Source organism: Rhinoraja longicauda, chromosome 2 (genome assembly GCF_053455715.1).
Source record: "Rhinoraja longicauda isolate Sanriku21f chromosome 2, sRhiLon1.1, whole genome shotgun sequence".
Taxonomy (NCBI): Eukaryota; Metazoa; Chordata; class Chondrichthyes; order Rajiformes; family Arhynchobatidae; genus Rhinoraja; species Rhinoraja longicauda.
Genome location: NC_135954.1, coordinates 25,979,243 through 26,123,421, shown reverse-complemented (window position 1 = coordinate 26,123,421; position 144,179 = coordinate 25,979,243). Strand labels below are relative to the sequence as shown.

The 144,179-nt window shown below is 41.6% G+C and overlaps 4 protein-coding genes across 4 annotated transcripts; all 4 read left to right on the top strand.

The window, feature by feature from the left end:
- Positions 1 to 5,943: 5,943 nt before the first annotated feature.
- Positions 5,944 to 16,139, top strand: LOC144609144 (patched domain-containing protein 3-like). Its single transcript, XM_078427564.1, has 4 exons — positions 5,944 to 6,678; positions 8,634 to 8,755; positions 8,857 to 9,002; positions 14,476 to 16,139. Exons 1-4 carry the CDS (start codon positions 5,950 to 5,952, stop codon positions 16,137 to 16,139), a joined length of 2,661 nt encoding a protein of 886 aa, XP_078283690.1. The 5' UTR covers positions 5,944 to 5,949.
- Positions 16,140 to 55,287: 39,148 nt separating this feature from the next.
- Positions 55,288 to 79,743, top strand: LOC144609139 (phthioceranic/hydroxyphthioceranic acid synthase-like). Its single transcript, XM_078427550.1, has 6 exons — positions 55,288 to 55,345; positions 60,419 to 60,572; positions 61,181 to 61,341; positions 66,545 to 66,748; positions 73,870 to 74,051; positions 74,164 to 79,743. The coding sequence occupies exons 1-6, from the start codon at positions 55,288 to 55,290 to the stop codon at positions 79,741 to 79,743; spliced, it is 6,339 nt and encodes a 2,112-aa protein (XP_078283676.1).
- An 8,964-nt stretch (positions 79,744 to 88,707) lies between these two features.
- LOC144601475 (patched domain-containing protein 3-like) lies at positions 88,708 to 98,586 on the top strand. The gene is made up of 5 exons (XM_078413631.1): positions 88,708 to 89,492; positions 91,288 to 91,296; positions 95,355 to 95,476; positions 95,578 to 95,723; positions 96,854 to 98,586. Exons 1-5 carry the CDS (start codon positions 88,767 to 88,769, stop codon positions 98,584 to 98,586), a joined length of 2,736 nt encoding a protein of 911 aa, XP_078269757.1. The 5' UTR covers positions 88,708 to 88,766.
- A 10,581-nt stretch (positions 98,587 to 109,167) lies between these two features.
- LOC144602809 (patched domain-containing protein 3-like) lies at positions 109,168 to 133,383 on the top strand. Its single transcript, XM_078415935.1, has 4 exons — positions 109,168 to 109,908; positions 120,318 to 120,439; positions 121,807 to 121,952; positions 131,705 to 133,383. Exons 1-4 carry the CDS (start codon positions 109,177 to 109,179, stop codon positions 133,372 to 133,374), a joined length of 2,670 nt encoding a protein of 889 aa, XP_078272061.1. The 5' UTR covers positions 109,168 to 109,176; the 3' UTR covers positions 133,375 to 133,383.
- Positions 133,384 to 144,179: the final 10,796 nt, after the last annotated feature.

Below are 144,179 nucleotides of genomic sequence, written 5' to 3'. Positions count from 1 at the left end.
CTTCAGTCACTGTAATATTGAGACCATACCGGTAATCTGCACACACTTATAAGATGGTTGAACAGCTCTTTTAAATTGTAGCTATGTCAATTAAACATTTTGTCCATTAAGTTTGTGATCACCCTTGGTATTTTGGTCATTATGTTTCAAATATTATTAGCTTTTAAAAGTGTGAATGATCTGCAAATTAGTTTGCAACTGTTCTGCTTTTTCTCTCATCTGTTGCGGTGTTATTTTTGAGATGACAAGCACTAAGTGTGCTAAACCACAGCCAAGTAAGATATCACGAGGAAGTCAGTCAAACTATCAAAATTAAGTTACTGGCAGCATGTTACTGGAGGAAAGGTATCACGTTTTCCCTGCTGGGAAGGATATAGTATATTTTACAAACCTACTGACTCCCATACCTATTTTGACTACACTTCTTCCCACCCTGTTTCCTGTAAAAACTCTATCCCCTACTCCCAATTCCTCTGTCTACGCCGCATCTGCGCCCAGGATGAGGTGTTTCACACTAGGGAATCAGAGATGTCCTCATTCTTTAGGAAACGGGGCTTCCCCTCTTCCATTGTAGATGAGGCTCTCACTAGGGCCTCCTCTATAACCCACAGTTCCGCTCTTACTCCCCCTCCCCCATTCGTAACAAGGACAGAATTCCCCCTTGTCCGCACCTTCCACCCCTTCAGCCAGCATATCCAAACAAATTATCCTCCAACATTTCCGTCACCTCCAACGGGATCCCACTACTGGCCACATCTTCCCATCTCCTCCCCTTTCTGCTTTCCGCAGAGACCGTTCCCTCCGTAACTTCCTGGTCCACTCGTCCCTTCCTACCTAAACCACCCCCTCCCCAGGCAGAAGATGCAACACCTGTCCCTTTACCCCCCTCAACTCCATCCAAGGACCCAAACAGTCTTTCCAGGTGAGACAGAGGTCACCTGCAGCTCCTCTAACCTCATCTATTGTATCCGCTGTTCCAGATGTCAACTTCTCTACATCGGCGAGACCAAACGTAGGCTCGGCGATCGTTTTGCTCAACACCTTCGCTCAGTCTGCTTTAACTAACCTGATCTCCCGGTGGCTGAGCACTTCAACTCCCCCTCCCACTCCCAGTCTGACCTTTCTGTCATGGGCCTCCTTCAGTCATAGTGAGGCCCACCGCAAATTGGAGGAACAGCACCTCGTATTTTGCTTGGGCAGCTTACAGCTCAGCGGTATGAACATTGACTTCTCTAACTTTAGATAGTTCCTCTGTCTCTCTCTTCCCCTTCCCAGTTCTCCCACTGTCTTCCTGTCTCCACCTATATCCTTTCTTTGTCCCGTCTCCCCTGACATCAGTCTGAAGAAGGGTCTCCACCCGAAACGTCACCCATTCCTTCTCTCCAGAGATACTGCCTGACCTGCTGAGTTATTCCAGCATTTTGTGATACGTCATATTTCGCTTGGGCTGTTTACACCTCAGGATTATGAACATTGACCCCTCTAACTTCAGATAGTTCCTCCTCCCTCTCTATCCCCTCCCCTTCCCAGTTATCCCACTAGTCTTCCTGTCTCTGACTACATCCTATCTTTGCCCCGCCCTCTCCCCTGACATCAGTCTGAAGAACCCAATCCTTCTCCTCAGAGATGCTGCCTGACCTGCTGAGTTACTCCAGCATTTTGTACCTACCTTCGATTTAAATCAGCATCTGCAGTATTTCTTCCTACTATATTTACATATTTTGTAGAGACATTGAGAAGCAGGCACTTCGGCCCAACCTATCCCTGCCGACTATTGCGCCTTCCTGAAGTAGTCTCAATTGGCCATTTCACTTTAAACATTTTTAATCCATGTACCTGTCTAAATGTTTTATGACGTTGTAACATATCCCTGCGGCACATCAGTGGTCACAGCTTTTCAATCAGAAAGACAACCCTCCCCAACTACCCTTTGACGCTTTACACCAAGCCAATTTTGAATTCACCCTGGATCCCATATGATCTAACATTCTGGATGAGCCCACCGTGTGGGACCCTGTCAAAAGCCTTGTTAATATCCATATAAATAATGTCTATTGCCCCGGCCTCGTTAATCATTTTGGTGACATCTTCGAAAAACGATGAAATCGGTGAGACATGATATCTTACACAGAAAGCTGTGCTGACTTTTCCTAAGCAGCCCTTATCTCTCCAGATATTGGTAGATTCTGTCCCTCAGAATGCCCTCCAGTAACTCATCCACCATGATATCAAGCTCACTGGCCTGTAGTTCCCTGGCTTGGCCTTGCAGCCCTTAAATAAAAGTAGTTTGCCTCTGCAATTACATCCTTCCTATAGTTTGACAAAGAGAGCTTCACGCTGCTTGGGACCCTGATGGAACAGGTTGGATAAAAAGAGGTATAGGGAACTAAAGAAAAGTGAGGTCCATCAGAACACAAAAAGTGTAAGGAGGTGCTAAGAAAGGAAATTAGGAAGGCTAATGTTATGAAATGTCGCTGGCAGACGGAATTAAGGGTAAAATGAGGTGTTCTATAACTATATTAACAACAAAAGTATAAGTTTGGAAAGTGTAGGGCTCATTAGGGACAACAGAGGTAATCTGTGTATGGTGCCAGAAGGTATACTTGTCTTAAATGAATATCTTTCATTGGTATTTGCAAGAGAAACAGATTTTGTAGTTGGAAAATTTAGTGAAGGGGAAGGTGAAATTCTAGAGCAGGTCTCTACAAATAAAGTGGAAGCACTCAATATCTTAGCAGACTTAAACAGAAAAAGCCAGATGGGATCTATCCCAGGATGTTGTGGGAGACAAGGATTATTGGGACTTTTTTTTAAACCGAGATTTTTAAATCCTTGCTGATTGCAAGTGAGGTTCCTATTAACTGGAGGATAGCAAAATTCTTCCCCCTTTTCAAGAAGGCAGCATGGAAAGGCTTGGTAATTATATATCTTTGAGCCTAATATCATTAGTAGGGAGGTTACTGGAGAAAATACTGAATAATAGGATTAATAATCACTTGGAACTGCAAGGTCTGATCATTGACACACAGCGTGACATTGGACAGACCAAAATTGCCCTTGCCAATCTTATTGAATTTTTGAAGTGTGAACCAAGTATATTCATGAGGTCAGAGCAGTAGATGTTGTTTACGGGAACTTAAATAAGGCCTTTAAGAAGGATGCACATGCGAGACAGTTTCAAGTTTCTAACCCCATGTTTAGAGTCCATGGGATCCAGGGCAATCCAAATGTGGCTCAGCAATAGGAAAAAGAGGGCAATGGTTGAGGTTTGTTTTAGTTTTTGCCTGTTACTACTGATGTTCCTTGGGGATCAGCGCTGAGACTTTTGTTGTAATACATCTGAATGATTTGGATGTGAATGTGGGAGGCATGATCAGTATGTTTACAGACGGCTCAAGAATAGGTAGTGTAGGAAAATAACTGCAGATGCTGGTACAAATCGAAGGTATCACAAAATGCTGGAGTAACTCAGCGGGTCAGGCAGGTTCTCTGGAGAGAAGGAATGGGTGACATTTCGGGTCGAGACCCTTCTTCAGACTGATGTCGGGGGCGGGACAAAGAAAGGATATAGGTGGAGATTGCTGGGCCACATTTGGATGACAGTGGGAGAAATGGGAGGGGGGAGGGGAAGAGAGGGACAAAGGAGCTATCCAAAGTTAGAGAAGTCAATGTTCATACCGCTGGGCTGCAAGCTGCCCAAGCGAAATATGAGGTGCTGTTCTTCCAATTTGCGGTGGGCCTCACTATGACACTATGGAAGAGGCCCATAACAGAAAGGTCAGACTGGGAATGGGAGGGGGAGTTGAGGTGCTCAGCCACCGGGAGATCAGGTTGGTTAAGATAGACTGAGCGAAGGTGTTGAGCAAAACAATCGCCGATCCTGCATTTGGTCTCGCCGATGTAGAGAAGTTGACATCTGGAACAGTGGATATAATAGATGAGGTGGAAGGAGGTGCAGGTGAACCTCTGCCTCACCTGGAAAGACTATTTGGGTTCTTGGATGGAGTTGAGAGGGGAGGTAAAGGGACAGGTGTTGCATCTCCTGCGGTTGCAGGGGAAAGTGCCTGGGAAGGGGTGGTTTGGGTAGGAAGGGACGAGTAGACCAGGGAGTTACAGAGGGAACGGTCTATGCGGAAAGCAGAAAGGGGAGGAGATGGGCCAGTAGTGGGATCTCGTTGGAGGTGACGGAAATGTTGGACGATAATTTGTTGTATACGCTGGCTGAAGGGGTGGAAGGTGAGGACAAGGGGACTCTATCCTTGTTACGAATGGGGGGAGCAAGAGCGGAGCTGCAGGATATAGAAGAGGCCCTAGTGAGAGCCTCATCTATAATGGAAGAGGGGAAGCCCCGCTTCCTAAAGAATGAGGACATCTCTGATGTCCTAGTGTGAAACACCTCATCCTGGGTGCAGATTCGGTGTAGACGGAGGAATTGGGAGTAGGGGATAGACTTTTTGCATAGGTATATGAAATGAGTTGCAAGAGGAGGTAGTTGAGGCAGGTACTATCACAACGTTTAAAAAACATTTGAACAGGTACATGGATAGGATAGGCTCAGAAAGATATGGGCCAGGCAGGTGGGAGTAGTGTAGATAGGACACGTGTGTCATCGTGGGCAAGTTGACCAAAGGACTTGTTTCCACACTGTATGACTCTTTTGCAGAGATATTGTCTTTACTCCACCCATCCATCCCCCCACCTTCTCAGCTTGTGAACATTAACATGTTTTCCCTTTATTCCAGTTTTGATGAAGGGTGCCCAGCTTGAAATGTTAACTGTTTCTCTTTCCAAGGATGCCAGACCTGTTTCCAGCATTTTCTGTTTTCATGTTCAAAATTACATTTCCTTTTCCTTCTTCGACAGTACTAGAATCTGCATTGAAATCAATGTGATTCAAATTTTGGTTAATTCATGAGTACTACCAAGTCTGCATTACCAACATTCACAAATTTTGGAATGACCAAGTTATTATCTCTGGTCCAAGTCCTAGAAGGTTAATATTTAGCACAACAAACGATTAGAAAAGAATTAAAGAGCAAAGTGGTATTAGATTTGTTTATTGTCACATGTATCGAGGTAGTGATATTTTTTTAACATGCTAACAAGTAATTACTGCAATTACGCAGGACTGGGGGGTGGGGAGAGGGAATCACATTTTGGAGAAAATCTTTGACCTAAAATATTAAATCTGTCTTTTTTCTATAGATGCTGTCTGACTTGCTGTTTGTTTCCGACATTTTGTGTTAGCACGGGTCACAAGATTGATTTCTGGTAAGTGGATTTCTGGTAAGCTGACAAATTGTGGCTGGAAGTGTCTGGAACTGACAGCCATAATGCCGGGCTTCAATATTTGGCTATAGAGGACCGAGGTGAGAAATTTATTGAAATGGAGAGTTGTACATTTTTAGAGATCTTAATTTAAATTTTGTTCATTTGGATATATTCAGAACTGAGGCTTAGATTCTCAACAATAAAGGAAATGAGGATGCATTAGGAAAGTGAAACTAATGTAGACATTAATTTCAAGAGGTTTTATTCTTATATCAGAATGGTGTGGTCTCTTTTAACATGCCTATAATCTGTTTTTTGACATGCTTTGCCCTCTTGACCTAATATCATCTTATGTGACTTGGTGTCAAATGTGGTTATATCCTATCAATTGCCTGGGATATTTTATTAAAGATACTGCAAAAATGCACGCTGTTGTTTTGCGGTTGATGTACAGGAGACAACATTTTTACAAATTCTTGAGTTGTGTTATGAGCATAAATGAAAATGGCAAGTATTAAGCTCAACTCGGTCATTCTAATTTAGAATTAATTAGTTTATACATTTTATGCTTCATGGTATCTACCCCAAATTTAAAGAGTAATATATATTTTTATTACAGAAAATTGAGTATGGCAATCTGAAAGACTTTGGATCAAAGCTTCAATTCTGGCTTTTGTGATGGCTCAATGTCGAACGGACTGCATTGAGAAACCTCTTTGTACAGCATATAGGAAACTAGGATCTTGTGTTGGTCAAAACCCCTGGTGGTTCTTGCTTGTTCCTTTGTTTGTTTCTGGGGGAATAGGAGCAGGATTTTGTTTCTTCTTTCAAAATGAAAGCAATAACATAGAGGATCAGTTTACTCCTATTAAAGGACCAGCAAAATCTGAGAGAGAATTCATTAAAGAACATTTTCCAACCAATGATTCTCAATCCTATTCTAGACAAAGACTTTACACAGAAGGGACATTTGCATCATTTATTGCAATTTCTAAAGATGGTAACATCCTTACAAAAGCAGCATTTGAAGAGATTTTAGCACTTGACAGAAAAGTCAAAGATTTTCAATTTTGTGAGAATGACACAACCTACAATTATTCTAATCTTTGCGCAAAAGTAGGAGAAACTTGTGTCTCAAATGCACTCTTAGATTTGCTGAATTATGACCCTGATCTGATTGAGAAGGAAAAGATCTACTACCCAAAAACAAATCATACTTTTATTGGCATTGAACTGGGTGGGATTGAGTTGGATGATATTGGAGCTTTTCTTAAAAAGGCCAAAGCTATTCGGCTGCGTTATCCCTTAAGAGAAGACGATGAAAAAGACAAGATACTGAGTTTACTTTGGATCCAGAAGTTTCTTCATGAATTCCCAATGGTGCATACACATTTAACACATATTCAGGTAAGAATTTTAAATGTGCATTAAACCATTTCAGAAAACTATGTGTCCACCATCAGTAGATTTTTGACTTTTTACTAAAATTGGGATTATTTTGTTTGTCACCTTTTAAATTCACTGTCCATCATTGTAATGAATAACTTGGAATATTAGAAAAATACCAATCTGCCTTTGACAACCCTAAAAATGTCACAAACCTTTCTTGAAAGTAGTAACTACAAAATTATCTCAAATGTTATTGAAAAGGTGAACAATTTGCGTGAAGATAATAAACCAGATTGTAACAATTTAACTGGATTTTAACAAGATAACTGGGTTTTAACTGCATCTCTGACCAGAAATTGGATTTCATTAAGTGATGTTAATATTTTTTTGAAATTGGATGGCCTTTGTCCAATTGCATCCAACTTTGGTTTCACTTCTCCCAAAGCAATTTTATTGACTTTATTGTTAATTCCCAAAAGTGAATCTGAGAAATTGCATAATAGAGTGGATTTTCCTTTCAATGCTATGATTCTGAAATTCGTTGGAATTTCAACTGTGCACTGCATTTGTTACATCATTAGGCTCCTCATATTCATTGACAAATTAAATTACCCTATGATAGAAATATGCAGAATTGAAACTGGTAACATCAATCCTTGATACAAAACCAAGCTACAGATATGCATCTAATGTACCAGGGAAACCATGAACAGGATATCAGGTCTACATACCAGGATAAAACCCCCTATCTCTTTTTAAATGGAACCTCGCCCATTTGCAGGTTTATATAAATAGTGTTGGAAGAAATGTCTTTGTACTTAAAGGGGCTGAAAAATTCTAATGCAAGCATTGCTGATATTTTATGTCAAGTCTGAGGAACAGATACCCCTTGCCTCCAAAAATGTGAATGCTTTAGTTGCGGTCCTACTGTATCCTTACCACGAATGGAAAGAAGATAAGGTGTCCAGAGACAAAATCTCCTTGCAATAGAAGCTAAAATAACAAGAATAAGAACGTGGAGACACCTGAGACTGCAGAACCTGGAATCTTCAGTAAAATAGAACATGCTGGAGGAACTCAGCACGTCAGGCAGCATCTGTGGAGGAAAGTGAACAGACAATATATTGGATCAGAACCCTTCAATCAGAAGAAGGTTCTCAATCTAAAAGATTGGTTATCCATTTCCTTCCACAGATGTTGCCTGACCCATTAAATTGCTGCAATTAAAATTTGTATTTTACTAAAGAAAAAGTGTCTAGTCAGGAAAGTTCCTCTTGCCTCCCCTTCTTCCTACTCTTTCTCCTCCTCTGTTCCCACTCACTGTTTCCTCCCAATCTCCCTACCCTGCCCTTCTCCAACTCTCCCCCCCCCCACCTCTTCTCTTCTGCTGCCACTATTCCTTTGGTTTTCCTGTCTAACCTCAAACCTAACTATATCCTTAACTGTTGTCTCCTCCTGACCTCTGTGTCCTCATTTTCCTCTCTACCCTTCTCCTTCCCCTCCACTATTTCCCCTTATTTCCGTAAAGCCAGTTCTCTCTCACATGCACTCCAACTCTATACCAACCAGCACTAGGGTTAAGCTGCAGTAAATTAATCTACAAACCAGCACCTCTTTGGGATGTGAATGGAAAATGGAACAACAGTGGGAAGCCCACATAGTCTCAGGAGGAACATGGATACTCCACATGGACAGTGCTGGAGATCAAATTTGAACCTTGGCCACTGGTGTTGTAATTACATTGCTCTATGGAAATCCAGACAGTCACAGGGACAAGGTGTAAACTTCACACAAGAATGAACCTGGATCGCTGGAGTTGAGGCAACAGCACCATTGCTGACCCATAGCACCAGCTGAACCTGTAAAATGTCTTATTTGGTGCTGTGATATGAAGTGAATGGGGCAAGTTTATCCAGAAGCTATGGTGTTTTTGGTGATGGTATATCACTGACACTCATTTTCATGAATTGCAGGTTGCCTATTTTACCTCGGTCTCGAGGCAAGAAGAATTTGAGCAAAATTCCAAAAGAATTATTCCTCTGTTTTCCATCACGTATTTACTTTCAATATCCTTTTCCATCTTGTCTTGTATGAGGTAACGTCAATTTTTATGAAATACATATTTTAATTTCATAAATAGTTCGCATGAATTATAAAGGCCTTCTATTTTACATGATAAATGTTATTTATTTTCAGGCTTGACAGCGTGAGGAGTAAATTCTGGGTTGCTGTTCTGGGAGTCATATCAGCTGGACTAGCTGTATTAACTGCCTTTGGATTGCTGCTTTATTGTGGAACAACATTTGCTATCAATACTGCCAGTGCACCCTTTTTGATTCTAGGTCAGTGTCCTTCAACAATTTCTCTCTGACAGGACTATAATTTGGCCTGGTTCTGATAAATTTTGTGGTATAATTGGAATTGATAGCTCTTAACACTGCATATGTCAACAGAAAATTGTTGGACAAAAACTTAGCAGCCTTAAGTTTGGACATAAACAACTCAAATAATGTTTGATCACCATCATGGGTTAAGCACTACATTGTGTTTGTGTTCATATTTTTTCATGTAACATAAAGCCTAGACTGACAGTTGCTAATCCTTTGGCCTTAACTTTGACCATCATTACAATATTTAAAAAATAGGAGTGTTTAGTATGATTTTTTTTAATGCAGCAAATTATTGGGACGGTGAAAGCAGAATGTGTTCAAGCTTTTATGCAATATTTGGTAAATATATATTAAAAAATTAGTATGAGGAAAGTTGATCCTTGAAAGAAAAATAATATATCCATATCGTTGCTATGGATATAACAGGCTGAATGACCATAGAACTTTGAATATAGGTCATGTGTGCAGGTGCTGGTTTACACCAAAGATAGACACAATGCTGGAGAAACTCAGCGGGTCAGGCAGCATCTCTGGAGAAAAGGAATAGATTACATTTTGGGTTGAGACCCTTCTTCAGACAATGCAGTATAGGAAGAGGCTCTGTGACCCACAATATCTTGTGCTGAACATGATGCTTATGTAAAACTCTCCCTTCTCCCTGTACATGAATCCACATTTCTCCATTCCTTGCTTATTCATATACTTATCTAAAAGCCTCTTAAATGCTGCTATTGTATCTGCTTTGATCATTTTTGACAACTATCTTCACTACCTACAATATGACAGCTCTGCCATCATCAACCTTTTTGATCTCATCTTCAAAAAACTCAATCAGATTCATGAAACACGATCTCGTGTGCAAAACCGTGCTGACTATCCCTAATCAGCCCTTGCCCATCTAGTTGTATGCATATTTAATCCCTCAGCATACTCTCGAGTAACTTTCCAACCACAGATGTTAGGCACACTGGCCTGCAGTTCCCAAGCTATTCCCTGCGGCCCTTCTTGAATAGAGGCACAACATTTGTCACCCTCCAGTCTTCCGGCACTTCACCTGTATTTAAGGATGACTCATAGATCTCAGCCAGGGCACCTGCAATTTCCTCTCTAGATTCCCCAGGGTGCTCCCACATTTCCATTTAGCAAAGGAGCAGCATTGGCCACTCTTCAGTAATTCAGGACCTCATCTGCGGCTAGGGAGGATGCAAAGATCTTCATCAAGCAATCACTCCAGCAATCTCTTGATAGTCTCCTCATGACCAAACTGTATGCTGTTAATTGTCTGTGAGTCTTGGTAGCAATAATTTTCATTAAAGAGACAATTATTTGAGAAATAATTTGAATTCATGCTTGTGCTTTGCATCCATTTGGCATAACTTTCGAAAACACTTTGCAAATATATTCAAGAAAGAAATCAATAGATTTTTGTATCTTTATGGAATAAGAGATATGGGGTTAGTGCAGGAAATAAATAATGGTATAACGTTAGCCATGATTTATCAAATCAATGAGTATGTACGAGGAGCCGAGTTGCTCATCCCTAGTTCTATTCCATGTATTCTTACATTTTTCCAGAGTTCTGAAATAGCTAATTAATCACATCAAGGATTTTTTTAAATCACATCTCTGAACCTCAAGGGATCTTTCATATGGTGACCAGAACTGTACCTAAATTTAAAATATTTTGCATGTCTACAACGGCTTTTTATGAATTGCACTGTAGCATCTATCATTTGAAATATCAATTGTCCTTTCTCCTGTAAAACAACCACTGACTTGAAGACCTCCTCCGGCAACTTGGCCCATATACCTACCACCCTTTGGTTAAAAGGATTGCCCTTTCATAATCATAATCATACTTTATTAGCCAAGTATGTTTTGCAACATATGATGAATTTATTTTGCCATACAGTCAATAGACAATAGACAATAGGTGCAGGAGGAGGCCATTCAGCCCTTCGAGCCAGCACCACCATTCAATGTGATCATGGCTGATCATTCTCAATCAGTACCCCGTTCCTGCCTTCTCCCCATACCCCCTGACTCCGCTATCCTTAAGAGCTCTATCCAGCTCTCTCTTGAATGCATTCAGAGAATTAGCCTCCACTGCCTTCTGAGGCAGAGAATTCCACAGATTCACAACTCTGACTGAAAAAGTTTTTCCTCATCTCAGTTCTAAATGGCCTACCCCTTATTCTTAAACTGTGGCCCCTTGTTCTGGACTCCCCCAACATTGGGAACATGTTTCCTGCCTCTAACGTGTCCAACCCCTTAATAATCTTATATGTTTCGATAAGATCTCCTCTCATCCTTCTAAATTCCAGTGTATACAAGCCTAGTCGCTCCAGTCTTTCAACATATGAAAGTCCCGCCATTCCGGGAATTAACCTAGTAAACCTACGCTGCACGCTCCCAATAGCAAGAATATCCTTTCTCAAATTTGGAGACCAAAACTGCACACAGTATTCCAGTCATACCAATTAAAAGCAACAGAACACACAAAATACATTTTAACATAAACATCCACCACAGTGACTCCTCCACATTCCTCACTGTGATGGAACGCAAAAAATTTCAATCTCTTCCCTTCTTTGGTCGGGGGCCTCAAGCCTTCCGTTGATGAGACGATCTTGACTCTCGTAGCCGGCGGTGTTTGGGCCCTCCGCATCGGGGCGAATCTCAGCTCCCTCATGCCAGGCAATCTACTCCGGGTCAGGGCTGGTCAAACCTTCTGCACTTTGGAGCTCCCGACATCGGTCTCTACCCGAGACTGTGAGCTCCTTGATGTTGAAGTCCGCAGGCAAGGAATCGGCTCCAATGGTAAGTCCACGGCCCCACGGTCGGGCTCATAGTCAGTCCCGAGCAAGGCCGCCAGCTCCATGATGTTAGGCCGCAGAGCGACCGGAGATACGATGCGGAAAGCAATCGCATCTCCGGCAAGGTAAGAGATTTTAAAAAAGTTGCCCCCGCCCACCCCCCCACATAAAACAAACCAGAGAACATTAACACAAACTTTAAAAACACACTAAAAGTAACAAAAAAGATGAAACAGACAGACTGTGGGCAAGGCTGCCATCACTGACAGCGCCAGCCGGTGGTTGAGGTTCCTATTAAATCTTTCCCCTCTAATCTTAAAGTTATGTCCTCTGGTTCTTGATTCCTTTAGTCTTGCAGCTGCCTGCAATCTCCCGAAAGAAATAATAGTTACCTTCCCCAACTGGCATCTGGAGACATTGGCTTCAATTCCCTTGCAGCAACCGAAGAGATTTCTCTTCAATTAATTAAATGGAGCTGAAATAAGAAATCCTGGAGTTATTTGTGTGGTTTGGGTCTCCTTGTTTAACGAAGGACAAACTTGCCGTGGAAGTCATCAGGAGAAGGCCCATTAGATTGAATCCTGAAATGATGGGGGATGTTTGAGTAGATTGCTCCCTCAAATCTTCCTAACCATCCTTAAATGGTCTAAAAATTAATTCAATTCAGGGGTGACTGAGTTATGCCCACATTCCATGTGTTCGATACACTAAAACTCGGGGGCACAAATTAAAAATTGGACAAGTCAACATGTCGGAAAACAGCTCTTGTCAACCTGTTCTCATTGGAATCAATTATCACATAACAAGCAACATCTCAGAACAGGCTTACCCTTGGCTGCTGGCTCTGTGGTCCGCACCTCAGCATGTCTCACACATCTACAACTATCAGTCTAATGGGTTGAGCTGGATAAAGGGGCTGGAACCATTTCATTGGGGCTGACTGGTATAACATCATTGACCCTTTGAGAAACTACAAGTTAAAGGAAGTGATTTACCTTTCTGATGTTTTTAATTATTTCTTGGTATTTCAAAGATTACAGATTTTTAAAATATGAATTATTTGAATATAGTTAAATACTTTTCAAACATCTTTTATCATAAAAAATAATTGGTTTATTGTCAGGTGTTTTGTGCTTTAGCCAGGCAAATCACACCATATACGAGTCTATCATGTAGGCCAGAAAAGGCAGAAATAATTAACTAATATTTGTTGAACACTTGCTAAAAGATGGATTATCCTTCTGGACTGTTTGAATAAATACACAAAAAATTGCAGGATTTTGAAACAATTTGAAAATTACTATATTGCCACCTAGTGTGAGCTGATGTCTATTTCTAAACATGGGCACCATGACTCAGGGACTGTTTTCCATTATGGTGGAAAAATATATTGAGGAATAAACGGGTTAGAGTGGATCAAAAGAAATTCTTTATTGCTAAAGGGAATGAGAAAAATCTGGAATGTAATGCTCGCGAATGTTCACGGTAGGTACTGTCACAACACTTTTTGTATACGTTGGGTATGCAAGCAACGAATTTCACTGTGCCTAGTGCACTAGAATTTAGAATGATGAGAGGGGATCTTATCGAAACGTATAAGATTATTAAAGGGTTGGACACGTTAGGGGCAGGAAACATGTTCCCAATGTTGGGGGAGTCCAGAACAAGGGGCCACAGTTTAAGAATAAGGGGTAGGCCATTTAGAACGGAGATGAGGAAAAACCTTTTCAGTCAGAGTTGTGAATCTGTGGAATCTCTGCCTCAGAAGGCAGTGGAGGCCAATTCTCTGAATGCATTCAAGAGAGAGCTAGATAGAGCTCTTAAGGATAGCGGAGTCAGGGGGTATGGGGAGAAGGCAGGAACGGGGTACTGATTGAGAATGATTAGCCATGATCACATTGAATGGCGGTGCTGGCTCGAAGGGCCGAATGGCCTACTATTGTCTATTGTCTATAGTCACATGTGACAAAGTATTCCAACACTTAAAATTGAGCACTTAAATTGTTGTGGCATTGAAGGCTACGAACCAGATACTGGTTAATGGCATTAGTTTAGAAGGGTACTTGATGATTGGCATGGAGATGTTGGTCAAGGGGCTTGATTCTGTACCATATGACTGACTCATTTTAAGCTAATGATAGAATTGTTTCACCCCAGGTATCAGCAGAAATGTCATTCTCTATTTATACCTTAGGAAGGCAGCAGCAAATGTTATGAAGACATTGGCCTCTCTGTCTTGCATTTCATGCGGCATTATTCCTGAAATATTCACATTTCTCTCCCACACAAGGTTGTTGAATATGGATTAATTTAAAGTGATTAAGTCTGCTCCACGTTTTAGTGGCCAAAAGTAATTTTGTTCAATCAATATTAATCTTAATATTTCATTCTTATTATAATTCAGAAAGTATGAGGAAGTAAAGAAATCGACGCAATGATTGGTGCATAGAAATAGATTCTATCCTCAGTTGTAAAACGGATTTGTTTAACACTCTAATACCGCCTCTGAATCAGACTATTTAACTAAATTAGGTAAAAAACTGAACTGTAAATACCAAATATTTAACAATGCACTGACTTACCACATATTGCACCTCTCTTATCCCCAGGTATCGGTGTGGACGATATGTTCATTATGCTTTCTAGTTGGCAAAAGACAAAGGTTCATGCTAAAGTTGAAGATCGCTTGGCAGAGACGTACGCGGAAGCAGCTGTTTCCATCACAATCACCACTCTGACTGATGTTTTGGCCTTTTATATTGGCATTGCAACGCCTTTTCGATCTGTGCAATCATTTTGTATTTACACTGGTACAGCTGTTCTGTTCTGCTTCATTTACAACATTACATTTTTTGGAGCTGTTCTTGCCCTAAATGGGCGAAGAGAAGCCAGTAATAGGCATTGGCTGACATTCAGAAAGGTTGAAATGGTTACTAAACAAGGAGAATCTACATTCAGTGCTATGTGTTGTGTAGGTGGTGCTTATGATCAGGAATCAGGTACAGAATCGGAACATCCAGTCTACTTCTTCTTTAAGGAATATTATGGTCCATTCCTTACAAATGGATGGACCAAGGCAGCTGTGATTCTTCTGTATTTAGCATACTTATCTGGCAGTATTTATGGCTGTTTGCAGATCAAAGAAGGAATAGATCTCAGAAATCTGGCCTTTGATGATTCGTATGTGATTCCATTCTATGATGCCGAACGTGATTTTTTCTCGGAGTATGGACCACGAGTTATGGTGACTGTGACTGAATCTGTAGATTATTGGAATTCCACCATTCTGGATGAAATAGAAACCTGTATGGGCAAGCTAGAAAACAACTTGTACGTAGATCAGGAATTGTCAGAGTCCTGGCTTCGTGCATATATTGACCTATCTAAAAAAATGTACATAGATATAAAAGAGAAAAATGCATTCACTGGAAATTTAACCAAATTATTTAAGTTTGTTCCTGCTTTTCAACGAGATGTTGAGTTCTCACAAGATAATATGAACATTAGAGCTTCAAGGTTTTTCATTCAAATTGTAAATGCCAGTGATTCGCTAGATCAGAAAAACATGCTGATTGAATTAAGAAATTTGGCACAGGAATGTGGAATCTCTTTACTTGTATATCATTCTGCTTTCATTTACTTTGATCAATTTCTTGTGATCGTGGCTAACACAATTCAGAACATAATCATGGCAACAGTTGCTATGTTGATTATTTCTTTACTATTAATACCGAATCCAGTTTGCTCATTATGGGTGACATTTGCGATTGTATCAGTTTTAGTGGGTGTGGCTGGTTTTATGGCTTTCTGGGGTGTCAATTTAGATTCTATATCTATGATTGACCTGGTCATTTGCATTGGTTTTTCTGTGGACTTTACAGCTCATATTTCATATGCTTTTGTTTCAAGTGATAAAACAAATGCCAATGAACGAGCTATTGATGTCCTATACAGGCTTGGCTATCCTGTAATCCAGGGGGCTTTCTCAACAATATTAGGTGTTGCTGTATTGTCTGTTGCAGAAAGTTACATATTTAGAACATTTTTTAAGATCATGTTTCTTGTAATATTTTTTGGTGCAGTTCATGGCATTGTATTTATGCCAGTGTTTCTGACTTTTTATCAAATTTGTTGCAACCAGAATAATGATACGTCAAGTGATGTTAAAGAGTGTGAAAAGAGAAGCCGGAGCAAATATCCCCACACCTATCAGTATGTTCATCGTGGTAAAGTAAATGTAGAAACGTTGAGTGAATTAACACAGATATCGTGACAGGAGCCTGTTCAGTAACATTTACATCGGTCTTAAAGATAGAAAGAACTTAATTGAGATTTTTTTTTCACAAACTTGTGTATTATCACATATATAATTTGAGATACTGGAAAAGAAAATCAAGCCTTTGAATACACATGAATGTCAAGATTTAGCTATTGTAAAGATAATTGTTTTCATGTTGCAAATATGTCATTCTGCATAGCTCTGCAAGTTGTCATTGGCTTCAAATTTTAACTGTTTTTCTCTCCACCGACGATGCCCAACCTTCTGTGTATTTCTAGTACATTCTGTTTAATATTGATAGCATTTCCAATTTTGGGGGGATTTTCACTGCATCATTTGTCTTGCATTGTTAGTTTGTTGGAATCAAAATTTACCTTATTTATTTACAGCATTACCTTTTTATTTATATTTTGCCAGTATTTCAAAACATTAGAATTCCTACTGAATAATTGAAGATTGGCAATTATTAACTAAAACACAAATTTATCTTTTCCCCCCAATTTTCTAAGTCAGCATGCTAAGAAGCACAAAGCACACTTTGTTATTCCCAATCAAATGTTTTCTAACCTAGCAATTTCTCATATCAAATGTAAACATCCTGATTACTACATCCTTCAGCTAATGAACCAGTATTCCTTCGTGTTGGAGGAGCAAAAAGAAACTGTTAATCTGCTAAATGACAAAAACAGCATGCAATAGACAAAGCTCATTGGTTTTATTACCAATGGATAAGATGGAAACACAATAGTCCTACCACCTTAGTCATGAATGTTGTTTGAAATTAAGCAGCTAATAGGAACATCCCAATCTTCAATCCTCGTTTTCACTTTGCTGCCCAGTTTTACAAGAATTCCTTGATGCCACACTCAATCAAATTACCCTTGTTGTCAAGGGTAATCAAGAATTTATTCTTATTCATCATTAAAGTGATAGAAACTGTCTAAGTGATTACCCTTGACAATAAGGGTAATTTGATTGAGTGTGGCATCAAGGAATTCTTGTAAAAATGGGCAGCAAAGTGAAAATGCCCAGTATTTGAGTGCCAGGGAGAAGAGTTCTGCCCAAGACTATGAAAAATTGCAGAGTTGTGAATGCAGCCCAGTCCTCCACAATACTCCTTCCTCACCTCCCCACCCTCAACAACTTTGCTTAATTTATACTTCCCTATGCCTTAAGAAAGCAGCCAATGTACTTAAGGGCCACTCATACCCCATTATTCTCCTCCCTAATCCATTCAGGCAGAAGAATGATGAGAGCCCATGGTATCAAAGGGCAGATACTAGCATGGATAGCAGGTTGGCTGGATGGCCGAAGGCAAAGAGTGGCAATAAAGGGGGCTTTTTCTGGGTGGCTGCCAGTGACTAGTGGCTCTGCAGGGATCGGTGCTGAGGCTACTCCTCTTCATGTTGTATATTAATGATTTGGATGAGGGGGTTGAAGGCTTTGTGGCCAAGTTTGCGGATGATACGAAAATAGATGGAAGGGCAGGTAGTGCAGAGAAAGCAGGGACTCAGTAGAAGGACTTGGACAGGTTGGGAGAATGGACAAAGAAATGGCAGATGGAATGTAGTGTAGAGTCATGGGTTTTGGTGGTAGGAATAAAGGCGTAGACTATTTTCTAAATGGGGAGATAATCCAGAAATCGGAAGTGCAAAGGGACATGGGAGTGCTGGTGCAGGATTCCCAAAAAGTTAATCTGCGTTGAATCGGAAGTAAAGAAGGCAAACGCTATGCTAGCATTTATTTCAAGAGGGCTTGGATACAAAAAAGGGATGTAGTGCTGAGGCTCTATTAGATGCTGGTCAAGCTGCATTTGGAGTATTGAGAGCAATTTTGGGCACCATATCTGAAGAAGGATGTGTTGGCCCTGGAGAGGGTCCAGGGGAGGTTTACAAGAATGATCCCAGGGATGAGTGGATTAATTTATGAGCACCTGACAGTACGGGTGTCAGTGGTTATGGAGAGAAGGCAGGAGCATGGGGTGAAGAGGGAGAGATAGATCAGCCATGATTGAATGGTGGAGTGGACTTGATGGGCCGAATTACCTAATTCTGCTCCTATAACTTATGATCTTATGAAAATGCAAAAGCTTGAAAGCAAATATCACCAGATTCAAGAATGGTTTCTTCTCCATTCTTATCAGACTCTTGAATCAACCTCTCATATGCTAGGGCTAATCTTCCAATATTTCCCAATCTTTATCTTGTTCAGAAGAAACATGACAAATCTAACCCAGCAAATAACTGTCCCTACAATTTATTCTTATTCATCATTAAAGTGATAGAAACTGTCATTGACAGTGCCATCAAGCACTGGACCAAACATGGGCCAAATAGCTGAATTCCAGCGGTGAGATAGACCTCCTCCCTGCACCTATTGTCTATTGTCTAAGTGATTACCCTTGACAACAAGGGTAATTTGATTGAGTGTGGCATCAAGGAATTCTTGTAAAACTGGGCAGCAAAGTGAAAATACTCCAGTAACGAGGATCGTGGTTTTGATTGTTGCTGATCAATCATCGCAATCCCAGTGCACGTGTGGACTGAAATTATTTGTAGACATGATTTGCACAACAATGTAGGTGACTGATTAGTAAATTTGAAGATGACACAGAATCAAGGTGAAGTGATGCACTCTGGGAGGTCAAAGGCAAGAAAAAAAGTATAGAGAAAATGGCAGGACCCTTGGGAACATTGACATAGAGAGGAATCATGAGATACAAGTCCATAGCTCCCTGAAATATGGTGATTGTAATGGCAGTTTCTATACCTTCTCAAAGTCCAACTTTGATAGCCATTATTGCTCGGGAATGTGGTGGAGATATAGTTTACGTACACCGCACTCTAAGAGCAAAAAACGAATCTTCCAAATGCTGTTTCTTGATTAATTGGTCTTTATTAAAGTAGCACAAATCAAAAGAATAATTCATAGCTTATCGTTCTTACCAACTGTTTCCTCTTCAAACAACACAGTCATTACCATGTGGTCATTACCGTGTGGTAAAAAACTTATGTTTATGCCCCTATTTGTGATGACGCTGCATTCTTCACTAATTTCTTCTCCCGATTATCTGATTTAAATGAACATCATTTGATAATAGGTGGAGAATGAACCGTGTGTTGACCCCTAGCCTAGACTGTAGCTCTGTTAAAACTATGCCAACCTCTAAGGCTGTCCTTTCAATTCAGTTGTTTCTTGATACCTATGGTATTGCTGATGTTTGGTGTACTCTTAATCCCACTGCGCGCAAGTATTCCTTTTTTTCAGCCGTTCACAAAACATTCTCACGCATAAATTATATTTTAATGGATAAGTGTCTTATTCCTTCGGTTCAGGAATGTGACTATCATGCGATTGCAATTTCTGATCATGCTCCCCATAAACTGAAGCTTAACCTACCAGCCACAAAACCTGTTTACAGGCCTTGGCGTTTCAACGCACTTTTACTTTCAGATAAAACATTTTCAGATTTTATCTCATCACAGATTGATCTCTTTTTAGAAATTAATCAAACACCAAATATGTCATCATCAACAGTATGGGAGGCACTTAAAGCATACTTAAGATTATTTCTTACAACGCATAGTTACAAAAAAACAGGAATGCCCGTCCAAATGAATTGATGAATAAGATTAGAAACTGTGATTCACGATTAGCAATATCCCCATCAGCTGATGACATTTAAAGCACGCCTACTCCCCCAAAAAGAATTTAACTTACTAATCACACTAAAAGTGGAGAAACTCTTGGTTAGGTCCCGCCATACTTACTGTGAGCATGGCGATAAAACAGGGAGGATCCTTGCACACCAACTTTGCCAAAAAGCAGCAAGTCAGGCAATCCCTGAGATCCAGGATGAATTTGGTATGATCTGTATGGATCATTCTGTCATCAACTCACGTTTTATGAGGATATTGAGCGATGGGATCTGTTACTTCTATCTCTGGGAGGTAGGATTAACACTATAAAAAATGAACATATTGCCCAAGCTTCTCTATATGTTTCAGTGTATACCAGTTTTCTTAACTAAAACGTTCTTCATTTCCCTGGATAGAAAGCTTTCTTCCTTCATTTGGAATAAAAAGAATCCACGTATACACAAAGCTGTACTACAGAGACCTCATCAGCAGGGAGGGCTTGGACTGCCAAACTTTCAGTTTTACTATTGGGCGGCAAATACAAAAAGTATTTCTTATTGGATGGAAAGAAATGTGTTAACCACTGTACCTGACTGGCTAATTCTAGCAAGAGACTCTTGTAAGAACACCTCATTATAGACAATAGACAATAGGTGCAGGAGTAGGCCCTTCGGCCCTTCGAGCCCGCACCGCCATTCAATGTGATCATGGCTAATCATTCTCAATCAGTACCTCGTTCCTGCCTTCTCCCCATACCCACTGACTCCACTATCCTTAAGAGCTCTATCCAACTCTCTCTTGAATGCATTCAGAGAATTGGCCTCCACTGCCTTCTGAGGCAGAGAATTCCACAGATTCACAACTCTCTGACTGAAAAGGTTTTTCCTCATCTCCATTCTAAATAGCCTACCCCTTATTCTTAAACTGTAGCCCCTTGTTCTGGACTCCCCCAACATTGGGAACATGTTTCCTGCCTCTAACGTGTTCAACCCCTTAATAATCTTATACGTTTCGATAAGATCCCCTCTCATCCTTCTAAATTCCAGTGTATACAAGCCTAGTTGCTAAAGTCTTTCAACATATGGTAGTCCCGCCATTCTGGGAATTAACCTTGTAAACCTACGCTGCATGTCCTCAATAACAAGAATATCTTTCCTCAAATTTGGAGACCAAAACTGCACAGTACTCCAGGTGCGGTCTCACTAAGGCCCTGTAAAACGGCGGAAGGATCTCTTTGCTCCTATACTCAACTCCTCTACTGATGCACTAGGACACCCAGATCTCGTTGTACGTCCCCTTTTCCTAACTTGACACCATTCAGATAATACTCTGCCTTCCTATTCTTACCACCAAAGTGGATAACCTCACACTTATCCACATTAAACTGCATCTGCCATGCATCCGCCCACTCACACAACCTGTCCCAGTCACCCTGCAACCTCATAGCATCTTCCTCACAGTTCACACTGTCACCTAGCTTTGTATCATCTGCAAATTTGCTAATGGTACTTTTAATCCCTTCATCCAAGTCATTGGTGTATATTGTAAATAGCTGCGGTCCCAGCACCGAGCCTTGCGGTACCACACTAGTCACTGCCTGCCATTCTGAAAGGGACCCATTTATCCCCACTCTTTGCTTTCTTTTTTGATAAATATTTTTATTAAACATAAGTACATATTAATAAACTATACTTATCACATACATTCGTAATATTATTAATATTAACAATTATGTCTTACATATTTCTATACTTTTTTTCTTTTTTTCCAGAGAGGGAAAGATAGAGAAAAATAAAATAAAAATAAGAAATCCAAATTGGAGAAATGAATGGAGTATTAAAAAAGTTATCTATCATTGGAGATATATCCATGATTTATTATACATAATTCTTCCTCCATTCCATTATTCAGGCCACGGTCAGGTCCTCGCACCAAGCCATTTTGACCCTTTAAATATGCAATAAATGGAGACCATATTCCTCTGAAAAGATTCAACCTACCCTGTAGGGTACTGACATGGATAGAAAATTGGTTGACAGACAGAAAGCAAAGAGTGGGGATAAATGGGTCCCTTTCGGAATGGCAGGCAGTGACCAGTGGGGTACCGCAAGGTTCGGTGCTGGGACCCCAGCTATTCACGATATACATTAATGACTTAGACGAAGGGATTAAAAGTACCATTAGCAAATTTGCAGATGATACTAAGTTGGGGGGTAGTGTGAATTGTGAGGAAGATGCAATAAGGCTGCAGGGTGACTTGGACAGGTTGTGTGAGTGGGCGGATACATGGCAGATGCAGTTTAATGTAGATAAGTGTGAGATTATTCACTTTGGAAGTAAGAATAGAAAGGCAGATTATTATCTGAATGGTGTCAAGTTAGGAGGAGGGGGAGTTCAACGAGATCTGGGTGTCCTAGTGCATCAGTCAATGAAAGGAAGCATGCAGGTTCAGCAGGCAGTGAAGAAAGCCAATGGAATGTTGGCCTTCGTAACAAGAGGAGTTGAGTATAGGAGCAAAGAGGTCCTTCTACAGTTGTACCGGGCCCTGGTGAGACCGCACCTGGAGTACTGTGTGCAGTTTTGGTCTCCAAATTTGAGGAAGGATATTCTTGCTATGGAGGGCGTGCAGCGTAGGTTCACTAGGTTAATTCCCGGAATGGCGGGACTGTCGTATGTTGAAAGGCTGGAGCGATTGGGCTTGTATACACTGGAATTTAGAAGGATGAGGGGGGATCTTATTGAAACATATAAGATAATTAGGGGATTGGACACATTAGAGGCAGATAACATGTTCCCAATGTTGGGGGAGTCCAGAACAAGGGGCCACAGTTTGAGAATAAGGGGTAGGCCATTTAGAACGGAGATGAGGAAGAACTTTTTCAGTCAGAGGGTGGTGAAGGTGTGGAATTCTCTGCCTCAGAAGGCAGTGGAGGCCAGTTCGTTGGATGCTTTCAAGAGAGAGCTGGATAGAGCTCTTAAGGATAGCGGAGTGAGGGGGTATGGGGAGAAGGCAGGAACGGGGTACTGATTGAGAGTGATCAGCCATGATCGCATTGAATGGCGGTGCTGGCTCGAAGGGCTGAATGGCCTACTCCTGCACCTATTGTCTATTGTCTATTGTCTATTGTCTATTAGTACAAGTCTCAATCTTTCCAGATGAAGTGTCTCCGACATTCCTGTAATCCACATTTTAATTGTGGGGGATGTAGGACCTTTCCAGAATTTCAATATTAATTTTTTCCCAATTATTAAACTATAATCAATAAAAATTCTTTGATTCATTGTTATTAATTGATCTGTTTCTAATATTCCCAGTATTATTAAGTTTGAGTCAGGGATCAGCTTCATATTAACAACATTCGAAATTATTTTAAATATTTCTGTCCAGAATTTAGTGATTTTTTCACAGTTTGTGAATATGTGCGTTAAGTTAGCTTCCAATTGCTGACATTTGTCACAAATGGCAGATATATTTGGAAAAATACTATGTAATTTAGCTTTTGAATAATGTAGTCTATGTAATATTTTAAATTGTATAAGAGAGTGTCTAGCATTTAGCGAACAGTGATGTATGTGTTGTAAACTTTCATCCCATATATCAGGTCTAATAATTTGACCTAATTCATTTTCCCATGATTGTCTATATATTTCTGTCCTTGGAGCGTCGTTTTCCAGTAAAATATTATAAATATATGATATCAATTTTTCTGTATTTGGGTGTTTATTCAGACATTCATCTAAAATCTCTGTCTTTCTATTTCTAATTTCATGTGTATTTGCTTTTACATAATCTCTAATTTGTAAATATCTAAAGTAATCTTTTGAATGTAATCCATAAATTTGTTGTAATTCTTGAAATGAAAGGAAAAAAATTTCCCTATAGAGATCTCCCATCTTATTAATTCCACAGTTTTTCCATTGTAAAAAACCTTTATCTATCATTGAAGGTTTAAATGTGATGTTATTTACAATAGTAAGAGCTAGTGGTATACATTCCAATTTTAATGTTTTCTTTATTTGTTTCCAAATACGTATTCCACTATCTATTATAAGGTTTTCACTATAGGTTTTCTTACTTATTTTATTATTGGCGAATAAAATCGAACTAATTTCAAAGGGCAAACAATCTTCTTTTTCCATTTTTAACCAGGTTGGTTGTTTATCTGTCTCTACTAACCAAAAGTTAATATTTTTAATATTGACTGCCCAATAATAAAACGTAAAGTTTGGTAGAGCTAGACCTCCATTTATTTTTGGTTTACATAAGTGTTCTTTTTTTATTCTATGGCTCTTATAATCCCAGATAAAGTTAGTGACTATGGAATCAATCTTTTTAAAAAAAAATTTAGGAAGATATATCGGAATCATTTGGAAAAGATATAATAATTGTGGAAGAAAAATCATTTTTATTGCATTAATTCTACCTATCATTGAGATTGGTAATGTTTTCCAATATAAAATATTTTTATTTAATTTATTCAATAAGAGCGGAAAATTAGATTTAAATAAAGAATCAAATCTTTTTGTTACATAAATTCCAAGATATTTTATTTTTTCGTTTGCTATCTTAAAAGGAAATTGTTGTAATATATGTAGATTATTTACCCTTATCGGCATAAGTTCACTTTTATTCCAATTAATACTATATCCTGAATATGATCCAAATTCAGTTATTAATTTTAGTAAATTTGGAATACTAATTTCCGGGTTTGTGATATAAAGTAATACATCATCCGCATATAAAGAAATTTTATTTTCAGTATTCGTTGTGTCATATCCATATATTTCAGGATGTATTCTCACCCGTTGAGCTAAAGGTTCTAATGCAAGTGCAAACAATAGTGGGGATAAAGGACAACCCTGTCTGCAGCCTCGAAATAGATTAAATTTATTTGATAGTATTTGATTTGTTATTATTCTAGCTGTTGGATTGGTATATAATAATTTAACCCAAGTGATAAACTTCTCTCCCAAATTAAAAAATTCCATAACCGAAAACAAATAAGACCATTCCACTTGGTCAAAGGCTTTCTCCGCATCTAACGAAATAATTACTAAGTCTTTATTAATACCTCTTTTCGAATATATAATATTATATAATCGTCTGAGGTTATATGAGGAATATCGTTTTGGTATAAATCCTGTTTGATCGGGGTGAATTAGTTTATTAATAACTGTGCTTAATCTTTGTGCTAATATTTTCGTTAGTATCTTTTGATCAGTATTTAAAAGAGCTATAGCTCTATATGATCCTGGGTCCTCCAGATCTTTGTCTATTTTAGGTATAAGTGTTATAATAGATTCATTTAACGTTTCTGGTAGTTTCTGATAAATATAGATATTTTCATAAAGTATCTTCAGACGTGGTGTGATCAGATCATAAAATGTTTTATAAAATTCTGAACCGATACCATCTGGTCCCGGTGTTTTACCATTTTTTAATGATCTGATAGATTCTTCAACTTCTTTTACTGAAATTTCCGCATTTAGTGATTCTCTATTTTGTAAATCCAACCCCTTCAGATTACATTTTTTTTTAAATGCTTCTATTCCTATCCTATTTTCTGTCGTTTTAGCTGAATATAGATTTTTATAATATTGCAGAAATCTCTCATTAATATCTTTAGGTTGTACTAAAGGTTCGCCAGTATGTGATTTAATCCTATGGATTATTTTTTCTCCTTCCATCTTTCTAAGTTGACGAGCCAATAATTTATGAGGTTTATCTCTAAATTCAAATTGTGATTGTTTGGTGTATTGGTAGTGTTTTACGACTTGATCTGAGTATATTTTATTTAATTTATATTTCAGTGCAGCGATTTTATTATGTATTATTATAGATGGATTAGCAGCGTTCTCTGTATCTAATTGTTTAATCTCCTTTTCTAATTCCTGTTGTTCCCTCCGATTCTTTTTATTATAGAATGCTTGAGAAGATATCATAATTCCACGGACATATGCTTTAAAAGTTTCCCATAGTAGGGCAGAAGATATTTCCGGTTTATCATTTATTTCGAAAAAAATCTTAATCTGTTCTATAATATATTCCTGAGTTGTTTTATTTTTTAATATTTGTGGGTTAAATCTCCATTGTCCCCGTTTTTCCATTTTACCATTTATTTTAATCATAAATGTTAAAGGTGTATGATCTGAGATTGTAATATTATGGTATTTTGAATTATAAGTGAGTGAGATAAATTTAGCGTCGACCAAAAAATAATCTATTCTTGAATAGGTTTTATGTACAGGTGAATAAAATGAGTATTCTCGTCCAGTTGGGTTTTCCACTCTCCAAACATCTTTAATATTACTAGTATCCATATATGCATTTAATAAGTCACTGGAATGTGATTTGGTTTTCCTTTGTCTTGTTGATCTGTCTAAATAGGAATCTAAAGTACAATTTAAATCTCCTCCAATTACTAAGTTATGTTGTGCTATTTCCGGAATGCAGTTAAATATTTTCTTAAAGAACAGTGGACTATCAAAGTTTGGTCCATATACATTGACAAAAATCATTCTTTGTGCATTTAATTCTCCTATTACAATAATGTATCTGCCATCCTTATCGGTTATAGTTGATGTATGTTTGAATAAAGTACCTTTCCGAAATAATATTGCTACACCTCTTGATTTATGTGTAAAAGAAGAATGATATGTTTTATCTATCCATTTAGCTTTCAGCCTATGCTCGGCATCTTTTTTTAAATGTGTTTCTTGGATGAAAATCACGTCAGCTTTAATTGCTTTTAAATGTGCTAATACTTTACCTCTCTTAATTGGTTCATTAATACCTTTAACGTTCCAACTGCAAAACGTTATTCCTTCATTCCCCGTATTCATTTTTAAATCTTGCATTTTTTTGTCTATGGGGGTCTATAATAGAGCCAATGGTTCAGTTCGACAGACCCGACCCCGCACCCGAACTCTGAATAGATGAGTTTTAAGACTCTTAAATGCCTCTCACCTATATATCTCCTTTGCTCCAATTTGTAACTCCGTTCAAACTGAAAATAATACCCTTTGCTTTCTGTCCGTCAACCAATTTTCTATCCATGTCAGTACCCTACCTCCAATACCATGTGCTCTAATTTTCCCCACCAATCTCCTATGTGGGACCTTGCCGAAGGCTTTCTGAAAGTCGAGATACACCATATCCACCGGCTCTCCCCTGTCAATTTTCCTAGTTACATCCTCAAAACATTCCAGTAGAATTGTCAAGCATGATTTCCCCTTCGTAAATCCATGCTGACTCGGAACGATCCTGTTACTGCTATCCAAATGCTCCACAATTTTGTCTTTTAAAATTAACTCCAGCATCTTCCCCACCACTGATGTCAGACTAACTGGTCTATAATTTCCCCTTTTCTCTCTCCCTCCTTTCTTAAAAAGTGGTATAACATTAGCTACCCTCCAATCCACAGGAACTGACCCTGAATCTATAGAACATTGGAAAATGATCACCAATGCGCCCCCAATTATTTGCCTTATTATACTCTGGTCTGTCATATTCAGAGCCTATTACCAAATATATGTCTAACCCAGTTGTTATTAATTCTTTAAAAATATGGAAGCAATTCAGACAATCCTTTGATATCTGTAAATTCTCAATACTCGCTCCCATTGTAAAGAACCATGCATTCCTGCCACCTTCGACAGATGCTTCATTCAGTGCTTGGCTCAATCATGGGGTCTGTTCATTTAAAGACATGTTTATAAATGGTTTGTTTGCATCTTTTGCGCAGATTGTTCATAAATTCAATATCTCTACATCACAATTCTTTAGGTATATGCAGCTTCATATCTTCTAATATCACTCAATTCCCTTCACAGCCCTCAGACACACTCCTAGACTCAATTAATGACCACATCATCCAGAAAGGGAAAGATAGGTGACATATATTCTTTATTAACGAGAGAAACATGACAAGTCTTAACTCCCTAAAAGAGCAGTGGGAAGGGGATCTAGGATGAAAATTTCAGACTCTATCTGGTCAAAGATGATTGGGGGTATATACACATCTTCAATATGCATGAAACATACTGTTATGCAGTTTACGATTTTCCACCGACTGCAGTGGACCAAAGCTAAACTAGCCCAATTCACACCGTTGCAGGCAGAACCAAGCCACTTTAATTCATATGTTTTGGGATTGTCCTAAGTTATCTAATTTTTGGCAATTAATATTCGATATGCTTTTCCAAACTACTGATGAATCCTTAGAACCATCAGCTCCCCTTACTTTATTTGGTGTGGTAATACAAAATCTTGCATTAAATAATAATAAACTAAATCTTCTGTCTTTTGCCACGCTGGTGGCCAGATGATAAATCTTGATCAGATGGAAAGATTGTAACCCTCCAACACTTGCACAGTGGATTAGGGATATGTTGTATTTTATTAAATTGGAGAAGATTAGGTACACTGTTAGGGAGTCAGCTGACAAGTTTACATTGATATGGCAACCTTTTCTTAGTTATATTGATGCTTTTGGCTCTTATAATTTTATGGTTGAGTAGAGTCTTTGATATGTGTGTATGTAATTAAGAGTGGTATTGGAATGGTCCCTGATATATCTTAACATTCCGATTTTTCTGCTTCCCTCTTCTCTGTTTTTATGCATGTTAGTGCCCTAGATAATATGGTGTACTGCTTTAAACCTCTAACAATTTATCTTTTTTTGTATGTTTATGTTTATTTATTTACTTATTTTCCTTGCATAAATTAAGTTGTATACCCTCTGAATGGTATTGTGGATGGGGGTGGTGGATGGGGGGATATCTATCAGTACTAATGTGTTCGTGCATTGAATTGTCAAAGCAAATAAAAATTCAGAAATAAACTTTGTTAAAAAACTGTTTTCTCTCCATCCTCCAAGACTAAACTGACCTCTGATCTCTGTGGCTACGCTAGCCTCCACAGATGTAGACACACCCCTCTACACATCAAATCCCACCTTCCAAATTACAGACAGATAGAAACTAGAAATATTAAACATGGCCATAATATAATAACTAACTAATTTAAGCATAAATGGCTCCTACATACTGGCCGCTAAATCAACCACTAAAACAATAAAATTTCTTCTTACTCTCAACCAGCGTTGACGTTCTTGGATTAGGGGCAAATATTCTTGTGTCCACCGTTTCCAAAAAAGGTCTGCCATATATTGTACCTGTCTCCATCTGCGTCTAATATGAGAAAATCTTCCTTCGCAAAGAGCCCAGGTGCTAGCGTTGGCTTGGTTTTCAACAGAAGAATATGATTTGGTGCAAGTGCTTCCAGGTCACTCGGATCATCAGAACTCTTGGTAATGGGTTGATCATTCAAAATTGTTTCAATTTCACAAAATAAAGTTCGCAATCCTTCATCGTTCAGAACTTGTTGTTTAATCAGTTGAGCTTATAGGGCTTGATATTACCATCCCTACTCTAATTGGCACCTTCTTAATATCTTGAGTGGGGGTAGGGGTAAAGACTTCATTGGGGAAGGTGGGAACCCTCCTTCCTTGGTGTTTCATTGATAGCCCCACGACACCTCCAGAGGGCTCAACAGCGACACCTGGCGTCCAAGTGCGCTCCCCTCCGTTTTTACCCCTCTTGCTGGTCATTTTGCAGCCCAGTTGGAGTCCTTCCTCTTCAGCCACAGCCAGTTGCTGCTTCACTCGGCAGCCTCTGACAGCGACCTGACGGCTTGCCGGAAGGCCTGTCCTTGAACTCCCATTCCCTTCAGGAATCTGGTTGTTGACATGGCTACAAACCCTCTACAACCAACCTCTACAGGGAGCCAACCGCGTTGTTCTGCCTTGACTGCTAAGTCTGAATACTTCAGACATTTGCGTTTATACGCTTCACCAACTGCAGCCTCCCAAGGCAAGAACAGAGCACAACACATTTCAAACCATGCGGATAAATCATTCCCAAACACCGCCGTGATGGGATCCCGCTGGGGGATTAAAATTCCATTGTATCCTTTGCTGAAGCATATCATTCTGGATTTTGTTCTGGTTCAACCCTTTAAGCGCAATTCTCTTTCCGCTCCAACAAAATGTGTACCATTATCTGATCTTAATGATTAAACTTGACCTCGTTGACAGATAAATCTTCATAATGCATGAATGCAGGAGTCTGTGTCAAGTGTCGATGCAACTTCAAGATGTACCGCTCTGCTTGCCATGCAAGTGAAGATTACATCATACCTTTTTACCAGACTTTGTCCTTTCTTGACCTCTATAGGACCGAAATAATCAACTCCTACATTTTTAAATGGAGGATTATCAGGTTGAATCATCTCCAGAGGCAAGTCTGCCATTTTCTGTTCTCCAACTTTTCCACGCTGTCGTCTGCACACAACACAATTCCTTATGACCTCTCTTTAGGAATTTAGAAGGATGAGAGGAGATCTTATCGAAACGTATAAGATTATTAAGGGGTTGGACACGTTAGAGGCAGAAAAGATGTTCCCAATGTTGGGGGAGTCCAGAACCAGGGGCCACAGTTTAAGAATAAGGGGTAGGCCATTTAGAACTGAGATGAGGAAAAACTTTTTCAGTCAGAGAGTTGTGAATCTGTGGAATTCTCTGCCTCAGAGGGCAGTGGAGTCCAATTCTCTGAATGCATTCAAGAGCTAGATAGAGCTCTTAAGGATAGCGGAGTCAGGGGGTATGGGGAGAAGGCAGGAACAGGGTACTGATTGAGAATGATCAGCCATGATCACATTGAATGGTGGTGCTGGCTCGAAGGGCCGAATGGCCTCCTCCTGCACCTATTGTCTATTGTCTATTGTCTACTGCAGCAGAGATAGCTTTGATAGTCCAGTATTTTGTACGGTTTCGACAGCGTATAATTTCTTCCACCATGTTCAATCCGTTCATGAATATGTCGTAACAGCAATGTTGAAATATGAAAGTCTTTCGAGAGAATAATAGGATGCTTAGCTTCTTCAGGCATCGCTAGTTTATTTAGGCGACCATCTACTCTCAGAAGTCCTTTATCCAGTATCAGATCAAGTCTGTATAAATGATTTATTCACAAAATGCTGGAGTAACTCAGCAGGTCAGGCAGCATCTCAGGAGAGAAGGAATAAATGATTGCTTCTTTTCACACCATGCACACCAGCTTCTAAGGTTGATAGCTCTTCCTTGTATCCTTGTCTTTGACAGAAAGACATAACTGCATTTTCTGCCTTAAAAGGATCATTAGGACATAAACACTGTCCTCGGTATGATACTTTAAAGACTTGCATCTCTTTGTCAACCTTTTCCTTTAGTTTGCCAGGATCTTTTTCAAAGATACCTTTAGCAATCTCCTTTCTTTTTTTGAGCCAACAGCAAGAACATTGTCCTTATTTTAAGAAATCAAACTACCACTGTCTTCAACTTATTCCATGTTGAAAAATGGGTAATTAAATAGTTTGTTAAATCCAATGGATCCTTGATAATGGCGTTCACTGAGATGTCTTGCTTGATCTCCGGATCATCAGCAGAGATTTCAGATTCCAGGTGAAGCTTTGGCCATTCTCTGTCTGGCTTACAGAGAAACTCTGGCCCATTGATCCATCTCTTACTGCTTAAGAAGCGATCTGCTGTTAATCCTCTAGAGGCTTCATCCGCAGGATTTTCCTTGGTATTAACATATTTGCACTGTAATACATTAGTAGCATCTATATACTAAAGCTCTCGTTTGTTTGTTTGTTCCTACAGTCAAAACGGTACACGATAGCGCAACAATTTTAGGCCCACCTTACTCACCGTCATCCCTTTGGTGCTAATGGAAGAAGTTTCATTGAAATTGGTGTTATATCTTTAAAGTTATCCACATTTTAAAGTTTAAATCTATCTCCGAGGGAGGGAGGGGGAGTGGAGGGAGGGGGAGGGAGGGGGTGGACAGAGGGGGAGAGGGGGAGAGGGGGAGGGAGGAAGGGAGGGGAGTGGAGGGGGGGAGAGGAGACGGAGGGGAGGGTGCTGCACCAATGCAGGAGAGGTTTGGGCCCAACGGGTCCACTTGGTCCAGTTCCTTACAAGAGAAATCCTGTTGCTACAAATATTTGAAAGCGTTTGTTTTCATTGTTGATGTCGTCGTCGTGGTTATCCCTCGAGGTCGACGTTTTGTTGTAGCGATTGAATCAAGTATTCACCGCTTCAATGCCGGTTCTTGATGAGGAGCTTCCAGACAATAGACAATAGGTGCAGGAGTAGGCCATTCGGCCCTTCGAGCCAGCACCACCATTCAATGTGATCATGGCTGATCATTCTCAATGAGTACCCCGTTCCTGCCTTCTCCCCGTACCCCCTGACTCCTCTATCCTTAAGAGCTCTATCTAGTTCTCTCTTGAATGCATTCAGAGACTTGGCCTCCACTGCCTTCTGAGGCAGTGAATTCCACAGATTTACAACTCTCTGACTGAAAAAGTTTTTCCTCATCTCCGTTCTAAATGGCCTACCCCTTATTGTTAAACTGTGGCCCCTGGTTCTGGACTCCCCCAACATTAGGAACATGTTTCCTGCCTCTAACGTGTCCAACCCCTTAATAATCTTATATGTTTCGATAAGATCCCCTCTCATCCTTCTAAATTCCAGTGTATACAAGCCTAGCCAGTCCAGTCTTTCAACATACGACAGTCCAGCCATTCCGGGAATTAACCTAGTAAACCTATGCTGCACGCCCTCAATAGCAAGAATATCCTTCCTCAAATTTGGAGACCAAAACTGCACACAGTACTCTCGGTGCAGTCTCACTAGGGCCCTATACAACTGCAGAAGGACCTCTTTGCTCCTATACTCAACTCCTCTTGTTATTAAGGCCAACATTCCATTGGCTTTCTTCACTGCCTGCTGTACCTGCATGCTTCCTTTCAGTGACTGATGCACTAGGACACCAAGATCTCGTTGTACGTCCCCTTTTCCTAACTTGACACCATTCAGATAATAATCTGCCTTCTTATTCTTACCACCAAAGTGGATAACCTCACACTTATCCACATTAAATCCATGTGATCACATCACATTAAATCCAGCCATCACATAGCCTGTTCCCGTTGCCCTTCTCTGATCACCGACAGTCTTAATTCAAGTCTTGTGCTGCTCACAGAATGAAGACGCTTGTGCATGTGTTTGTTTAACGTGTAGTTGATGCTGCACTCCAAGAAGCATACGGTCCTTCACAAATCAATCAACTAATTCCAATCGCAAGGAAACCAAGACGATTGGAGCTGATAGATCTGTTGCAGCCTTCATCCGCCTTCACAGCCGTTGAGTTCAAGATAACTTAGTCCGCCTGGTCCGCCTTAGAGATCTTGTAGGTTGGATGTACTTAAGCACTGTCATGCTCTCAGTCCAGAAGGTGGATTCCTCCAGCTCAAGCTGCAGTTCTTTTTGCAGCATTATGTCAATTCTAACAGGGAAGACTGCAGCTGTAAGCTCCATTCTGGGATCGTCATTTGCTTCAATGGTGCCACTCTGGCCTTTCCCATTAAGATTGCAACATGTACTTCATTGTTATCAATTTCCAGTCTTAGATATGAAACAGTACCATAACCACTTTCACTTGCATCAGAAAAGTGATGCAGCTGTGCATATTTTATTTGACCATAATTTGTAGGCTTCATGCACTCTGAACTCCGAGATCTTGTTGAGATCTGCTAACCACTCTGTCCATTGCTGAGAGAAGATTTGCGTTATACTCTCATCCCATCCAGGTTTCTTCTTACAGAGATCCTGGAAAATTAACTAGGCTGGTAGTGTAAATGGTGCAAGAAATCCCAAAGGGTCATAAACAGAACCAATCACAGATAGGATGCCCCATCATGTACATGATCGCTCCTGAATCGACTCTGAACTTGAACACATCTATTTCAATACAATCCCAATGCTCTCTCCATAGGCAGATTGTCTTTGTCCAAATCCAACTCCCAGGTCTCTTTGGCTCTGTTATCGTGGAATGGTTTCCAATACAGCACGGCTGTTGCTGATCCATTTCGATAGCATGAATCCTCCCTTAGTGCAGAGGGAAGTCAAATGTTTTACCATCTGGATTGGTTCCTGTTCCATTGACATAGATTTTAAACAATCATCCACATAGAAATTGTTTTTTACTGTGTTTGTCACTTCTTCTGGAAAGTGAGATCTATTGTCCTCGGCGGTCTTCCTCGATGTGAAGTTTGCACAACTCGGTGATGACGCTGCACTAAAGAGATGTACCTTCATCCAGTATTCAACGAGATCTTGTTGTGCGTCACCATCTGGCCACCACAGAAATCGCAGATAGTCGACATGCTTTTCCGATACCTTGACCTGATGAAACATTGCCTTGATATCCGCCATCAAGGCCACCGGCTCGTGTCTGAATCTGATGAGAACGATGAGTGAGTTTGTTAGGTCTGGACCCTGCAGCAGTTGACAGTTAAGTGATTTACCCTTGAAAACCACAGCACAGTCGAAGATCACATTTAATGTTCCTTTCTTCGAGTGATACACCCCGTGATGAGGAATGTACCAAAGTTCTCCATCAATTCGATTCAGCTGGTCCTCTGGTACCCTTTCAGCGTAACCATTATCAATCATCTCTGTGAGGAAAGATGTATATTCATCATGAAATTTTGTTTTCTTGCCAAACTTGCGTTTCAGATTCTGAATGCGTTGCTCAGCAATGCAACAGTTATTCGGCAGACTAATACCTCCTTGTTTGAAAGGTAAGTCTAGACAATAGTGTCCTTCTATCATTTTTACTGAGCGATTCATAATACTCAAGAACTTTACCTCTTCTCTGAACATTTCTTCTGATTCCTTGCTGGTTCTTTCATTGAAGTCGTGATTGTATTGTTTAATCAACAATTCCTCTAGATTTACAGTAGATATTCGATTGACAGCAGCAGCAAGGTAGTTATTCCTTTTCCTGCCTTTTTTGCTCCGCCTCAAGGAGCCATAGATAACCCATCCGAATAGGGTCCTCATAGCAAATGGTCCATCCCCTTGACTGCTGACAGACTCCTTAGGTTCCAATGGCTTCAAAGCATTCGTTCTGATAAGTAGGTCGATACCAGAATTTATTTTAGGTATCTTGACATCCTTCAAGTAAGGCCATTGTTTCAAGTCTTCTTGCTTAGATATATTTGGATTAGAAACGGGCATAATCTCATGTGTAAACACATCAGATATCTATATACTATAACTCTCGTTTGTTTGTTTGTTTGTCCCTGAACTACAGCCAAAACGGTACATGATAATGCAACAATTTTAGGCCCACCTTACTCACCGTTGTCCTTTTGGTGCTAATGGAAAAAGTTTCATTGAAATTGGTGTTATATTTTTTAAGTTATCCACATTTTAAAGTTTAAATCTATCTCATAGGGAGGGAGATAGGAGGGAGGGAGGGGGTGGAGGGACGGAGTGGGGTGGATGGTGGATAAGGGGGGTTGAAGGTGATGGAGTGTGGGGAAGGGGGAGGGGGGAAGAGAAGAGGGGAGAGAGGGGGGAGGGGGGAGGAGGGGGTGCTGCATCAATGCAGGAGAGGTTTGGGCTCAACGGGTCCACTTGGTCTAGTAATTATTAAAAATTGTCTTCCTCCAGACTAGATATTTCCATACTTGTGATATGAGTATCGCAGTATTTCTCATCATTCATGGTTTTCAGGAGAATCTTAATCTTTTCTCCTGTAATGTCCAGCCTTCTCCTCAAGCTATCCGTGCAAAAGGTAGCCGAACTTCCATGATCCAAAAATGCGTATGTTTGCCATACTGTACTCCCCTTGCTGCTCCTTACCTGTACAGGTAAGATGGAGAAAATACAGGTTTCTACCCTGGCCCCAATATGCATATTTATCTGAGATGAGGTAACAACATCACTCGTAGCTGGCTTCTCCTTTTGTTCTATTTGCTCCAGTTTCTCTTCTGTATTCTTCTGTTCAGGATGAGCGTGTTCGCACATATTACAAGCTATCTGACTCCTGCAGTCTTTAACCATGTGTCCTTTCTTCAAACATCCATAACAGATTTCCTTCTCCTTCATGAAGTTCATTTTTCATTATATTCCTTCTTCTTGAATTTTCGACACCACCTTATGGTGTGACCAACTTCATTACATGACAAACAAAACCCTTGTGGCCTAATGGTAGATGCATCTCTTTTCATTCCACCTTTCGTTTCTACTGGTATTACGGCGGCAGCAAAACAGCTCTCCTTAGGTCCTGATCTTCCCTTTGCTTTAGTAAAAGTAGAACCTTTTACAGTTACTGGTTTAGGATGTTGAACATTGCCATGGCGTAGATTTGACATTAACTGCACTTCCCTTTCCATGAAATTCACCTGGTCAGGAAGCATGGCCTCTCTGTCTTCAACTTCCTGTATCAAACCTGCTTTATCTCCACTTTTCTCTAAGCCTATAGGGCAGTTTCAGAATGATAGCCCTCATATTACTAACGACATTCATTTCTTCCATATGGTTCATGTTTCTCATCGAGTTACAACAACCCCTAAGAAATATCGCAAGCTCATGCAACGCCTTCGCATCTTCTGCCTTGATAACTGACCAAGCAAAGACCTTCTTCATGTATGCATTAGCAATCTTCTGTTCATTACCAAAATGCTCTTTAAGCAGCTCTCTTGCCGTTCGATAGCCGTCAACCGTGGGCAAATGCCGACAGCTTTTAACAAGCTGCTTCGAATATCCGTTTGTGTATTGTGTATTGCTCCAGAAATCGTAAGCGATCACTGTCACTGGTAGTTTTCATTTCCACTCCTCCTTCAAACGCTATTATGAAAGTTTCATATTGCAAAGGATCACCGTCATACTTAGGAATTTCCATTGGGGATAAGGTGGAAGAGAGATTTTGTTGAGCTAGGAGCTTGCTGATTTTCATTTGATTCCTCACCAATTCATAGAATTCATTTTGAGATCCATGACTGGCCGCAGATGAATGTTGACCACGCCTCTGAAAAGAGTGCTGAGTCATTGGCTTATTACGAGCCTCAACAGACAGCCTAAAGGTTGTTTGCTTTGGCCTCGCATCCGGTTGCTTTGGTGAAGTTTTATCGCCCATCCACTTACTCAGTGCCAGTTCTGCGACACGAGACCAGACTGGCTCTGGTTGTGGGTTGACTTTGGCTGCTGTTTCCAGCTTCAGCTGTTCTTCTTGTTTCTCAATCTTATATTTTTTCTCCAAGGTGGCAGCTTCTAGCGAGACAGCAGCCATCTCAGCTCCGGCTTCCATTTGTGCAGAGACCCTTGTAATTGAACTGGCTACAGAACAGATTTATGTCTTGATCTTCGTGTTGAAACATTCGAGACCCTATCGTGAGGTGTAATTTCTTCTCCCACTTCAACACCTTGTTGCATAGCTTCTCCCACTTCAGAGCGCAATGTTCGGGCTACGATTTCAGACAACCACTTCGCCGCGTCTGCTATGAAACCATCGACAAATTCCACCCTTCGAACCACTTGATGTGCCTTTCACATTGCTCCTCTGGTAGTTGTAAACTCAGTATTGAGTGTTGTTTTTCTCCAAGCTCATAGCAAAGGTCGAGTAATTGATCCAGATTAGATTGTACTTTCCTCGCATTCTCATCTGATTGCATTATTTCCTTCTGGCATTCAATTGATTTGATGACCTGCTTCCACAACTTGTCTCTATCCTTCTGACATCTTTCCAGGTAGGCTGCCTTTCCCTTCTCAGTGAGTTTGACGTTTCTCTTCTCGTATCTTCTTGATTCTGGCTCCGCATCGCCCTCCTGTGGAGGTTCGTCTTCATAGTTACCTGCTGAAAGATCCATGATGAATTGGTGCTTATCGCTATGTTCTATAAACACCAGAAGAATTCAAAACAGAATGGGTATTTCTTCAAAACACATCATTACCTTCAAGGTTATGAAGGTCTTCTTGCCTGCATCTATGGTAAACAATCACTAGCTGAGTACACATTATCTTGTAGAAGTTCGCAACATCGTTATTATCAAGGTCATATACCCAGTGCATGTTGCTTATCTTCAAGTAGCATAATCAAGCTTCTTACTGTTTTCAGTACTTCTGCAGAATATTCCCACAGGCTTTTAAGCTTGAACTTCTTACAACAAATACGACTAAACAGTCGATCTACTCATGGTACCTGTTCAATGAAGTCTTCAATCTTCCAATGATCCAGGTGTAGACTGTGTAAATTTGTCTGCGACCGGCAGATTCTTTGTTCCAGGATTTAAGCTCTATTCTTTGGCAGAGATCCAGCTTCTTCTCCAGTTCCACTGTTGAATCGGATTTTACTGATCCACTCGTAGATCAGCTTTTTACTTAAATATAATGGCAGTTTCTATACCTTCTCATAGTCCAACTTCGATAGCCATTATTGCTCGGGGATGTGGTGGAGATATAGCTTATGCATACACCACACTCTAAGATAGCCAAACCGAATCTTCCAAAAGCTGTTTCTTGATTAATTGGTCTTCATATTAAAGTAGCACAAATCAAAAGAATAATTCACAGCTTATCGTTCTTATCAGCTGTTTCCTCTTCAAACAACACAGTCGTTACCGTGTGGTCGTAAACCGTGTGGTTGTTACTGTGTGTTCATTATCGTGTGGTCATTACCGTGTGGTAAAAAACTGCTTTGTCTCCATCCTCCGAGACTAAACTGATCCCCAATCTCTGTGGCTACGCTAGCCTCCTCAGATGTAGACACACCCCACTACGTATCAAATCCCACCTTCCAAATTACTCACAGATAGAAACTAGAAATATTAAACATGGCCATAATATAATAACAGTAACTAATTTAAGCGTAAATGGCTCCTACAGTGATAAAGAATGCGATAGTAAATCTGCATTTGTAGCATTATATGCAGTTCTATAAGAAGTATGTGGAGACTTTGGAGAGGGCACAGAAGAGGTTCACCAGGATGTCGCTTGCATTGCAGTATATTAGGAGAGGTTGAACTAACTAGGATTGTTTTCTCTGGAGTGTAAGAGAATGAAGGGCAATCTGACAGAAGTATGTCAAATTAAGCAAATGCATACATAGGGATTGTCTTTTTCCTAGAGTGGAAATGCCAAATATTCGAGGGCATAGGTTTAAGGTGAGAGGGAGTAAGTTTAAAGGAGATTTGTGAAGAAAGTTTTTTTTCACAAAGAGCCTGTGCCTGGAACACACTGCTAGGGAAGGTGGTAGAAGCAGACGCAATAGCAACATTAAAGAGACCTCTAGACATTGTTGGCCACAGGGCCTGTTTCTGTGCTGTACTATTCCAAATTCTGTTCTTTGCAGCAGTTCCTCAAGGTGGAGCAGTGGTGTAGTAATTGGTGCTCGTGTCTCACAGCTCTGGCAACCTGAATTTAATCCTGACCTTGCTTGCTTGCTGTGTGCAGTTTGTGTATTCCTTCCATCTTCAAGGCTCAATCCAGAGTGTAATGGAACAAACTCCACTGATATGGATGAGTGCATCTCCAGCAACACTCAGGAAGTCATGCATCATAACTAAATAGTCCCTTGACCTGTACCATATCCATTGTCCTAAATATTCATTCCCTGAGTTACTGGTACAGAAAATGAATAAATAATTTATTGTAACACATATTCCACACATATTCCATATCACACATATTCCATTTCCATTTATTTATTTAATTCTTGTTGTTTGAAGATTGCTCAATATCAGTGCTGCCAGTACATGATCATGAGTTAGCTGCTCTTCAGCAGTACACCCGTTTTGAAGAGAAGGCAGAATTGGCAGCGCGAGATGGGACATTGGGTTTGATTGATAATAGTTAAAGACAAAAATGCTTCGGCTTGGAGAAAGGAGGTACCTACTCACTGCAGATGATAAGGAATGCTACTGAAGAAAGAAATTAAGAGGTACTGACAACAGGATACACAATGTCTGTAAGCTCTGGAACAGTAGGTGATAACAAGGTAGGAAGTCCTACAGACATTGCTCTAGGTGGTAGTCAAAAACATCACAGAGTATAGCTTAATACCAAGAGCATTTCTCTGAGCCATATCTATTGTGTGTCCACTTAATTGCTACATTTAATGCATTGCAATTCACTATCCTTCTGATTCAAATTCACCATGATTCTGCCTCTTGTAATGCCAAACAATGCATCTGAGGTATCCTAATGTAATGTACCATTTTTCTACACAGGGCCAAGTGATTGTGCATGTGTATCTTTTGGCCATTCAAGCATTGTTCTTTGTAATGTCATGTTCACTAAATCCTGCACCTGTTGGTAGAAGATTCAAGGGATATTATTTTAAGAGCGGGGACACTATGATTTTCTAAGCTTGGTATCTTGTTAAAAAAATCTTGGCATCAGCCTGTTTTCTTTTTTTCTGGAACTTTGCTGTGTATAGATGTTTTCTATGTTTTCCTACCTGATGTCAATTGCACTTCAAAAGTAATTCATTATAAGTGTAAAATATGCTGAGGTTGTGATTTGGACGATGCTCTTCTTTGTTCTTCATTTATTTGTTTGCTCAATCACATACATTGGAAATTGTGGAAAAATACTTAATTGACTTTTTGTTGATTAGAGATGATGTAAATCTGAAATAAAAACAGTAAGTGCTAGAAATTATCAGGCAGCTCCAGAGGAGAGAGAAATTAGTTAATGTTTTAGATTAATGACATAACCAGAACTGAGAATATTTAGAAATGCTTTTCTTGTCTAATTTTGAAATATCTTGTTTTCATTTAACTGCATCCAGAAATTAGGCTAATATATGAATCATTTTACAGTTATATATGATAATCCAGCTCTTTGAAGGTGCTCTACTATCAGATTTTTTGACCAGTTGGATGTTCCTCGCATTGATACCTTAATATATGTTTATTTCATTCTTTTGACATGTAGTTTAATCGATTATCCAGTAGATCTGGTTCAGTGAAGGGAGCAAGGGGAACAAAGCCTAGTGAAGATGGAACAGAGCCCAGTGAGCTACAGGTAGCTAAGAGAACTTAAAGGGAGTGAGGAAGCAGAACCTGGAAAAATGTAAAGTACAAGAAACAGATCTTGATGACTTTAAAGGAAACGTGGGAAACAAATCCAATGAATTTAAAGGGAGCATGTGAAATACGTGAACCCATCAAGTTTAAAAGAAGTGTAGGGATCAGATCCTGGTGAGTTTGAAGTGAGTGGATGAAACGGTGCCCATTAAGTTTAACGGGTAAACAGCCCAGTGAGTTTAAAGGGAGCACAGGAAATGGAACAGGTGAGTTTAAAGGGCAACTAGTTTTCAGAACAATTGGATACAGATTTATTGGGATTTTACTGTAATTGTCACTAGAAAAAGTTTCAATGTGATGCTATTTTCATGGCCAAATAGCTAGAAATGTCATGTTCAAATCGAATCATAATTGCAATGATCCAAAAATCATTTCTTGCTTATTCTCACCACCAGGCTGTTTGTATCCATTTTATAATATGAAGATGACCAGAACAGTTCACAATATTGTGTCCTCAAACCAACATTTTGACATAACATCTGTTATTAAACGTTATATTTCTGATTAATGAACTTTAGATTCTCTACAATGACCAGTGTGACTACTTCTAGCGATCTGTGTTCCTCTACCCATCATCTCTTAGTCTCTGTGGATTGGTACATCATGGGCATTGTTTGAGTTTGAGATAAAGGGCAAAATGCTGCCATTCATAAGTTAACGGAGGCAATAATCATGATGTTGGTAGCACAGTGGTACAACTAGTGGAATGGTACAAATAGGTTTTGAGGAATTGGATCAATGATGCAGAAAAAACACTTGAAAAAGATAAAGTTTAAAGCAAAACATGTATGAATACAACAATAAAACATCTGGAAACAATCTAATTCCCCTCTGTATGTTGGGTTTTCTATTGCGATGGCTTTGACTGGAGAACTTGTGGGTCCTGGTTGAGAAATCCAGTGAACTTTCATAGGAGTTCTAAAGTGTCACTGCTTGCACTTATATAATACATTGTAAAATAAGTGTGATACAAAGAAGTCAACAATCTCATGTGCTATGATACAAACCCATAGGTGAATTTCAATAGTCATTCCCCCGTACCAGATTTAATCCCACAGAATTGGGTTATGTTATTCCTCCAGCATATTGTCAATGTGAAATATAACCTCCATTTTATTATCACCTCACTGGTGGGCAATTTGGACTCTTGGATGGACTGGCAAAGTCTATCTTCCTGCTCCTCAACCTACCATTAAGATAGGTGAAGGGGCAGGGACAATTGGCTTTGCCTAATTTAGAGCTTCTACTCCAGTTTATCACTGGCATAACCTTAACTATGCTAAATGTTACTGAATTATGATTATTCCCCCTCAGTATACTCTCTCAATGTCACCTTTTCCACTTTCCCAGGGTCTTTCCTAGAAGAGTAAGTCAAGATAATCATCTTCCTGCATGACACACATGTTGTTGGGGATATAAGAAAAGGCATTACTCTTGGCAGATTCTGTCCATATGGTATTGAGCACATACCTAGAGAGGTTTCAAAATACCATCAACCAAGATCTAATTTCTTGGTGTCAATGCTTCAGCCAAGATCTTTGTTGAAGTCCTCATAATGTTCAGAACAGGCTCTCCTGTTTTGCCACTTGAATATCCCACCCCACTCCTCTGAACTATCTGCCTGTGGCCTGCTGCACTGTAATGAGGTCCGAGAGAAGCTCGAAGGATAGCACTTCTTCTGGCTGGGCACATTGCAGCCTTCCTGCTTCAATGTTAAATTCTCCAACTTTAGGTAACACTTCTGTTTGTATCGGAAATGACCATTTCTGCCTGCCATCATTTTGGCTGTTTTTCTTGTTGTATTATTATTATTGTCTAGGTGCTAGGCAAGTACCATATCCTTACTGGTAGCCGCACATAAGACAGACAAAGCAGCGTAATTTTTACTAACTGCCACATTAAGTCAATAAGTCATCAGAGATATTTCCCATTTATTTTCCACCAGGGTAGAGCAAGAGGCTGAGGAGTCAGGTGGGGAAGCATTTTGGGACCAGCGGCCGTAGTTCTATCAGTTCTGGCAGATTCTCCAGTGTTATCACTCCTATTAATATCACAACACATGCTTAGTTTGTTTTTATATGCTGATCACTATAAAAAATTATAAATATTATACAGTGGTATGGTGAAGTTTCCAGTCAACCAGTGAATTTACTGGAGAAACAGGCACTGTTTGTTGTGTTTAATGGAAATGAGCGAAATGGGGTGCCAGTGAGTTTAAAGCACGCATGGGAAACAGAGTCCAGGAAGGTGTAAAATGAATGTGGGGATTCATTTTGTGGCATTGAATGAGCCACATGGAAATAGGAGCTGCAAATAAAGGTCTTTATTCAACACAAGCAGACACACAGAGGAGACATCGCGGAAGAATCTCTTGATAGAATCTCCCTGTACCTTGAGTACCTTGAGCTTTGATACACTTTAAAAAAAAGTACCTTGAGCTTTGATACACTTTAAAAAAGATAAGAACAGGTGATTAAGTATAATTTACAATTACAAAGCTTACTTCAAGTTTTTGGGCGTAGAGAACTGGTTGCACGGAATCCCATATTTCCAATGGGGGCCCACACTCCCAGGTTGTACCGTGGCGCCAAACAAGATTGGACCTGGCATGCCAAAATATGAAGGCCAGTGCAAAAATGTCACTGTGCAGTGCGTATGTGACTATAAAGTACAATTGAACCCTCTACTGACAAAAGCAACTGAGGCTTTAAGGTGAGAGAGGCAAAGGTTAAAGGAGATGTGTGGGGCAAGTGTTTTACACAGAGGTGATAGATGCTTGGAAATGTACTGGGTGGTGATTGAGGTAGATATTCTAGTGCCATTTAAGAGACTTTTAAATTGGCGCATGGATATGTAGGAATGGAGGGATATGGATCATGTACAGACAGAGATTAGTTTAACTTGGTATCATATTTGGCATGGACACGGGGCTGATGGGCCAGTTCTTGTGCTGTACTGTTATGTTTTCTGCATGTTTGCTGACAAGGTTGGGATTGGTGCGGATTGTGTGTTCAGAGGAGATCAGGTTGGAATGGGTGAAAGGAACATATCATATCATATCATATACATACAGCCGGAAACAGGCCTTTTCGGCCCTCCAAGTCCGTGCCGCCCAGTGATCCCCGTACATTAACACTATCCTACACCCACTAGGGACAATTTTTACATTTACCCAGCCAATTAACCTACATACCTGTACGTCTTTGGAGTGTGGGAGGAAACCGAAGATCTCGGAGTAAACCCACGCAGGTCACGGGGAGAACGTACAAACTCCTTACAGTGCAGCACCCGTAGTCAGGATCGAACCTGAGTCTGGGGGGTAAGGACTCCTTACTAAAGAAATGGACTTTAGCAATGCCTTTGACAAGGTCCCGCATGATATAGATGGTTACATCACATATTATCCAAAATGAGCTAGCCAACTGGATTGAAAGTTAGAATTTAGGAAGCAGTCACAGGTGGTTGTGGATGGTTGTTTATCTGATTGAAGGCCTAGGACTGTAGTGTGCTGCAGGGGTGTATGCTGGATCCGCAGTTGTTTGTTATCTACTTTGACATTTGGATGACAATATAGTTAAAATTGTTAATCCATTTACAGATTACCAAAATTGCTGAGGTAGTGGACTATGGAAGGATATACAAGTTTACATCAAGATTTAGATTAGTTGGGAAGGTGGCTAAGGAACTAAGGAATGGCAAATAGAATTTAATTGAGAAGTAGGAAGTGTTGCATTTTGGTATGTCAAACAAGGACATGACTTACACGTAAGTGATAGACTGCTGGAGAGGGTTGCAGAATAGAGAGATCTGAGAGTACAGGCGCATAGTTTTCTAAAATGCTGAGTCAGGTGAACCGTGGTGATGATGATGACTTTTGGCACACTTGCCTCCATTGGGAATGGTATTGAGCACAAAAGTTTGCTCAAAAAGGCAGCCAGCATCATCAAGGACTTACACCATGATGGCCACGCTCTCATTTCATTTCTGCTATTGGGAAGGAGAAAAAGTCTGAAAACCATGATGTCCATGTTCAGGAACAGCTTCTTCCCAACAACCATTAGGCTATTGAACACGACAGACACCACGACACTTCAAACTCCGAACTGTCTTGGTTGCTCCAGAGACTTTGGGCTTTTGTTTTGTTTTGTACAATATTTGATTTTTTTTTAATGTATTGAACTTTTTGTTTGTTTGTTTATTTGGTTATTATGTTAATTATTGAGCACTTTGTTTACAAGCCTCCTGTGCTCCTACAAGTAAGAATTTCAGTGTTCCATTTTGCTGCATATGACAATTAAACACTCTTGACTCTCTTGACTATTGAAATGTTGGGACATCATGGTGCAACTGCACAAGTCATGTGCAGTTCTGGTCACTCAGCTGCAGAACGGATCTCATTAAGTTGGAAAGGGAACAGAAGAAATTCTCCAGTATGTTACCTGGGCTAGTAGGGTTGAGTTATAGGGAGAGGTTGTGCAGGCCGGGGCTTTCTTTTGGAGCATAGGAGACTGAGGAGGTAAACTTATTGAGATGTACAAGATCATGAGGGGTATTTTTTTAAATGAATGCTCCCTGTCTTTCCCAGTGTTGGATTCAAAAGATAGAGTTTAGTTTGGTTTAGAGATACAATGCCCAAACAGGCCCTTTGGCATACCGAGTCCGTGTCGACCAGCGATCCCCGTACACTAGCAATATCCTACACACTAGGGAGAATTTACATTTTTATTAACAAAAGCCAGTTAACCTACAAACCTGGATGGTTTTTGAGTGTGGGAGGAAACCGGAACACCTGGAGAAAACCCACGTAGTCACATGGAGAATGTTCAACCGCCGTACAGACAGCACCTGCAGTAAGGATTAAACCCGGGTCTCTGGCTCGGTAAGGCAGCAATTCTACCACTGCGCCACCATGCCGTCTCTTCTAACCTCACCTACTGCATGTGGTGCCTCCTTTACATCGGCAAGACCAAGAGTAGACTTGGCAACCCTTTCGCTGAACACTTACACTCAGTCTGCTTAGGCCTGCTGGATTTCCCAGATGCTAACCATTTTTACTCCTCTTTCCATTCCTATTCTATGACCTTTCTGTCCTGGGCTTCCTCCATTGCCAGAGAGGGGCCACATGCAAACTGGAGGAACAACACCACATATTCCACTTGAGTAACTTGAACGTGAAGATTATGGAAAGGCAACGGTATGAACATTGAATTCTCCAATTCTAGGTAACCATTCTTCGACCATAGATCCCTCCCCCCTTTTCTCCCCCTCTCTTCCCTCTGACCCACCTGGATGCACAACCATTTCTCCCTTTCCCCTGATTCCCCCCCCCCCCCCCCCCCCCCGGGCCCCTTCCACCTCTATTCTTTCCTCTCATTTCATATTTCATGCCTCTTGTATTTTATCTCTGTATCTCACACATTTTGTCTTTTCAACTCTGGCCTTTGTCCATCTGCCAATCAACCCCTCCCCCCTTCACCCTCACCTATATCTTGCCAGACTGTGTCCCAGCTTTCTCCCTCATACTAAAATCTCAATGAAGAAAGGTCTGTACCCAAAACATCAACTATCCATGTTCTCCTGAGATTCTGCTTGAACCGCTGAGCTACTCCAGCACATTGTGTCTCCTACTGCTATTGACTACTAAGCCCTGAATCCATTGTGTGCATTGAATGCAGCATTTTTTCCATCCACTTTAGCAGTGTGGGATGCAATTTACTATTGTATGGCCACTGTCAATAAAGATGTCATAATTTTGTAACCTTTGACTTTCATCTGAAAATCATATTTTTGGGGTTCTGTTGAAGGGACTTCAAATAAAAAGGTTAACTCTGTTTGTCATTCCATAGATGCTACTCTGTGTTTTGGAAATTTTCTGCTGCTTTTATTTTGCAGTGATTTTTGAGTTTCAGTTCATTTTTAGATTTTACTTACGACAGTTTTCTTTTACTTAGGAATTAAGGCGTAGACTATTTTCTAAATGGGATGAGAATCCAGAAATCGGAGGTGCAAAGGGACTTGGGAGTGCTGGTGCAGGATTCCCAAAAAGTTAATCTGCAAGTCAAATCGGAAGCAAACTCAATCTTAGCATTTATTTCAAGAGGGCTTGTATACAAAAACAGGAATGTAATGCTGAGGCTCTATAAGGCGCTGGAAAGGCTGCATTAGAAATATTGTGAGCTGTTTTGGGCACCACATATGAGGAAGGATGTGCTGGCTCTGGAGAGGGTCTAGAGGAAGTTTGCAAGAATGATCCCAGGAATGAGCAGGTTAACCTGTGATGACCATTTGTCAGCACTGGGCCTGTACTCACTGGAGTTTCGAAGAATGAGGGGGGACCTCATTGAAACATACAGAATAGTGAAAGGCTTGGATAGAGTGGATGTGGAGAGAATGTTCCACTAGTGGGAGAGTCTAGGACGAGGTCAGAGCCTCAGAATTAAAGGACGTTCTTTTTGGAAGGAGGTGAGAAATTTCTTTTGTCAGAGAGTGATGAATCTGGAATTCTTTGCCACAGAAAGCTGCAGAGGCCAAGTCAGTGGATATTTTTAAGGCATAGATAGATTCTTGATTAGTACAGGTGTCAGAGGTTTTGGGGAAAAGGCTGGAGAATGGGGTTAGGAGGGAGTGATAGATCAGCCATGATTGAATGACAGAGTAGACGATGGGCCAAATGGCCTAATTCTACTCCTATCCCTTATGACCTATGACAGCATAAATTGCACGGATTAAACTCAGTGGCATTTAATTATTAAACTAAAGTGATGTTCAGTGTAACCACTTGGAACTTCCCTATCTGATTGCAGTATAAAACTAATTACTTCCTCTTTTCAAACAATATATATATATATGGTGCTCTGAAATAAGTCATTACAAGGTTTTCAAAATGAACCAGAGAAAGCAGAGATGGAATAGAGCATGAGGTAAAGAACATATTTTCTGATGCAATTCTCTGTAAACACAGTTCTTATTTGATATTTGAAGATTCTCTACTAATTTCCATAAACTAATTTTCATGCCAGTTTCTTGAATAGACAAGTTTTCTGAATTAAGTAGATTATTAAGGATCTAGAAATGTTATAAAGCTTAGGATGATTCAAAGTATAGTTTAATTTTCATCACTTGTTTTCTAATCTACAAATCTACTAATCCGAAATCTTTCTGTTATTTACTCTATGAAGGGGTGGCACAATGGTATAGCGGTAGAGCTGCTTCCTCACAGTGCAGTCTGTACCTTTGGTACGGTACGGAGTTTGTACCGTCTCCCTGTGACCGCGTGGGTTTTCTCCAGGTGCTCGTGTTTCTTCCCATACTCCAAAAATGTACAGGTTTGTAGGTTAACAGGAGTTAACAGTCACCTATTCCCTTTTCTCCAGAGATGGTGTCTTACCTGTTGAGTTACTCCAAGCTTTTGTGTCCATCTTCAACTGAAACCAGCATCTGCAGTTCCTTCCTACACAGGTTCCTTCCTTCCTAGGTTAATTGGTTTCATGTGTAGGGACCCCCCCCCCCCCCCCCCGCAGATTCTGGTTTAAATCGAAGGTAGACACAAAATGCTGGAGTAACTCAGCGGGTCAGGCGGCATCTCTGGAGAGAAGGAATGGGTGACGTTTCGGGTCGAGACCCTTCTTCAGACTGGCTTAATTGGCTTCAGTAAAATTGTAAATGATCCCTTGTCGGCGCGATCGCTGGTCGGCGCATTCATAGGATCGCTGGTCGGCGCGATCGCTGGTCGGCGCATTCATTCACGAAAGGGCCTGTTTCTGCGCTGTGTCTCTAACGTCTAAAGATCAGCACCGTTTTACACTGGCCAATGCTTTTGCTTCATTACTGTCCATGTACGCAATATATATGTATAAAAATATGATACTGGAGAGATTTTTTAATGTTATTTTCATTTGTATGCAAAAGTGTATTCTGTTTACTTGATGGGAAAGTTTTGCTTGTGTGTGGTACTTCATATAGCCATGTAATACATAATATAAACTTATGGTTCCAGACTTTCTTCAACTGTTGTAAAATTAAAATTTGTTTTTGATTTTTACCCGTAATTGGACACGAAAATGTGACATTTTTTACACATCATAACATGTGAAAATATATACGTATCGTAATAGCCTACATTTGTCTAGACAATTTTTTTTTAGGACCTTTGATATGCCTTTCCAAACCCACTTTGCTTGGAGAAATTAGTTGCACATATTCATTTGGTCAAAAATATCATGCTCATGTACGTAACTCACCGTGTCCTGAGAGTTACGTACGTAAGATGCCGTTGGAAATCATGAAAAATGAATATTTTCTGGATCGATATTCATTTGTTTCTATGATGCTCAAGCCAAGTAAAAAAAAATGTCCAAAAATTCTTAACTCAACATACTTTAAAGCAAACGAGACATACTGTGCTTACTTTGTTTTCCGTGTCCAAATCGTTACGTATATAAGCAGGCATCATTAACCCGCTGTTTTCATGTCTGGTGGATTTGTCAACTTATAAAAACATTTTATTTATAAAACATTACTTATAAAACATTTTATAAGTAAGTGTAAGTGTAGTTTGTCAGTTTTCTGCTGACGGTGCTGCAGCCTGATGACCCTTCGTGTCTTCGGAATGTCTGCATATAGGAGACGTTCAATTATCCAGCGCTAACTTCCTAATGAAAGCATTTACGCAGCCCACCGGATACCATCTTGTCTGCATTTTGAAAGGTAAGATTTCGTTTGTATTTTAAATGTATTTTGGGGGAAATACTAGCCAAGTCAGGTAGAGATTACCGCGTCTTCTGAAACATCGCGAAAATTCCCACGCTATCAATGCTTCTCCGGCCTCCTGGTTTTCGCTGAAATCACTGACAAGTCGGTAAGTACTTAGAGAGTTTTGAAATATAACATCTTGCCCGGGTTACTTTAAAACCAAGCTTCACTGTAACAAGGTATTCCGGATTTACTTCCAGTTTACTAATAGCTGTATTAAAAAAATTTTTTTTTAAAGTGGTTACGTGGATTTTTGTGAAAAGTGTGTGGGCATTCTTTGAAAAGGTAAGGGAGATGCATATCTGGTTTCTGGGTTGAATATCTGGGTTTGGAGCCCACTTTACATGTAATGGCTGAGGGCAAAAACATCGCGAAAATTCCCACGCTGCCAAACTGTTGCCTCCAATCTACCTGTCAAATGGCCTGACGGTAAATAAATTGGTTTACTGTCCAATTTCATTGTGGACCACCACGGATAGGATGTATAACTACACTTTAATGAATTAGAAAAAGTTCTACCATTGCAATCAAATGCCATTGAGACACCATGGTACGTACGTTAACACTTGTGTGGTAAATTTTAAATTACCTGAAAAAACTACTTGCGGTTGTGGAACTATCTTCATATCATATCATATATCTACAGCCGGAAACTCTTTCCTTTTGATAGAGTCAGACGGTTGTCAAACTTGTAAATAAATATGTTTGCATTGGTTTTTACAACAATTAATTTTTGGGTGTCTATGTCACGCTTCTATGTCCCAGTATCATATTTATACACATATTTATATTGTCATTTCTATCTTTGGCCTGGTTAAGAGATTAAGTGTGACACAATGACATGCTGTACACGAGAAAAGGAAAAAAAATGATTCCAAGATTCCAAGGTGTTATTTGTCACATATGCAATTGCACATTTGAAATTATTTTTGCACATGCATTTTTGGCGCTGTAATTGAAAGTCCGCTCTGCCGGGGTGCTCCGAGTACTGGAGCAGTTCCCGCAAACCGACGTGCCTCTATTTTCCTCGCCCCGTTAACTTTATGACCCGGGGCGCCTCCCGCAGCCACTCCTTGAGCCTGACGTCTCCGGCTTCCTCCCGGTCCAAACGAGCCTTCGGGCGGGTTACCTACCGGTCCCGCCGACCGATAAGGAACGAGCCTTCGGGCGGGTTACCGGTCCCGCCGAGCCTTCGGGCGAGCAAAATATTTTTAACATTCATGTTGGAAAAGATTATTTGCCCTTTAGTAAGGAAAACCAACTATTTTTTAAGGCAAAGAACCATGGATTCTTAATTACATCTATCCATTCACTTGAATCTGCACCACATTTTAGCACTTAAAGTAGAAGTCAATACATCGATTGAACGTCAGTGCTTTACATTTATTTGTTTCAGATGTTTAAACTCGTATTAATCTCTGATATCAATTTAGAGCAAAGTTTTGTAACTTAAAATGTACGATCAAGTAGGATTCAATTATTCAAGATTTTCAAACGGAGTCTTTAAAAATGAAAGTGGCAGAACCTCTGTCTTAAACGATCTTTTCCGACATGAGTGTTCAAAATATTTTGATTTATTGCTAATGTTCTTTCCAGTAAGTGCATAGTGAATAAATATAAATTTATTTTATGGCATAAAATACGTAACATTGATTTTAAATGTAATATCCATTAATTCACGAAAGTTTAAGCTTAAGTGTTGAATCACCCACTGTAATTTCCATGAAATTCACGTGGTTTGAGACCAATTTGCTTAGGGTTGGACTTTTCTGACTTTTGGCTAAAAACAATTTTGCAATATTTTTTATTAGCAGGATATGAATAGTATTGGTTGGTATATTTAGAACCCTTAACTTGAAATGCTGATATGCTGCCATCGTCAAGTCAAATGATTAATCAAACTACTTGCCAAGATTCATGCCAAGTCGGAAATGTCACAAGAGAAATGACCAAAATTTGCTCAAAATGAATGAGAAAAAAGGGTTGAATATGAGATAATAAAACTATTTTATTTGAAATAATTTTGAATTATTCTTGTATTATTTAAATTATTATTTAAAACATTTCAATTTCGAATTTCTAGGAATGAGGATTTTTTAATAATTATGTCAAACATGTTTTTTTAATAAATAAAGTTTCCTGAAAAATGTTGTTTATTGGAAACTTCTAAATGATCTGAGGTTACCTATGACTGCATGATTGAATTTTCATCTTCGTCAGATGAGTTTATAAAAAATACCAGAAGATTAGTCAAGCATGATTTCCCCTTCTTAAACCCATGCTGACCGGGACCAATCCTGTCACTGCTATTCAAATGTGCTGCTATTTCATTTTTTATAATGGACTCCAGCAGCTTCCCAACCACTGATGTCAGGCTAACAGATCTATAATTCCCCGTTTTCTCTCTCCCTCCTTTCTTAAAAAGTGGGATAATATTAGCTACCTTCCTGCACCTTCTGTATTATTCCCAGAAATACCTGCCATTGTAGTTCCTGTTGTTCCTGTTCCATTGTCATCCTTGTTAGGGTCTCTTTCCAGTCAACTTTGGATAGCTCCTCCTGCATGCCTTCATAGTCCCCTTTACTCAACTGTAATACTGACACTTCCGATTTTCCCTTCTCCCTCTCAAATTGTAGATTACAACTTATCATATTATGATCACTGCCTCCTAATGGCTCCTTTACCTTGAGTTCCCTTATCAAATCCAGTTCATTCCACAACACTAAATCCAGAATTGCCTTCTCCCTGGTAGGTCCAGTACAAGCTGCTCTAAGAATCCATCTCGGAGGCACTCCACAAGCTCCCTTTCTTGGGATCCATTACCAAGCTGATTTTCCCAATCTACCTGCATGTTGATATCTCCCACAAACACCGTTGCATTATCTTTGCGACATGCTAATTTTAACTCTTGATTCAACTTGCACCCAATGTCCAGGCTACTGTTTGAGGGCCTGTAGATAACTTTCATTAGGGTCTTTTTACCCTTGCAATTCCTCAGTTGTATCCATACTAACTACATCTCCTGATTCTATGCCACCCCTCGCAAGGGACTGAATTTCATTCCTTACCAACAGAGCAACCCCACCCCCTCTGCCCACCTATCTGCCTTTTCAATAGGACGTATACTGAGAATATTCAATTCCCAGCCCTGGTCCTCTTGCAGCCATGTCTCTGTAATTCCCACAACATCATACTTGCCAATATCTAACTGAGCTCATGCACTTTATTTTTTACACTTCGCGCATTCAAATACAACACTTTAACTTCGGTATTCACCTCCCCTCTCACATCGGTCATCATCATCATCATCATCATCATATATATACAGCCGGAAACAGGCCCTTTCGGCCCACCAAGTCCGTGCCGCCCAGCGATCCCCGTACATTAACACTATCCTACACCCACTAGGGACAATTTTTTACATTTACCCAGCCAATTAACCTACATACCTATTGGCCCTGACCTTACTCTCGTATCCCTTCTCAAACTTTCCTTCCCATTAATTCTGGAGTCTTTTGCAAATTTTCCTCTACTCACTTCCCCTTTAGCTCCATCTTTATACTCCCAATTTGTCAACCCCTCCACTCTGCTATTTAGTTTAAACCCACACGTGTAGCACAAGCAAACCTGCCTGCCAGAACGTTGTTCCCCCTCCAGTTAAAGTGTAATCCTTTTGTACAGATTACCCCTACCACAGAAGAGATCCCAATGGTCTATAAATCGAAATCCCTGCTCCCTTTATTTTCTGTTTCTATGTGTGATATGCTTTAACGTTTAAGCTAAATGATGAATGAATCAATTGTTAAACAGGATTAATTATTACAAATGTTATTCAACAGCAACAATATGGTTCTATAAATCACCTGGCTTCTATACTTGGCTTTTATTGCATAAGGTTATTGTCAGGTGAAGAAGACAAAAACGATTCTACACTTATTCGGTAAGTTGATCTATAATTTGAGCCTGTGAGTTAATGTGAAAGGCATGTTTTGCTTTTTTAAAGTGATAAATATAATGCAGTTCTCAGCCTTAGATGGTGCTTTAATTATAAATTGTTTCCATTTTCGTCTCAACAAAACTATTTCCAAAGCGAAATACATCAAATGTTTTAATTTTAAAATTGCAAATACATTACCTGTACAGGACAGGAATTAAGCTAAAATAGTTTTTATTACATGAATCCAAGTTAAGAATTCAAATATTCATTATTTAGTTCAATCTTTCTAATACTTTTAGTTTTAGCTGACGACTGGTAAAATAATAATGATTGCTTAAATTGTAAAGACAATAAATATTAGATTTTCAGTGACAACAGGGGGACCTCATTGAAACTTACCGAATAGTGAAAAGTCTGGATAGAGTGGATGTCGAGAGGATGTTTCCACTAGTTTAGGACCAGAGACCATTGCCTCAGAACAAAAAGATGTACCGTTTGAAAGGAGATGAGGAAGAATTTCTTTAGTGGTGAATCAGTGGAATCCGTTGCCACAGAAGGTTGTGGAGGCCAAGTATATGAGTTTAGTTAGTATATTGTCACGTGTACTGAGATACAGTGAAAAGCTTTTGTTGCATGCTAGATTGACAGATTCTTGATTATTATAGGTGTCAGGGGTTATGGGGAGAAGGAAGGAGAATGGGGTTGGGAGGGAAAGATAGATCAGCCATGATTGGGCCAAATGACCTAATTCTAATCAGGCCGAATGGCCTAATTAAATGGCCATTTAAAACTGAGGTGAGAAGAAACTTTTTCACCCAGAGAGTTGTGAATTTGTGGAATTCTCTGCCACAGACGGCAGTGGAAGCTAATTCACTGGATGAATTTAAAAGAGAGTTCGATAGAGCTCCAGGGGCTAGTGGAATCATGGGAAATGGGGAGAAGGCAGGCACAGGTATCTGATTGTAGATGATCAGCCATGATCACAATGAATGGTGGTGCTGGCTCGACGGGGCAAATGGCTTCCTCCTGCACCTATTTTCTATGTTTCTATGCTCCTATAACTGATGAACTTACCTGACTGGGATCTTCATCTGTATTCATTAAGAAAGGATAGAATAATCTATTTTCTCACCTTAATGGAGGAGTTAACAGATCTCAGACATAACAAGGTGGGGTTGTATTATACAAATATCAATTCAGTGGCTGCCCCTGGACTTAACATCGCCCGGTGCGGCCGTGGGACGTTTCGGTGCCCGGGGCGGCTCGGCCGCTGGGCCTTCCATCCCCTTGCGGGGGCTGTGCGTGTCGTTTGCCTCGGTAGGGGTCGAGCTGCCTGTCCGTGGGTGCGGGGGGAAGAGAGGGGAAGTTTTGTTGCCTCCATCACAGTGAGGGGGTGTTTGGAGTCACTGTGATGGATGTTTGTGTTGGGGTCGGGTGTCCTGTGTTCTTTTCTTTTCTTGTGGCTGCTGAAATTTCGTTCGGTGTTTGTGCCGAGTGACAATAAAGTGTTGTTATGTTATGTTATGTTATGTTATGTTATCTGAGTTCTTACAGACGATAGTGTCTGATTACGATAAGGAGCTTAGATTCAGAGTGGAAACAGGAAATAGCACGGAAACAGTCATGTCCGCATTGTAGCAGAACACCCTGTATCGGTTTGTTTCTACAATTCTTACTCTTAACCAGTAATTCAAAGAAAGATTATGTAGTCTTTCGGCTGCATAATATGATTCCACAAAAACAAGAGTGCTCATGGAATCTGAAAAGCAAATATCTCAAAAAATGATAATTTTGTTTTATTCTCATTTGAGCAATAGGTTCAAAAGGTGGAAAATGGAAAGAAACGGTGAAGATATAGCTATTATCGGAATAGGGTGTAACTTTCCTGGAGGTAAGGAAAATATTGAAGGAAAACTAAACTTTCATCAACATTACTGAATATGATTGACAAATTAAGGCTGATTTTTCCAGCACTCAGCAAATTGAAAAAGTTCTCGAAGATCAGTGGCGTACTTATAATGGGCACAGCCAATTCTCTGTCCCCTTAGTTTGGTCAGTCTGCGGTATCCCCTGCCCATTTTTCATCTCTTTAAGAACACTGGTGATTCTTTATGCCTGTGTATAATACAATTAAAGCATGGCCAGTTAAAATCAAAGCATTAGATAGTTTTCACTTTATACACTATTATATATGTAAGTATGTAGGTTAATTGGCTGGGTAAAATGTAAAAATTGTCCGTAGTGGGTGTAGGATAGTGTTAATGTGCGGGGATCGCTGGGCGGCACGGACTTGGTGGGCCGAAAAGGCCTGTTTCCGGCTGTATATATATGATATGATATGTTGGGCGTCGACTTTCATGGGTAGAACACAGAAAATGTTATAGCTGACCAAAGCTGGTTTTATAGAATGTAAATAATTAGTGTCTTCTCCTTGATGGATGGGTCTTTCTTTAGGTTTTATTGGAGATTCCAGGGAATTAAAAAAAAATCACTTGCAAATCCATTTCCAGAGAAAAAATACTTTTTCTCAGTATTTTCAGAATGTGTTTAGATGGGCACATTAGCTGGAGAATTAATGCCAAAACAGCAGCGGCCTACCTGATCCCACTGTGTTTCAGGGTAACATTATGCGCTAGGCCTTTAGAACCCATCTCATGAGCCATGGCACAGAGGTAAAGGTATTAGGCCACCCATTTACAATCTCCAGATGGTAGGGGAAATAGATTTATCTCAGCTTGATAATTCTTTGGTGAGTGAAAAGAAGAGAGTCTCATTTTGAGTTAAAGTCCCTCCAATTGAGGATATACCAGAAAGAGAGGAATAAAGAAGCACATTTGCAGCAAAGAGTAGTTGGTTCATTCAGCTGTCGTCTTATCATGGAAAATAGAAAATGCGCACTAATTTCCAGCTGGTCATACTGGATCCAAAAATGCCGATGTATTAAAATATTTTAGATTCATGGATATATCAATATTTGTGAAGCAGGAGGGAAGTTAAGGAAACATTGATGATTAACCTTATCAGGTGGCTTTTGATACCTTCTGGCAGCAAGTACTCAGATGTTCTTTGTAAAAACATGATTATCCTCATGAAAATCCTACCAACTGTGGATATTGGAAATCTGAAATAATAACAGGGTGCTGCAAGGTCAGGCTGCATCTCTAAGATCAATGGCCCTTTGAGTTCTGAAAAAAGGTCAACGATGCCTTGCTATTTCTCAGAGTTATTGAGGCAGAACCTACCATCAGCAGCAAGACACTCAGGCATATCAAGTACTGGGTGTGTCTGGTTGCAGTTGCTGGCAACAAATACCACAATTCAAAATGTAGAAAGAGAACTGCAGATGCTGGTTTATACCAAAGATAGGCACAAAGTGCTGGAGTAACTCAGCAGGTCAGGCAGCACCTCTGGAGAAAGAACATGGGTGATGTTTCGGGCCCTAACATTTTTGTGACCCGAAACGTGCTAGAATAACTCAGCGGGACAGGCAGCATCTCTGGAGGAAAAGGATAGGCGATGTTTCAATAGACAATTGACAATAGGTGCAGGTGTAGGCCATTCGGCCCTTCGAGCCAGCACCGCCATTCACTGTGATCATGGCTGATCATCCACAATCAGTACCCCGTTCCTGCCTTCTCCCCATAAGCCTTGACTCCGTTATCTTTAAGTGCTCTATCTAACTCTCTCTTGAAAGCATCCAGAGAATTGGCCTCCACTGCCTTCTGAGGCAGAGAATTCCACAGCTTCACAACTCTCTGAGTGAAAACGTTTTTCCTCATCTCCGTTCTAAATGGCCTACCCCTTATTCTTAAACTGTGGCCCCTGGTTCGGGACTCCCCCAACATTGGGAACATGTTTCCTGCCTCTAGCGTGTCCAATCCCTTAATAATCTTATGTTTCAATAAGATCCCCTCTTATCCTTCTAAATTATAGAGAATACAAGCCCAGTCGCTCCAGCCTTTCAACATACAACAGTCCCGCCATTCTGGGAATTAACCTTGTGAACCTAGGCTGCACTCCCTCAATAGTAAGAATTTCCTTCCTCAAATTTGGAGACCATAACTCCACATAATACCCCAGGTGTGGTCTCACTTGGGCCCTGTACAACTGCAGAAGGACCTCTTTGCTCCAATACTCAACTCCTCTTGTTATGAAGGCCAACATTCCATTGGCTTTCTTCACTGCCTGCTGTACCTGCATGCTTCCTTTCAGTGACTGATGAACGAGAACACCCAGATCTTGTTGTACTTCCCCTTTTTCTAACTTGACACCATTCAGATAATACTCTGCCTTCCTATTCTCATCACCAAACTGGATAACCCCACATTTATCCACATTAAACTGCATCTGCCATGCATCTGCCCACTCACGCAATCTGTCCAAGTCACCCTGTATCCTCATAGCATCCGCCTCACACTTCACACTACCACCCAGCTTTGTATCATCTGTAAATTTGCTAATGTTACTTTTAATCCCTTCATCTAAGTCATTAATGTATATTGTAAATAGCTGCGGTCCCAGCACCGAGCCTTGCGGTACCCCATTGCCTGCCATTCTGAAAGGGACCCATTTATCCCTACACTTTGTTTCCTGCCTGCCAACCAATTTTCTAACCATGTCAGTACCCTACCCCCAATACCATGTGCTCTAATTCTGCCCACTAATCTCCTATGTGGGACCTTATCGAAGGCTTTCTGAAAGTCCAGGTATACTTCATCCACTGGCTCTTCTTTGTCCATTTTCCTAGTTACATCCTCAAAACATTCCAGAAGATTAGTCAAGCATGATTTCCCCTTCGTAAATCCATGCTGATTTGGAATGATCCTGTTACTGTTTTCCAAATGTTCCGCAATTTTTTCTTTTATAATTGACTCCAGCATCTTCCTAACCACCGATGTCAGGCTAACTGGTCTATAATTTCCTGTTTTCTCTCTCCCTCCTTTCTTAAAAAGTGCGATAAGATTAGCTACCCTCCAATCCACATGAACTGATCCAGAATCTATAGAACATTGAACAATGATCACCAATGCGTCTACGATTTCTAGAACCACTTTCTTAATTACCCTGGGATGCAGACCATCAGGCCCTGGGGATTTATCAATCTTCAGTCCCATCAGTCTACCCAACACCATTTCCTGCCTAATGTGAATTTCCTTCAGTTCCTCCATCACCCTAGGATCTCTGGCCACTAGAACATCTGGGAGATTGTTTGTGTCTTCCTTAGTGAAGAAAAACCAAAGTACCTGTTCAACTCGTCTGCCATTTCCTTGTCCCCATAATAAATTCACCTGCTTCTGTCTTCAAGGGACCCACATTTGTCCTCACTATTTTTTTTTGCATCACGTACCTAAAGAAGCTTTTACTATCCTTTATATTCTTGGCTAGCTTACCTTCGTACCTCATCTTTTTTCCCCCTATTGCCTTTTTAGTTATCTTCTGATGCTCTTTAAAAGAGTTCCAATCCTCTGGCTTCCCGCTCATCTTTGCTATGTTATACTTCTCTTTTATTTTTATACTGTCCTTGACTTCCCTTGTCAGCCACGGTCGCCTCTTACTCCCCTTAGAATCTTTGTTCCTTTTTTGAATGAACTGATCCTGCACCTTCTGTATTATTCCCAGAAATACCTGCCATTGTTTTTCCACCGTCTTCCCTGCTAGGGTCTCTTTCCAGTCAACTCTGGCCAGCTCCTCCCTCATGCCTCCATAGTCCCCTTTGCTCAACTGTAGTGCTGACACTTCAGATTTTCCCTTCTCTCTCTCAAATTGTAGATTAAAACTTATCATATTATGATCACTACCCCCTAATGGCTCTTTTACCGTGAGTTCCTGTACTGTAATGAGGGGTGATCTTTTTGAGGTGTATAAAATTATGAGAGGAATAGATAGGGTAAATGCACAGAGTCTATTGCCCAGAGCAGGGGAATCGAGAACCAGAGGACAGGTTTAAGGTGAATGGGAAATGGTTTAATAGGCTTTTGAGCGGTAGCTTTTTCACACAAAGGGTAGTGGGTGTATAGAAGGATGTAATCGAGGGAGGCACTATTGCAACATTTAAGAAACAATTAGATAGGTACATGGATAGGACAGGTTTAGAGGGATATGGACCAAACGCAGGTAGATGTGACTAGTGCAGATGGGATGTGTTGGTTAGTATGGGCAAGTTGGGCCGAAGGGCCTGTTTTCATGCTCTGACACTATAACTCTATCAAGTGAACTGTGACCTTTATTTCCAGGGTTCTTCAGAGAAGGTTACAGTACACGAACACACAAGCACCTCAGAAAATACTTGCCTGCTGTTAACACAAATTTTACTGTTAAAAAGAAATTAACAGCTTTAATTAATTTGATCACAAGCTTTCACTATTAACCTCCCACATCTTTTCCCACTTCTCACTAACCAGGCTTTGTCCTGTTCCCACCACTCTCTTTCAGCTTTCTCCCCCCTATCACATCCAGTCTTATGATGGGTCCCAGCTAAGACATCATCTGTTCATTCCCTCCACAGATGCTGAGTTACTCCAGCACTTTGTGTTTTGCTCAAGATCGCTCCATCTACAGTCTCAAGTGTCTCCACTCAGAACTGTTGGCAATTCCCTCCAGACATCAGAGAAACTGACACATTTAAGCATCAGAAACTGCTGCTAATTCTTATTGCATAGATGCAGAATATTGACACTACACAGGAGACTGTCCTGGTCCATGAAACTTTACCTCCTCACAGACAAATAACTGAAATACGAGAGTAAAGAGCAGTGAGAGAGGGTATCACAAAACTTTCAGAGAGAGAGAGGAAGGACACTTCTTCAAGGTAGGCATTGCTTGCAGAGATTTTACAGTGGAGCATTCAGGCCCTGTAGGTTTATTCTCCTCAATATGCCCATCAGCACCTCCTATTTTGTAATGGGAATATGTCCTAACATTAATATCCACATGATTAATATCCAAATGATTTTCTTTTTTCCAGGAGAAGGCATTGATAATTTCTGGAAAGTTCTTCTTCAGGGAAGGAACTGTGTGGTTGACATTCCACCAAATCGGTTTGATACGACATTCTGGTATAATACCGATGGCAACAAAGCAGGGAAAATGATCACAAAACGAGCAAGTTTAATCGAAGGGTAATGACCTGTAAAACATTTAACAACATGACAAATATCAATAATTATTAATCACTAAAGAGCATTGTACTTTTTAATCTTAAGATCTATTTGAACTCTGAAGTAAATATGCAGATCATCATCGCGATGCTATTTAGAGGGCAAAGATTTCAACCATATGTCAGAGATGGAAGTTAGCTGGTCAGGGCTCGGTGTGAAAGTAACCAACTCAGTCGGTACAAACAAGTTAAATTGGCAAAGTTAATGATATAACTGTACTAGTCACAAATTTAACTTTGTTTTATCCCTATCATAAATGAACATTAAGTCAAATACATCCAATTGTGCATTCTGCTTAAAATTATGCAGGCTATCTTTAATTGTTTTTCATTGCTCTTCCTGAGGTAAAATGCAGTTTACATTTTTGCTAAAATTCTATGAAAGTTTTCCAGATGATCCAAACTTTCAATCCAATATTTCACCAGAAGTACTCTGGGAATTTACTTATGAAGTGACTGTAATGACTTTTATTTCCAAGGTTCTTCAGATGAAATCACAGTCTATGAATATGTGATCACACTGGAGCACTCGCTGGCTGTTAACACAAACTAGTTTTTTTAAATTAACAGGTTTAATGAATTTGATCACAACCTCTTTGGCATAAATCAAATCGAAGCCAATAGTATGGACCCACAGCATAAATGTCTGTTGGAGTGCACATACAAAATGTTTGAAAATGCAGGGATTCCTAAGGAAGAAATCAGTGGGAGTAAAACGGGTGTTTTCATTGGTGAGTACATATTGCTAAAACATGCATGTCAGACCTGGTTACTTGGACCCTAAAACTTGTTTCATGTTCTTATAGAAAGGAATATTCACCCACCTTTGACTGAGCAGATTCACTTTGCAACCATTGCCTTTTGGGCAAGGAATCCTAGATTTCTTTCATGGAAGTCATGGAATCAAAGAGTCTTGGTGTTATCTGGCACAGAAACAGTCCATTTGGTCCACCATGTCTTTGCCAACCTTTATACCCATCTACTGTAATCCCATTTACCCACATTAGGTCTGTATTCTATGCCTTGTCTATTTGTGTTTGTCTAAATGCTTCTTAAGTGGTAATAATTGTACCTGGTTCCACCACCTTCTCTGGCATCAAGTTCCTTTAATTGACCATCTTCTGTATTGCCTCAGTTCAATTCTAAAACTTCTACCTTTCACCTTAAGTCTACGCCGTTTTATTTTTGATAATCCTTCCACGGGAAGAAGATTGTGACCACCCTATCTATGGATGAGTTCACAAAATTAAAATCCTAAATTCCCCAAGGCAAATTTTCAAAGTATTCAACAGGATCTTGTTGATTGCAAGAGGCTGTTTGCAGATTTGCAGATAAAGGGACATCTGCAAGTGGGATGCTTTTAAAAGTGAAATACGGAAAGTTCAAGGACAGCATGTTCCTGTCAGAGTTAAAACCAATTCTGGCAGGAGTAGGGAACCCTGGGTGATGAGAGGCATTGAGGCACTGGTCCAGAAAATGTAGGAGATGTGTATCAGATATAGTAGGCAGCAAAGATCATGTAAATCTCACATGAAGTATAAAAGATATACAAGTACACTTAAGAGCAAATGAGTGGAGTAAAAAACAGGACACAGGATAGCTTCTACAAATATATTAAGATCAAAAGGCTAACTAGGCAGCAAATAGGTTCCTTTAAAGGATCACAGTGGAGTTATTGGAGATAGGTGAGGTGTTAAATGAATATTTCCCATGTGTATTTACTGTGAAGTAGGTCCTGAAAGCTGAAAAGTAGGAAATACATGATATGTTAGGACATATTCCCATTACAAAATAGGAGGTGCTGATGGTCATTGGGCATATTAAGGAAAATAAACCTACAGGGCCTGAATGCTCCACTGTAAAATCTCCGCAAGCTATGCCTACTTTGAAGAAGTTTCCTTCCTCTCTCTTACATGAGTTTTGTGAGAACCTCTCTCACTGCTCTCCCTCTATGACTCTTGCTGCCCCCCGGCTCTATGACCATGTTTTAGAAACATAGAAAATGTAGAAACATAGAAAATAGGTGCAGGAGGAGGCCATTTGGCCCTTCAAGCCAGCACCACCATTCAATATGATCATGGCTGATCATCCAAAACCAGTACCCCGTTTCTGCCTTCTCCCCATATCCCTTGATTCCGTTAGCCCTAAGAGCTATAACTGACTCTGTCTTGAATACATCCAGTGAATTGGCTCTACTGCCTCTGTGGCAGTGAATTTCACAGATTCACAACTCTCTGGGAATGTTTTTTCCTCATCTCAGTCCTAAATGGCCTACCCCTTATTCTTAAACTGTGATCTCTGGTTCTGGACTCCCCACCGGGAACATTTTCCAGAATCTAGCTTGTCCATTCCCATAAGAATTTTATATGTTTGTATAAGATCCCCTCTCATCCTTCTAAATTCCAGTGAATATAAGCCCAGTCAATCCATTCTTTCATCATATGTCAGTCCCGCCATCCCGGGAATTAACCTGGTGAACCTACGCTGCACCCCCTCAATAGCAAGAATGTCCTTCCTCAAATTAGGAGACCAAAACTGCACACAATTCTCCAGGTGAGGTCTCACCAGTGGCCTGTACAACTACAGTAGGACCTCCTTGCTCCTATACTCAAATCCTCTCGCTATGAAGGCCAACATGCCATTTACTTTTTTCTCTGCCTGCTGTACCTGCATGCTTACTTTCAGTGACTGATGTACAAGGACATCCGGGTCTCGTTGCACCTCACCTTTTCCTAATCTGACACCAGAATTCTGAGAAACAGTACCTACCAGCATATGAAAAAGCAAGGATTGATAAAGGATATTCAGCTTGGCTTTGTGCCTGGAAATTTGATCAAGTTTTTTTGTAGAGTTAACAAAGAGAATTGGTGAAGACAGGGTGGTAAACATTGTCTGCACGGGCATTTAACAAGGTCTTTGACAAGGTCCCACATGTTGACTAGTTTGGAAGATTAGATCTCCTGGGATCCAGCGTGAGCTAGCCAATTGGATTCAAAAGGATACACAAGGAACTGCAGATGCTGGTTACAAAAAATGACACAAAGTGTTGGAGTACCTCAGTGGGTCAGGCAGCATCTCTGGAGAATATGGATAGGAGACATTTGGGGTTGGGGCCTTTCTCAACTCCAGCACGTTGTGTCTTCAATTGGATTAAAAATTGGCTTAGTGGAAGGAGCCAGAAGATGGTAGTGAAGAGTTGTTATGCGGAATGGAGGCCTGTGACCAATGGTATGCTGCAAGCATTGATGCAGACGCCACTGTTGTTTGTCACCTTTATTAACGGTTTGAATGACAATGTTAACATGGTAAATTTGCAGATGACAACAAAACTGATGATGTAGTGGACAGTGAAAAGGTTATCTAAGATTATAACAGGATCTAGAATAATTGAGGAAATAGGTTAAGAAATGGTAAATGGAATTTAACTCAGACAAGTGGGAGGTGTTGCATGTTGGTGAAGTAAACCAGGGCTGGATTTACACAGTAAATGGCATGGGCCTAGAACATGTAGAACAGAGAAACCAAGAGGTTCAGGTACTGAGTTCCCTGAAAGTGCCAACATGTTTAGAAAGGGTGAAAAGAAGGCATTTTGTATATGCCTTAATTGGTCAGGGCATTGAGTACAAGAGTTGGAGCATCATGTTATAATAGTACAAGTTGTTGGTGAGATCCCATTATGTGCAGTTCTGGTCACTCAGCTATAGGAAGGCATTGAGCTGGAAAGGGTGCTGAAAAGATTTACGAGAATCTTATGAGGACTGGAGGGCTTTAGTTATAAGGAGAGGCTGGGTAGGCTGTGACTTTTTTCCCTCGAGCAAAGAAGTTTGAGGTGTGACATATAGAGGTATATAAAATCACATGAGACTTAGAAAAGATGATGCCCACAGTCTTTTTCCCAGGGTAGAGGAGTGTAAAACTAGAGGGCATAGATTTAAGATGCAAGATTAAAGATTTAGAGGAACGTGAGGGGCAACATTTTCACAGAGAGTGGTTCATTTATGAAGCAAGCTGCCCGAGGAAGCTGTAGGAGCAGGTACAATTACAATGTTTAAAATACATTTAGACAGCTACATGGATAGAAATGGTTTAGAGGGATACGGGCCAAATGTAGGTAAATGGGACCAGCTCAGATAGACATCATTATTGCCAATGATGTTGGGTCGAAAGGCCTGTTTTCATGTTACATAACTCTATGACTTTATCCACTTCAAAATCTTTTATGTCTCTTTCAGCTCTATCTCCTCAACCGTCTTTGCGAAAGGGAAAAGAAGCCAGCCTAACCCAATCTCTTCCCATTACTAATGTCCTCCCATCCAGACAACATCCCAGTGAATCTTCTCTGCACTTTCTTGAGTGCAACCACCTCCTCCCTAAAATGTGACAACCAGAACTCAAATATACTCCAACAGCTGGTTTATAAAGTTGCAACATATCGTACCAATTTTTATATTCTCTGCCCCAATGTCTAAAGCCAAGCATGTGGTGGCCTTCTTCACCACCAGTGGTTCCTGTTTCAAGACCAAGATCCCCCAAATTCATCAACATTCTACTGTTCTAACTCTATCTGATTTTTTAACAATGCATCACCTTGCACTTATCACGATTAAATTCCATCTGCCAAGCTCTGTCCAATTTTCCATCTGTTCTCCGTCCAGCTGTGGCCTTAGATCATTTTCCTTGCTATCTATATCACCACCAACTTTTGTGGCATTCATAAACTTACTGTTCAAACCTCCTACAGAGGTGATTTTATTCTTGATCCATCTCTAAGATTGTGATTATGTTTGCTTACAATGATTTGGATTGGCCTAACAGAAGAATTTATTTTTAATAGGCTGGATTATACTTGATCCATGCCATGCTCATTATAATTTTGTTTTTGGTTCAGTTTAGAGGTACAATGTAGAAACAGGCCCTTCGGCTGACCAGTGATCCTCACACTCCAACACTATCCTACATACTAGGGACAATTTATAATTGTTACCAAGCCAATTAGCCTACAAACCTGTACATCTGGAATATGGGAGGAAACCGGAACTCTCGGAGAAAACCTGCGCAGGTCAGGGGAAGAATGTACAGACAGCACCCGTAGGCAGGATCGAACCCGGGTGATTGGCGCTGTAAGACAGCAACTCTACCGCTGTGTCACTGAGCCGCAGTAATTGTTCCACATAAATAAAAAATATTTAAAAAATAATAATTGAGTAAATCATTAAACTACCAAATGAGGTCAGAAACAAAATCTAATCTGCCGTTTGATTCAGTAAGTAACAGAATGACCGAAGACTTACGAATGAACTCGGGGTGGGGGTGGGGGGGTCTTGTCAAAGGCCTTGCTAAAGTCCATTCAGGCCATGTCCACGGTCCTGCCCTCATCACTCCAATTGATCACTTCCACAAAATATTCTTATATGGAAGATAATTTGGCAAATATTAAGAATTATTATTGCATTAAATGGTCATCTACAAAGATGAGTATAGGGCCTAACCTCTTCTGGGAGACTTAGTTATTATATATCATGGAATTTGTTTTATGTGGCTTTTGGAGACCATCATGATTTACAAATCTAACTGCACAAATGCATTTACAGGAAATTGCTGTGTGATTTGCCTGTTCAAACAGTGAACTGCACTCACATTTTGAACCCCAAATCCATTTCATAAACTGCATATGTTTGAGAGTAAATAATGGCAGATGGGAAACTGAAATTTCAATTATAAATTATTGTGAATTTTCCTGAGGTAAATGCAAATGGAAATAGGACTGGAAGGGGAGTAGGATTTTGAGAGACTGATCACGAGGAAGTGTTTGGAGTAGCTTGGATAGTAATGCCAAATGAATGGTCTAATTTCTACACAATGTAATACATTGTTTAACCTATACAAATGTAATGTATCACTATATGACACTTTATCCTCGCCTTTGCATTTTAGGACTCATGAATCGTGATTACGAAGGGATTTTAAATAATGTTGCCAACAAAATCACCCATTACAATGGGACAGGGTCAGCAATGAGTATAGCAGCAAACAGGATTTCTTTCGCTTTCAACCTTACTGGACCATCATTGGCTATTGATACAGCATGTTCTTCATCGCTTGTGGCTTTACATTATGCTGCTCTGGCCATCAAGCAAGGTACAGGAAATATTTTTTATTAACAATAAACACTGTTACTTATTATTCACAAATTAAATGAAAAGCATGTATCAGCTCTTTTTACAACAAACTGAATTTCATATGATGTCCACCCGTCAAAAAAATAAATTCTGTGCGATAGTGCAAATGGGTGAAACAAAGTTGGCAGCCTCTTTCACATTTAACTTGATTTTTGCTTCCAAATACTTCGTGATTATGTATTTTCAAGAATCTAAACTATTGTGACTAAGGAAGTATTGGGTAAAAAATAAATGTTTACATGCGTGGGACTTCGAACCCAGATAATGTATTGATCAACATGGTCTCGTAAGTCACTTATCATCATATCATCATCATATATATACAGCCGGAAACAGGCCTTTTCGGCCCACCAAGTCCGTGCCGCCCAGCGATCCCCGTACATTAACACTATCCTACTTTAGTTAAAGTTCATGAACCCGTACTTTCGAGAGATAATGGGGGTCCGTATATAGTGATCTTTGGAAGTAGGAAATAAACATTAAAATATACCAGAATGGAAATTTGCTTTGAGAAATTATAAATATTTTGTACATGCCCTGATTTTCAGTATTGTTAATTCACATTTCAAAGATACACTAACCTTTTGTTTTGCACATATTATAGACAAGAAAAACCAAAAACAGTAAATCTATTAATGTTAGTGTAAATAAACTGTGGAGATTGATTGCAATGATCGTAAAGAGCAGCATTTCCTGAAATTTTCCATGTTTGCTTATTTGCACCTAAGCTTAGATACGAAATGCTGGAGTAACTCAGCCGAACAGGCCGCATCTCTGGAGAGAAGGAATGGGTGACGTTTAGGGTCGAGACAGGGGTCTGAAGAAGGGTCTTGACGTGAAACGTCACCCATTCCTTTTCTCCAGAGATGTTGCCTGTCCCGCTTATTCCAGCATTTTGTGTCTGTCTTTGGTATAAGCCAACATCTGCCGATTCTTCCTATGCTTGACCTAAGCTCATCTGGAGGCTGCTGCCCTGATAGTCCAGTGAGGTGGTGAGGCAGTCAAGAGAGGCAGAGATCTGTAAAAGCTCCTTGACATAATTTAAAACCCATTTGGTAGTCAGAGCTATTTAATAATAGGTGAAATACATTAAAATAATCAGCGAGAGTAGAATTTATTTTTAAATTGCCGTAAAAACTTAAAATATTTAAAAATAAATATGCTAAGGAAACAAACCAGTTACCACTACTTCTTTCAATCATAGTTAATGACCTCATTCAAATACATCTGCCATCTGTGGCATAAAATTGAAAGGCATTTGGTTTCCCAGTTTGGGCTGTTTGTGCACATGCAGTGGTAACCCCAGTGGCAGAGCAGGAGGAGGGATGTAAGAGCACCTGACCTCCAGCCCATTTCTGACTGTGTTTCAAAGCGCAGGGCCAATGTGCTGATCAGCAAGGAGGACTTCGTCAGCAATTTCTACAGGATCACTGTCAAAACATAAGTACATTTATCTGTAGTTATGAGGATCTTCACATAAACCCCAAGTACTGCAAAACCAGTAACTTTAATTTAAAGCAAATTGTTTTTCAGCCAATGTTACACTGCGAAGTTCTGTAAGTAGTAAATAAGATAAGTGATGTGCTCAATTGTTTTGGAGGTGATTGTATGATGAATGTTGGCCATGTCGCCATGAGAGCACATTGCTTTCCTTTGAATAAATCTAAATCAAGCCAAGTTTATTTTCAAATGCCCGCGTACAATGAAGTATAGGTACGATGAAGATCTTGCTTGTGATAGCATCATCGGCACATAGACTGAGACAACACACAAAACATAAATTATACAACACAGTGAAAAGAAAACGAATGTGCAAAAACAAGGCCACGACATTAGTGCAAAATACAATTAGAAAACAAGTCCACGGTAGAACAGGCCTGCTTCAACAGTCTAGTGTTAGGCATGTAAATCACTTAGTTAGTTTAGTTTATTGTCACCTAGGCCGAGATGCAATGAAAAGCTTTTTAGTTGCACGCTATCCAGTCAGCGGAAAGACCATGATTACAATCAAACCGTCCACAATATACAGATACAGGATAAAGGGAATAACGTTTAGTGGATGGTAAAGTCCGATTAAAGGGGCTCCAATGAGGTAGATGGAAGGAAGGAACTGCAGATGCTGCTTTACACCAGATAGGCACAAAATGCTGGAGTAACTCAGCGGGTCAGGCAGCATCTGGAGAAAAGGAACATAAATTATACAATATAAGACTCAGTCTGAAGAAGGGTTTTGACCCGAAACGTCACCTATTCCTTTTCTCCAGAAATGCTGCCTGACCCGCTGTTAGTCCAGCATTTTGTGTCTGTCTTCGAGGTAGATGGTAGGTCAGGACCGCTCCCTAGTTGGTGATAGGATGGTTCAATTATCTGGTAACTGCTGGGAAGTAACTCACTTAATCTGGAGATATGTGTTTTCACACTTCGGTACCTCTTGCCCGATGGCCTTGATTATGCTGATGGCCTTGCCGAGGCAGTGTGAAGTGTAGATAGAGTCAGTGGAAGGGATTTTGGTTTGTTTGACGATCTGGGTTGTGTCCACAATTCTCTGCAATTTCTTGTGGTCTTAGATGAAGTTTATTCCCAAACCATGTTGTGTAGGAAAATAACTGTAGATGATGTATAAATTGAAGGTATCACAAAAAGTTGGAGAGAAGGAATGGGTGACGTTTCGGGTCGAGACCGTTTGGGGTCTATCAGTCTGAAGAAGAATCTCAACCCGAAACGTCACCCATTCCTTCTCTCCAGAGATGCTGCCTGACCCGCTGAGTTACTCCAGCATTTTGTGATACCCAAACCATGCTGTGATGCGTCCCGATAAAATGCTTTCTATGACGCATCTGTAGAAGTTGGTGAGAGTTGTTGGAGACATGCCAAACTTCCTAAACTTTCTACAGGAGTAGAAGCATTGTGTTTTCTTGGCTATTGGTTTGATATGGCTGGTCATGTGAAGATTATCGGAGAGGATGTGCCCATCCATTGGAGCTGGCTAATTGGACTTGGAGCCTCACTGCTGGGGATGTTGGCTGGTAGATTACACTGATGTTGGTGTTCTTATCTGACTAATAGATTTGGTGGATTTGCAGAAACAGTGTTGACGATAGCTCTTCACTCCTTTGAAATGCCTCATTAAGATAATTTCCCTCAGACATGGGCAAGGCACACCACTGCCCAGTGGATCATAAACTTTGTGCTGGGTTCCTCAGAGGTCCGATGGTTAAATTGGCACATTGGAGAATGTAGTGAATGTTCCCATTGAGTTCTGTTTCCGGATATATGGAAAGTTCTCCACTTTTTAACAATGTGTCATCGTGGATCTTTATTTGTGGGCCTGGATGAGATTGGATCTGTGGTGGACCCATTTATTAGAAGCAAGGTTTGCCATGTGGCAAATGTAGAGTGGGATGAATTTGTGCAGGCAAATGTGAAAAGGATTCCCCAGTGCTTGATTCTCCAGGAAGAGGTCAGGCAATATCTGAGAGAGAGAAACAGAGTTATAATTTCTGCTTAATGATCTGTGACTGTAAAAAAAGTCCCTTGGATTTCCAGTAAAATGAAACAGAAACTCAATTTTACTGAAACTTCAGTTTCAGTTCCATTTTACTGAAACCTGTCAGGCAATGATTCACAGTAGAAAGACTGGTTGCATGAAATTGTTGAATTCACTGCTACACCCTGAAGAACATATTTTTAGTCAGAAAATGAAGGGTTGTATTTCAAGTGTACATTGCGCTTATTTGGAGCAGTGTGAGAGATCAAAATCAGAAAAGTTAAAGTGTGAGTGGGATAGAAAATTAAAGAGTTAGACAACTGAAAGCTCAGGATCTTGCTTGTGGTCTGAACAGAATTTTTTTCTCTACAAATTGGTCAAGCAATCTGAGTTGAGAGAACAATAAACAGGACAGCACAGGAACAGGTCATTGACGCTTAATGTCTGTGCCAAACATGATGCCGAACTAATCTCCTCGGCCTGCATGTGATCCATATCTTTTCCATTTCCTGCATATCCAAATGTATATCTAAAAGCCCCCTTACACACTACTATTGTATCTGCTTCCACCAGCACTCCTACACTCTACATAAACCACGTGCCCCTCATATCTCTTTTAAACATTTCCTTTCTGACCTTTAGGCTATGCTCTCTAGTTCACCCTGGGAAAAGTTTGAATGTCTACCATGCCTAGAAACAGAGAGTGCAGGAGGAGGCCATTCAGCCCTTTGAGACAGCACCAGGATTCAATATGATCCTGGCTGATCATCCAAAATCACCTGCTTTCTCCCCAAATCTCTTGATACCTTTAGCCCTAAGAGCTAAATCTAACTCTCTTGAAAACATCCAGTGAATTGGCCTCCATTGCCTTCTGTGGCAGAGAATTCCACAGATGCACAACTCTCTGGGTGGAACTTTTTCCTCATTTCAGACCACATGGCCTACCCCTTATTCTTAAACTGTGACCCCTGGTTCTGGACTCCCCCAACATCGGGAACATTTTTCCTGCATCTAGCTTGTCCAATCCTTTAAGAATTTTATATGTTTCTGTAAGATCCCCTCTCATCCTTCTAATTTCCAGTGAATACAAGACCAGTCAACCCATTCTTTCATCATATGTCAGTCCCGCCATCCCAGGAATTAACCTGGTGAACCTATGCTGCACTCCCTCAATGGCAAAAATGTCCTTCCTCAAATTAAGAGACCAAAACTGCATACAATACTCCAGGTGCGATCTCACCAGGACCCTGTACAACTGCAGAAGGACCTCCTTGCTCCAATACTCAAATCCTCTTGTTATGAAGGCCAACATGTCATTTGCTTTCTTCACTGCCTGCTGTACCTGCATGCTTACTTTCAGCGACTGATGTACAAGGACACCAAGGTCTCATTGCACCTCACTTTTTCCTAATCTGACGGCATTCAGATAATAATCTGCCTTCTTGTTCTTGCCACCAAAGTAGATGACCTCACATTTATCCACATTATACTGCATCTGTCCAGTCACCCAACCTATCCAAGTCACCATGCATCCTCATAGCATCCTCATCACAGCTCAACTGCCACCCAGCTTTGTGTCATGCGCAAACTTGGAGATGTTACATTTAATTGTGACATTTAATTGGGGGCGAGGGGGTCAAACACTGGGGGTTTGGTGAGATACAGTTCTCAACAGACCTGCAACAGACCCATGACAAGAGCTGTGGTCAGACAGGGAGAACAGAACCAGCTATGACTTGAATGCGAAATAAGTACAGCCTGGTATGTTCATCTTGTTGTTTTGTACAACTACTTCAATAAATGACTAATTAAACTGAAAATACGAATGGGAAATCTCTCTGTTGGTTTGCGTCAAGTTCACTCCCACTCCCTGTGAAGTAATGGCAATCGGAAAGGACTTTATTGGAAAAGACTGAAGTTGCCATTACAGTAAATAACTGGGGTCCCAGCACCGAGCCTTGCGGCATCCCACTAGTCACTGCCTGCCATTCTGAAAAGGACCTGTTAATTCCTACTCTTTGCTTCCTGTCTACCAACCAGTTCTCTATCCATGTCAATCCCTACCCCCAATACCATTTTTGCACACTAATCTCTTGTGTGAGACCTTGTCAAAGGCTTTTTGAAAGTCCAGATGCACCACATCCACTGGCTTTCCCTTATCCATTCTGCTTCTTACATCCTCAAAAAATTGCAAAAGATTAGTCAGGCATGATTTCCCCTTCATAAATCCATGCTGACTTTGACCGATCCTGTCACAGCTTTCCAAATGCGCTGCTATAACATCTTTAATAATCAAATCAAGCATCTTCCCCACTGCTGATATATGGATAACTGGTCTATAATTCCCGGTTTTCTCTCTCCCTCCTTTCTTAAAAAGTGGAGTTACATTGGCTACCCTCCAGTCCACAGGAACTGATCCAGAGTCGAGAGAACATTGGAAAATGATCACCAATGCATCCACAATTTCTAGGGCCTCCTCCTTGAGTACTCTGGGATGCACACCATCAGGTCCTGGGGATTTATCTGCCTTCAGTCCCAACAGTTTACCTAACACTATGTCAATGCCAAGTTTGTTTTATATTTTGCAGAAGATATCTTATTATGCGCACAAAGTGCAGTATACTAAACTAGAAAGGCTACAACTCAATTGCTGCTTTACTAAGAAGGAATGTCTGGACAATGAGATGAGAAATGGTAAAAGGCCATTTAGCATCACCTGCATAAGAAGCTGCCATGAGAAGGGAAGTGGATATTGGTGGAGATGTAAGAGTGAATCAAGTTGTGGAGGACATAGAACCTTTGTTACGCTGAAAGGGGACAGTTGGGGAAGAGATGCCAGGGAGGAATCCTATTGAATGTTGTGGGCTATGGAAGCTGTGGTGGTACAGAACAAGAACGTGGAGAATCCTATGCTGTGGGTGAGAGCACATAAGGTGAGAGCAGAGTTATAGGAGATTAAACATAGATGGTTGAGATCACTACCAACTATGGTAGAGGAGAAACCAAGACTGAGGTAAAAATGACAGGTCCATTATGTGCGGACCATTTTCACCTGTGTATCATCATTAAGGCTGAGGATGTTAATAGAGTCTCTTCCTCTCTTCTTTGCTTCATTGTCCACCACTTTTAATTTGATCTGGTCTGCTGGTTATGGGGTTAGTTAGTTCCATCTGAAGAAAGCTGATTCTGCTGTGTAGTATGAATGGAGTATTATGAAATTGCTTCAGTGAACTGGCACCTCACTTTTAGGTGGTATTATTTCCTGCTTGCTGTTCCACGCTGTTAATTAACTACACTTAATAACCTAGCATTAACGTGATGACAGATTGAACAACATGCCAGGTTGTGAGTTTACGTACTGTGATGGAAGACAACTCTGTTGCTCTTGAGGTCCCATTGAATCTACTCCACAATTCAATCTGTCTTTCCCTCTCAACCCTTCTCCTGCCTTCTCCCCATAACTCGTGACACCCTCACTAATCAATAATCTGTTAATTGCTGCCTTAAAAACACCTAATGATTTGGCCTGAAGTTTTATTTAACCATAATTTGGTACTCACAGACTTTGTTCAAAGTTGCCTTTTGTCTCTCAGGTGATTGTGAAATGGCAGTTTGCGGGGGAGTGAGCTGCATCATTGAACCAAGAATCAATGTGGCTCTGAGCAAGGCAAAAATGATATCTCCAGATGGAATGAGCAAGCCATTTTCCATCAAAGCCGATGGGTACGGAAGAGGAGAAGGTTGTGGGGTTTTGCTGCTCAAACCACTAGCAAAGGTGAAGCATATTTATCACACTTTTTTTTGCATCAAGAAATTTCACTTAAATTTTAGGATCTATTTTAAAACTATTCCTTTACCATTGATATATTCATTAATCCTATCCACAGGCTCAGAAAGATCATGACCATATTTGGGGTGTAATAGTCCGTAGTGCAATCAATCAAGATGGAAGAGCAGTCACACCCATCACCAGACCTTCCCAGAAGCAGCAAGAAGAGTTATTGAGAAGTATTTATCCCAGAAATGTTGACCCATCACAGATTCAGTACATGGAGGCCCATGGAACTGGAACACCAGCTGGTGATCCGACTGAAGCAGCCAGCATATCAAATATTATTGCACAATCTAGGCATTCAGATTTTCCTCCACTTACAATGGGTTCAGTCAAAGGAAACATTGGCCACACGGAGTCAGCTGCGGGAGCTGCAGGATTAATTAAAGTTCTCCTCATGATGCATCATGGTAAAATTGTATCATCCCTCCACTACTCTGAGGAGAATTCAAGCATCAATACAAAAGCTTTGAATCTACATATTCCAACTGCTGTGAAGAACTGGGAAGAAAACGGGGAGAAAGAGAAGATGGCAGGAATCAATTCATTTGGATTTGGAGGGACAAATGCTCATGTGGTCATAAGGCAGTTCAAACGAGATTCTGTTCCTAACTCTGTACAAAAACCACTAGAAATATTTGTGCTTTCTGCTGCGTCCCAGAATTCAATTAGAATGATGATAAAGGACACAAGCAACCAAATAAGGGAAAGTAAAGACCTAATTCTTCAGAATCTGGCATATACATCTACTTGTAGAAGAAGCCACAAGAATTACAGATACAGGAAAGCATTTAAAGCTTCTTCCCTTGAGCATCTCCAACAGCAGCTTAGATCAGCTGAAGATACTGAAGTGGCTCAGACCAAGACAGATGTAAACGTGATATTTGTGTTTTGTGGCAATGGTGTTTTATATCAAGGAATGTGCAAGCAACTTTTACAAATAGAACCAAGGTTCAGAACACAGATTGAGGAGATAGAAAAAATACTCCAACAATACACAGACATCAACTTAATAAATTTAATTGAAAATGACTGCGATAACCTCACAAAACCAGACATAGCACAGCCACTGCTTTTTGCCATTCAGGTAGCAGTAGTGAATATTTTGAAGTTCTGGGGAATTCAACCTGACATCATCATTGGCCATTCAGTTGGGGAAGTTGCTGCTGTATATTGTGCTGGGATACTTTCACTAGAAGATGCTGTCAAGGTGCTTTACCACAGAAGTGCATTGCAATCAACAGTAACAGGAGGGAAAATGCTGGTCGTTAGTAATTTACCTGTGTCAAAAGTGTCAGACGAACTCAATTCATATTCAGGGAAACTCTGCATTGCTGCATTCAATAGTCCTTCATCATGTACAGTTTCAGGTGATGAAAATGCTATTGACAAATTGCACACAGATTTATACAGTTCATTTGGAGATAAAAATGTATTCCTTCACATTTTGGATGTGCCTGCAGCATATCATAGTCACTTGATGGAACCAATCCTAAACGAAGTGGAAGAGAGGATTGGTAAATTACTGAAACATGAAACAAAAATTAAAGTAATTTCCACTGTTACTGGACAATTGGTTTCAGGAAATGATTGCGTGACAGGGAAGTATTGGTCTAGAAATATTGAAAATCCTGTTGTTTTTGAACAAGCTGTTAGAACTGCGGTTGCAGATGTAAAAAGTGCAGTGTTTATTGAAATTGGACCAAGAAGGGCCTTACAAAGGTACATTAAAGAAATTGCAGGAAATGAGACTCTGGTTTTCCCTGCAATGCAGCCAGAAAGAGATTATGAAACTATGCTTTCAGTTGTCTCAGGCGTTTTTGAAATGGGTTACAATCCTAATTGGCAAAACATCTTCAAAGAACACAAGGGTGTTCCAACATTATATCCGTGTTATAAGTTTGACCGCACTCAGCTGAGCATCAATTTTGAAGATTTTAGGCACGGTAATGAGAATGCATCATCTGTAGCGCATCCCCTTCTTAGCAGTTCAAACAAAGATGGCAAGGAGTACAATTACAACCTAACACTAACAACTGCCCCATACCTGCTGGAGCACAAAAACAATGAAGTACCTATATTACCTGGCTCTATGTATGTTGAACTTGCATTAGCATCTGCGTTGGCAAGCATTAAACCAAAGGTACCTCTCAGGTTCTGCCAAATCAATATTACTTTCTTGAATCCTTGTATTGTGCAACCTAACTCAACTGAGCTAAAGGTACAAATTAACAGTAAAGATAAAACAGCCAAATTTACTGTTATGGCTTCAACTGTTTCTTATGCAAAAGGAGAGGTTTGTCAAAATATGGAATGCATTGTGGAAGAAAATATTATTTCCCTTGAACATGTTTTCCAAAGAGCCAATAAAAGGGTAAAGGCAGAAGATATCTACGCAGAAATCGCATCTTTAGGCTTCCAGTATGCTTCAGTCTTCAGAAACCTCAGAGAAGTGTTCTATTCACATGAACTAGAGGAAGCTATAACACATGTCAATGTACCAGATGAACTTGTAATGCAGATGCATGAATACTGCATTCATCCAGTTATTTTAGATTACTACATGCAAATGTGTGCTGTTCTGGCAATGCAAATGTCAAACCTGAGACCAGGGTTCCCAACTTCCATCGGGAGTTTGGTAGTATGTCAACCAATGCAACAGGAAATGATGATATACATAAGGACTTGTAAAAAAACTGCAGAATATTTTGAGGTCTCTGGGGCATTTACAGATACAAAGGGCATAGTCATTGCGGAGTTAAAAAATGTCAGAATTACGTATCTTGGTCAAGATAATTCTACAGAATTCAATAATTTCTCCTTTGAAAATACTTGGGAGGAAATTGATAATCTTGCCAAAGGTGTAGATAGTCCTTCTGCACCTAAATCATTGGTATTTGCAGATAACTGTGGAGTTGCCAAAGTTCTGCAAAGGCACTTGCATAGGCAGTCCTCGTATATTCCTTATCAGGATCCATCCACCTTGATGGATAGAGAAGTTGCACAGATTCTACGACAGCACAATGTGACAGATTTGAACTACTTTGATGAAGTGCTGTTCTTATGGGGAATGAAAAACTTAACTGGCCATAACAGCGAAGTAGTGGTGAATCACATCAGCAGCTGCTGTGAGGTTTATCGGCAAATCCTGCAACTGGTTCAATGGAAAAAATGCTCAAAGTCAGTCAGAATAGTCACCTTTAGGACATCAGAAAAAGCAGTGGATCAAATCACTGCAGGTTTTGCCTTGTGGGGAATGACCAGATCTTGTCAAGTAGAACTTCAAGAGGTTTCTCTTCAGCTGATTGACATTGGCTCTACCAGTGAGACAGATATTGCAGCATTAGCTCACACAATCAGCCTGCCTCATAATTACCCTGAGGTAATGATTCAATTCGGAAAGATCCATATTTCACGGGTCAGCCGAGCAGCCAATATAAGTTCCAACAGTATTCACAACACGGCACCTTATTCTGGTTGTGGAGACATTATTTTCCAGACAATGAATCCCTACAAAGTTGTAGATTTCCACGCAAAGCCACAAGAAAGAAGATTGAATGAACCTACAAATCAAACTGTGCATGTTAAAATTGATACAATGTGCATTCATTCTTCAGATTTCTTTCCAGTCAGTATCTCTGCTATGAACTTTGGACAGACACTGTATTGGAACACAACCAACACTCAAGGACATGAGCTGATTGCTGTGGACTTCAGTGGTACAATCACATCAGTTAGCAATGATGTAAAGACCTGTAAAGTAGGAGATCATGTTGTTGTATGCTATCCCGTTGCTGCACATTCGACTGTCAGCCTCCCTGCATCCGTATGTTTCCAAAGCTGCCAACTTCCACTCCTGAAGCAAACACCCTGTGTTTCATACTTTACACTTGCCTGGGAAATACTCTGTAACATTTTGCCTCGAGTTAAACATCGCAAATATTTGGCAATTCTTTCCTCAGCACCAGAATCTTGCTTCAGAAAAGTGCTGTCCCTAGCAGCTACTTCAGTGGGCTGGAAAGTACAGGTTCAAACAGAGCTTGATGACTTTTCACAAGCTTTTCTTCGTTCTGATGCATTGCTTTTCCTGCCACCCATTAAAACAGGCCTAATCAAGAAGATTGTTAACAACTGTTCTGCTAAGCATGTTATTGTTCTCATTGATAACAGCCAAGTATTTGTAAATTCTCAGAACATGCTTGGTTACGAAAAGGATAATGTTCAAATTCACTTTTTGCAGGTAGCCAGCATACTTAAAAAGTGGTATCTTAAAAATTCGGCAGACAATGTTTACAAGTGGATGAAATCATTGCGCTTAAAGAGCAAGCAGCATGATTTTCCAAGGATTAACTTTCACTCACTGATGTCTGATGTGGATGAATGTAGGAAAGAGTCCTACCTCACTTGTGAAGCTGTCTCAGTTGTGGATCTGAATACAAATGCATTAAATGGTAAGATTTCAGAGATACCAGTGTACAACAGTCAAAAACAGCTATTTAGTGGAGATGCTGCTTATATAGTTACTGGGGGACTTTCAGGGCTTGGCTGGCAGACAGTAAATTTTATTGCTGAACATGGTGGAGGAGTTGTCATTATTCTATCAAGAAGCTTTCCATGTACCGAGAAGAAGGAAGAATTTAAAAATCTTTGGAACCAGTTTGGGACAACTGTGCTCAGTGTTCCCTGTGACATCTCAAAACAGTCAAATGTCAAGTTGGCAATCAATCAGTTTTGTCACTCCTTCCCAAAGATTCCAATTAAAGGGGTGTTTCACAGTGCTGTTGTATTACATGATACCCTTCTTCAAAATCTAAATAGGTCCTTGTTTGATAAAGTTTTCGGTCCCAAAATTGCAGGAGTTCTGAACCTTCACAATACAACAAAATCCTTCCAATTGGACTATTTTGTATGCTACTCATCAATTGCATCATTCATTGGGAATTCTGCCCAAGCAAACTACTCTGCAGCAAACTCTTTTCTTGATTTCTTTGTGCATTACAGGAGAAATCACGGACTAGCAGGACAGTCTATAAACTGGGGTGCACTCAACCTTGGACTATTACTCAACAAGGTTAGCATCCAAAGATTTTTGGAATCAAATGGAATAATGACTTTGGAAATTTCAGAAATTAAAAAATGTCTTGAACAAACCCTTGAACTAAACAATCCACAGCAAGCTATCTGTAAATTTAATTTCTCCACTTTATACAATAATGTTCTTTCTCAGAATCCTGCAATCAGAGCACGAGTTGGTTCACTTGTGGCAAATGAAATCAGTAAAGCACAAATTAGGCCAAAGCAAGTTTTATCCACTAATTCACTAATGATCCCTGAACAGTATATCATTGCATTGTTGAGTGAAGTCAGCAATGTTGATCCTACAAAGTTCACAAAAGAAACTTACATGTCCAACTTTGGCCTTGATTCCATGCTAAGTATGACGGTGCAAAATCGCATTTATGAGGAAATGAATATTAATTTGCCACTCGTGACATTTTTGGATCCAAATATAACAGTAGGCACTGTAGTGTCACTGTTTGAGAAGCAGAACCCTGTCCAGCCACAATTTAGTGAAACAAATCTGCTGCAGTACCAATCTTTGACTGTTGAGTCTGATGAAAACACTGTATTCTAATTACAAATATTTGCACTGATGAAGCAGAAATTAAATTTCCACTTGTGTAGGAAATAGTTATTTTTTGACATTTTTACCATCAGGAAAGCTGTTCTGAATGTAGAAACAAAGAACTGCAGATGCTGGTTTATATCAAAGATAGACTCAGTGCTGGAGTAACTCAGCGGGTCAGGCAACATCTCTGGAGAGAAAGGTTAGGTGACCTTTCGGGTCTGGACCCTTCTTTAGACTGAAAGTGTGTATCTATCTTCGTTCTGAATGTTGCCCATTGTACATTGCAACGATAAATCAAATTATGTTAATTCTCTAATTCTGAATGCTTTTCTATTGCTATCTGCAATGTCTATAAAACAATGAAGTTTTAAACAATGACATTTATTTAAATATGATGTATATGTATTTATCTATGCATTTGTACTGATCTACAATGTAATAAAAATGCTTATTTATCATGAATTCCAAATTTGCAGTATACTGAGAATCCATGATCCCAGTCATCACTGCAATTCTTTACTAGCACCAATATTTCTCGCTGGAGTTTAGGTTTAGGTTAGATTTATTATTACCACATGCACTGAGGTACAGTGAAAAGCTTTGTTTTGTCTGCTATGATAGAAACATAGAAAAATATGTGCAGGAGTAGGCCATTCGGCCCTTCGAGCCGGCACCAGTATTCAAGATTCAAGATTCAAGATTCAAGATAGCTTTATTGTCATCCAAATTGGACGAAATTCAGTCACCCACAGTCCAACAACAAAAGCATCAAAATAGGCATTAAAATTACACAACCCCCAAAACACACAAAAGAAACATCCATCAAGAAAACATCCATCACAGTGAGTCTCCTCACTGTGATGGAAGGCCACAATGTATTTTCCCTTCTCCTGCTGTCCTCTCCCGCGGTCAGGTTGTTGTGGTTGCAGGCCGCGCCGGACGGTCCGCAGCGGGCCGAGCCTAAGGCGAGTCGCAGCCGCTCCCGCAGCCTCCGAAGACGGCCGGCTCCGCCCATGATAAGTCCGATCCGGGGCGGGCGAACACGCTGCTGCTGCCGCTGTTGCTGCACGTCGGGGCGGTCGTGGCTCCCGACATTGAAGCCCCCGCCCAGCAGAGAAATATCCCGCGGCCTATTTTATGCCGCGCCGGACGGTGAAATGTCCGCGATATGATCATGGGTGATCTGATCTGATCATCTAAAATCAGTACCCCCTGCTTTTTCCCCCATATCCCTTGATTCCTTTAGCCCTAAGAGCTAAATCTACTCTCTAAATCTAAATCTGTAGTGTATATAATGGTAACTGTAACGTTAAGACTGAGTACTAGAATGGTATGATTTGTGATGTATTCAATATCTTATCAGCCTCTTAATATGTGTGAGTATGCTCAGTGTACTTTCGTGAAATAAAGAAGACCCACACTGGCAATAGTGTGTACTGAAAACCTGTGCTTGTTTCTATCTACATGCTGAAGCTGTAATATCTTACAAAATCTATCCAATCAGATCAGATAATACTATGTGTAAATATGATCAGGTCAAACTCAAGTACAATAGACAGAGCAAAGGAGAAGATACAGTGAGCAAAATATAGTTCTCAACATTGTCGTGCATCAGTTCCACAGACAAAGTCCAATGTCAACAATGGGATAGAGGTGAACTGGACAGTACCCTAGCTTGTGGAAGGACCATTCAGAAGTTCTGCACTGTGATGGCCATGAACAATTGTAATATTGGGTCTCTGTCCAGCAATATAATTCCAGCACAGCTAACCAAAGCTCCAACATAGAAATGAGGATGGTAGCCAGTGAAGTTAGATTATAATTCTGATCCCTTTCTTAGAAATAACAATATAATAATTGGACATCCAAGAATTCCAAGTATGGAACAGCAAAGTTAAATATATTTAAAGAACTGAAGAGGTCCCATATCACAGCAAGCTATACTGGATGTGATAACACCTTAGAAAACAAATTCTAGGACGACACAAATTATCAAATTGGGAAAGGACAGAATGTAAGTTGGGCACTGTAGTACTCGATACAGAAATTGCTAGTAAAAAGATTTATACACCCAGGATTATTTTCCCCACACTGTTCTATTTAAGGCTGGAATCTAAAACATAGAACAGTACAGCACAGTCACAGGCTCTTCGGCCCATAATGTCTGTGCCGAACATAATGCCAAGATCTGCCTATCTGGCTACACAATCCATATCCATCCTTTCCCTACATATCCATGTACCTGGCCAAAAGTCTCTTAAATGCCATAATTGTATTTGTTTCTATCACCACCCCCGGCACCACATTCCAAGCACTTGTCACCTGTGTAAAAAAACGCCTCCTTTAAACTTTTCCCCTCTCATCTATGCCCACTAGTATTTGAAATTTCCGTCCTGGAAAAAAGGTTCTGGGAAAGGGTCCATCCTATCTGTGCCAATCATTATGTTCTATACTTCTATCAGATCTCTCCACAATCTCTGGCATTCCAGAGATAACAATCAAAATCTGCCCAACCTCTCCCTGTAGCCAATATCAGCTAATCCAAGCATCATTCTGGTAAACCTCTGCACCCTGTGCAAACCCACCACATACTCTATGTAATGGGGCACCAGAAGTGCCCTCAATACTCAAAATGCGGCCAAACCAGTCCTTTAAAGCTGTAATAAGACTTCCTGACTCTAAAACTCAATGTCCCAATCGATGAAGCCAAGCTTATCATCTGCCTTCATTACCACTCTACCTACTTGTGTGTTCCCTTTCAGGTAAATATGGACCTGGTCCCCAAGATTCCTCTGTACACCAATGCTGTTACTGGTCATTCCATTAATTATATATTTCCCCTTACATTCAACTTCCCAAAATGCAACACCTCACACTTGCTCAAACTGAACTCCATCTGCCATTTCTCTGCCCATTTTAGTAACTAATCTATACCCTGTTGCATACCTTGACAACCTTGCTCACAGTCTGTGACCGCAAAAATCTTGGTGCCATCTGCAAACTTACTAATCACATATCTGTGCCGCCCAGGAGGCAAAAGAGAAGCCTGGTGGTAAAGCCTGCCTGTGTTGGGGGGGCCTCTTGGCAGCAGCAGTGGGACCATTCAGCAGTGGTGGGGCCTTGTGGTGGCTCTCGGAGAGAGAGGTTGCTTTTCAGGCTGGAGGCTTGCAACGAGTTTTGTGCCTCACAGTTCAGTGCTAGGCTCATTACTGTTTGTCTTCTATATCAATGATTTGGATGACAATGTACATGGCAGATGATACAAAAATGGGTGGTATTGCAGAGAGTGAAGAAGGTTGTCCAAAATTGTAGCAGGTACTTGATCGGTTGGCCAGGTGGGCTGAGGAATGGTTGATGGAATTTAATACAGAGAAATGTGAGGTGTTGCATTTTGAGATGTCTAACCACATGGGCATGACTTACACAATGAATAGTACGGCTCTGGGGAGTGTGGTAGAACTGAGGGATCTAGGAGTGCAGGTGCATGGTTCCTTGAAAGTGAAGTTGCAGGGGTGGTCAAAATGACTTTTGGTACGTTGGCCTTTATCAGTCAGAGTATTGAGTATAGAAATTGGGAGGTCATGTTGCAGTTATATAGGTTGGTGAGGCTGCATTTAGAGTATTGTGTTCAGTTCTGGGCACCATATTATAGGGAAGATGTTGTCAAGTTGGAAAGGGTACAGAGAAGATTTACAAAGATGTTGCCAGGACTCGAGGGTCTGAGCAAGAGGGAGAGGTTGAGCAGGCTGGAACTCTATTCCCTAGAGTGCAGAAGGATGAGGGGTGATCTTATAGAGGTATTTAAAATCATGAGAGGAATTGATTGGGGAGGCACACAGAGTCTCTTGCCCAGTGTAGGGGGAAATCGAGAAGCAGAGGACGTAGATTTAAGGTGAAGGAGGAGAGATTTTATAGGAATCTAAGGGGTAAAATTCACACAAAGAGTGGTGGGTGTATGGAACGAGCTGCCGCAGGTGGTCAGTGAGGTAGGGATGATCGCAATGTTTAAGAAGTAATTAGACAGGCACATAGGTAGGGTAGGTTTAGAGGGGTAAGGGCCAAACACAGGCAGGTGGGATTAGTGTAGATGGACTATGTTGGTCAAGTGGACAAATTGGGCCGAAGGACCTGTTTCCATACTCTGACTCTAAGACCAATCATGATGCAGGTGTATAAGTGGTTGGTGAAACTGCACTTGGAGTACGGTGTGCAGTTCTGATTGTAAAGCTTTAATAAGGAATTTATAACATCATCAGGATGTTACCTAGATCTGCAGTCTTGAGGTATAAAAAAATGCTGCCTAGGCTGAGACATTTTTCTTTGGATGACCTTATTGAAATGTTCAAAATCACGTGGGGCATGGATAAAATGATTGCTCACAGTCTTTCTCTGAAGATAGAAGATTCTAAAAGTAGAAATCATAGGCTTAAGGTAAGAGGAAAGCAATTTAAAAGGTACCATAGTGACAACTCTTCAACTCGGTGTAGTCTCTATCTGGAATGAGCTGCCAGAAGAAGCTGTAGAAGTGGATATTGTTACGATTTCCAAAATAGTATTTTATATCATTTTGTACAGGTCCAAATTCAAGCAAATGGCCTGTTTCCATGCTGTATAGTTCTATGACTTCTTAACCAGGAAGAGGAAGAAAAATAATCAGGCTATTGTTCACAAAGGAATTTCCAAGAGGTTAGGTTGATCATTTATCTGGTTTACTGATTTAATCCCACTTACAATTCTTTCTGTCTTTTTGTTATATTCATGGTCATGCACACAATATTGATAGGTTATTTCCTGGAATTATACAATGGACGCAGTGGATGATAAATACAGTTATTCACTCATGTATCTAAAGACAATGGTCCTATTAGAATTAAATAAAGGTGACCTCCTTAATTGAAATAATCACTATTTTTATCATCAATCTAATGGAACCAGTCTGCCAAATAAATTAAAATATTTTCAACAATAGTCTATTTTTTTTAGCATAAAATTAAGATTCTTTGACCTGTCTTTTCACATGAATATCCTTAACCCTTGGTTGTCATTAAGAACCAGGCAATTAGTATCTTTAAAAATACATTCAGATAAATGATCAGATCAACAAGTGAAGGCTGAAACGAGTGAATGGATTTAGTTACAAACAAAATAAACAATCAGTAATAAATAATTGAAAGATAATTTTATTGGTAAATTTCAATGGAAAACAAAAACATCAATTTAGAACCAGGTAGGCTCATTCAACTTAAAACATTAACTCTTTCTCTCTTTCTCACGGATGCTGTCTGACCTGTTGAGTGTTCCCAGAGTTTTATGTTTCATTTCAGATTTCCATCATGCGCAAATTTTGATTTTCAGGCATACTTTGGGGTTCATTACACTTGTTCATTCACGTGTGGCTGCGCCTAACGGCTGCGGTTCTCTGGCAGTCTGTTTGTCTTTTTTTTTTTTTTTTTTTGTGCGTAGGTGTTGGGATGGTTTTTGTTTTTGGCTGTGTATGTGTGGGGTGGGGCGGGGGGTGGTGGGGTGGGGCGGGGGGTGGTGGGGTGGGGGAAACCGCGGAACGGTTTAGCGCCCGGCGCGGCCGCGGGGCCTTCCATCGCTCAGTGCGGCTCGGCCGCGGGGCCTTCCATCGCTCGGTGCGGCTCGGCCGCGGGACGGTTCAGCGTTCGGTGCGGCTCAGCCGCGGGGCCTTCCATCGCCCGGCGCGGCTCGGCCGCTGGACTTAACATCGCCGGCGTGGCTCGGCCGCGGGACGTTTCAGTGCCCGGTGCGGCTCGGCCGCGGGGCCTTCCATCCCCTTGCGGGGGCTGTGCGTGTCGGTCGCCTCGGTAGGGGTCGAGCTGCCTGTCCGTGGGCGTGGGGGGAAGAGAGTGGAAGTTTTGTTGCCTTCCATCACAGTGAGGGGGGTGTTTGGAGTCACTGTGATGGATGTTTGTGTTGGGGTCGTGTGTCCTGTGTTCTTTTCTTTTTTGTTGTGTTCTGTGACTGCTGTAATTTCGTTCGGTACCTCGGTACCGAATGACAATAAAGTTCTGTTTTCTGTATTCTGTATTCCTGCTGGGTTCTTGAAAAGAGGCAGACAATGGGGAAGTTGAAACACAGACTAGAAATGCAAAGCCGGTTATAGACAATAGACAATAGGTGCAGGAGGAGGCTATTCGGCCCTTCGAGTCAGCACCGCCATTCAATGTGATCATGGCTGATCATTCTCAATCAGTACCCCGTTCCTGCTTTCTCCCCATACCCCCTGACTCCGCTATCCTGAAGAGCTCTATCTAGCTCTCTCTTGAATGCATTCAGAGAATTGGCCTCCACTGCCTTCTGAGGCAGAGAATTCCACAGATTCACAACTCTCTGACTGAAAAAGTGTTTCCTCATCTCAGTTCTAAATGGCCTACCCCTTATTTTTAAACTGTGGCCCCTTGTTCTGGACTCCCCCAACATTGGGAACATGTTTCCTGCCTCTAACGTGTCCAACCCCTTAATAATCTTATACGTTTCGATAAGATCTCCTCTCACCCTACTAAATTCCAGTGTATACAAGCCTAGTCGCTCCAGTCTTTCAACATATGACAGTCTCGCCATTCCGGGAATGAACCTAGTAAACCTACGCTGCACGCCCTCAATAGCAAGAATATCCTTCCTCAAATTTGGAGACCAAAACTGCACACAGTACTCCAGGTGTGGTCTCACTAGGGCCCTGTACAACTGCAGAAGGACCTCTTTGCTCCTATACTCAACTCCTCTTGTTATGAAGGCCAAAATTCCATTGGCTTTCTTCACTGCCTGCTGTAAAATTGTTGATAAAATTGTTTTGTGAACAAGATAATTTAAAAAATGGGGAAGAAAATAAACCATGCAGTGAAATAATCTAAATATAATTCTATTGATACAATTATGAATGCAAGCTTTGTTGTGAAGTGTAAATCTATGGAGCTTATTTTCTCTGCTGTAAAGTTCAAATCAAGCAGGTTTTGAATCTGAGAAATCCATAGTATTAAGAGGTGCGTTAAGAAAGGTTACATTTCCAAAGGTAAAACTCTCAGACGGGAACAAAACTAAGGAGAACACTTTAATATTTTTCAGGAAATTTATGAAAATAGATTGGTTGCTTGTGTTAACATGCTTCATTTTAGGCAAATTTGGCAGGTTTGTTTCACACATCATGACTTACTTCACACATGTCCCTAACTCCTGTGGTCCACTCTCTGGGCTGCTGCAGGCCTCCAATTGGCCCAATTAGCCAGTTGTTGACTTTTCTCTAACTCCCAGAAACAGCAAGTTTAATTATCGCTGGCTGGATAAAAGTTTGCAAGCAAATGGTTATTTAAACCCAAGAGTTGTCCATAGAAGTTTGCACAGTGGGGAACCCTAATGAAAGAGGCAAGCAGTTGAATTATCTACAAGCAATACTTTTACGCAGTAATTTTAGACCATGGAACAAAAACGATGAGGCCAGCTCAGTAAATTTAAATAATATTAAATCCGAAATATTAATTTTAAAAATTTAAAAATGGGATTAAGGGATGCAACATAGGGAGTAGATCATAAGAGGTGTTGATGTAGCTAGTGAATTGCAATTGATGTTAGTCATTTAATCTAAGTAGAACCCTTGAACAAACCAGGTGATCCACAATCTCCTGAGGCATTCAAGTCTGGCGATACACAGTCATATAAAAAGGCCAGGTGAACCCTCAGAAAGTTTTTGGCCATAATGGTGTCCCTGGCTCTGTTCTTAAAACTTGTGCGGAATAACAAGTTGGATTTCTGGTGGAGATCTTCAATCCCTCCCTACTTAGGTCTGAGGTCCCCACCTACTTTAAAAGGACTTCCATAACCCAAGAACAAGGTGGCCTACTTCAATGACAACTGAATGGCACAGATATCCATGGCAATTAAGTACTTTGAGAGGTTGATTATGACACATATCAATGCCTGCATTAGTAAGGATCTGAATCTACTACAATTTGCCTACCACCACAACAGACCAACAGGGGATGTTATTCTGTACGGAACAGGCTCTTCACCCTGTATGGACAATAAGAACACGGTACGGTATGGCGGCACGGTGGCGCAGCGGTAGAGTTGCTGCTTTACAGCGAATGCAGCGCCGGAGACTCAGGTTCGATCCTGACTACGGGTGCTGCACTGTAAGGAGTTTGTACGTCCTCCCCGTGACCTGCGTGGGTTTTCTCCGAGATCTTCGGTTTCCTCCCACACTCCAAAGACGTACAGGTATGTAGGTTAATTGACTGGGTAAATGTAAAAAATTGCCCCTAGTGGGTGTAGGATAGTGTTAATGTGCGGGGATCGCTGGGCGGCGTGGACTTGGTGGGCCGAAAAGGCCTGTTTCCGCGCTGTATATATATGATATGATATGATATGTACATCAGAACATCAATCCTACATGCTTTTCCCAATACTCAATGTGCAGTCAGTCCTGGATGTTCAGATTCCACTAACTTTAAAATCCCAATAGCTAATCACAAACAATTGTTGTGGATGAGGAGATATACTCAAGTTCCATTTTATGACTCAAACAGACCAACAGGGGATGTTATTCATCAGGGGATGTTTGAGTCATAAAATGGAACTTGACATAAATAAATTACTTGACTATTCCCAGTTTCCTGAGAAATCATTACTTAATGCTTAATGTTTAATTTGCACTGCATCATACTCTGGCATCGTTATTGATTTTCTAACCCTCTGCTGAAATATATCAATGATCTTTTGATGTCTCAATGGTGTGTCATAGAGATTATTTAATTTTCAATCCAAGTTACTGGCATAACAAAAGGGAAGGTCAAATTGACTCCAGCAGAATAGGATACTAACAGTTTCCACAGCAACCAACTACATGCAAATTGTGCACAGAGTTGTCACATACTATTCATCTGAGCCAATTTCAGTTTAACAATCCACTGATCCAACATGCCCACGCTTTACTCTGCAGGATGTTTGTTCTCTTTCTCATCGCCTTTATAACTTAAAGAGCCTGAAGCAATGGGTTCTACTTGACTTTCATCATGCCTTGTTGTCAGACAGACTGCATTGAGAAACCTCTCTGTAAAGCTTTCAAGAAACTTGGATATATTGTGGGCAAAAATCCCTGGTGGTTCTTCACAATTCCTCTGCTTGTTTCTGCAGGACTGGGAGCAGGTTTTTATTTGTTGCCAGTACGTGAAGCCAATGATTTGGAAGAGCAATTTACACCCATCAGTGGACCAGCAAAGTCCGAGAGAGAGTTTATACGGGAACATTTTCCAACCAATGATTCTGAATTCTTCATCGCACAGAGGCTTTACACGGAGGGGACATATGCCTCCTTTATTGCTGTAGCAAAAGGTAACAACATCCTTACCAGTGATGCACTTAATGTGATTCTAGCACTCGATGAAAAAGTAAAGCAGCTTCATATTTCTGACAATAACAATGTCACATGGAACTATTCTTCTCTCTGTGCACAGAATTCAGGCTCTTGCTTTTCAAATACAAATTTAGATTTTATAAAACTCATCCCTACTTTGGTTGATGGCAACAACTTTACTTATCCAATAATGAATGGTGTCTTTATTGGTTCAACTGTTGGAGGTGTAAAACTAAAAGGCAACATCATTGCATTAGCAAAGGCGATTAAATTTGACTATTATTTGCAAGAAGATAATGAAGAAATCAAAGCGAAAAGTTTGCTGTGGATCAAAAATTTCCTTTCCGTCTTTCCTAAGGAACAGATGAACCTGAAGAACATTGAGGTCAGGTTTTAAGGATTATCTTTATTGAGCAATTAATATAATTAATACTCATACTTTATGCTGGACTGTGAAAGAATACATATGATGGTCAGTAGATACATTATGGCTTGGATGCTGGGTAACCGTGAAATATTGTGTTGTGTCTTGGTGAAAAGATGACTTTGTTTAGAGTCTGACCTCCTTCACATTGTGAAATGAGAAAACAAAAAAAAAGGAAAATAGCATACATTCTCTTGAGTTCACTCTGTCACTCAATTAGCTGAGCTTCAACAACAGCTTGGAATGTTGTGTGTTTTTTGCTCAATTAACTTCTCAGGAACATAAACGACAGGAGGAGACAGTAGGGCAGTGATTAAAATTAGAGATGTGCAAAAGGACAGTATTTCCAGAGCATAATTATTTAGATGGCTTAGAATTCTAATGGAGACCCACTAAAATGGAAGGATGATTTGAAAGTAAATAGGTAAATTTAAAAATGAAGGAATATACTGTCCTCCAGGTCTCACTCCATATAATTATATGTTATCCCAAAGGATTTTAACAATTAAAGAGAGTAATAGAGTCATAGAGCACATAACCAGACCATCATTGCACCATCAAGTACCTATCCCATTAATGAAATCACTTGTTTCATCAAGTGTAAGAAAATAACTGCAGATGCTGGTACAAATCGAAGGTATTTATTCACATAATGCTGGAGTAACTCAGCAGGTCAGGCAGCATCTCAGGAGAGAAGGAATGGGTGATGGTTCGGGTCGAGGCCCGTCTTCAGTCTGAAAGAGTCCAGCAGCATCGACCTGAGGGCCGTCAGTGGGAGAGGCGCTGCCGTCTACCCACCACACTGAACCCCCGCATCGGGACGGGACGGGTCTGGACTCTCTCCCCCCCCCACCTCCGGTCCATTAATGGCGGCCGCCGGGCTGGGAGGCGGGTTGCTATGCAACCTCTGTTATGCGGCGTCCGGGTCGAGGGAGAGGGAGGGGTAGGGATGGGAGGGAGGGGGGAGGGGTGGGGAGGGGAGGCAGGGAGGGGAGGGAGGGGGGGTGGAGGGAATGGGAGGGAGGAGAGGAGGGAGGGAGGGGAGGGATGAAGGGGAGGGTGGAGGGGAGTGGGGGGGAGGGGAGGGGGGGAGGTAGAGAGAGGGAGGGGAGAGGGGGAGGGGAGGGGGAGGGGAGGGGGAGGGAATGGGACAGGGGAGGGGGAGAGGGGAAGTGGTGGGGGGAGGGGAGGGGGAGTGCGGTGGGGAGGGGTTAGTGGGGGGAAGAGGGGAGGGGGGAGTGGGGGAGGAGAGGGTGCTGCACCAATGCAGGAGAGGTTTGGGCCCAACGGGTCCACTTGGTCGAGCAGACTACTAAATCTTGCCGATTCAAGTGTTTGCCCAGATGCTTCATAAATGTGGTGAGAGTACCTGGTTCCACAACCTTTTCCAATAGTACAGGTGAGATTGCAGGCAAGAAAATCTACCTCAGGTACCATCTAAACCACTTACTCCTTACTTTAAACCCATGTCATCTGGTCTTAATGACCACATCTCCCATGGGGAAAAGTTTTTTAGTATCTACCCTGTCTATGTCTCTCATATTTTTTATACTTTTACCACGTCTCCTCTCAGCCTCTTCTCTCCAAGGAAAAGAAGCTCAGCCTATCCAGTTTCTCTTCATAACAAAACATTCCCTCCCACTGCAGCCATCTTTAGTCTCACAACCAGAACTGCATATAATATTATAGGTGTGGCCCTGTCAATGTTTCATCAAGTTGTACCAAGACCTCTTCACTCTTACATTTAATGCTTCAGTGGATAAAAGTAATCATCCTATATGCCTTCTTCTTGTCTGTCTGTGGTATCACGTTCAGTGATCTTTGGTCTTGTACAACAAGGTTCCTTTGTTCCACAGCACTCCTTCAGTCTCTACCATGGTGCATGCTCTACCCTTATTTGACCCTTCAAAATATATCACCTCACATTTTTCAGGTTTAAATCCCACCTGCCATTACTATCAGTTTACCAGCTGAACTATATCTTTCTTTAGCCTAAAACTACCTTCTCACTATTAATAATATCAGCAATTTTCATGTAACCTGTTACCTTACTAATCATACATTCCACATTCACATCTAAACCATGTAAGCATAGAACAATTCCCTGCCATTGCAACAGGCCAAGGCAGAGATAGGGCAGACAGTCAGAATCCTTTTCCCAAGGTGGAAATGTCAAATGTCAAATACTAGAGGCCATAGGTTTAAACCATATAGTTTATGCTGATTTGCGAGGCAATTCCTTTTAACAGCATTGATGTGCAGAGAGATCTTGAACTCCAAGTTCATAGCTTACTGAAGTGGCAGCACTGGTAGATAGGGCGGTAAAGAAAGCATATGGTATGCCTGCCTTCATTGCTGGAGGCATTGAACATAAGATTTAGGACGTCAAGATGCAGATAAGACTTTGGTGAGAGGAGTAAAGTTGCGGGGCACGTTTTTTACACAGAGAGCAGTGGGGACATGGAACACATTGCCACGGGTGGAGGCAGATATGATAATGGCATATAAAAGGCTTTTCGATAGGCACATGGAAGAGGCAGGAATTAGAGCGATATGGAGCAGGCATTCAGGCAGATGAGATCAGTTTAACTTGACATAGTTTGTTGCAAACATCGTGGCCCAAAGGGCCTGTTCCTGTGCTGTACTGTTGTATGTTCAATATGTCGGCAGGTTAATTGACTTTTGTAAATTTCCCCTGGAATAGGTGGTTAGCAGGGGGATTGGGGGTGTTGATGTGCATGTGAGAGAGAATAGGTAATTGGGAAATAAGTGGTATGGAGAGCATGTGGAGAGGATGTTTCCACTAGTGGGAGAGTCTAGCACCAGGGGTAATAGCCTCAGAATAAATGGCCGTACCTCGAGTAAGGAGATGAAGAGGAATTTCTTAAATCAGAGGGTGGTCAATCTGTGAAATTCATTGCCACAGAAAGCTGTGGAGGCCAAGTCAATGGATATTTTTATGGTGGAAAATTATAGATTCTTGATCAGCAAGGGTGTTATGGGTTATGGGGAGAAGGCAAGAGAATAGGATTGACAGGGAAAGATAGATCAGCCATGATTGAATGGCAGAGTAGACTAAATAGGTCGAATGGTCTAATTCTGCTCCTACAACCTATGAACTTATGAACTTATGGATAGAACTGATGGGACTGTTGGGAACAGGCGCAGACCCTAGGGAGTGAATGACTTCCTTCTGTGTCACTTTTTAGGTAAGGTGAGCTTGTCTTGCTTGTTTTGCTTGAAGCAATGAAACTGTGATTCTAAAGGACAATGCTTGTCAAAATATCCTCAGCTTTTTCTAGACTTTAACCTAGAGTAATAAACTGTACTAGACCAAGTGGACCCGTTGGGCCCAAACCTCTCCTGCGTTGGTGCAGCACTCTCTCCTCCCCCACTTCCCCCATCACTCTCCCCCCTCTCTTCCTCCCCCTCCCCCTCTCTCCCCCTCCTTCCCCTCCCTCCTTCCCTTCCCTACCCCCTCCCCTACCCCCTCCCCCTCCCTCCTCACCCCCCTCCCCCTCCCTCCCCTTTCCCTGCCGCTTCCACACCCCTCCCCTTCCCACCCTCCCCCCTCCTCCTCCCTGCCTCCCCCTCCCCTCCTCTCCCTCCCTCTCTCCACACCCCCTCCTTCCACCCCCACCCCCTCGCCCTCCCCCCCACTCCAACCTCTCAACCCCCCCTTATCCTCCCTCCTCCCCCTGCCTCCCTACCCCCCTCCCTTCCTCCCTCCCCCCTCCTTTCCTCGGAGATAGATTTAAAGTTTAAAATGTGAATAACCTTAAAAATATAACACCGATTTCAATGAAACTTCTTCGATTAGCACCAAAGGGATCACAGTAAGTAAGGTGGGCCTAAAATTGTTGCGCTATCGTGTACTGTTTTGGATGTAGTTCAGGAACAAACAAACAAACAAACGAGAGTTTTAGTATTATAGACTAGACCAAGTGGACCCGTTGGGCCAAAACCTCTCCTGCATTGGTGCAGCATCCTTTCCTCCCCCCTCCTCTCTCCTTCCCCTCTCCCCCTCCCTCCCTCCCCCTCTCCTCCCTCTCCCCTCCCCCTCCACCTCCCCTCCCCCTTCTTCTCCCCGTTCCCCTCCCCCTTCCCCTCCCTCTCCCCCTTCCGCTCCCCCCCCTCCCCTTTCCCTTCCCCTTCTCCCCCCACCACTCCATCCCTCTCAACCCCCCTTATTCTCTTTCCTCCCCCCTCCATCCCTCCCCCACTCCCTCCACCCCTCTCCCTCCCTCCTCCCTCCCTAGGAGATAGATTTAAACTTTAAAATGTGAATAACTTAAAATATAACACCGATTTCAATGAAACTTCTTCCATTAGCACCAAAGGGACAACAATGAGTAAGGTAGGCCGGAAATTGTCGCGCTATCGTGTACCGTTTTGGCTGTAGTTCAGGAACAAACAAACAAGAGATTTAGTATATAGATTACACCAAATTATCTTCAGCATTTATTGAATTATGGCTTGTGAGATTTGACTACTTATCTTCTATCTCAACTTTGTTAGTTTAAACTGAACTAAAGACAATGGATGTTATCATTAGCATTAACCCTATGCAGATGAATAGAACTCAGAGCAGCACAGGGAAAGGCCTTTGGCACACATTATCTGAGCCAAACATAATGCCGATTTGTGTAGGAACCATTCTACATTTCCTTGATACCACATTTTTCATTCTACATTCCCTTGATTATTGTCTACTTTAAACTGTCGTTTTCACACCTTGCCCTTCCCCTACCCTGACTTTCATTCTCTGTCTCAGATGGCAGTAGAGGCCAATTCTCTGAATGCATTCAAGAGAGAGCTATATAGAGCTCTTAACGATAGCGGAGTCAGGGGGTATGGGGAGAAGGCAGGAACGGGGTACTGATTGAGAATGATCAGCCATGATCACATTGAATGGCAGTACTGGCTCGAAGGGCCGAATGGCCTACTCCTGCACCTATTGCCTATTGTCTATTGAAGAAGGGTCTTGACTCAAAATGTTACCCATTCCATCTCTCCAGATGCTACCTGTCCCGCTGACTTATTCCAGCATTTTGTGTCTATCTATAATACAGATTTAAACTGATTTCCTCTGCCTTCATGTGGTTCATATCCCTCCATTCCCAGCATATTCACACGCCTATCCAAAAGCCTGTCGAATACCAATATTCGGAACTCTTCCACAATTACCCTTAGCAGCGAGTTCCAGGCACCCACCACTCTTTGTGTAAGAAACATGCCTAGTACAACTCCAAGGAACCTTGTCCCTCTCACTTTAAAGCTATACCCTCTAGTCTTCAACATTTCCGTCGCGGGAAAAATATTCTGAATCCCCTTTCTATGTCTATCATAATTATATATTTCTATTAGGTCTCTGCTCAATCTCCAACATTCCATAAAAAGCAAGCCAAGTTTGTCCAACCTCTCCTAGGAGCTAATACCCTCTCATTCAGGTAGCATTGTGGTAAACCTCTAGTGCACCCTCTCCAAATCCTCCACATCCTTCCTCGAACGGGGCAACCAGAACTGCACATGCATTATAAGTGCAGCCAAACTAGACTTTCATACAGCTGCAACATGACTTCCTGATCTTTATACTCACCGATGAAAGCAAGCATACCTTACACCTTCCTTATCACTCTCCCTAACACCAACATCAAATCAAATTAAGCTTTAAATTAGTTGCAAGTGATTTCAAAATAAACAGATTTCATAAAGATTTTTTTTCATGATACAGTGGAAAATCTTTGTAGATTAGTTGATATTTACTTGACAATGATGCTGCATTGTTTATGTAATAATATAACCTTTGTTCCTAAATTACAGGTGTCGTATTTTACATCAGTATCAAGACAAGAAGAATTTGAAGGAAGTGCTAAAAGAATTGTTCCTTTGTTCTCAATCACCTATTTTCTTTCAATCTTTTTTTCCATCACATCTTGCATGAGGTAAAATGTGTTATTGTCAGATATCTTTGCAATACATTTTCATTGAATATATAAAATAGAAAGTATGTTGCCTTATAAATTCCTTCCAAACTTACTTTCAGGTTTGACTGTGTGAGGAATAAAGTCTGGGTTGCTGCTCTGGGAGTGATATCAGCTGGATTTGCTGTACTATCAGGATTTGGATTGCTGCTGTTTTGTGGGATGAAATTTGCCATCAATACAGCTAATGCACCTTTTCTCATTCTAGGTTAGTCTTATTTACCTCAATACTATAGGCATGATTACAATTTAAATAATTGTCCTCCATAATTTGTCTTTCTAGAATCAAGGCCAAAAATGTCTAACTGAAATATGTTCACTCCATTTTTCCCTCAACCTCTGAATTAGTAATCTCTCACCACAAATTACTTCAACCACCACCTCTACTCACCATGGTTCCCTCTAACAGCCCTCGAGCTCTACTTCTATTCAAATTTTGACCTTAATTCACTGCCTATTCACCGACCTGGACAATCTTATTATAGATTGTCATAGTTTAGTTGAGTTTAGTTTAGTTTATTGTCATGTGTACCAAGGTACCGTGAAAAGCTTTTCCGCCGTCAACGGAAATGGGCTAAATTATTCAGCTCGTAGCCTCACAGATGGCAAAGTTACAGCTTGTGATGCAATCCTGCATTCATGACATAAATATAGTGGCTTATCATTATCGTTTTGACCACTGACAGGCTGCCTACTGCTTATCCCTGTTGCTATATCCTAAATTTAGTTACAGCACTTTGTACTTGTGATGGCTCCATATCCATCTTTGGTCCTTTTCCTACAATGAAGTTAATGACCAATCCAAATCCCATGAGCTGTTGGTGGGAGTGAGCTTCCTTGAACCACTTTGTCATTGTGCCACGCCAACACAGGCCATATCCTATGTAGGTAAAGAAGAAATGATGAACATGGAGCAAGTACAAAGTGCCTGGTCCGGCATGCAAAAACCATAAGGATCAATGGTCAGGCTATACATTAGTAGACAGGGTTACTGTTTTCAAATCAAACCAGCTGTTACCTAGTCACATTGATCCCCGTTATATTCTCATTCTAATATTGTAGTTAGCTCACTATTACAGTGCAGCACTATATTTGTCCATCAGGAGTAAAGCTGCAGTGTATTCCTGGAAGCAGGACAAAAATACAACAAATACATTTGAGGCCTATGTCTACATTAATTTACAATAGTTTTGTTCTTAATTTCTTAAAGATTTTTTTATGTAATTGGAAAATTTTAACACAAACATTATGCTATATTCAAGTCACAATTCACTTCAATTGGTGATCATTCAAAGGCATTAAGTGTCAGACTAATTCATCACATTCTCACATCTCTAGGTATTGGTGTTGACGATATGTTTGTTATGCTCGCCAGCTGGCAAAAGACAAAAGTTAAAGATAAAGTTGAAGATCGCTTGGCAGAGACGTATGCGGAAGCAGCTGTTTCCATCACAATCACTACTCTGACTGATGTTTTGGCCTTTTATATTGGCATTGCGACACCTTTTCGATCTGTGCAATCATTTTGTGTTTACACTGGTACAACTGTTCTGTTCTGCTTCATTTATAATATTACATTTTTTGGAGCTGTTCTTGCACTGAATGGGAGGAGAGAAGCCAGTAACAGGCATTGGCTGACGTTCAGAAAGGTTGAAAATGTTAAACAAGGAGAATCTACACTCAGCGCAATGTGTTGTGTAGGTGGTGCTTATGATCAGGAATCAGGTGCAGAATCGGAACATCCAGCCGCCTTCTTCTTTAAGGAATATTATGGTCCATTCCTTACAAATAGATGGACCAAGGCAGCCGTGATTCTTCTGTATTTAGGATATTTAGCTGGCAGTATTTATGGCTGTTTACAAATCAAAGAAGGAATAGATCTCAAAAATCTGGCCTTTGATGATTCATATGCGATTCCATTCTATGACAATGCAAATGAATATTTCTCAGGGTACGGACCACGAGTCATGGTCGCTGTTACTGAATCTGTAGATTATTGGGATTCCAGTGTGCAAAATGAAATTGAAACCTGCATGGGTAGGTTTGAAAACCTCTCGTATGTAGATCGTGAACTGTCAGAGTCTTGGCTTCGTGCTTACATTGGGGTTTATGGATATAACACCAGCGCTATAAACAAGGAAAATGTGTTCATGACCAACTTATATAAATTCCTTCAGTTGGTCCCGTCATTCAAACGAGATGTTGACATTTCAGAAAATAACCAAAGTATTAAGGCTTCCCGTTTTTTCATTCAGACCATTAATGTTAATAATTCAGTTGCAGAAAAAAACATACTGATTGAATTGAGAGAACTAGCGAAGGAATGTAGAATTCCATTGCTAGTATATCACTCTGCATTCATCTATTATGATCAATATCTTGTTATAATTTCCAACACAATACAGAATATAATTGTGGCTGCTGCCGCCATGCTACTTGTTGCCTTATTGTTAATACCTAATCCAGTCTGTTCTCTGTGGGTCACATTTGCGACTGCCTCAGTATTAGTGGGTGTGGCTGGATTTATGTCCTTCTGGGGTGTCAATTTAGACTCAATATCAATGATTAATCTGGTCATTTGCATTGGCTTTTCAGTGGATTTTTCAGCTCACATTTCATATGCATATGTTTCAAGTGCTAAAGGAATTTGCAATGATAAAGCTGTAGATGCATTGTATGCTCTTGGCTATCCCATTATTCAGGGAGCTCTTTCAACCATACTGGGTATTGTTGTGTTGGCTGCTGCCAAAAGTTACATATTTAGGACATTTTTTAAAATCATGTTTCTTGTCATATCTTTTGGGGCAGTTCATGGTCTTGTATTTCTGCCCGTTTTTCTAACTTTCTGTGGAAAGAACAGAAAGCCAAACAGTATAAAAACAGACAAAGAGAAAAATAAGCAGCAATGCATTTATCCAAACAAAGGACAGTCAAATGCTGTAAAAATAGGCCATGTAGTTAATAGGCATAAAAAAAACATGTATTGCAATGAAGCATATGAAAATACAGATCCTGGCAACCTCACTCTAAATAGCAGATGTGAAGAAATGCCTAATCCAGACTGTCCATAACGATTTTCTGTCTTATAATTGATTACATTCTAGCTGTCCAAATAACATTTACAGCCACACAGCAACATTTCTGTTATAATGTTTAGAGAAAATTATCAAGCAAAGGTTTGGAATTTGTTTGATTTTAAAAAAAAAGTTATAAATAAGTTTATAATTGAAACAGACTGTATATATTTCTGAGGCAAAGAGAAAATGAGGTTGAAGAATAGAGATAGGCACATGACACACTAAGGAATTTACATTTATTGCAAATGTTGGTATGTTTTGTTTCCAGTTGTTTAAGTAGATTTATTTGTAAGAGTATATAAATCTTTGAAATACATTTTTCTGTATCTGTATCTTGACATATAATCACCATCACTGGTCGTCGCATACATTAGGAGGGTCATGTGCCAAGTCGTAATTAAATATTAAAGTGGGCCTTAAAGGTCAACGTCTTAATATCAATTGTTTCCAATTTGGTCTTGAAGGTCTTAACGTCGGGTACATTGCGAATGGCATGGTGGAGATGATTCCATTCGCGAATTGTCTTTGGGTGCAGTGAATACCTATAACAGTCTTTACTTGTTGGGATGATGTTGTATTTGAAAACCCCTGATTGCCTGGTCTTTGGTTGTCTGGATGAATTTGGAGATTGAAGATTACTCTTGATGTTGCTTGGAATAAACCCGTGCATTTCTTTATATCTGGTCGTCAGGCGTAATTTGATCCTACGGCCTTGAAGAGTTTCCCACTCTAGATCAACAAGGATTTTAGTGATACTGGACTCCCTACTGTAATCGCCAACGGTGAACCTTGCAGCTCCATGTTGAATTATTTCTAACTTGTCCCCATCTGTTTTGTGTTGTGGATCCCAGGGCGCAGAGCAATACTCAAGTATGGGTCTTATCAGAGTCTTGTAGGCGGCAGAGTTGGTTCTATTGGTACAATAATAAATATTTCAGTAATGCCAGCATTCTGTTAGCCTTGGTAGTTGTTTGGTTGATGTGAGTAGACGATTTCAAATCACTGCTAAGTTCCACTCCCAGGTAGGGATGATGTTTCACCTCTTCCAGGGTGGAGTGCCCCATCTTGTACTTCATGGTAACCGGATTCCTCCTGTGGGTGACTCTCATACTGAAGCACTCAGAAGAATTGAAAGACATCTGCCAATCTCCTTCCCATTTGACTAAAGCATCAAGATCTAGTTGGAGTCTCTCCGAATCCTCCATGGATCTTATTCTATTATAGAGTATACAATCATCCGCAAAGAGTATAACCTTTGAGTGGACCTTCGAAGGCAGCTCATTGATATATGCCAAAAACAGACGGGGTCCCAGGACTGTACCCTGGGAAACCGCAGATGAGACTTTAGCTCTGTTGGAAGAAACACAATAGACAATAGGTGCAGAAGTAGGCCATTCGGCCCTTCGAGCCAGCACCACCATTCAATGTGATCTTGGCTGATCATTCTCAATCAGTACCCCGTTCCTGCCTTCTCCCCATACCCCCTGACTCCACTATCCTTAAGAGCTCTATCTAGCTCTCTCTTGAATGCATTCAGAGAATTGGCCTCCACTGCCTTCTGAGGCAGAGAATTCCACAGATTTACAACTCTCTGACTGAAAAAGTTTTTCCTCATCTCCATTCTAAATGGCCTACCCCTTATTCTTAAACTGTGGCCCCTGGTTCTGGACTCCCCCAACATTGGGAACATGTTTCCTGCCTCTAACGTGTCCAACCCCTTAATAATCTTATATGTTTCGATAAGATCCCCTCTCATCCTTCTAAATTCCTGTGTATACAAGCCTAGTCACTCCAGTCTTTCAACATGTGACAGTCCCGCCATTCCAGGCATTAACCTAGTAAACCTACGCTGCACGCCCTCAATAGCAAGAATATCCTTCCTCAAATTTGGAGACCAAAACTGCACACAGTACTCCAGGTGCGGTCTCACTAGGGTCCTGTACAACTGCAGAAGGACTTGCTCCTATACTCAACTTCTCTTGATTTATACCAGCATCTGCAGTTTTGTTTCCTTAACATAAACGTAGGTGGGTTGGTTAGTAAATTTGTCGTGACACCATGATTGGACTGTGAGGAAGGCTGTCAAAGTATGTAGTGGGATATAGATCAGCTACAGAAATGGGCACAGAAATGGCAGATGTAGTTTAATCTGGACAAATGTGTGGTGTTGAACTTTGTAAGGTCAAATGTATGGAGAAAATAAACAATAAATGGCAAGATTGGTAACAGCATTGATATACAGAGGGATAACTCCCTGAAAGTGGCAACACCAGTAGATAGAGTGGTAACAAAGGCATTGTATGCTTGGTCAGGACATTCAGTCAGTAAGTCATTATGCAGCTTTATAGGACTTTGGTTAGGCTGCATTTGAAGTATTGCATGCAGTGCTGGTCACACCAATATAAGAAGGATGTGAAGGCTTTGGAAAGGGTGCAAAGGAGGTTTATCAGAATGATGCCTGGATCAGTGGGTATTAGCAACAGGGGGAGTTTGGCCAGACTTCGATTGTTTTCTCTTGAATGCTGGTATAAGTATATTAAATTATGAGAGGCATAGATAAGGTATACAGACTAAACCCTTTTCCTATGATGGAAAAATTAAATACTAGTGGGTATAGCTTTAAGGTGAGAGAGACAAAGTTAAAAGGAGGCAGGTTTTTTACACAGTGTGGTATGTGCATGGAATGCACTGGCAGGAGTGGTGGTTGAGGCAGGTATGACAGTGGCATTCACAAGATGTTTGGATAGGCACAGGTTATCAAGGGATATGAATTGTGCTTAGGGTCAATTAGATAGAGTCTTGGTGTCATGTTCGGCACAGATATTGTGCGCCAAAGGCTCTGTTCCTTTCCTGTGCTGTACTGTACTGTTCTATGTTCTATACCAATTGTGCAGATTAGTTGACTGTCTGTAATCTGGATGATACTTAGATAGTGTGAGATTGCAAAATTGTGCTTCAAATGCATATCTTCAGATATTGTAAAAAATGTTTCAGAAAAAAATGCCATTGATTTTTTTCAGTTACTTTTATTTTTGTCAGTTAATATGTGTAGTTTGCTGTTCGTCATCATCAGATCATTTGTTTATTGAAATCCGTTAATCAAATTGAAAAATTGACAGAGCAATATTTATTGCAGTTTGTGAATGCAAATAATATTATTAGTAAAGGAGTACACTGAAACTTTATAAAGATATGAAACATTCGATGCAATGAATATTTAATTAAGATTATACCTTCTTATATTATAATTTATTTTACATATTTACACAAAATTAAAATGCCTGTTATTCACCAGTGCTGAACACTGTATTGTTTTCTTGTCTAAAATTTATTCAATTTTATAATTATATCCCTTCATAATATAATCTTAATGCCGCAGTTGTGCTCAAATAGGTGAACGTGTTGTATTTAAGGATGTTACTAAAGAGACTACTACTGAGGGACACTTTATCGCACGCTCATAATTGCCCAATAAACTCACATCTAACTTCTTCAGTATCTCAGTGACATTTCCATGAGAACCTCAATCTTTGTTGGTTTCTCAAAAGTTGGGTATAGCATACTTCCTTATGGCTTAATTAATTCACTATTCTGCCTCACGATGCTCAGTCCAATGACATTCTGAAATTACACAGATTTGTTAAGTCCCCCAACCCTCGATATGATCTCCAAATTGCCTCCTGTGGCATATGGTTCTGAGAGGTAAATTTGTAACTGAAATATGTTGGATAGCAAAGAAGAGTGCTTTTAGCTTTGCAACAATTTCATTAAAGGGATTGAAACACGATGAAACTTTGAAGGAACCCAGTATCTGAACATTTTCTGTAGTGTTAGCAGTTGGAATAATTTGGTACTACTTTGCCACAATGCCACGATGTTACGATGTTACGTATCTACTGATATCCACTGATACATTTGTTGACATTGTTGACGATGGTGGGGGCCACCATCGACTCCAGTCAAAAAAGCCCAACAGAGGATGTACTTCCTGCAGCAACTGAAGAAACACAATCTGCCACAGGCAATAATGGTCCAATTCTATACTGCTTTCATTGAGTCCGTCCTCACCTTCTCCATCATGGTCTGGTTTGGCTCAGCCACCAAGCACGACATCCGGAGGCTGTAATGGATCATTCGCACAGCTGAGAAGGTTGCTGGCTGCAACCTTCCCCCCATTGACGAACTGTACACTGCAAGGGCCAGGAAGCGAGCAGGCAAGACCATCTCTGACCCCTCTCACCCTGGCCACAAATTCTTCGAAGCACTTCCCTCTGGAAGGTGGCTCCGGACTGTCAAAGCAGCCACAGCCAGACACAAAAACAGCTTTTTTTTCCACGAGTGATAGTTCTACTCAATAACCAAAGTCTGTAGTCTATTTTTTGCTCTGGTTTATTTTCACCCCCATGTTTAGACCGTAATGTTGTATCCTTATGGTTTTGATGTGTTTATGCTTTATTCTTAATTGTTAACTGTATGTTTGTGTTGTCATTTGTGAGCGGAGCACCAAGGCACATTCCTTGTATATGCATACTTGGCCAATAAACTTATTAATTAATTCATTCATTGATATGATGTTTGCTGATTTGGTGTTGGATTGATAATTTTTCATCTTCAACACAAAGGATTCTGGAGTGCAGGAATGTTGTGCATTGAAGTCACATTTTCTAAGAGATGCGTGCATACATTATCCACATCCAGGTGACCAATTTTTGAACATGATTTAACTATTTCAAATGAAACAACATTACTAAATAATTTTTTTGCTTGAATATAGCTTACAAGGTTGTGGAAATTGGCCAAAATAATTTGATTGATCACTAACTCAGTTCAATAATTAAAGCCATGAACTTGACACAGAGCAATACAATCAGACATCATATGGTACCTTAAAGCCAAAGATTATTACAGATTATTCAAATTAGGGTCAATAAACCTATGTATGAAATTGATGGTACAAACCTTCAAAAATGGTTTCTTTTCTGGATCAGAATGCTTTAATTCTGTATATTAATCAATTGCAAATAAATTAATTATTTAATTTCACAGTGCACGACAGAGAGATGTTGTCCAATAATTCAACATTATTTTAATAGACTATTCAATTAAATGTACGTCTACTTGTAGAAAAGAAGAGCATTCTGATCCAAGGTAAGATTGAAATTCCACAACTCCTTTCAGCAATGGCACCAGCTGAAGATCCTGAATATTTGATTCTCTCTAATTTTTATTTAGTGATCTATCAATGCAGAATTACAATGTAATTACAAAAAAAGATACAAAGTGTTGGAATAACTCAGCGGATCAGGTAGCATCTTTGGAGAACATGGATAGGTGACCTTTCAGGCACTTTATATCTTTTTTCATGATATTTATGTATGATATATTTGATCGGTTTGGATGGTAGGCAAAACAAAGCTATTCCCTGTACCTCGGTACATGAGAAAATAATACCTAAACCTAAACCTAAAGATGGATAGGGTTGAAAATTACTATAATTTTTTCCAAGGTGAGGATATCAAAAACAAGAAGATGTGGATTTAAGGTGAGAGATAGGAGTGGTAAAGGAGACCTGAGCGGTAGAATTGTTTACATGCATTTGTTAGTATCTGGAACTCGCTGCTCTGAGGACATGGTGGAATCAGATACAATGACTATGTTTGAGATAGATAGACAGACATTAACTAAGGCAAGGCATTGGATTGGTCCCAATGCTGCAGATGGGTTTAGTGTAAATGAGCAAAAAGGTTGGTGTGACTAGGATGGTAGGAATGCCCGTTTCTGTTCTGTGCAATTCTATGACTATGAGGCAGCCAAGATGCTGTGCCCCATTCCCACCCTTACTGAGGCTCTTGGCATCCACTGCAAAATGCTCTGCAGAGCACTACCCCCACCTGTCCAATCAAACTGAGGCTAAATGATGCTAATCCCCAGAGGCAGCACGATTAAATATTGCTCAATGGTACAAAAGTAAATATATACTTACATCAGGAAGTTTGATATATTAATGGAGGATGGAAACATGTAGCAGACCCCACTTAGGATTGACATATTGCATTTAATTGCAGACACAAGAAACTGCAGATGCAGGAATATTGAGTAAAACACAAAGTGCTGAAGGAACTCAGCGGGTCAGGCAGCACCTCTAAAGGTTGTGGATAGGTGACATTTCAGGCCTGGATCCCTCTTCAGACTGAAACACAGACCCGAAACGTTACCTTTCCGTGTCCCGCCAGAGATGCTGCCTGATCTGTTCAGTCACTCCAGCATGTTGTGATTTACTGCATTTAAAGTCAGTTTGCCCCTCGTACATCAAACAGATATTTGCAGGGGTACACGGATGAATTACTATCTTTCTCATTGGTGACCCTCGGTCTATCCTTGATTGGACTTTGTTGGCTTTACCTTGCACTAAACATTATTCCCTCATCATATATCTATACACTGTAAATGGCTCAATTGTAATCATGTATTGTCTTTCTGCCGACAGGATAGCACGCAACAAAAGCTGTTTTTTCACTGTATCTCCGTACACATGACAATAAACTAAACTGAACTGAGGATAAAAAAGCTTTCAATAGACAATAGACAATAGGTGCAGGAGTAGGCCATTCAGCCCTTCGAGCCAGCACCGCCATTCAATGCGATCATGGCTGATCACTCTCAATCAGTACCCCGTTCCTGCCTTCTCCCCATACCCCCTCACTCCGCTATCCTTAAGAGCTCTATCCAGCTCTCTCTTGAAAGCATCCAACGAACTGGCCTCCACTGCCTTCTGAGGCAGAGAATTCCACACCTTCACCACTCTCTGACTGAAAAAGTTCTTCCTCATCTCCGTTCTAAATGGCCTACCCCTTATTCTTAAACTGTGGCCCCTTGTTCTGGACTCCCCCAACATTGGGAACATGTTTCCTGCCTCTAATGTGTCCAATCCCCTAATTATCTTATATGTTTCAATAAGATCCCCCCTCATCCTTCTAAATTCCAGTGTATACAAGCCTAATTGCTCCAGCCTTTCAACATATGACAGTCCCGCCATTCCGGGAATTAACCTAGTGAACCTACGCTGCACGCCCTCAATAGCAAGAATATCCTTCTCATTTCGAGGGATATGTGTCAAAAGCAGGTAAATGGGACTAATTTAGATGGGCATCTTGGTCAGCATGGACAGTTGTGCCAAAAGTCCTTCTTCCTTGCTGTATTACTCTATGACACTACACTCTGAAAAGAGCCAAGTCTGAAGAAGCTCTAAGACTTGGAGAGTGACCCAAATAATACCATATTATTTTTGACCTTTCTAAATACTGGGTATTAGTTTAAGAGATTCTGCAACCAGCAATTTAAACCTGGACCAGGCACATCGAAGCAATGGCCAGGAAAGCACACCAACACCTCTACTTCAGGCAACTAAACTGTCCTCTCATCTGCTAGAATGTAGTGCTGACCTCCTATCTACCTCATTGGAGACCTTCAAACTATATTTAATTGGACTTTATTGCACAAAACGCTATACCCTCTATCCTATATCTGTACACTGTGGACTGCTTGATTGCATTCATGTATAGCCTTGTATATTGTTTACACTGTCTGGATAGCACACAGCAAAAATTCAATCATGGCTGATCTATCTCTCTCTCCTAACCCCATTCTCCTACCTTCTCCCCATAACCTCTGACCCCCCTACTCAGCATTACATCCCTGTTTTTGTATTCTAGCCATCTTGAAATAAATGCTAGGATTACGTTTGCTTTCCTTACTACGGATTCTACTTACAGATTCAGTTTTTGGGTAGCCTGCACTACCACTCCCAAGTCCCATGATGAAAGGAGTTACAGAATTTCAATGTCACCTTAAAGGAAAAGTAGATGTAACTGAAATGATGTTGATATACATACAACATTTTTGTGTAAATTCACTGTGAAATAAAAATAATTAATATTTACAAGAATTAATTTTCTGGACCCAGAAAGAAAACAATTTTTGATGACTTACAGCAGATACATATATACAGCAGATATAGATTCTATTGATCACAATTTCCATAGTTTACTATGAACTTTGGCTTTAAACTATCTTAGCATATCTGATAACGTGGCTGTGTAACAACTGCATCATTTTACTTACTGAATTGAGTTAGGTAACTATCAAACTCTTAAAAGATTTTTCTGTAAGCTATTATCAAGTGTAAAATTATTTGGCAACCTTAAGACTTAATTTGAAATCAATTACTCTTCATCTTCAACTCTTTGTGAACTTGTGTGCCCACCTGTTATAAATGCAGATGATGTAAGCATGCACCTCGTAACACCTCCCCAACTCTGACTTTGTACCTTTCTTCTTCCACGTGACCAAGAAACTGCGCTTGATCCAGCTCCGTCATTTATGAAACAAAGCAACTAAGGAGAAGGCACCGCATTATTTGATTTAGCACTTGCTGCTAGGAGCTCAGATACCAGCCACTTGAATAGGTAGCATTTTCAAGGTGGGTGCCGCATGTCGTACATCTACATGCATATGTGGGCCGCAGTCATGGCAGGAGGGGAATGGTAGATCAGCGCTCCAAAGGGCTAGTGCCTTCAACTTCTGCTCCAAAGAATTTAGTACATCAATAGGGCAACCCACAAAGGATGATGGCTGGGTGCCAAGGTACAGTCCCATTGGATGGTGAATGACTAAACGATAGTGCTCTCTCAGAGTGAGCCACCACCGCTGAGCAGGAGTCATCATTATGCTCCTGCTGCACCAGTTGCAGTCTAGTGCTCCTGGACAAGATGAGGGACCTGAATTAGAACTTTCAATGTAGGAATACTTAAGGCCATATTAATGCCTACAATTATTCTTTGCTCATTGCTAATCCAGAAGAATTTGAACAGAGGCCAATTCGATCAACACTCCTCTGGTATTTCTGTCCTTGCGTTACTTCCTTTGGGATACTGCAGTCGCAGTGCAGATGTAGTTAATAGACCAGACAGAGGTGTGGTCCCTACGTAGGAACTGCAGATGCTGTTATAAACCTCCTCTGGACCCTCCCCAGAGCCAGCACATCCTCAGATATGGGGCCCAAAATTGCTTCCAAATGCAGTCTGACCAGCGCCTTATAGAGCCTCAGGATTACATCCCTGTTTTTGTATTCTACTCCTTTTGAAATAAATGCTAACATTACGTTTGCCTTCCCAGCTATCGATTCGACTTGTAAATTAACTTTTTGGGAATGCTGCACCAATTTTGCACCTCCGATTTTTGGATTTTTTCCCCATTTAGAAAATAGTCCACGCCTTTATTCCTACTACCAAAAAGCATGACTCCACACTTTGCTACATTATATTCCATCTGCCATTTCTCTCCCCACTCTCCCAACCTGTCCAAGTCCATCTGCAGAGCCCGTTTCTCTCCACTACCTGCTCCTCCACCTATCTTCGTATCATCTGCAAACCTGGCCACAAAGTCTTCAATCCCCTCATTAATATACAACATGACGAGTAGAGGCCCCAACACCGACCCCAGCGGAACTCCGCTAGTCACTGGTCAACCAAAAAAAAAACCTTTATTGCCACTCTTTCTGCTATCCAGCCAATCTGCTATCAATGCTAGTATCTTCCCTTTGATACCATAGGCTCTCATCTTCTTTAGCAGCCTCACATGCGGTACCTTATCAAAAGCATTCTGAAGGCTTCCTTTTACAGCCTCTCCAACCCATTCTCCTAGGTGACAGTGATCCGGTTTCAGACCCAGGCTTGACAATCCTGGATTCAGAATCTTGGCTGACCACAAGCAATATTGCGATCTCTCGGTGTGACTTCACGCAACATTGATGCAATGTTATGTTTGTTGTTTGCCTCCTTGGAGTGATATCCATTTTGTGAATTGCTTGATATCCATTTTGTGAATTGCTTGATATCCATTTTGTGAATTGCTTGATATCCATTTTTGTGAACCGCTGGACAACTTCTTCTCAAGTGGTGATAAAATGGTGGGTGGATGATGCAATATTAACACACATGTTGATACACATTTGTCATGTTGTCTTTAATTTATTTTGAATGTGATTTGTTTTAAGTAGAAGACAAATGGTGGACATAAAAACTCATTAAGTAAAAAAAATAGCAAAATTAGCATACGATTCACTTAATGTGCACAAGGATGCCCAGATAATTTTACAATCCCTGAATAATTCCTAACACAAGTCACATTTTTTTTTAATGTCTAGGCACTTCCAATATAATTCTTCACATAGCCTTTTCCTGGTGTGCAATTCCTTTTGCTAATAAAAATTCAGTCGTTCTCCAACGTTTATACATGAAGGAGTTGACCAGATGACATAATTATCAGGATAAGTCGATGGACTTCGGGTCAAGCCGAGACCCAAAGCAGAATAGGCGAGGCAGCAGAATAGGAACTATCTCTGGGAAACAGATAGATGGCAGTGTGCGTTTGAATGCCACAGCTTGCAGTTACTGAATGACATCATTTCAGTACACCCATCAGTGAGTAAGCACGCACAATGATTTGCCGAGCGTCACTTCTTCCTGTTCTTAAAACCGGCATTTTGAAGAAGTGATGGATTTGGAGTTTTACTGAATTGTCATCATGTGTTCTTGTCAGACAGACTGCGTTGAGAAACCCCTCTGCAAAGGTTTTGAGAAACTTGGACATATCGTGGGCAAAAATCCCTGGTGGTTCTTCACAATTCCTCTACTTATTTCCGCAGGTCTGGGAACGGGTTTTTATTTTTTGCCAGTACTTGAAGCCAATGATTTGGAAGAGCAATTTACACCCATTGGTGGACCAGCAAAGTCCGAGAGAGAGTTTATACGGGAACATTTTCCAACCAATGATTCTGAATTCTTCAGCGCACAGAGGCTTTACACGGAGGGGACATATGCCTCCTTTATTGCTGTAGCAAAAGGTAACAACATCCTTACCAGTGATGCACTTAATGTGATTCTAGCACTCGATGAAAAAGTAAAGCAGCTTCGTATTTCTGACAAGAACAATGTCACATGGAACTATACTTCTCTCTGTGCACGGAAATCGGGCTCTTGCTTCTCAAATACATTTTCAGATGTTTTAAAACGCATCCTTACTTCGTTGGGTAGCAAAGCGTTTACTTATCCAATAATGAATGGCGTCTTTACTGGTTCAACCGTCGGAGGTGTAGAATTGAAACCAAATGGCAATATCATCGCAACAGCAAAGGCGATTAAACTTGACTATTATTTACAAGAAGACAATGAAGAAATGAAAGCGAAAGGTTTGCTGTGGCTCAAAATGTTCCTTTCCGTCTTTCCGAAGGAACTGACGAACCAGAAGGACATTGAGGTTAGGTTTTATGGTTTATCCGTATTTCTGTAAATCTGCTACATGAATTGTTTGCAATTAACTAAACTGTGACATTAGTGTAATCTTATGCGTGCACATGATTACACAGGAGGCAAGTAATTCTGTGATCTGGTTATTGTTTTCAGTTTCCAGTAAACGTCTGCCAAAGTTATGGTGAATGTGCACATGAACATCACAGAAATCCAGTCTATGGAGTTCTTTGCCGCTCTTGCAATTTTAGTTTTCTTTTAGGAATGAATCCCGTTTGGGTGGGAAAATGAGTAATTGCGCACTCGTGTATAGTCATTGGGTAATAGTGTGGAAACGCCTTTCGGCCCAACTTGCCCACACTGGCTAACAATGTCCCAGCTACACGAGTCCCCCTTCCCTGCCCTTGGTCCATATCCCTCCAAACCTGTCCTATCCATGTACGGTAGCTGTCTAATTGTTTCTTAAACGTTGCAATAGTTTAAGAAAATAACTGCAGATGCTGGTACAAATCGAAGGTATTTATTTCACAAAATGCAATAGTTTAACCTCAACTACCTCCTCTAGCAGCTTGTTCCATCCACCCACCATCCTATGTGTGAAAAAGTTACCCCTCGGATTCCTATTAAATCTTTTCCCCTTCACCTTGAACCTATATCCTCTGGTCCTTGATTCCCCTACTCTGGGCAAGACACTGTGCATCTCCCCGATCTATTCCTCTCATGATTCTGTAAACCTCTAAGATCCCCCCTCATCCTCCTGCGCTCCATGGAATAGAGACCCAGTCTACTCAACCTCTCCCTATAGCTCACACCCTCTAGTCCTGGCATCATCCTTGTAGATCTTTTCTGAACCCTTTCAAGCTTGACAATATCTTTCCTATAACATGGTGCCCAGAACTGAACACAATATTCTAAATGAAGTCTCACCAATGTCATCCAACTGCAACATGACCTCCCAACTTCTATACTCAATACTCTGACTGATGAAGGCCAAAGTGCCAAAAACCTTTTTGACCACCTTATCTACCTGCGACTCAACCTTCAAGGAACCATGCACCTGTACTCCTGGATCCCTCTGCTCTTCAACACTACCTAGAGGCCTAACATTTACTGTGTAGGTCCTGCCCTTGTTCGACATCTCAAAATGCAACACCTCACACTTCTCTGTATTAAATTCCATCAACCATTCCTCCGCCCACCTGGCCAATCAATCCAGATCCTACTGCAATCTTTCACAACCATCTTCACTATCAAAACCACACACTTTTGTATCATCAGCAAATTTGATAATCTTGCCCTGTATGTTCTCATCCAAATCATTGATGTAGATGACAAACAGTAACGGTCGCAGCACTGAACGCTGAGGCACACCACTAGTCACATGCCTCCAGTCCAAGAAGCAACCTTCTACCATTACCCTCTGCTTCCATCCATGGACCCAATTTGCTGTCCATTCAGCTATCTCTCCTTGGATCCCATGCGATCTAACCTACCAGAGCAGCCTACCATGCAGAACCTTACCGAATGCCTTACTGAAATCCATCTACAGCTCTGCCCTCATTGACCTTTTTGGTCACGTCTTCAAAAAAATCAATCAGATTTGAGAGACATGACCTCCCACCTGCAAAACCATGCTGACTATCCCTAATCAGCCCTTGCCCATCCAAATGCCTGTATAACCTATCCCTCAAAATACTCTCTAGTAACTTACCAACTACAAATGTTAAGCCTACCGGCCTATAGTTCCCAGCATTTTCCCTGCAGCCCTTCTTGAAAAGAGGCACAACATTTGCCACCCTCCAGTCTTCCAGCACCTCTCCTGTATTTAAGGACAATTCGTAAATTTCAACCAGGGCTCCCGCAATTTCCTCTCTAGTTTCCCGCAATGTCCTCGGATATATCTGATCAGGCCCTGGAGATTTATCTACCTTTGTCTAGAAATGGCATATGGAGTTTAGTCCGAGCACGTGTGATGGGTTGCACTCTGGGAGGTTGAACACAAGGGGAAAGTATACAGGTGGCCCTTAATGGCATTTACATATCCTCAAATGCCAGCTATGGGAATGGATCTACTGGCTCCGGCTGGATCGGAGTTCCAGATCCCTGACCGCAGGGTGCAAATTTGACCTGCCGATCGGCAGTGGAAGTCGGCTAAGGTAACGGATCTGCCGGCTCTGGCTAGGCCGGAGTTCCAGAGTCCTGGCCGCAAGGGGCAAATTCAATCTGCTGATCGGTTGTGGAAGTCCTGATCAGATCGAGATCGGACACCTCACCCGGCCTAGGCACCACATTTCCGATGGGGAGTTCCAGGGGATATTCCAAGTGTGCTCTCATAATTTTGTCCGTAGGTGCCGGACCACCAGTTGCCAGAAAATCGGTGGTGGACCGGATTGGAGTATAAACTTAAGAATTTTAAATGAAAACATTTGCCGTCTTCCAGCCCTCAGGCACACACTCATATCCCAAAAGATTTATTATTTATGGCCAGAGTGCAATTTCCATGTTATTTCCCTTGGCATATATAGATTTTCACCATTTGGAATGCAGTATGTCTATGTTTGATGACCTCGCATTTGGCCTGACTATTTACATCTCTTTGCCACCATTTTATTAATCAATTAATATTGGTCTGCTTCAACTTTTTTCCGTGCACTCCTTTCAATGCTATCTATCCTTGTGTCATCATCCAATTTTGTTAATCCTGATGATCCTTTCAGAAACGTGATTCATAAATTTGATGAACAGTTCTAGCCCAATACTGATCGGTCATTCTGTTGTTAACAATATACTCCAGATGCACCCCAACAGTCGACATTGTACTACGGCTTCCCCTACCATCCAGCTGAATGGGTATTTTGGTGCCATTCATGGCTCTTGAGCTGTAGCGAAACTGCAGATGCTGGTTTATAAAAAAACGACACAACATAACAGACAATAGACAATAGACGCAGGAGGAGGCCATTCGGCCCATCGAGCCAGCACCGCCATTCAATGTGATCATGGCTGATCATTCTCAATCAGTACCCCGTTCTTGCCTTCTCCCCATACCCCCTGACTCTTCTATCCTTAAGAGCTCTATCTAGCTCTCTCTTGAATGCATTCAGAGAATTGGCCTCCACTGCCTTCTGAGGCAGAGAATTCCACAGATTCACAACTCTCTGACTGAAAAAGTTCTTCCTCATCTCAGTTCTAAATGGCCTACCCCTTATTCTTAAACTGTGGCCCCTTGTTCTGGACTCCCCCAACATTGGGAACATGTTTCCTGCCTCTAACGTGTCCAACCCCTTAATAATCTTATACGTTTCGATAAGATCTCCTCTCATCCTTCTAAATTCCAGTGTATACACGCCTAGTCGCTCCAGTCTTTCAACATATGACAGTCCTGCCATTCCGGGAATTAACCTAGTAAACCTACGCTGCACGCCCTCAATGGCAAGAATATCCTTCCTCAAATTTGGAGACCAAAACTGCTCACAGTACTCCAGGTGCGGTCTCACTAGGGCCCTGTACAACTGCAGAAGGACCTCTTTGCTCCTATACAACTCCTCTTGTTATGAAGGCCAACATTCCATTGGCTTTCTTCACTGCCTGCTGTACCTGCATGCTTCCTTTCAGTGACTGATGCACTCGGACACCCAGATCTCGTTGTACGTCCCTTTTTCCTAACTTGACACCATTCAGATAATACTCTGTCTTCCTATTCTTACCACCAAAGTGGATAACCTCACACTTATCCACATTAAACTGCATCTGCCATGTATCCACCCACTCACACAACCTGTCCAAGTCACCCTGCAACCTCGTAGCATCTTCCTCACAGCTCACACTACCACCCAGTTTTGTATCATCTGCAAATTTGCTAATGGTACTTTTAATCCATTCATCCAAGTCATTAATGTATATTGTAAATAGCTGTGGTCCCAGCACCGAGCCTTGCGGTACCCCACTAGTTACTGCCTGCCATTCTGAAAGGGACCCATTTATTCCCACTCTGCTTTCTGTCTGTCAACCAATTTTCTATCCATGTCAGTACCCTACCTCCAATACCATGTGCTCTAATTTTGCCCACTAATCTCCTATGTGGATCCTTGTCGAAGGCTTTCTGAAAGTCAAGGTAAACCACATCCACCAGCTCTCCCCTGTCAATTTTCCTAGTTACATCCTCAAAAAATTCCAGAATATTAGTCAAGCATGATTTCCCCTTCATAAATCCATGCTGACTTGGAACGATCCTGTTACTGCTATCCAAATGTTCCGCAATTTGTTCTTTTATAATTGACTCCAGCATCTTTCCCACCACTGATGTCAGGCTAACTGGTCTATAATTTCCCGTCTTCTCTCTCCCTCCTTTCTTAAAAAGTGGGATAACATTAGCTATCCTCCAATCCATGGGAACTGATCCTAAATCTATAGAACATTGGAAAATGATCACCAATGTGTCCACGATTTCTAGAGCCACTTCCTTAAGTACCCTGGGATGCAGACCATCAGGCCATGGGAATTTATCAGCCTTCAGTCCCATCAGTCTACCCACCACCATTTCCTGCCTAATGTGAATTTTCTTCAGTTCCTCCGTCACCCTAGGATCTCTGGCCACTAGTACATCTGGGAGATTGCTTGTATCTTCCTCAGTGAAGACAGATCCAAAGTACCGGTTCAATTCGTCTGCCATTTCCTTGTTCCCCATAATAAATTCCCCTGCTTCGGTCTTCAAGGGACCCACATTTGCCTTGACTATTGTTTTCCTCTTTACATACCTAAAAAAGCTTTTACTATCTATCCTCCTTTATATTCTTGGCTAGCTTACCTTCGTACCTCACCTTTTTCCCCTTATTGCCATTTTTCTTATCTTCATATTACATCATATTATCATAAGGATGAGAGGAGATCTTATCGAAACGTATAAGATTATTAAAGGGTTGGACACGTTAGAGGCAGGAAACATGTTCCCAATGTTGGGGGATTCCAGAACAAGGGGCCACAGTTTAAGAATAAGGGGTAGGCCATTTAGAACTGAGATGAGGAAAAATATTTTTCAGTCAGAGAGTTGTGAATCTGTGGAATTCTCTGCCTCAGAAGGCAGTGGAGGCCAATTCTCTGAATGCATTCGAGAGAGCTAGATAGAGCTCTTAAGGATAGCAGAGTCAGGGGGTATGGGGAGAAGGCAGGAACGGGGTACTGATTGAGAATGATCAGCCATGATCACATTGAATGGCGGTGCTGGCTCGAAGGTCCGAATGGCCTCCTCCTGCACCTATTGTCTATTATGATCACTACCTCCTAATGGCTCTTTTACCTCGAGTCCCCTTATCAGATCAGGTTCATTACACAACACTAAATCCAGAATTGCCTTCTCCCTGGTAGGCTCCAGTACAAGCTGCTCTAAGAATCCTTTTCAGAGGCACTCCACAAACTCCCTTTCTTGGGGCCCATTACCAAGCTGATTTTCCCAGTCTACCTGCAAGTTGAAATCTCCCATAACCCCTGTAGCATTACCTTTGCGCATGCCAATTTTAACTCTTGATTCAACTTGCACCCTATATTGTTTGGGGGCCTGTAGATAACTCCCATTAGGGTCTTTTTACCCATACAATTCCTCAGTTCAGTCCATACTTATTCTACATCTCCTGATTCTATGTCACCCCTTGCAAGTGTCTGAATTTCATTCCTTACCAACAGAGCAACCCCACCCCCTCTGCCCATCTGTCTGTCTTTTCAATAGGTCGTATACCCCTAAATATTCAGCTCCCAGCCCTGGTCTTCTTGCGGCCATGTCTCTGTAATTCCCACAACATCATACTTGCCAACATTTAACTGAGCCTCAAGCTCATCCACTTTATTTTTTATACTTCGCACATTCAAATACAACACTTTGGTATTCACCTCCCCTCTCACACCGGTTACTATTGGCCCTGACCTTACTCTCTTATCCCTTCTCGAACTTTCCTTCCCATTAATTCAGGAGTCTTTTGCAACTTTTCCTGTAATCACTTCCCCTTTAACTCCATCTTTATATTCCCAATTTGTCAACCCCTTCCCCCCACTATTTAGTTTAAACCCACACGTGTAGCACTAGTAAAACTGCCTGCCAGAACGTTGGTCCCCCTCCAGTTAAGGTGTAACCCGCCCCTTTTGTGCAGGTCACCCCTAGGCCAGAAAAGACCCCAATAGTCTATAAATCTAAATCCCTGCTCCCTGCACCAGCCCCTCAGCCACACATTCATGTCCCCTATCTCCCTGTTCCTGCCCTCACCAGCACGAGGTACAGGAAGCAATCCAGAGATAACCACCCTTGAAGTCCTGCTTTTCGGTCTTCTTCCTAACTCTTTAAACTCACGATGCAGAACCTCCGTCCTCTTCCTCCCGACATCCTTTGTGCCCACGTGCACAACTACTTCTGGCTGTTCACCTTCCTCCTCGAAGATGTTCTGAAGTCAGTCTGTGACATCTTTAACCCTGGCGCCAGGGAGGCAATAGACCATCCTCAAGTTTTGCCTGCCACCACAGAATCTCCTGTCTGCACCTCAGACAATGGAGTCACCCACCACTATGGCTCTGCCTGACATCAGTCTCCCCAGTCGAGTCTCATCGTTGGTATTGGAGTCCGCCGTTCGGGCTGGAAGCATCTTCTGCCCCGACAGCTCCCAAGAGGGTGTACCTGTTTTCATTTGGCACAGCCACCTGCACTCCACTTGTACTGCCCTTTCTCACAGTCAACCACCTTTGCTCTTCCTGTATCCTTGGCATGACAACCTCACTGTAGGTCCTGTCCAGGAAACTCTTGTTTTCCCAGATGTCTCTGAGGTCAACCAACTGCTTCTCCAGTTCTCCAACGCGTTCACTCAGGAGCTGCACCTGGACACAATTCCTGCAGGTGTAGTTTCCAGAAGCTCCAGCAGTACTCCTGCCTTCCCACATTCTACAGGAAACACACTGCACCAACATGCCTGCCATTTCTTCAGTGACAAAAATCAAAAGTCAAAGTGCAAACAAGCGCAGCCTCCTTGTTGAAGACTCTTGAGCCAAAGACTTGCACTTCACCGCCAAGGTGGCTTTGCTACAGCTGCACTTATTTTTATCTGCTACCTAATCAACTACTTTAGGGCTGATTAGTAAATTGATTAGTAAATTAGCTGAACCAGGGTCTTGGCGTTCTTTTTAAACTGCCTTTACCTGTGAGTCACCTTCTTTTGTTACAAGCTTTCCAGCCAATTAACTCTTTACTCCATTTTTAAACTGCCTGGTTCTCTGAGCTCCACGCAAATATAACTCTAGAACCTGGGTCTTGGCGCTCTTTTTAAACTGCCTTTACCTGCCTTTACCTTTATCTGCCTTTACCTCTTTTTAAACTGACTTTACTAGAGTCAGGAGTGGTTTCAGATGATTGGAAAATTGCCAATATTTCCCTGCTGTACACGAAAGGAGCAAAACAGAATAGTGGGAACTTTAGGCCGGTTAGCCTGACTTCAGTGGTTGGTAAGATTTTAGAGTCCATTATCAAGGATGAGGTTACGGAGTACTTAGTTCATGATAAAATATGCCGGTCAGCGTGGTTTTGTGAAGGGGCATTCTTGCCTGACGAATCTGCTGAAATTCTTTGAAGAAGTAAATAGCAGGACAGACAAAGGAGTCGGTGGATGTTGTTTACCTAGATTTTCAGAAAGTCTTCAAAGATGATAGATCAAAGGTGTCACATGTGAGACTGCTAAGGACAATGAGAGCCCATTGTATTAAAGGGCAGATACTAGCATACTAGCAGTTTTGGCTGGATGTTGGGAGGCAAAGAATGACAATAAAGGTTTTTTTTCTGGTTGGCTGCCAGTGACGAGCAGAGTTCCGTAGAGGTTGGTCATCTTCACGTTGTATATTAATGATTTGGACGAGGGGATTGAAGGCTTTGTGGCCAAGTTTGGGGATGATACGAAAATGGGTGGTGGGGCAGTTAGTGTAGAGAAAGCAGGGACTCTGCAGAAGGACTTGGGCAGGTTGGGAGCGTGAGCAGAGAAGTGGCAGATGGAATATAATATAACAAAGTGTGGAGTCATGTATTTTGGTAGTAGGGATATAAGCGTATACTATTTTCTAAATGGGTAAAGAATCCAGAAATCGGAAGTGTAAAAGAACTTGGGAGTGCTAGTACAGGATTCCCAAAAAGATCATCTGCAAGTTGAATCGGTAAAAGAGAAGGCAAATGCAATGCTAGCATTTATTTCAAGTGGGTTAAAATACAAAAACAGGGTCTATAAGGTGTCAGGCTGCATTTAGAGTAATGTGAGCAATTTTGGGCACCATATCTGAGGAAGGATGTGCTGGCTCTGGAGAGAGTCCAGAGCAGGTTTACAAGAATGGTCCCAGGATGAGCGTTTGATGGCACTGGGCCTGTACTCACTGGAGTTTAGAAGAATGAGGGGGGACCTAATTGAAACATACCGAATAGTGAAAGGCTTGGATAGTGTGGACGTGGATAGTGGGAGAGTCTAGGACTAGAGGTCTTTGACTCAGAATTAAAGGATGTTCCTTTAGGAAGGAGATGAGGATGAATTTCTTTAGCCAGAGGGTAAATCTGTGGAGGCCAATAGACCAATAGATATTTTTAAGGCAGAGATAGACAGATTCTTGATTAGTACGGGTGTCAGGGGTAATGGGGGAAAAAGGCAGGAGAATGGAGGAAGGGAAAGATAGATCAGCCATGATTGAATGACAGAATATCTTGATGGGTTGAATGGCCTAATTCTGTTCCTATCACATGACCTATGATCTCCTGGGTGCTCTGTGGTGATGTCACAGTTGTCGGAATCTCAGATTGACACTTTGTGTCAAGTTTGAGGTGTTTGTCTTTTCCTCACATGGTCCACTGAAAGTGATGGCGGATTTTATCATCAATGTTTCCTTTACTACTAATTCTACTCCTATTCCTTATGACCTTATGACATTGAGTCAAATTGCCTTCCAGCTGCACCGTAATAACATTATAACTCTTTTGGCCTTGTCGGTATTGACTTGAAGGAAATCTTAAAAATAATGATGTTTTCTTTGCATTCGTCTTGTCCTAGAAGGTAGTGTAGGTTGTAGGCTGGGGAGCTGTGCCAAAGCAGGTTTGAAAGTTTCTACAATCCTGGGAAAGTCACCAAAAGGATTCAAACAAATAGAGGTAGTGAATGAACTGCCAACATAAATGGTGCTGGAGAGAAGAAAAGAACAGTTCCATTGGATTAGGAAGATATTGTAGAGGTAGCATTGTTGGCATCTCCTGGGTGCTCTGTGGTAATGTCATAAGTGTCCAAATCTCAGATAAATCCAGAAGGAAAGGGATCATGATGACCAGTAATCTGCACTTTGTGTCAAGTTTGTGGTCTTTGTCTTTTCCTCACATGGCCACATGCTATGCTGGTGCATTGAAAGTTATAGTGAATTTTATCATCAATGTTTCCCTTAATAATGCATATACAGAATGGCAGAGTTGTTGGTCATGTGAGAGTGAATAGGTAACAGGGAAATAGGTGGAGGGATGGAACTGATGGAGTTGCTCTGTTTGGAAGAAGCACAGACCCAATATGCTGAATGATTTCTGTCTATGTCATAGTAAGTAAGGTGCGCTGATCTTGGTTGAAGCGAAGAAATTTTGTGAGGAGATACTGTGAACGTTGCTTCTCTCTTTATCAACTTGAATAAAGGTTCCAGACCTGAAAGATTGCTCCTCTTCACTCAGATTTTTTTTTGACCAATTGCTTTTTTAATTTTAGATTGCTGGCTTTTGTAGTTCCTTTTTACTTTCATTGGCTCCTCGTCAGCATTGGCTAGTTCACTAAGGTATATGATAGAATGGGCCTTACACTTAACATTCGTTAAATAAAGCGCCTCTACAAATCTGCCCCTGCTGTGCAACACCTCCTTGCAACAATAAATGTCCACAGGACAACATTTTGTAGAGCACACCTAAGGACATTAAATCTTAACCTAAATGAAGTAGAGGTATCTTCCCGATTCTATATGATAAACCCTGTCAAAATATACTCTGCGCTTTCTGAATTTCAAACTAGAAAATATGATATAAATAGTAGTTATTGAATAATGACTTAAAAGATTTAACTATTCATCTTTGTATCTGTTTAAACTGAAAAGGTAATGGGTATTATTCTTCAGCATTAATCTTATGCAGGTTAATACCAAAGATTAAGTTAGGGCATCAAAAAAGCCAGTCAGTTTTCCTCATGAAAAGACAATATTTACTTCTGTACTTTGATACTAGATTCGAAGAAATGCCTTATTATGTAATGATTTATGCTTGAAGTAAATTGCAATTGATTTAAAAAATACAGATTTAATAAATGGAAGATCTTTTGAGATGACTTGAGATTTGTTTGAGCATAATTCTGCATGATGTTATATAATTATATAACCTTTGTCGTTGAAATATAGGTGTCTTATTTCACATCAGTATCGAGACAAGAAGAATTTGAAGGGAATGCTAAAAGAATTGTTCCTTTGTTTTCGATCACCTATTTTCTTTCAATCTTTTTTTCCATCACGTCTTGCATGAGGTAAAATGTGTTATTGTCAGATTTTGTTGCAATGCATTTTCATTGAATATCTATATACTAAAACACTTGTTTGTTTGTTCCTGACCTACAGACAAAATGGTACATATCATATCATATCATATATATACAGCCGGAAACAGGCCTTTTCGGCCCTCCAAGTCCGTGCCGCCCAGTGATCCCCGCACATTAACATTATCCTACACCCACTAGGGACAATTTTTACATTTACCCAGCCAATTAACCTACATACCTGTACGTCTTTGGAGTGTGGGAGGAAACCGAAGATCTCGGAGAAAACCCACGCAGGTCACGGGGAGAACGTACAAACTCCTTACAGTGCAGCACCCGTAGTCAGGATCGAACCTGAGTCTCCGGCGCTGCATTCGCTGTAAAGCAGCAACTCTACCGCTGCGCTACCGTGCCGCCCATGATAGCGCAAAAATTTTAGGCCCACCTTATTCACCTTATTTGGTGCTAATGAGAGAAGTTTCATTGAAATCGGTGTTATATTTTTAGTTATTCCCATTTTTAGGTTTAAATCTATCTCCTAGGGAGGAACGGGCGGAGGGAGGATAAGGGGGGATGGAGTGGGGGGGGGGAGGAGGGAGGTAGAGGGATGGAGGGGAAGGGGAGAGGGGAGCAGGGGGGAGAGGGGGGGAGGGAGGAGAGGGTGCTGCACCAATGCAGGAGAGGTTTGTGCACAACGGGTCCACTTGGTCTAGTATATTATTAAACCTCTCAACTTGTTTGTATTTATATTTGATCATTTGCTCCCGAGATACAGCCAAAACAATACAGGATAGCACGGCAATTTTAGGCCCACCTTACTCACCATTGTCCTGGGGTGTGTGTTAGCAAAGTTTCATTCAAATTGGTGTTATATTTTTTTTAAGTTATTGACATTTTTAAATGTTAAAAATCACTATTCCATGTTCCCTGGCCGTCAGCCGTGTTCGATGTCACAATGGGACCCGCCCGAGTGATGGGAGTAGCGGTCAATGGGGAGGGGCTCATGATGGCCGCCGGGGGCGGGTACCGCCAGAGTGACGGGAGCAACTTCCAATGGGGGGGGGGGGCTGCTGTGCCCAACGGATCCTCGGATTGTCAGTTGGGGGATGGTTGCCGGGACGCAGGAGAGGCTTGCACCCAATGGGAGTTGTGACATCCGCAGGAGAGGTTTGCATGGTGGGTTTCCAGGCCCGCAGTGAGTTTTGGATCAGTTCGGGGTGGGTTGCTGGGCCAGCAGAAGAAGTTTACACCCAACGGGGGTTGCTGCGCCCAAGGAGAGATTTGGACCCAACGGGTCCACGCCTGTCTAGTATATAAAATATATGTTGTCTTCTCAAAGACTATCACTTTTTTTTCAGGTTTGACTGTGTGAGGAATAAATTCTGGGTTGCTGCTCTGGGAGTGATATCAGCCGGATTTGCTGTACTATCGGGATTTGGACTGCTGCTGTTTTGTGGGGTGAAATTTGCCATAAATACAGCCAATGCACCTTTTCTTATTCTAGGTTAGTCATTATTATCTCAACACTATAAGCATGATTAAAATCTAAACAATTGTCATCCCTAATTTCTCTTACTGAAGCCAAAACCAAAAATCAAATGTCTCAATGTTCATGACCATGTCTGCACTACAATTTTGCACCATTCTGCTGATTTGCACTTATTTAGTTTTCTATTTAACATTAATCATATCATATCATATCATATATATACAGCCGGAAACAGGCCTTTTCGGCCCTCCAAGTCCGTGCCGCCCAGCGATCCCCGTACATTAACACTATCCTACACCCACTAGGGACAATTTTTACATTTACCCAGCCAATTAACCTACATACCTGTACGTCTTTGGAGTGTGGGAGGAAACCGAAGATCTCGGAGAAAACCCACGCAGGTCACGGGGAGAACGTACAAACTCCTTACAGTGCAGCACCCGTAGTCAGGATCGAACCTGAGTCTCCGGCGCTGCATTCGCTGTAAAGCAGCAACTCTACCGCTGCGCTACCGTGCCGCCCTTATATATAGACACTGTTTACCTTGTGAGCTTCTTGTGAACAAGGAATTTCATTATACTCTGGCATATATGAGAATAAAATAATTTGAATTTAAATCTGACTGAAACTTGGCCTCCATCCCAACTTTTTGTCTTGTCACTCCTCAAGCTCCAGCGGTTTTATTCCCAGCTGCTTTTCACTATCATTTACCCAAAATGGTTATCTCCTGTGACGTCTCTTTACCCATTATGGATTTTAATAGAAAGTCACGATACAGATTATGATGCAATTGTGCATTCATGACATAAACACACAGGCTCGTTATTATCTCCAAAGTTCTGAAAGCCTGACTAATGATCCTTACTGTCGTGAAGCCCAAGTCTGGGATGGATCACATTGTACTTATGACTGCTCTATTCCTTCTAGAGAATTCTGGCAGAGCTCTGCTAGCAAGCTTGCAGTCTTCAAAGTCAACCAGTTATGTACCTAGTTACAGAGCCAGTCGAAGATAAACCTGCTTGAGTGTGGACCTAGTTGAAATATCTGCAGGTGAACATTTTGGAGATAGTGATCATAACTCTAAATTTTGAGAGGGGTAATCTGGAAAATATAGTCATAAAACACAGTATGTGGTATTTCAGGATCAACAGGAGCAGAATTAGGCCATTCAGCCCATCAAGTCTACGCCATTCAATCTTGGCTGAACTATCTTTCCTTCTCAACACCATTCTCCTGCCTGCTCCCCATAACCCCTCTCACCTGTACTAATCAAAAATCTGTAAATCCGTGCCTCAAAAATATCTATTGACTTGGCCTTCACAACCTTCTGTGGCAATGAAATCTACAGATTCACCACCCACTGACGAAACAAATTCCTCCTCATCTCCTTCCTTATGGTATGTCCTTTTATTCTGAGGTTATGGCCTCTGGTCGTAGACTCTCCCATTAGTGGAAACATCCACTTCACATCTACTCTGTCCAGGTCTTTCAATATTCCCCCCCTCATCCTTCTAAACAACAGCAAGTACAGGCCCTGTGTTGTCAAACACTCATCCTATGTTAACCCACTCATTCCTGGGATCATTCTTGTAAACCTCCTCTAAGCCACTCTCCAATGCCAGCACACCCTTGCTCAAACATGGGGCCCAAAACTGCTCATAATAAGTAGGGTTTATTTTAAAGTAAAATAGTGAGAATTCATAGCCAACCTGGTGAGATACTCCAGCACTTTGTGTCTATCTTCAGTATAAGCCAACATCTGCAGTTCCTTCCTACACTTGGGATATAGAATGCTGAAAACAGGTGACAATCTTTGGAAGTTTAGTAAGGGTGGATTTAGAGCAAAATAGTAATGTAACCGAACAGGCCTTCAGCCCACCATGTCTGCACAGATCATGATGCCCATTTAAACTAATCCCATCTGCCTGTACATAGTCTGCATTCCTCTATTCCCTAAAGGGTATAAAGTGCTGGAGCAATACAACAGGTCAGGCAGCAGCCCTGGAGTACATGGATAGCTGACGTTTCGGGTCGAGATCCTTCTTCGGACCTTTATTCCCTGGCTGTTCATGTGTCTGCTTACATGCCTGTTAAATATTGATACTGTATCTAGTTGTCTACCACACTCTGTGTAATATCCTTTAAACTTTCACCCTCTCACCATAAACTTACACCATCTAGTATTTTACATTTCCACTACTGGAAAAAATACTCTTGACAATCTATCCTATCCATTCTTTTCATAATTATAAATCGAACATAGAACAGTACAGCACAGGACAGGCCCTTCGGCCCATGTTTGTTCCGAACATGATGCCAAAAGAAACTATTCCCATCAGCCTGCATATGATCCATGCACCTTCATTCCCAACATATAGTATCTACCTCATCAGCACCCCTCGCAGCTTGTTCCAGACCTCCACAACCCTCTGTGTAAACATAAACGCCCCTTTAAACGCCCACATCTCCTTTAAACTTTACCCCTTTCATCTTAAAGGATTACTAGACCAAGTGGATCCGTTGGGCCCAAACCTCTCCTGCATTGGTGCAGCACCCTCTTCTCCTCCTCCCCCTCTCCCTTCCTTTCCCCCCACTCCATCCACCCCTCCCTCCCTCCCTAGGAGATAGATTTAAACTTTTAAATGTGAATAACTTTAAAAATATAACACCGATTTCTATGAAACTTCTTCCATAAGCACCAAAGGGACTACAGTGAGTAAGGTGGGCCTAAAATTGTCATGCTACTGTGTACTGTTTTGGCTGTAGTTCGGGAACAAACAAACAAACAAGCGTTTAAGTATATAGATGGGTTAAATTCAAGCAAATGGGACCTTGGTCATTATGGATTCCATGCTGTATAACTATATGACATTGATCTCCAGTCTTTGACATTTTTACTCTGGGTTAAAGCTTCTATAATTTTATATACTTCTATCAGGTCTCCCCTCAACCTCTGGCATTCGAAGGAAAACAATCCAAGTCTATCCAACCTCTCCATTTAGCTAATACTCTCTATTCCAGGTAACATTCTGGTAAACCTGTTCTACATCTACTCCAAAGCCTCCACATCGTTCCTGTGAAGGGGCAGCTAGAACTAACTCAATGCCTGTCCCGCTGAGTTACTCCAGCTTTTTGTGTCTATCTTCGCAATACTCCAAATGTAGCCTAACCAAAGTGTTATGGAGCTGCATTCATGACTTTCTGACTCTTATACTCAATGTCCTGCCCAATGAAGGTAAGCATACCATATGCTTCTTTGCCACTCTATCTACTTGTCTTGCATATTTTAGAGAGCTATAGACTTGGATCTCTGTACATCAATGCTGTTAAGGGTCTTGCCATTAACTGTATACTTTCTCTTTACATATGACCGCCCAAAGTATAATATCTCACACTTGCTGAGATTAAACTCTTGACAAATATCTGAATAACCCCATGAATCACAAAGGTATAAACAGCTACAGATCAATGTCATATAGTTATACAGCATGGAATCCATAATGACCAAGGTCCCATTTGCTTGAATTTGACCCATCTATATACTTAAATACTTGTTTGTTTGTACCTGAACTACAGCCAAAACAGTACACAGTAGCGCGACAATTTTAGGCCCACCTTACTCACTGTCGTCCCTTTGGTGTTAATGGAAGAGGTTTCATAGAAATCGGTGTTATATTTTTTAAGTTATTCACATTTTAAAGTTTAAATCAATCTATCTAGGGAGGGAGGGGGAGGGAGGAGGATAAGGGGGGTTAAGGAGGATGGAGTGGGGGAGAGGGAGGGGGAGGAGGAGAAGAGGGTTCTGCACAGATGCAGGAGAGGTTTGGGCCCAATGGGTCCACTTGGTCTAGTAATCCTCTAAACCTTTCCTATCCATGTTACTCTTTCAATATCTTTTAAACAATATAATTGTACCTGCCCCACCACTTCTTCTGGAAGCTCATTCCATTTACCTCCAAGCTTTGTGTGAAAACAGTTGCCCCACAGGTCCCCTTAATATCTTTCCCCTCTCACTTCAAGTCTAGCTCTCTAGTGTTAGACTCCTGCACCCTTAGAAAAAATAAACTGTCACCGTCCAACTTATGATCTTATGGTCATCCATCAGTCATCTACATTCAGGAGAAAAAGACCCAGCCTATCCAGTCTCTTTGCAGTCCAGTCCCAGCAACATCCTTGTGAATCTTTTCTGCATTTTTTCTAGCTTAAATTCATGCTTTGTGTAGCTAGGTGCCAATAATTGTGCATAATACTCCAAGTGTGGTCTCACCAATGTCTTGTGCAATTCTAACATAACACTTGTACTTAATGTCCTGACAAATGAAGGTAACCATGCCAAACACCTTCTCCATCACTCTGTTTAGTTTAATTGTCACGTGTACCAAGGTACAGTGAAAAGCTTTTGTTGCGTGCTAACAGTCAGTGAAATACATGATTACAATCGAGCCATTCACAGTGTACATTGTACCTGTCTACCCGTGTCAACAATTTCAGGGAAGTATGTACTTGTACCCCTCGTTTATCTGTTCTATAGACAATAGACAATAGGTGCAGGAGTAGGCCATTCAGCCCTTCGAGCCAGCACCGCCATTCAATGCGATCATGGCTGATCACTCTCAATCAGTACCCTGTTCCTGCCTTCTCCCCATTCCCCCTCACTCCGCTATCCTTAAGAGCTCTATCCAGCTCTCTCTTGAAAGCATCCAACGAACTGGCCTCCACTGCCTTCTGAGGCAGAGAATTCCACACCTTCACCACTCTCTGACTGAAAAAGTTCTTCCTCATCTCCGTTCTAAATGGCCTACCCCTTATTCTTAAACTGTGGCCCCTTGTTCTGGACTCCCCCAACATCGGGAACATGTTTCCTGCCTCTAATGTGTCCAATCCCCTAATTATCTTATATGTTTCAATAAGATCCCCCCTCATCCTTCTAAATTCCAGTGTATACAAGCCCAATCGCTCCAGCCTTTCAACATACGACAGTCCCGCCATTCCGGGAATTAACCCAGTGAACCTACGCTGCACGCCCTCCATAGCAATGGATGAGCTTGAGGCTCAGTTAGACATTCTATTACACTCTCCAAGACCTCCTCCTAGTCATTTATCCACATTTTAAGATACCAGCTTCTCTTCTTTCATAATGTCGATATGTTTCAGGACATCACTATTCTTTTCCTTGAATTCCCCAGTTTCCATGATCTACACGCCCATCTCGTGTGGCTCCACACATAAATGACTGTACTGTTTCTAAAGGGATATATTCTCTCCCTAGTTATCCTGTCACTCTTAATATAGAATATTTTAGTGAGTGAGGGCAGGAATAGAGAGATCGGGGATATGAATGTATGGCTGAGGGGCGGGTGCAGGGAGCAGGGATTTAGATTTCTAGACCACTGGGATCTCTTCTCGGGTAGGGGTGACCTGTACAAAAGGGACGGGTTACACCTTAACAGCAGAGGGACCAACATTCTGGCAGGTAGGTTTGCTAGTGCTACAAGTGTGGCTTTAAACTAAGTGGTGGGGGGAGGGGTTAACAAACTGGGAATATGGAGATGGACTTAAAGGGGAAGCAAATACAGGAGAAATTGCAAAGGACTCTCGAATGAATGGAGAGGGAAGTTCTAGAAGGGATAAGAGAGTAAGGTCAGGGCCAATTGTGACCGGTGTGAGAGGAGAGGTGAATACGGAAATTAAAGTGTTGTATTTAAATGCGCAAAGTATAAGAAATAAAGTAGATGAGCTTGAGGCTCAGTTAGACATTGGCAAGTATGATGATGTGGGAATCACTGAGACATGGCTACAAGAGGACCAGGGCTGGGAACTGAATATTCAGGGGTACACAACATATAGAAAAGACAGACAGGTGGGCAGAGGGGGTGGGGTCGCTCTGTTGGTGAGGAATGATATTCACTCCCTTGCAAGAGGTGACATAGAATCAGGAGATGTAGAATCAGTATGGATAGAAATGAGGAATTGTAAGGGTAAAAATACCTTAATGGGAGTTATCTACAGGCCCCCAAACAGTGGCCTCGACATAGCTTGCAAGTTGAATGAGGAGCTAAAAATGGCATGTCGCAAATGTAATGCTACGGTGGTTATTGGAGATTTCAACATGCAGGTAGACTGGGAAAATCAGGTTGGTAATGGACCCCAGGAAAGAGAGTTTGTAGAGTGTCTCCGAGATGGATTCTTAGAACAGCTTGTACTGGAGCCTACTAGGGAGAAGGCAATTCTGGATTTAGTGTTGTGTAATGAACCTGATCTGATAAGGGGACTCGAGTTAAAAGAGCCATTAGGATGCAGTGATCACAATATGATAAGTTTTACTCTACAAATTAAGAGGGAGAAGGGAAAATCGGAAGTGTCAGTATAGCAAAGGGGATTACAGAGGCATGAGGCAGGAGCTGGCCAGAATTGACTGGAAGGAGGCCCTAGCAGGGAAGACGGTGGAACAGCAATGGCAGGTATTCCTGGGAATAATGCAGAAGTTGCAGGATCAATTTATCCCAAAGAGGAGGAAAGATTCCAAGGGGAGTAAGAGGCACCCGTGGCTGACAAGGGAAGTTAAGGACAGCATAAAAATAAAAGAGCAGAAGTACAACAAAGCAAAGAAGCATGGGAAGCCAGAAGATTGGGACTCTTTTAAAGAGCAACAGAAGATGACTAAGAAGGCAATACGGGGAGAAAAGATGAGGTACGAGGGTAAACTAGCCAATAATATAAAGGAGGATAGTAAAAGCTTTTTTAGGTATGTAAAGAGGAAAAAAATAGTCAAGGCAAATGTGGGTCCCTTGAAGACAGAAGCGGGGGAATTTATTATGGGGAACAAGGAAATGGCAGACGAGTTGAACCGGTACTTTGGATCTGTCTTCACTAAGGAAGATACAAGCAATCTCCCAAATGTTCTAGTGGCCAGAGATCCTAGGGTGACGGAGGAACTGAAGGAAATCCACATTAGGCAGGAAATGGTGTTGGGTAGGCTGATGGGACTGAAGGCCGATAAATCCCCAGGGCCTGATGGTCTGCATCCCAGAGTACTTAAAGAGGTGGCGCTAGAAATTGTGGACGCATTGGTGATCATTTTCCAATGTTCTATAGATTCGGGATCAGTTCCTGTGAATTGGAGGGTAGCTAATGCTGTCCCACTTTTTAAGAAAGGAGGGAGAGAGAAAACGGGAAATTATAGACCAGTTAGTCTGACATCAGTGGTGGGGAAGATGCTGGAGTCAATTATAAAAGACGAAATTGAGGAGCATTTGGATAGTTGTAACAGGATTGTTCCGAGTCAGCATGGATTTACGAAGGGGAAATCATGCTTGATTAATCATCTGGAATTCTTTGAGGATTGTTGACAGGGGAGAGCCGGTGGATGTGGTGTACCTTGACTTTCAGAAAGCCTTTGACATGTTCCACATAGGAGATTAGTGGGCAAAATTAGAGCACATGGTATTGGAGGTAGGGTACTGACATGGATAGAAAATTGGTTGACAGACAGAAAGCAAAGAGTGGGGATAAATGGGTCCCTTTCAGAATGGCAGGCAGTAACTAGTGGGGTACCGCAAGGCTCGGTGCTGGGACCGCAGCTATTTACAATATACATTAATGACTTGGATGAAGGGATTAAAAGTACCATTAGCAAATTTGCAGATGATACAAAGCTGGGTGGTAGTGTGAACTGTGAGGAAGATGCTATGAGGTTGCAGGGTGACTTGGACAGGTTGTGTGAGTGGGCGGATGCGTGGCAGATGCAGTTTAATGTGGATAAGTGTGAGGTTATCCACTTTGGTGGTAAGAATAGGAAGGCAGAGTATTATCTGAATGGTGTCAAGTTAGGAACAGGGGACGTACAACGAGATCTGGGTGTCCTAGTGCATCAGTCATTGAAAGGAAGCATGCAGGTACAGCAGGTAGTGAAGAAAGCCAATAGAATGTTGGCCTTCATAACTAGAGGAGTCGAGTATAGGAACAAAGAGGTCCTTCTGCAGTTGTACAGGGCCCTAGTGAGACCGCACCTGGAGTACTGTGTGCAGTTTTGGTCTCCAAATTTGAGGAAGGATATTCTTGCTATTGAGGGTGTGCAGCGTAGGTTTACTAGGTTAATTCCTGGAATGGCGGGACTCGTATGTTGAAAGACTGGAGCGACTAGGCTTGTATTCACTGGAATTTAGAAGGATGAGAGGAGATCTTATCGAAACGTATAAGATTATTAAGGGGTTGGACACGTTAGAGGCAGGAAACATGTTCCCAATGTTGGGGGAGTCCAGTACAAGGGGCCACAGTTTAAGAATAAGGTGTAGGCCATTTAGAACTGAGATGAGGAAAAACTTTTTCAGTCAGAGAGTTGTGAATCTGTGGAATTCTCTGCCTCAGAAGGCAGTGGAGGCCAATTCTCTGAATGCATTCAAGAGAGAGCTAGATAGAGCTCTTAAGGATAGCAGAGTCAGGGGGTATGGGGAGAAGGCAGGAACGGGGTCCTGATGGAGAATGATCAGCCATGATCACATTGAATGGCAGTGCTGGCTCGAAGGGCCGAATGGCCTCCTCCTGCACCTATTGTCTATTGTCTATTTTAGGATTCTCCTATCCCTTATTCACTAAAGCTGTCACATATTTTATTTTGTCCTTCTCATTTCCTCTTAAATATACACCAACATCGTTTATATTCCTGAAGAGGGTCACTTGATCCCAGCTGCCTATATCTGACACATTCCTCCTTTTTCTGATCAGAGCTTCAATATCTGTCATCAACCAGGATGATATACCATTCTTGCTAGCCTTGCCCTTCACACTAACAGGAACCTATTGGCACTGACCTCTCTCCATCTCACTTTTAAAAACCTCCTACTTGTTGGATGTCCCTTGACAACAGGAGATTATTTTAACCTGGCATCATGTTTGAAACATAGAAAATAGGTGCAGGAGTAAGCCATTCGGCCCTTCGAGCCAGCACCGCCATTCAATGTGATCATGGCTGATCATCCACAATCAGTACCCTGTTACTGCCTTCTCCCCCTATGCCTTGATTCCACTGGGCCAAAGAGCTCTATCTAACTCTCTTTTGAATGCATCCAGTGAATCGGCCTCCACTGCCTTCTGAGGCAGAGAATTCCACAAATTTACAATTCTCTGGGTGAAAAGGTTTTTCATCATCTCAGTTCTAAATGGCCTACCCCTTATTCTTAAACCTTGGCCCCTGGTTCAGGACTCCCCCAACATCGGGAACATGTTTCCTGCATCTAGCTTGTCCAATCCCTTAATAATTTTATATTTTTGGCATATTTGGCATTTCCATGTTTGGCATGGAAATTGTCGGCCAAAGGGCCTGTTTCTGTGCATACTATCTCAGTGCATTTAGGACCATCACTTATGGACCAGACTTACCTTTTTCAATAACTTGATTAGTACAGATGGGTACCCAATGATCGTCACGGACACATAGTGTGACTAATCGCCCGTTTGTGTGCTGTATCACTCTATGACCTGTAATGGCTATAATATTTTCTTTGGCATACGAGTTCCGGTTTCAATACAGCATTATGTTTGTCCATCCAAAGTAATACTAAAGCATAATTGTGTTGGCAGAAAGACGTTTAACAAATGCACATGGTGCCATCTTATATGCCTTTAGTTCGAACATTTTAGTTCCCCATCTCTTTTAAATCTTTGTAAAGTTATTACAATCTTGATCAGCAAACATTACATGTCCTTCAAGTGACAATGTTAGATTTATTCACTAATAAAACTAATTCATCACATTCTCGCATCTCTAGGTATCGGCGTGGACGATATGTTTGTTATGCTTTCCAGCTGGCAAAAGACAAAAGTTAAAGATAAAGTTGAAGATCGCTTGGCAAAGACATACAAGGAAGCAGCTGTTTCCATCACAATCACCACTCTGACTGATTTTTTGGCCTTTTATATTGGCATTGCGACACCTTTTCGATCCGTGCAATCATTTTGTGTTTACACTGGTACAACTGTTCTGTTCTGCTTCATTTATAATATTACATTTTTTGGAGCTGTTCTTGCACTGAATGGGAGAAGAGAAGCCAGTAACAGGCATTGGCTGACGTTTAGAAAGGTTGAAAATGTTAAACAAGGAGAATCTACACACAGCGCAATGTGTTGTGTAGGTGGTGCTTATGATCAAGAATCAGGTGCAGAATCGGAACATCCAGCCTTCTTCTTCTTTAAGGAATATTATGGTCCATTCCTTACAAATGGATGGACCAAGGCAACTGTGATTCTTCTGTATTTAGGATATTTAGCTTGCAGTATTTATGGCTGTTTACAGATCAAAGAAGGAATAGATCTCAGAAATCTGGCCTCTGATGATTCATATGCGATTCCATTCTATGACAATGCAAATGAATATTTCTCAGGGTATGGACCACGAGTCATGGTCGCTGTTACTGAATCTGTAGATTATTGGGATTCCAGTGTGCAAAATGAAATTGAAACCTGCATGGGTAGGTTTGAAAACCTCTCATATGTAGATCGTGAACTGTCAGAGTCTTGGCTTCGTGCTTACATTGGGTTTTATGGATATAACACCAGCGCTATAAACAAGGAAAAAGTGTTCATGACCAACTTATATAAATTCCTTCAGTTGGTCCCGTCATTCAAACGAGATGTTGACATTTCAGAAAATAACCAAAGTATTAAGGCTTCCCGTTTTTTCATTCAGACCATTAATGTTAATAATTCAGTTGCAGAAAAAAACATACTGATTGAATTGAGAGAACTAGCGAAGGAATGTAGAATTCCATTGCTAGTATATCACTCTGCATTCATCTATTATGATCAATATCTTGTTATAATTTCCAACACAATACAGAATATAATTGTGGCTGCTGCCGCCATGCTACTTGTTGCCTTATTGTTAATACCTAATCCAGTCTGTTCTCTGTGGGTCACATTTGCGACTGCCTCAGTATTAGTGGGTGTGGCTGGATTTATGTCCTTCTGGGGTGTCAATTTAGACTCAATATCAATGATTAATCTGGTCATTTGCATTGGCTTTTCAGTGGATTTTTCAGCTCACATTTCATATGCATATGTTTCAAGTGCTAAAAGAATTTGCAATGACAAAGCTGTAGATGCATTGTATGCTCTTGGCTATCCCATTATTCAGGGAGCTCTTTCAACCATTCTGGGTATTGTCGTGTTGGCTGCTGCCAAAAGTTACATATTTCGGACGTTTTTTAAAATCATGTTTCTTGTCATATCTTTTGGGGCAGTTCATGGTCTTGTATTTCTGCCTGTGTTTCTAACTCTCTGTGGAATCTGTGGAGGAAATGGCACGGACACAAGTCCAGCCCCAGGGAAGTCTTATCGGCATGGAAATGTGAGCTGCAATGAAGAACAATTAAAAACAGAGTTCATTGATGAAAAAGACGAAGAAAGATCTTCATCAGAATATAAGGACAGTTCATTGTGATATTCTATTTCAAGAGCCAAGAGTGTTTTATTGTGATATGTCCCAGTTAGAACAATGAAATTCTTACTTGCTGCAGCACAACATAACTTTGTCCTCTAATTGTCCAGGTATCATGTATGTATATTTTCTTATCACACTTTTTTTACTGGAAGGAAGTGAAGAAAATACAATTGGAGTAGTTATCGTTTATAATTTCAGCAATGTTTTTTTTCAGCATGGAGGGTTATAGCTACTGGATTACCCCAGGAAATTGTTTCTTGGCCCTCAGTTGTTTGCCCTTTACATTAATGGCCTGAAGAAGGGAGAAAAATGTAAGGTTTCCAAATTTGCCAATAATACAAAACCAGCTGGAAAAACATGTTATAAGGACATTCTGATTCTTCAATGGGATATAGATAGATGGAATAATTAGGCAAAAACAATAAAAAGTGGGGAAGGGTGAGGTTGTGGCGGTACCCTGGATCATCCCCCTCGGCATGGGTTAGGCCACTCCCTGGATCATCCCCCTCGGCACGGGTTGGGCAGGGCAGGGGAAGGGACTAGTGCTACGGGGTTTGCCTGAAGGGGCTAGAGAGATAACTCGTGCTTGAGACTGAAGAGAGTGGATGTTCTGTTGCTGCTTTAAATTACTGTTAATACCTACCTGGCGTCTTGCCTGATTCCTACTGCGTCCAGACCCACTGTACTGGTGACCCTCGGCATTTCCTCGCAAGTCGCGATGGACCCGAACGTTCCTCAACACGCACTACCCAGCCCTGCTGGTCAGCCGCCTCTGGACCCTGCTGGACCCCACCCCATTGACCCTGCCGACCGCGCCGCTCTCCATTCCATGGCATTGAAGCTGCCTCCCTTTTGGACCGACGACCCTGATTTCTGGTTTGACCAGGCCGAGGTGCCAATCAAATTCCCGTCCACCCAGACGACGTCCTCAAGACGGCCATCGTGACGCTATTTGGCCTGTTCGAATTCCTCCGTATGCCTTTCGGACTTAAGAACGCGGCGCAAGCCTTTCAGCGGCTTATGGACTGCGTGTGCCGTGGCCTGGACTTTACGTTTACGTTTACCTCAATTACATTTTGGTGGCAAGCCGCTCGAGACAGGAGCATGCTACCCATCTCCGCCAGCTATGCCAGCGTCTCAGCGATCATGGGCTGGCCATCAACATAGCCAAATGCTGTTTCGGGGTGACATCCATCAATTTCCTGGGCCACCACGTGATTCCGTTCGGGACACTGCCGCTCCTGAACAAGGTGGACACGGTGCGCCAGTTTCCACGCCCGACCACCATGAGGGGCCTCCAGGAGTTCGTTGGGATGGTGGCCTTTTTCCACCGATTTGTGCCGTCTGCGGCCCGGATCATGCGCCCGCTGTTCCACCTCATGGCGGGCAAGCGCAAGGTGGTCGAATGGACTGATGATGCGGTGGCAGCGTGCCAACACGCCAAGGAAGCCCTGGCTACGGCCACGATGCTCGTGCACCCACGGGCGGATGCACCAACCAGCCTGACGGTCGACGCTACGGAATTGGCGGTTGGGGCGGTGCTAGAACAGCAGATTGATGGGTGTTAGAAGCCTCTCGCTTTCTTCAGTAGGCACCTCAGCGGCGCACAGTGGAACTACAGTGCCTTTGACCGTGAGCTCCTCGCCCTTTACCTCGCAGTCCACCACTTCCGCTACGTCTTCATGGGGCGATCCTTAACCGCGTACATTGACCACAAGCCCCTCACCTTTGCGTCGCCAAAGTGTCCGACCCGTGGTCAGCTCGCCAGCATTGGCAGTTAGCTTTTGTCTCGGAGTACACTACCTCCATCCATTTCATCGGGGGCAAAGACAACAGAGTGGCCGACGCCTTGTCTCGACCCACGGTCCACACCGTCCTGCAAGTGGCCAATGGCATCGACTACTCAGCCCTGGCAGGGGCCCAGCTGATGAACGATGAGATGTCCGCCTATCGTACCGCCGTTTCGGGCCTGCGGTTGGAGGACGTTCTCTGTGGCACTGGGGGTGCAACGCTGCTGTGCGATGTATCTACCGGGCAACCGCGCCCCATCATTCCCGTTGCCTGGCGGCACAGTGTTCGAGTGGCTCTACGGGCTGGCCCACCCTTCCATTCGGGTGACAACGGCCCTCGTGGCTTCCCGTTTCGTGTGGCACGGGTTACGTAAACAGGTTGGGCATTGGGCGCGCACCTGCATCCCGTGCCAAACTGCCAAAGTACAGCGGCATGTGCGAGCGCCGCTCCAGGAGTTCATCGTCCCTCGCCAGCGGTTCGACCACGTCCACGTGGAGATCGTGGGGCCGCAGCCGCCTTCTCGGGGCTTCACCTACCTCCTGACTGTGGTGGACCATTTCACGCGGTGGCCGGAGGCAGTTCCACTGCCAGACACTTCTGCCGCTACTTGTGCCCGTGCCTTGGCGACACACTGGATTGCCAGATTTGGAGTGCCGCTCAACATCACGTCTGACCGGGGGCTGCAATTCACATCCGAAATGTGGTCGGCCATGCCTCACCTACTGGGGGATAACCTGCACTGCACCATGGTGTACCATCCGCAGATGAACGGCCAGGTGGAGCGCTTCCACCGCCAGCTCAAGGCTGCCCTGAAGGCCCGGCTCGTTGACCCGGACTGGGTCGACGCGTTGCCATGGGTTTTACTGGGCGTCCGCACTGCACCCAAAGAAGACTTGGCCACCTCCTCGGCTGAATTGGTGTACGGGGCCCCGCTGACTGTGCCCGGTGAGTTTATTCCATCAGCCCAGGGTCAGGTGGAACAACCATCGGCCGCCCTGCAACGCCTTCGGGAGACGGTGGGCAAGCTTGCACTGGTGCCGACGTCTCGCCACAGTTCAGTTCGGCCGCATGTCCCTTCCGCTCTGCAGGACTGTCCGTTTGTTTTCCTGCGCCGGGATGCACATGTATGAAGCGTCCGTATGAAGGACCATTCAAGGTGCTCGAGCGTGGCTCTGCCACCTGCGTGTTGGACTTGGGGGGTCGTCCTGAGACTGTCTCTATTGCGCGGCTGAAGCCGACGCACATAGACATTAGCCGGCCGGTCCTACTGGCGCGTCTTAGCCCTCGAGGTCGTCGTGCGTCCCGGCCCTTACCCCCAGCGTCCCCGCAGCTTTCTTTGCCTGGCAGTGTGGTTCCGGTTCCTGCGACCGCCGTGGTGCACACACGGGCTGGTCGTCTCATACGTCCCCCTGTCCGTTTCGTGCCTCTGGTTCTTGGGGGGGGGGGGGGGGGGTCCTGTGGCGGTACCCGGGGATTAGGCCACTCCCTGGATCATCCCCCTTGGCATGGGGTGGACAGGGCTGGGGAAGGGACTAGTACTACGGGGTTTGCCTGAAGGGGGCCAGAGAGATCACTCGTGCTTGAGACTGAAGAGAGTGTGGATGTTCTGTTGCTGCATTAAAATCACTGTTAATACCTACCTGACGTCCTACTGCGTCCAGACCCACTACATGGTCATGAAATTCAGTAACAGTAATCAAAAGGCAGACTATTATCTAAATGGAGAGAGATTGTAAATGAGTGATGGTGATCTAGATATTCAAGGCCACCAAGAACATGATTGGGAAACATGGTCAAGTTAAACATAAAATGGATCTTAAAGACAGTGGGACATTACTTTTGCTTTTGATACAGAAATGGGGATTGGGGAAATTGATTTTTTTTTGTAGTTACCTAAAATTGGAGAAGTCAATGATCATACCATTGGGTTTTAAGTCACCATCAGAATATGATGTGTTATTCCTCTCGATTGAACAAAACCTAATTCTGGCAATGGAAGAGGCCCAGGACAGAAAAGTCAGAATGGGATTGGTTCGTAACCGGGAGGTCCAGGAGGACTTGGCCGACCAAGTGCAAGCATTTGGCGAAATGGTCGCCGAGTCTATCTATGTAAGTCTGCCAATGTACGGGAGGCCGCAATGGGAACATGATGCAGTAGTTGAGGTTAGAGGAGGTGCACATGAACCCCGTCTCACCTGACCTGCTCCTGCCCCAGAGAACTCATCTCAAAATACCTTGACTCCATTCTATCCTTCATTGTCCAGTCCCTTCTGACATTCATCCAAGACACGTCCTGTAACTCTTCAATAACTTTCAATTTCTAGGTCCCCCTTGCCTTATCTTTACTGTGGATGTGCAGTTACGTTGAACAGTCCTTGATCCGAAAGTACACTGGCATCATCCCCCAACTCTTTCTCCGCTGCATCGATGATGTATAGAACTCGATGATTTTATTACCTTTACCGCTAACTTCCATCATGCGCTCAAATTCACTTGGACCATCTTTTACATCTCTCTCCCCTTTTTTGATCTCTCTGTTTCCATCGCAGCAGTCAGACTATCAACTGATGTGTACTTCATACCTACCGACTCCCACAGTTATCTGGACTACACTTCCACCCTACCTCTAGCAAAGATGTTATCCCTACTCTCAATTCCTCCGTCTCTGCCGCATCTGCTTCCAAGATGATGCTTTCTATATGAGGACATATGAGATGCCCTCTTTCTTTAGTAAATGGGGTTTCCCCCTGCTGACTCTCTTCCTTGAGTACACAAATACCCCAATTATTGATAGACAGATAAATGTGCCTTAGGCCTTGTTTTTGTGTGTCAAATGACAAATCAATTTCATCTGGAAGCTTCCTTCATCTCTATGGGAATATTGTAAAATAACTTGAACTGAAGATTTTTGGATTGATGTATGCCAAGTTAACATATTAAATTGTCTTAATAAACATCCTGTCTGCTTGCAAAACTGTCTTTTTAGTTTCAAATTGTTTACTGCTTTCAGTGTACATTAAAACAGATATTCTGAGGACAGGTTCTTGTTTTCAATTAATGGCTGCTACTTCCACATAAAGATCTAGCTCTGAATAATGCCCAACAGTATCACAGAACACCTTTCAGGGTATCCTAGGTGTGAAATTATAATTTTGTCGGTGCAATTCAATATCTAATTCCTTACAGAAAGATGCCACTCCACCTGTTGCAGATCATACCAGCACATTGGATAAAACTGTTCTTCTTGATTTCAATTTGGCCGTTTAGTTAATTTACTTATACTATAGGTTTATCACCTACTTATGGGTGCTGTGTCTTCAGCGCATCTTAACTTTGCCAGTAAGTGTATAACTGAAATGCAATAGATCCTTCAATAAGAAAACAGATTAATTTAACACGGGGAATTTAGAAGATGAGGAAATAATTTTGTGGGAGCATAGTCCAGACCTGAAATTTTCCATATATCAGCACATCGGGGCAGTGTTAGAGTTACTGCTTTACAGTGCCAGAGACCCGGGTTCGATCCTGACAATGGGCACTGTCTGTATGGAGTTTGTACGTTCTCCCTGTGACCGCATGGGTTTTCTCCGGGTGCTCCGGTTTCCTCCCACACTACAAAGACGCACAGGTTTGTAGGTTAATTGGCTTGTAAATTCTCCCTGATGTGTAGGATAGTGCTAATGTATGGGGTGGTCAGCATGGACTCGGTGGACCTTGGGGCCTGTTTTTGTGCTGTATCACTAATGTCTAATTGTCCTCAATTGCTGATGTAAAAATTTGACCAAAGGTAACAAGGAAGAGGAAATGCTCTGATTGAAAAAAATTGTACTCAATCATCCAGGGAAAGGTATAGAAGCCTGTTTTAATTCACATTAACTCACATCATTGGAATTAAGGGAATGATAACTTGAACATCATATCAGTGAACTATTACAGTGCAAATGCTAAGGCTCAAGGTGCTGCATTTTTATGGTGGATGGTCATTAGGCAGCTAAAATGCCAACCTAATTCTATCTCTTTTAATATGCAATGAGTCCATAATACACATGGGGGGCCAGAATGCCATTTTAGAACATAAATAAAACATTATACTGATAGTGTGGTTGAGGAAATCCCAATTCCTTTTTAAAACAATTCTGTGGACCATGAAAGCTCTGATCTGTTTTACTTGTGCTAAAACCAATATGATTCCAAAATGGTAAACTTTCAATAATCTAGGCCAGTAGTTTTGTAGACTTAATCATTTTAATAGTGAAAGATTTATTTGTGGAATTCTCTGCCTTAGAATGCAGTGGAGGCCAATTCACTGGATGTTTTCAAGAGAGAGTTAGATATAGCTCTTAGAGCTAACGGAATCAAGGGATTTGAGGAGAAAGCAGGAACGGGGTACTGATTTAGGATGATCAGCCATGATCATATTGAATGGCCTACTCCTGCACCTATTTTCTATGTTACTCGGTGCATGGAGAACCAGCTGGGAACAGACATCGCGACCTCCTCAATTCACTGTCGCACCGAACACCACAGCCCCATCCGGCTCGGACATGCCCCGCAAAGAGTGGGTCGCCCTGAACCGGCTCCGCACGGGTTGGCTGGTTCAACGCCAACATGCATCGTTGGGGGTTGCTTTCATCAGCAGCCTGCGTGTGTGGAGCAGACCAGCATGTCATTTTCGACTGCACTGTCCTCCGACCCCCTGGTGGAGGGATAGACCTCACGGCCCTCAACAACAGCACATTGCACTGGCCACAGCGCCTGGAGGGCGTTACATAATTTCTGCTGCCTCAAACGCAAGAAGATGTTTCTATGCCCATTCCTGGATTAATATAGAACATCCCTTACTGTCTAATGAAGGGTCTCGAACCGAAATGTAACCTATTCTTTTTCTCCAGAGATGCTGCCTGACCTGCTGAGTTACTTCAGCATTTCGTTTCTACCCCTTACAGTCACCCAGGTGCCGGATCAGTTCACCCCAAAGAGGAAGAAAGATTCAAAGGGGAGTAACAGGCGACCGTGGCTGACAAGGGAAGTCAAGGACAGTATCAAAATAAAAGAGAAGTATAACATAGCAAAGATGAGCGGGAAACCAGAGGATTAGGAATCTTAAAGAGCAACAGAAGATAACTAAAAAGGCATTACGGGGAGAAAAGATGAGGTACGAAGGTAAGTTAGCCAAGAATATAAAGGAGGATAGTAAAAGCTTCTTTAGGTAGAGAAGAGGAAAACAATAGTTAAGGCAAATGTGAGTCCCTTGAAGACAGAAACAGGTGAATTTATTATGGGGAACAAGGAAATGGCAGACGAGTTGAACAGGTACCTTGGCTCTGTCTTCACGAAGGAAGACACAAACAATCTCCCAGATGTACTAGTGGCCAGAGGACCTAGGGTGACGGAGGAACTGAAGGAAATTCACATTAGGCAGGAAATGGTGTTGAATCGACTGATGGGACTGAAGGCTGATAAATCCCCAGGACCTGATGGTCTGCATCCCAGGATACTTAAGGAGGTGGCTCTAGAACTCGTTGGCGCATTGGTGATCATTTCCCAATGTTCTAGACATTCAGGATCAGTTCCTGTGGATTGAAGGGTAGCTAATGTTATCCCACTTTTTAAGAAAGGAGAGAGAAAACAGGAAATTATAGACCAGTTAGTCTGACATCGGTGGAGGGGAAGATGCTGGAGTCAATTATAAAAGAAGAAATTGCGGAGTATTTGAGTGTGGGAGAAATACTAAGAGGAGTTGAGTGTGGGAGAAAAGAGGTCCTTCTGCAGTTGTACACGGCCCTAGTGAGACCACACCTGGAGTATTGTGTGCAGTTTTGGTCTCTGAATTTGAGAAAGGACATTCTTGCTATTGAGGGAGTGCAGTGTAGATTCACAAGGTTAATTTCCGGAATGGCGGGATTGTCGTATGTTGAAAGACTGGAGCGACTGGGCTTGTATATTCTGGAATTTAGAAAGATGAGGGGGGATCTTATTGAAACATATAAGATTATTTAGGGATTGGACACGCTAGAGGCATGAAACATGTTACTGATGTTGGGGGAGTCATGAACCAGGGGCCGCAGTTTAAGAATAAGGGGTAGGCCATTTAGAACGGAGATGAGGAAAAACTTTTTCACTCAGAGAGTTGTGAAGCTGTGGAATTCTCTGCCTCAGAAGGCAGTGGAGGCCAATTCTCTGGATGCTTTCAAGAGAGAGTTAGATAGACTCTTAATGATAGCAGAGTCAAGGGATATGGGGAGAAGGCAGGAACGGGGTACTGATTGTGGATGATCAGCCATGATCATGGTGAATGCTGGCTTGAAGGGCCGAATGGCCTACTCCTGCACCTATTGTCTATTGTCTATAGCCTCAGAATTAAAGGGCATTCTTTTAGGAAGATGAGGAGACATTTCTTTAGTCAGTGGGTGGTGAATCTGTGAGGTCAAGTCAGTGGATATTTTTAAGGCAGAGATAAATAGATTCATGACAGGTGTCAGAGGTTATGGGAAGAAGGCAGGAGAATGGGGTTAGGAGGAGGAGATAGATCCGACATGATTCAATGGCGTAGTCTTGATGGGCCGAATGGCCTAATTCTACTCCCATCACTTATGACCTTATGATCAACTATAAGGCAGCACAGTGGCACAGTTAGTACAGCAGCCTGCATCACAGTGCCAGAGACCCGGGTTCGATCCCAGCCTTGGGTGCTGTCTGTGTGGAATTTGCACATTCTGCTGGTGACTGCAAGGGTCTCCTCTATGTACTCCATTACTTCCCACATCCCAAAGATTTGCAGGTTTGTAGGTTAACTGGCCTCTGTAGATTGCCTCCAGCGTGTCAGTAGTGGATGTGAGTGGGATAACACAGAAATAGTGTGAACGGATGATCGATGGTCAGTGTGGAATCAGAGGGGCAAAGGGATTGTTTTCATGTCTAAAACTTTAGCATCTCTAAAACTTTACAACATTGCCATCATTTCATAATAGTGTTTTCACTGGTTGTTAGGAAGTTAGCTGTTAAAGAAATACAAATCCACATTTTATTGTGGCCATATGTTTATGGATTCTTAGAGCAGCTTGTACTGGAGCCTACCAGGGAGAAGGCAATTCTGGATTTAGTGTTGTGTAATGAACCGGATTTGATAAGGGGACTCAAGGTAATGGAGCCATTAGGAGGTAGTGATCATAATATGATGTTTTAATCTACAATTTGAGAGGGAGAAGGGAAAATCGGAAGTGTCAGTATTACATTTGAGCAAAGGGGACTATGGAGGCATGAGGGATGAGCTGTCCAAAGTTGACTGGAAAGAGCCCCTAGCAGGGATGACAGTGGAACAACAATGGCAGGTATTTCTGGGAATAATACAGAAGGTGCATTCCAAAGAGGAACAAGAGGTGACTGTGGCTGACGAGGGAAGTCAAGGACAGTATAAAAATAAAAGAGAAGTATAACATAGCAAAGATGAGCGAGAGAGAAACCAGAGGATTGAGAAACTTTTAAAGTGCAACAGAAAATAACTAAAAAGGCATTAAGGGAAGAAAAGATGAGGTAATTATATACCAGATAATTATAGACCAGTTAGCCTGACATCGGTGGTTGGGAAGATGCTGGAGTCAATTATAAAAGATGAAATAGCGGCACATTTGGATAGCACTAACAGGATCGGTCCGAGTCAATATGGATTTACGAAGGGGAAATCATGCTTGACTAATCTTCTGGAATTTTTTGAGGATGTAACTAGGAAAATTGACAAGGGAGAGCCAGTGGATGTAGTGTACCTGGACTTTCAGAAAGCCTTTGATAAGGTTCCACATAGGAGATTAGTGGGCAAAATTAGAGCACATGGTATTGGGGGTAGGGTACTGACATGGATAGACAATTGGTTGACAGACAGAAAACAAAGAGTAGGGATTAACGGGACCCTTTCAGAATGGCAGGCAGTGACTGGTGGGGTACCACAAGGCTTGTTGCTGGGATATGCATGAATGACTTGGATGAAGGGATTAAAAGTAACATTAGCAGATGACACAAAGCTGGGTGGCAGTGTGAACTGTGAGGAGGATGCTATGAGGATGCAAGGTGACTTGGATCCAACTTACCCACATCGGCCAACATGTCCCAGCTACACTAGTCCCACCTGCCTGCATTTGGCCCATATCCCTCCAAACCTGTCCTATTCATGTTCCTGTCTAACTGTTTCTTAAATGTTGGGATAGTCCCTGCCTCAACTGCCTCCTCTGGCAGCTTGTTTCATTCACCCACCACCCTTTGTGTGAAAAGGTTACCACTCACATCCCTATTAAATCTTTTCCCCTTCACCTTCCACTGTATGGTTTCCATAAAATTTTATTGCTGAACCATCACGAGATAATCATAATAATTATCTGTAGAATCTAATATGTGCAAATAATTTAATGTATATGCATTGTTTTGCCCGAACAGCTAATTAAAGCCCCTAACAGTCCAGCAACATTTTTGTTTTTTACCCTAAAACATTTTCAATTGTTCACCATCCCTTCCCGTTATGTTTTGCTTCATTCATACCTGGTCAAATCCTCAATGCATATGTTTACAATCAAAGAGTGCCAGGTAAATTGCCATAGTCTTAACACTGGCCCACATTCAGTGCCAAGTGGCAAAATAGCAGTATTGTTGCTTTGTGGTTGTTACCTTATTAGAAACCAGTGCCCCCAGTCACCAATCCTGTGATCTGAGTTCTGGGGAATTCAGAGCAAGCAAGGAATGTACATTCAATAATTAGATAAACCTAACTAGCCTCAGTTATGGTGACCTTGAGGCTACCCGCTTGTGGCGAAAATCCATGTTGTTTATTCAAATCCTTTAAAGAGACAATTTGTAACTAATAGCTTGATGATTTTACAGACCATGAAATAAAGATTTAAGCAATCAAATGAAATTCATGTGAAAGTTAAATATCATTAAATCACTCTTTTCAAAACATCAAACTTATATTATGGAGAAATAAAATCTATTTGGAAATATTTACATGAGGGAATGACAATCCACAT

Excerpts from the sequence above, each read along its gene's own strand:
- LOC144609139 (XM_078427550.1), top strand. The coding sequence starts at position 55,288 with ATGGAAAGAAACGGTGAAGATATAGCTATTATCGGAATAGGGTGTAAC. Across the intron at positions 60,573-61,180 it reads CGAGCAAGTTTAATCGAAGG|GTTTAATGAATTTGATCACA; the intron begins GTAATGACCTGT and ends TTAAATTAACAG. Across the intron at positions 61,342-66,544 it reads TAAAACGGGTGTTTTCATTG|GACTCATGAATCGTGATTAC; the intron begins GTGAGTACATAT and ends TTTGCATTTTAG.
- LOC144602809 (XM_078415935.1), top strand. The coding sequence starts at position 109,177 with ATGTGTTCTTGTCAGACAGACTGCGTTGAGAAACCCCTCTGCAAAGGT. Across the intron at positions 109,909-120,317 it reads CGAACCAGAAGGACATTGAG|GTGTCTTATTTCACATCAGT; the intron begins GTTAGGTTTTAT and ends GTTGAAATATAG. Across the intron at positions 120,440-121,806 it reads TCCATCACGTCTTGCATGAG|GTTTGACTGTGTGAGGAATA; the intron begins GTAAAATGTGTT and ends CTTTTTTTTCAG.
- LOC144601475 (XM_078413631.1), top strand. The coding sequence starts at position 88,767 with ATGCCTTGTTGTCAGACAGACTGCATTGAGAAACCTCTCTGTAAAGCT. Across the intron at positions 95,477-95,577 it reads TCCATCACATCTTGCATGAG|GTTTGACTGTGTGAGGAATA; the intron begins GTAAAATGTGTT and ends ACTTACTTTCAG. Across the intron at positions 95,724-96,853 it reads TGCACCTTTTCTCATTCTAG|GTATTGGTGTTGACGATATG; the intron begins GTTAGTCTTATT and ends TCACATCTCTAG.
- LOC144609144 (XM_078427564.1), top strand. The coding sequence starts at position 5,950 with ATGGCTCAATGTCGAACGGACTGCATTGAGAAACCTCTTTGTACAGCA. Across the intron at positions 8,756-8,856 it reads TCCATCTTGTCTTGTATGAG|GCTTGACAGCGTGAGGAGTA; the intron begins GTAACGTCAATT and ends ATTTATTTTCAG. Across the intron at positions 9,003-14,475 it reads TGCACCCTTTTTGATTCTAG|GTATCGGTGTGGACGATATG; the intron begins GTCAGTGTCCTT and ends TCTTATCCCCAG.